The sequence below is a fragment of the Diadema antillarum genome, unplaced genomic scaffold (assembly GCF_040938485.1).
Source record: "Diadema antillarum isolate AM-2024a unplaced genomic scaffold, OU_Dant_1.0 seq00000599_RagTag, whole genome shotgun sequence".
Taxonomy (NCBI): domain Eukaryota; kingdom Metazoa; phylum Echinodermata; class Echinoidea; order Diadematoida; family Diadematidae; genus Diadema; species Diadema antillarum.
The window spans coordinates 530,048-658,640 of record NW_027271529.1 but is presented as its reverse complement, the minus strand read 5'-3'; the positions used below and the strand labels follow the sequence as shown (position 1 = coordinate 658,640).

The following is a 128,593-nucleotide window of genomic DNA, read 5'->3' as shown; positions in this document are numbered from 1 at the left end:
TAACCCTTTTGTAATAGAGGAACTCAACTGGGGGGGGGGGGGGGGGGTGAAGATAGTAAACAGGAGCAAGAGTTTACAATTCAACATTTCAATCATTCCATTCCATTGTATACTATTAACACAGAAATTTTCACAGATTTCGCGCTACTTTTGGCTTGTGCAAATTCTAAGACCTGTGAAAATATCTTCACAATTTTCTCTGCACACTTTGAATGGGTTGACAATTGCATACCACAAGTTCAAGAACCTCTGAATATGTTTTAGAGCCATTTAGCACACACACACACACACACACAAAATAATCGCGTGAATGTATCAACGTTTACAGTACAAGGTATTTCCTTCAGACATACATGTCATTTCACTCCGGAAAAATTAGGACATGACACTAGAATGCAACAGAAGTATGCATCTTTATTGTCCAATCAAGTGGGATACACTGTGCTGTACTTGTAAACTCGTTTGGCTGTGGACATCTGTACAAATGAAACATTGGACATATTCAAAAGCACGGATTGTCAGAACTAGACTATGAGAGGAGGCCAGCCTGTGGCACTTGGGTGGACAGTCCAGATAACCTCTTAAAGGCGCATAGTCCTGGTAGTGTAGAGGGTGCTCTTAATGATACTGCTGATCACCGTTAGCATAGATACGAAGATTACCGAAGTTGAGCTGTCATCAAGAGTAAAGCGCGTAGGTGTTGCTAAGTAACAGTCTGTTGTAATGCCAGGGTGCGTGCATATGTGCTTGTTATTATGACATCACAAAAGAAGTTTGCTAAAGCTGTCATCCCCCTCAGCCGAATCATGAGCCGAACTGTGATCGGACCACTGACTACAGTGAATCGGACTTCTTCGGACGCGGGGAAGTGGGCCAAAGCGTAAGCGCTAAAGAGGAGTCGATAGCGTAGGTCTCTATAGGAAACTTGCGCCGTGCGCCGGCGTACGCATTTGACTAAAACACTGGGACCATGCACCTTTAAAGTCTGGAGATGTATCCCAAGAGAAAATAGAGACTCTGTGAATGTGTCCATAGTAAAAGATACAAAGAGTTGAAAGCCAATCACACAGTGGACATACATGTACATGTAGAAAGGTACAATCTATATTGTGGGCACAGATCTATATTGAGAAAGGCACAAGTATTTGCATGTCTAATCAAATTCATACCCCAATGTTCAGTGGACACTAGTGAAGAGATGTCTGGTCAAAGCTCTGTTACACTGCTCATATGGATGTAATTGCATGGGGTTCTTTTTCAGGAAATGCAAACATGTACTGTATAGAGAGACACATTGATTTTGTATGGGGGAATTTTTTTACTTCTTTTGATACATAACACGGATGTATTTTAGTCCAGCCAACTAAACTATGCTTTTTTCTTCTCTCTTTTTTTTTTAGATTCTGATCCCACCACCCCCCCCCCCCCCAAAAGTACATGCATCATTATCATACACTGAAACATCATCGAGTGCATATTCCAGGTACAGCGTACCACTCTGCACCCTGAACCCCAATGCAGTTTCTTTGATTTTCCCCCTTGTATGAAACAAGATACCTGATATAAAACAAGGAAATTTCAGAGGCCCCAAGCAGCTCGTTATAACGAGGTTCTCCTGTATAGGTATTTAAACTATGACTGAGTGGTCATGTGACGTTCTCGTATGGAAGAATTCCTGTTATACAGAGCACTCCTGATATAACACACACGATAATTCTGGTTACAACGAAGTAAAAATTCAGGCCGCAACACTATCTGCTCTATGTTTTTTATTGTTTATTTGTTCGGTTAGAACAAAATTTAGACCAGCTATAATACTGTAATGGAAAATTGGAGATCGCCAAATTCACCTTGTTAAATGCAATACTTCATTGTTAGCGCACTTGTTATACAACACTGTTTCACAGTCGCATGTTGTTGTTGTTTTTTTTTGGGGGGGGGGATGATGACCTTGTAACAAGTTGCTTCGAACCACTGAAATTCTTGCTATATTAAGTACCTTGTTATATAAGGATAAAAACAATAGCATATACATATAAAAGGGATAAAACCTGCCAAATTTCTTTTGTAAGTCACATTTCTGCCTACATTCAACCTCCTGACAATGAGGTTCCACTGTAGACCCTGCTCCACCTGTCAAAGATGAGGTGCATTGTATTTTGAGCAGGATAATCAATGGACTAGATGCAAAAGAGCTGAATTGTTTGTAATTCCACAAGCATAATTGTTGCTCTCAATTCCACTTTACAGGTTTGTCGAAATGTACTGTAAAACCAGAGAATTTTTGTGTTCATAAAATTTTTGTGAATTTCGCTAGGAGCAATGCATTCGCAAATTCAAAATGCACGTACAAAAATATTTGTCTACACTATGCATTGAATGCCTGTGGCAATTCATGAAAATTTCATGCCACGAAAACTTCCAGTTTTACACTCATGTGCATTACACTCAACAGACCTGAAGAGAGAGAATGGTGTACTAACAGCAATCAAAGGGAATATCTGACACCTCATCTATAGTGACTAGATGTAAAACAGGGGGCTTCCCAAAAATAGGATGTCCAATTTGATGACAGTTGTAAACCTGCCCATCGCAAATTAAAAAAAAAAAGAAAAACAAAAATATAATTAAAGAAAATAACAAGGAAAATAATAAAAGCATATCTATTCCATTTGTTTGGTTACAGTGTAGTTGAGCACTGTGCCTTGCACATCCAAGTACAGTTACCCAGCTTAGTATATAGTGCTCTGATTTTATCAGGTACTGGTATAAAATACCTACACAGCTTATCCTGGTAGCCCCAGGCAAGTGTATACATGTGTTTATTGCACCTTTGCGCAACTTCATGAATGTACAATTTTCACTGTGTAGCAGTATACAAATCTATATAAAAAACAATAAAAAAAATCCTCTTTTTTAACACACAGTAATGCTTTGAATATACACCTAACTGGACGGAATATCTTGATTTTGCCTATTTGCATTTGGCAGTAACAACAACTACAAAAACACAACTACTTGAGAATTTCGATAACAACCTTTCTTTTTCTGTTTGTGTCAGCAATGGATTTTCTTTAACACTCACTGCATGTACACAAATGACCATCCTGGCCGGGTTTTTTTTCTGAAGTGCCAAGTAACCATGTGTTCTGAAATCCTGTGATTGAAAGAGATTATTGTAGATCATAAACCATATGCACAAATCCCTGTGAGTCCATAAGTGTGTAATGACATTTTACACTCAAATTTAAAGGTAGTTGATACAGCTCAGATTAACATGAGGATGATGACATGGGTTACATCACTTAGTGATTGAAAGAAACGCTGATTTAAGCACGGATGCCAACATCACAGCACAAATCCACAGAACTGACTCTGGGATACTGTAACTGCTGCGAATGCACTGGACTGAGCAAGAGTGTCAGCTGGCGGGAAGTACAAAGTTGAGAATTCACAAAGCCTGAAGTTCGTGACAATAAATTGTTCTTTCACAACTGGCAGCCATCAAGCAGGACAGCCATGACAGTGACATTATCCCGCGACCCCGCCAACAGGGCACTTTGGACCAGTCTCTCACTGACCGTTTGGGCCATCATACGGTACTCTTCCTTCTTGTCCAAAGCCCCGAGCCCTTCTGACAAGCGAGACTTGGTGTACAGCGTGTGCATCTCAGTCAGGGTATCGACGTCTGCCTCGTTGCCGTCCTCGCACAGAGCGGAGATCATGCTCTCAAAGTCCGTCTTGACGCTGGCCACGTCGTCGTTGAATTCCTCCTTGAAGTTTCTCAGCGACTCTCCGTCCGTTCTGCTGCCAGCTTGGGAACCCTCTGTTCCTGCCTTCACACGGATGCCATCGTTCGGACCGTTCTCCATGTCTACCACCCTCTTCTGTTGGTCAGACTCCGGCTGATCCCCGTTGACTAGGGGCTGGTTCCATGTTATCTGGGACTTGCTATCTGCATCCTCCTCATTGTCCTCCGGAAAGGCAGAGGGGTTCTTGTACCGATGCTTTGGACCAGCGCCATCTGCCTCCTCTGCCCCATCAATGTCAATGTGCGAGGCCTCGGTGTTGTCAAAGGCAGTCTGACCCAAGCTTGTTTCAAGGCCACCAACAGCCGATCCACCAAAGTCCTCCCCAAAGGTTGTGGCCTCGGACATTTCATACCCGTATCCATCAGGAACCGTAGCGATCCCCGACTTGGTGTGCTGAACTACAAGTGTCTGTTTCACCAAGGATACCACCTCGTCATCTGTGAGAACCTCCCAAAGGCCAGCTGTTGCCAGGATGATGAACTGGGCGTGCTGGTCAATCTTGACACTGGTGGTGTAGGGATCTGGGATGACTGCTTTTTTCAGATGCGGATCGCCATAGTTACCAAGTCCTCTGGTGGTGTCAAGGATGCCATTGACACGCCCGCATGTGCCCCCTGCTTGGACTGATGAGCCAGCCTTCTTGACACGGGATCGCTCTTGGGCACTGCCAGGGGTGTGGTCCCGGGACAAACGGTAGGCCTTGCCAGCTCTGCATAAGACGGCATGGGTGTTACCTGAAAAGGAAAATGGTAAGAAGGTATCCTCATTCAGAATATTGTGGGAAATCAAATATTCATGAACGAATGATTCAAACAGTTTGTTTGTCAAACATTTTAACAAGTATAGTCAAAAGTAGTCCTTTACTGATCTGCTGTGGCCGATTATGAAAACATGGATACCATTGTTGTGCCCTTCTGCATCGTCTCAAAAATGTTTATCCAACTTTTGATTGACGAGGATGAAGTGAGAAAATGAAATGAGTCACATCTTGGATCGAAATATCAATGACCATTGCACTCTGTTGTGAGGTGAGGAAACATTCAACAAGTTTTGCCTGAATGCTTATAAAATGGCATAGCCCAGTCCCTCACAGTAAGTGGTACAGATGTACAGTATGGGGTAAATATTGCAGTAAAATCAAGCTGATTAGAAATGTTCACATTATGAGCTATCATTTATCCTGCACAAGCTCTGAATAAACTTAAGGTCTTAATACATGCTGCTACCCTTTAAAAACAACTTCATACCCCACCCTGGTTTTATTGTCATAGATAAAGCAATAAAATATTAAAACCAAGTTGTCAAATGAGTTCTTCACCATCTTCATCTGGACAGCAACAAAGTCTTACCAGCATTAGCAAGGTGTAAGACACCAAGTTCCTGTAAGGGAGGTAACTCTTTGTCCTTGGTCTCCTCGTTATCATTCCCACCTTGTGTTTCTTCCTCTTCCTCCTCTTTACCACTTTTCCTGCTAGCCGTCTCTTCTTTCTCTTCAACTGTCCTCACTTCCTCCTCCTCCTCCTTCTTTTCCTTTGTCTCTTCTTCTGTATCCTCTTGGGCCAGAGAGTTTTGAATGACTAGAGTGAGGGCTGAACACCCACTCCAGCGCACCAAAGATGTTTCATTTATCCCATAGGACAGATAGCGATCAAGGGAGGTGTACGCTCTGTGAAACGCAAGACCCATTTTCTCCGACTCGGGATCGCGGTACTTCTTTCTGCGAGCGGGCGTCTCCCCCTCTTCCTCCTCGGGAGACGTCTCGTTCAGTTTCATCAGGTTGCTCTCACACGTGTGCATGATCTGCTGGATGATGTTGACGCTCTCCTCGTGCAGAATGTGGCGGAGACTGTCCCGCCTCACCACCACGGACTTCCGCTCCAGCTGGTAATCGCTCAGGTCGTTTTTGTCCGCGAGATTCACGGTGCATGTGCATGAGATATCCTGATCGACTTTCTGCAGCTCACTCAGCAAGAGGTGGTGCAAATCATTGGCCGCTATGTCTGCAGCAAACCTCCCATTGTAACCATCGTAGATGGCAAAAAAACACCTGTTCACATCGTTGCCATAGTAATCCTGAAACACGCGTGTGTCCTCCATCTTGGACTTCCATCTCTTGTTGTCGTCTGAGCAGAAGCCCACGGCTCTAACACAAGGAGCACTGCAGTTCAGCGCTATGCCATTGCACTCGTAGACTAGATTTTCCTTTGTATGGATCAACTCCTCATATGTGTCCTCAAGATGTGCCTTGACCATCTCGTACCCTTCGTTGATCTTCTGGAGGCGGTCGAAAGGAACGGGGTTGTTGCAGTCGCTTCTTGCATTCAGCTCCCTCATGAGCGCTTGCCGCCTCTTCAGGAGGGATTTGACATTGTCAGGCTGCTGACTCCCCTTGTATCCCAGCGTCGCCAGAGCGCTGTGGAATGCCCGGTGTTCTTGCATGGCTCTGACACTGATGAACTCCCGGCAGCTGTCACAATAGATACTGATGTCCGGGTCCATGGGTCTCTCAGTGATGACCGTCTCAGGGGTTGGGGGTCGTATGATGTTGCGTGTCTTGATTTGAAGAACCGATGGAGCTGGCCCGCCGGCCCCACCCCCTCCACCAGACACAGAGGAGATATCACTGCTCATCCTGACAGGCCGCACCTTTCAATCTGCAATGACATAAAATGCACAGAAAATCACACTTTGATACCGAGTTTGAGAGTCTACATGTCTTGCTGCAACACATGCATGTATACCAGTATATAATTTGAAGCTTAGCTGAACCAAATTTCTTGATTTTTTTCCGGTCAGAAATAATTATAGAATGGGTAGCGAGAATCCTGCGATCTGATTGGTCGAGAGCTATGTGTTCATATTTTACTGGCCGCACGCCGAGTCACAGTGGTAAACATGTTATCGCGCACTTAGCAAGAGTACGGGTGCTTGTAACAAAGGTTCGCGCACTCAGGTTGGCCATGCGTCCAGTAAAAACTGATGCACGGCTGGCCGTCTGGCCGTGCATCCAGTAAAAACTGATGCATGCTCGTTTACAGCAAGCCAAAAGGAAATGCATCCAGTAATTTTGTCATCGGGTAACACGATAGAAAAATGGGTTTTTGACAAGAAAATTACCCATTCTATAAATCTGGGGGGCATTTCATGAAGCATTTTGTCCGACAACTTGTCGGACAAATTTGCTCTCAGCCAATCAGATGCAAGGATTTCAGTAGCTTTTAACATTTTGTCAGACGAAATATCTGACAAAATGCTTCATGAAATGCCCCCCAGATGACGCACATGTCTTTTTCGTGCGTCAGTCGGAATATAGTGTGCATGCGGTGACTATGGAATTTAGCCTAAACCCACTCGGCTTCGCCTCGTGGGTTAAGCATTCCATAGTTACCTTATGCACACAATTCCGACTGACGCACTCCGACCTGTGCTTCATTTGTATACTGTTTCCTGCGGGCTGTTTGTTAGCAGTGGATGTTGTACAACTACGCAATCAAGAAGGTGCAAAATTAGTTTAGTGAGTACGCCTCAAGGGCATTCTGATGACAAGTGCAGGTACATGATAAGTACGTAATTTTAAATGAGTTCTGGGGCCCGTTGCATAAAAGTTACAATTATGGTAACTTTGCCATCCAATGGCAACTTCCATGGAATTCTTGATTTTGATCGGCTGTTGAGTATTGTTGCCATGGTAGTTACCACTGGATGGCAAAGTTACCATAATTGTAACTTTTAAATGCAATGAGCCCCTGAATGGTTTTATGGCCAGAAAGATGATAAGAATGATATATTGTACTTGGTTGGTATTGTGCTTTGCTGTATTATGATATCCCAATGTCAATTTTTCTCTGGATTGTACATGCCTGTGTGAGGGAAAAGGGGCAAACCAGACGATAATTCCCTGGACCTTGGACCAAAAATGACAGAGTGCTTATCTAATGCCACCTTGTAATCATTGCATATAACTGCAATTACCATTACCTGCAGGTAGGCCTGTAAATGGGCAATTCCGCGAAAAATGTTACTTTTCTTAAAAATCCTAAATCTGCAATAATTTGAAAAAATATATGAGCTACAGGGACAAATTTAGTATTAATGCTAGAACTTGTCAAGTTCTTTAATTTGAGTGGTATATTGACAATTTCAATTGAATTGCATTTAGGCATTCTTTTCTTCAAAAAACTCATTTTGGGGCAAAATTTTTGATAATTTTTGTAAAAACAGTCTTTGACTCTCATTATTCCATATTCAGCAACACTTCATTATTTGTTTCAAGTAGTTTATGGTTAAGAATGAACCAAAAAACACTAATATTAGCCTTGTCTGAGATACAAATTGTGTTAAAGTATGAATATTGGGACTTTAAAAAGTGGACAAAGTTGTAATGTCCGTAACGCTAAAAATGTAATGTCCGAACGCTACACTTGTGAACCTGTAGAGTAAATGCTGAATGTGTTGTACACAAATATCAATCTACAACTAAAACAGGACCTGAGCTTTCATTTCAGAAGAAAATTCCTTTTACTTAATGCTCTGATTCATAAATTTCTCAACATATCCACATGGAGGTAAATAAGCATGTCAAAAAAATGTAATGTCCGTAACGGTAAGCATTTTGTGCAATATCTACCAAATGATTTATAGTAACTCATGAAAACTCGGACTGTTAACATTTCAGGATTACTGGGTTAGAATAAATCATGAAGGGTTTCAGAATGATTATGCTGATTTGTTGAAATAAGCCCACAAAGTCACAAAACATTCTCTAGATGTAATGCCCATAACGCTGGAATTGCCCAAATACAATGTGTATATTTTTTCTACACTATAAATGTAAATTTTTTATGCACTACTTCCAGTGATGAAGGTTACACATAGGCCACATACAATGTACATGTAGGTCTAGAGTTTCAAGAGAAGAGAGGGAGAGGATAAGCACACACACACACACACACACACACACACATCGTTCTTTCTTACAGGAAACCAAAGCCCAAATATCATTGAAGAATGAGTGAAAGCAGCAATATTAGTAGAACACATCAGTGAAAGTCTGAGGAAAATCAGACAGTTAGGTCCTACTTCAAAAGTTAAAATGAATTTTTAAGCTTTCAGTGCCGTCACATCATCGCTGGACTACTCTAGTAGAAAAATTCACAATCTGCTCTCAATCGAAATCAGTTTGGTTTGCTATCAAACTTCTGCTACACAGTTTACAATCGTCAGCTGAATAAGTACAGTGCTTCTACTAAATCATCTGGTGATTACACCAAGCACGGCCTTCTCCAGACATAAAGGCGTATGCAAAAAAGGACCACCACCTATTAGATCTAACATAAGTAGTACTAGTCAGAGACTCCAACTCTCCCATTTTCGACGGGAGATCTCCCGCCGAAAGCCCATTTTTGCAGAATCTCCCGTTCCCCCGCTGAAGATTTGATTTCTCCCGCCCTGGCTCTGTGTCTCCCGGTAGAAAGGATTTCTTACTTATTGCTATCGTATATTGAAAAAATCAGCCTTAGATAGCACCAGAGAGCATCAAGTACCCTAGGAACTTCGCGGTTCGCACACATCAACTTGGAATCTCCCGTTTGCTTGGGGTTTCAGGCGGGAGAATCTCCAGATCAGAAGGTGCTTGGGGTTGGAGTCTCTGACTAGTACGGTAGTACCATAAATGGAGTTTTAATCAAAAACAAATAGACAGAATTTTTTTCTTCTTCTCATCGTGGAGAGTGGACACGTTGTGAGTGTAACAAAAAATCAGTGTGATCGTGACCTTGCAACCATTTTAGTGAGATGGATGAGAAGTGAAGAGGAGACCTCGTGAGCACTGCAGGGAGAGAGCCTCTTGAGTACCCCAGAGGTGCTCATGTGAGGGGGAGAGTGCCTTGTGAGACAGAGATCCCCTCATGAGCGATTTCCCGGACTGACTTGATGGTCAGCCGACCATTTGGTTGACCATACATGTCCCAACATCAGATGAGAAAGCCCGGCTAAATCGTGGTATCGGTCCCCTCTTGACTCTTGTTCTGCGAGTGCGTCTTAAAGTCACTATGCATGTGCAAAGTCTATGGAGGTGGATAGCAGTCACTGGCAATGACAAAATGAATGGCAGTGAATGGAGTGGTGACCGATATCGATTAGATCTATCAGGATAATGCCGAAAGCCCACCGTGAAGCGACAGATACCCATCGGTCTACCGTGTTACCAGTCCTGTGCTGTTGTGGAATCTAGGGATACAAGAGCTCAGAGACCTCCATGTGCAATCACAGTACAGCAGCTAAATAACAGAAAATTGACCCATGGATTGTTACACTTAAAAGTCTTAACGAGTTACAGGTTATGACTTAACTTTATACAGCTGGACGGAAACTAGGTTACTGGTGGTAGAACGTACTGCGCCGATTCTCTTTTCTGCCTTTGTCATGTTTCAGTTTGTAAAGTTATGTTTAGGTCTACATATTCTATACTTACCTTCCTCAGTATGTCGATAGAACTTCACGTAGCCGACAGAGAAGTAAGTTTATCCTGAAAACTGACATCTGAACGGGAAGATGAATATCAACTTGCATTTGTGTTGATGTGTAACGCCTAGTAGTGGTGTACAGTAGTGCATGCACATCATCAGTACAGTGTAGTGCATGTGTTGTGAGCTGCTCAAAACTGGCTTGCCGTAGTGTTTGTGTGCGCGTCTGTGAATCCAAAATGCTAGACTAGAGATGGCGCCCTCTCAAACAATTTCCTCGTTTCCATGGAAAGTCTGACCGGGGGAATGCCCCTCCTCCACCTGACGGATCCGTTGGCTCGCTCTCGCACAACGAGGTTTCTTCATTGCGCTGACGGTCAGACCGTTTTCACATGCATTTGATATTCGCGATAAATTTATACTTTGCAAACAGTTGGAAGGCTAATGAAGAATGCTCTTCTCTTGCATCATCCCTCCATTAAATTTGCCGTTTAAAAGCAGCAGCGTTATGAATAGACCTGCATGGTCCAGCCTCTCGGTAATTTATCTTATCAATTCACCTTGATTTCTGCACAGTACGCAGTAATTGACCTAAAAATGAGATGGGAAAATAATGAGTATTATTAGCTTTAAAACAACGGGCAACATCAGAAGAAAATGATGGGAGAGGTAGGTACGTAGTTGTATTAAAAGATAAACGAATACATTTAATTATTGACTGAATTAATTGTTTAATTGATTAGTATCATGAAAGATAAAACAAGTTTAAATATCAACTGAATTAATTATTCATGTGATAAATAGTTGAATATATAAGTTAACAGATAAAAAGTGAACAAACTAGCCACACATCATGTTCTATTCTCCTTTATGAAATCAATTGTTGCTGTCAAAATAATTTCCTTTTGACACAAAACCTCGGGGAAAAAAAAAAGACTAGGCCAGCTCCTGTTCTGCCAGCCACCATTGTCCTGTGGGGTGACCTGGGAGAGTGTTGCTTTTTCCTTGACTTATTGTGCCAACCTGTCATATTTGCAATACGCTAAAAATACTTGTAAACTATGCCTAGTTCTGTAATGGTATTATCGTGTCATGTATAGGTACATGTATTTTCAATTTTTTTTAAAGATAAAGGAAAAGTTTTGTGTCATGAAATTCATTAATGTAGGCCTATATGATATTCATGTTTTGATATACTTATTCATTTAAACATCATAATTTACATACGAGTTTATTCAGTATAATTTTTGTTATCAAATGAAATTAAGTTTGCATCGTATGAAATTATTTTGTTGTATGTTAGATTCATTTTATCTAAATCTTTATGTATACTTACAAAAAAGACAACTACATATTTTTTCATGAATTTGAAATCATATCTTTACATATATGCTCTACTTTGTTTCATTATCATATTGTCTTTTTATCTATTCTGCACATACCCTTTAGTTTACCTTTTATAGCTTTGCCAAGAAGGTTAGATTTTTTTAATCATCATAGCTTTGAATTACTATTATTTTAGAGTACTTATATATATTTAATTGTATGAATGATTACTATTGTAAACATGTGCAATTCAGCCTTTGGCTGCCAGACATGATTTTGATAAGACATGTCTTGTATTGACTTGAATTGACCTTTACATTCATCAAACATTTCTGGGCCTGAAAGAATCCTAAAGAAAAGTATAATTATATATTATTGGCCCTAGGTCTTTCATCTGACATAAGCACTCACCTGCAATGAGCAAAAGTCTACTGACCTAACCTGTGCTCATGAATAAGTGAAAAGTTTTATTGCAAAACAAGTTAACTCCTTCTTAATGTGAGATATTTGTGATTAAAGCTGCTAAAAATACATAGCAAATAAAAAGATAGGATATTCTTAATCATACCTTCAGAAATATTTCTTACTATGTACATGTAATAAGTGAGTTATCACTGGAAAGTTGTATTTTTTTGTGATGATGGACTTACTTAAAAATGTTTAGAAATTCTGTTTTTTTTATGATCAAATTCTTCAAGTATTCACAGCTTATGTTTTGTTTGTTTGTTTGTTTGTTTGTTTGTTCTGTTAGTCTCCAAAAGATCAGCAGAGGATACTAATAATAATTTTGTCCTTTGTCTATAGCAATCTGGTATACAGGTTCCCTACAAGGTCTATTCTATGGCAACAAGCCATTTCGTAGTTCCACTTTGCCCATGTGCAGAAACAATTTGTGCTATCAGGCTGGTTGATTTTAAATTCACTGAGATAAGCATCTGTGACATAATTATTTTTCATGTAATCTTCATAAATGGTGCTTTCCAGTACATCAACCTGAGAGCAACTTTAATGTTCATTAGAGCCAAGTATTTGGCAATAATGATAGAAAAAACTCATTAATGCTTTCAATGCAAAACAATGAAACTGTGATTCCAAAAGTGAGATCACCTTGTCTACACAAGACCATTCTTCAAGTGGACATGAATAAAATTCCACAAGTTGTTACATCGGGCAAGCTTATGCATCATGTTGCTTTGAAAATGAGTGAAGTGCCTTATCAACTGAGAAAAAACAGAAAGGTCATTTTGGGGAATGGACACGAGCTAATTAGAAACTACAGTAGCTTATTTCAGCATCCCCCGGGGAACCATGGAAGACAAGCATGCATACTTGGCAAACAGATGATGAAACATTTGTTCCTGTGACAATTGCTCCAGTCTGATTCTCATCAAGGACTTAGGGTTAGGGTTGTGATAGGATTTTAGGTTTAATTTGATCCGAGGATCAGGATTAGGATTAGGGTAATGTTTGTGGGTAGAATTTATGTTTGGCTTAGCGTGCAGATATTTCATAGGAGCAATTGTTGTAATAGCAAATGTCATGGAACCTGTCAAGCTTCCATGAAATTCCACTTACCACTGTAGATTCCCATTTGCAATCTATCTATCTATCTATCTATACCGGGTGTCCCAAAAAAAGCGGAACGGTGGATTTTCAGTACCTTGCGTTCTAAAAGTGATATATTTTTTGACATCATTAGAAAGAATATCTTCCGCAGAAGACCATGATACCACAATCATCAAATTTGGTTCAGTACTTTTTGTTCTACGCCAATTTCTATAAATGCAGTCATTTTCAATTTTTTGCGACTTATGAGATAACAATTTGGGTGCGACACGCGTTCAATACGGTGAATTGTGTAAGCTCGTTGATCCATGTCAACAAAAGATAACGCTTTCATATTGGGAGCGCGTACACACACACACACACACACACACACACACACACACACACTGTTTTTTCCTGGCCTGTGCCCAGTGTGATCTTTTGTTGACATGGATCACCGAGCTTACACAATATTCACCGTATGGATCGCGTGTCGCACTCAAATTATTATCTCATAAGTCGCAAAAATCCGGCGAAATTTGACAATGACTGCATTTTCAGAAATTGGCGTAGAATAAAAAGTACTGAACCAAATTTAATGATTTTGGTATCATAGTCTTCTGCGGAAGATGCTCTTTCTAATGATGTCAAAGGATATATAACTTTCAGGCCGCAAGGTACTGAAAATCCACCGTTCCGCTTTTTTTGGGACACCCGGTATATATGAAGAGTTTGTTCGCAAAAACCGATAAGTCCATTTTTGAAGATTTTAAAGTACGGTCTCTGTCATAAAGTACAAGATAATACCTTTTAAAAGTCATATATTGGTCACTACATATAAAGGTACATTTTTGAAGTTATCGTCAAAAGAAGCAAACATTTTCTTATTATTCTCTTAATTTTTCTTGACCTTTAATCACAAATATCTGCATTTGGCAAATATGGACTTATCGGTTTTTGCGAACAAACTCTTCATATATTTCTTTTTTTCCATGGTGCCAGGTATGTCATGAAAGAAAAATGGTCCACTTGATTTCAAGTAATACTGTATACACCATGTATTTAGCAAGTCTTCTTTTTTTTTCAAATCGGGACTTCCCAACAATTCTGTGAGTAGTTAAATTCACAGTCAGGGAACACAGTAATGAACAGAGAAATGCATGCAAGTTGTTTTATGTCAGAATCAGAGTTAATATTTTTGTGTGTGGTTAAAGGGGATGGTCTCAGAACGGTCTCATATTCAAGTAATGTGCAGATTAATGCCCCGTCACTGACCAGGCACGCTAACCTGGAAACATTAAACTGCACATTACTTGAATATGAGATGATTCTGAAGCAAATAATTTTCACAAAACAGTAGATATATAATGTACTCTTAAATGAATCCCACAAGGATTGGAACAATCGTTCCTCAGCATTCCCACTGATTCCCACTGATCGGTTACTAGCCATCCCCTTTAAATTTGCAAAAGGACCCGACTCGCGAAATTCATGAAAATAAAAACCTCATGAAATATATGGTGAATAAAGTACATGTAGTTACTGTACTCGCAACATGAGCATGACCTACCATACAGGTACTTGGAGCAACTACATGTATAGTATTATTTTGTTTTCGGATTCAACATCTGGACTTTGCAGTTTTCCCTGATAATCTTTTGTTTGTCTACCTTTGTCTATATTGTTGATCTTAGATTCACGAGTAGTCATGTCATCACTTAGTTTGTGATGTCTGTATGTTTGAAAATGAAAGAATGTAATAACTAGCTTTAGATAAAAATGTCATTTTCAAAATTCATAATGGGTGAAGGAAAGATCACTTATCTATGTACACTTTGCTGTTGTGTCTGAAACAATTGCTACTTAATAATAACAGCGAACTCTTTGAAAGAGTTACTACATGTACTACATTATAGTGAAGAAGATGCTCATAGCACTACGGAAACAGAAATGAATAGGATATATGTTACAACATAATATCGTGGCAATGGAACATAAGAACAAACAGGCAAACAAACAAACATGTATACACAATTGTCACTGTAACTCAAAAAGGTACAATATGTTTTAAGCTTTAAATTGAAAGCATCAATAGAAGGTGCTTATCAGAGGTGTATTGGAAGATTATTTCAAAGTTTTTAGGCCCATGTATGAAAAAGCATGACTCCCCCCCCCCCCCCCCCCCCACATTATGTTTGATCTGTGGTGTCTGCAAAAGTTTTGAGTTAGATGATGGTGAAAATGAAAGAATGAAAGAGTAGTTTAAAGATAGGCAGGGGCATAATGTGTACAACATATGGTAGACAATGAAAAGAATCATGAAGGTAATGCTTTTTTTCTACAGGGAGCTCGTCAACAGAAGGCCAGAAGTACCAGGGTAATATGTTGTTTCCTTCGTGCAGCGGAGTAATCCAGCTTTGTACTGACTAACAAAGTAAACATCACAATGGTGTCATTTCTTGAGAAACCATATTTTGGTATTTACTTTATTCTTTTTTCAATGATTACACCTTACTAACAAACTCATGAATGAAAGGCAAATATAAATAAACAACAGAAAAAACAACAACATATTGACAAACATAGAAAATGCAAACAAAAGTAATTGCATATTTCCCCACTATATTTTTGAATGACACTTGCAATCTTTAATTCTAGATGATTTCCATATGTACATATACCTCTTTAGTATGTACACCATGTATACCTTGTTTAAAAGAAAGGAATCATAGCCACATTAAGAAAAGGAAAAAAAATCAAACAAAATTCCACAATGATATAACTTTTCACTCTGAAAATATAAAGGTCTTTTTTTTTCACAGTAAGACACATGTCATTAAGGATTCAATAGGAGTGAATACATACTTGTATTTACAAAATCTAGATCCAATCTAATCTGTGATTGGCTACTGATCCAAAAAGAAATCTGCTTTACATTTCAGATGCACTTGAAGAGCACAGGGAACATTTCTGCTCCACGGGTGATACCCAGTTGCATATCACTACTAGGCAAGTAGACTGTGTGCATCCTTGCCAGGCTGCCGAGACGTGCATTGCAGACTCGCCTCATCATGCCCCACTTAACCCGTTGAGGACAGTTTGATTTTGCTGCAACACGCATTTCCCATAGACGCTTGCCTGAGTATTCTCGGGACTCGTCCTCGATGGGTTAAAGAAATTCCAAACGCCTCGACCGATTGATATCTTGATGAAGCAATTGCAAGTACATGTATCAACAGATCACTCTCAACAATCATACGGCGATGCCCACCATCAAAGCATTCAGCAGGCGTGACACTCAATGCTAGATATCCTATAAAAGAAGGTGACTTTCTAACTGCCCAGGTCAACTTTCTCTTCTTTTGTTGCTTTTTTTCTCACATTGCAAATACACTACCAATTGTAGTATTTACTAAAACAATACAACAGACAATGTTTTCTGCTTCAATTGACTTGTTTTACATAAATAACAGGTTTTTTACACTTTTTAAGAAGAAATCTTTTTTTTTTTAATCATTCTTTAAATTGTTTAGTTGCTTTTCAGATTGAAATATTTACCTCATAATACCAACACTCAAACCGATTGAAATCAGCTAAACAGGTCAATAACCTGAATCACATTATCCAAAGCAAATTCTGCTTTGCCATTGTACTTCAATTGCTGTTTTCATCGCACATCTCACAGCTATCCCAATCCCATCACTGTAATGATTGTTATCAATCAAGATGCAATGTAAAATCTCAAGGAGTGTCAAATCAATTAAACGCTATGATTTGCATGTGTGTGTTAATCATTCCATTGCCGTCCTGCTATCCATGAAAAAAAAAAAAAAATCACAAATTTATTTGGATATTGGTTGTAGACTGGAAATTAAAAACCGGTAGATAAGATCCACTTTCGTACAAGCAATAGAAATCAGCACCCATTTTATTTAAATCATTTATCTTTACTATTTTTTTTGTTTTATAGAGGTACCTTTTCTATGGTTGAAGCAATTTACTGTCAGTATCATGTAACAATTTCTGTCCCATCCTCAGAATGTCTTTGTCTAAAGGAGTTTGAAGTATTGGTGAAAAGAAATTCAATACCTGTCCCTCTGAATGGGAAACTTCCTGCATAATAATGAACAGCTAATATCGTATCTTAGACCTTATTTTGAAGTGACACTTCCAACATGACTTGCGAAATTACAGACAAGGATTTTTTTTTTTTGCTTTGCAGAACCCTCAAGTCACAAGAGGATGAAATAAGAGAATGGAAATAGCGTGGGGGATGACAGTGAAGGTGCGTTAGTTTTTTATACCATATTTTTCTCACTGATTTCAAGTTTCACAATAGATAACTCCAGGTTTTAAGTTTCCACAATATCAGATATCTGCTCACTTGCATCACTTTTCAAGAAAAAGCACAGCTTTTATCGCATACACCATAGCTTATCACAAAACACTCATGGATTAAGCTTGGTGTGGAATAGTAAAATATTTTCCAGTATTATCGTAAACGCACACAGGAGCACAAACAAAATGTAGTTTCATCATCGTAAAGCACCATGATTGCCGCTGCAAACTGAGATTGAGGCACTCCAGTTAAGAAAGAGGACAAAAAAAAAATAGAGTTGGAGTCTTGAAAGAAGGCAGCAGACCCACCCTCCCTCCCCACCCCTCCCCCCAAAAAGAACGACAGAAAAACAACAAAAGCACAACCTCATAACTTTCCAACAAATTTCACCTGTGACCGAAGCAGCTTTTGAAAACTAGTGAGGCACATTCCCATGCATTTTGAAGGGGAGGCAGAAAATAAAACATATCTACACTTCGTGTGTATGTATGGATATATCTATATATTCACATAAACCACAAACACTACTCTAGTCTTTTCTAAACAGTCAGTCAAACTTGCCCCACTACCTTTAAAACATTGGAATGCCAGGCAATTTTGACTCTTCCATACTTAACCATTAGTGAAAAACAACAAAAAAGTAGTTAGATGCATCAAATACTACCACACCAGGAGTAACTATAGCATGCAGAGAGAAATCCAAAAACATTTTGATAACTTTTTATCACTCTATTGATATCACCCCACTAATAAAAAACACCAATCCCATATGACAGAGGTTGAAATCTCGGACAAACAAAGGACAGGTAAGCATGTCATTGCTAAGAAAATTGCAAGTACAGAAATAATCAATGAAAAAAAAGGAAAGAGGTAATCCCGATATATGAGAATTTCATTTGGTCACAATGCCCTCTGACATTCAGTTTTTAAATAATGGCAGGATATGTAAATGATGATTAAGGTGTTAATATCATATATCATTACACAACTATTTGTCTAGATCTTGCTCAATTCAGTATAACATGAAAAAAAAAATATAGCTACACTGTACAGCACAAAGTCTTGTTAAAGGACATTAAACCCCTTGACCATTACCCTTCAGGCCACTGACCCACTGGCACGATTGTCATGGGGTAATTGTCCAGAGATAAGTGTCCCACAAGGCAGGGCTCCACACTAACTTTTATTTTTGGTGGCCCAAAGGCAAACATGCGACCTTTTTTGGTGGCCCAACGTGCGTTTTTGGTGGCCCCGGGCCACCATTAGTGTCAAGCCCTGCATAAGGGCATTGTTCAGATAGGGTTAACTTCCCCCAAGGGTTACTGGTGTTGCGTGGTGATAGTCTATAAACTATCGGTAATCCTGGGCATCACCACTGCTTTATCTACAGCAAAACCATCATTTTATCTACCCCGAAGCTTTGTGAGGCTATTGAATGGCCACATATAAAGAATCTTTCACACTTGTACGCATGATAAAGTACAAATCAACCCAAAATTGAATATTTGCTCTCCACTGACACCCACTATATCACCATGGTGAGTCCAGCAAAATGACAGTATCAGATTTACCCTGGGACGGACTTAAACTTACACAGTATCTAGGATATATGGTTGTACAAAAAAGACGAAAAAGGGGAAATAATAATATACATATCACACATCCTGCATCAAATTGATTAATTCAAACGAAAAACAAAAAGAAGGTAATACTATGCTATCATCATTTTGCACAATACACGGTTTCCATGGATTCCTGCATTCCTGCATATGCCATACATTCGCAAATTTCAAAAAAAAAAATGTAAATTGGGACTTTTAGGACAAATCTGAGAGTGGTTCAAAATCCCTATCGAGAACTACACATATGGAATGAGAGATAAGAATCATCTATCCATCGGCACAAGAAAAGATTGTGATAACAGCGCAACTGTGCTGGGGGTGGAAATAAATTTTGGGCTGTTAATTTTCACAAATGAGAAAATCCAGAAATTTGTGATGGCATAAACACAGCAAAATATATTGTGCATACTTCAATTTTGCTCTACTTCTATTCACCTCTTCTTTTTCATTCTTTTTCTCGTTTTATTCACCTGTTCTGTAATCTATTGTTTTACTCAATTCATAGCAAGTGCGTTTTTGGATTTATTCCCCCAAGTGAGCGGTACAAGAGTTTCTCATTGAGTGATTCATGCGTAACTATTATATCTAATACATACAAGAGCACAGAAGCACTTCAATTTACATCATTAATAGACAATATTTTACAAGATTACAAGCTTAGTCAAAATTAGTTTACACACTCTCTTTGTTATATATCTCATAGAATAACAATAATCAACTATGTACACACCAGCTGGCTTATGAACAGAATTACAAAGATTAGAATAGTTATTTCAGATATGCTAAATATATCTTCAAATTATGTTATTCACAAACATATTTACATTGGACAGTAGAGCCTTCTCTTCTACTCGACACGAGACGCATAAGTCTGTGATGGCTTGCAAGCACATGATATAGTACAAGGTGGTTGCTCTGAGATGAGTTGTGACCTTCTGCTTCTAACCCCCCCCCCCCACACACACACACACATACACACACCACCACCACACACACACATCAGCAAAAGACAAAAAGACTGCTAGTTCACGCAAGATCTAACCCTTTCTTCTTCTTCTTCTTTCAAACCAAGCACATACATGTCTTGGTAGATGCCCTCTAGTGTAGAGTACAAATACTGAGGAACCTTGGTAAGATGAGCTGCTCGGGATTTCTGAAATATCCTTGTTACATTGGGTATCTCATTATATCAGTGACAAAAACTGAACTATAAAAAAGGAATTCTTCATTATATCAATTTTATCTTGCCACATCCAACCTCGTTTGAAGGAGGTTCAACTGTACTGACACCAATGGACGAAGTTCATCTCTCAACACTCCTCTAAAAAACTTTCACCTCCCAGTTATGCCATTACAATGGAAATGAACTACTGTAGTCCCTCGATGTGCCCTACGTAGCACTGGCATTTGCAACTGACGATCACATCACTTGGGAGACATCCCTGGAAGGACTTCTCGCTTGCTGAGTTTTCACCAGGGGGGGGGGGGGGGGGGGGGTCATTCACCACCATTCTGCCCACTTCTTAATCCTATTCTAACTGGGCTATTTGAGACCAAGTTTTTACTGAGGGGGGGGTCAATTTGACCCCCCCTTCAGATCTCGGCCGCCGATCATGCGATCGCCGCGAAATTTTGCCTGAAGATAGAGCTGGATGTCAACTACAAGATTACATCGTCATACAATAGAAAAATATTGCCTTTCTATCTTTAATAAATTAATTATGCAAATTTGTGCATGAAATTATATTTTCACCTATAACTCCATCAAAAAGACTAGAGGATTGCTAAATTTTTGTGTCAGAATTCCTCAAGACATATCAAACAATTTTTGTGTAAGAAAATAGCTCAATTGAAATTAATTTCTTTTGTTTTTTATTGTTTTGTTAATATCTTATGTATTTTATTGTTTTTTCAGCCTTTTGTTTTCTATTGTTTTTTTTGCCAAAACTTGCTGCAGGCACTTTTTCAGGCTTATCTACACTAGAATTGATTAATTTCATTGGTTAAAAGTTGAAATAATCTAATTTTTATCAATTTAACCAAAGAACACAATTTGCATTGGATTTGCACACGATATCATGAATTTGAGCTGTTTTTTGGTTGACATGCATATGCAAAACATTACGTAACTTAAAAACGAACATCGCAAATTTGGTCGCAAATTTGGTCTCAAAATATGCGGGAGACTTCAATGAAAAAAGTCGTGAAACGACGCGGCAAAAGCTTTGCGCGTTGCGAAATCGTGGCGCGAAACGTCGAGGGGGGGGGGTCAATTTGACCCCCCCCCCAGTTAGAATAGGGTTAAACACGTTGAAGACTAGTCCCGAGTAATGAGAGTATCACAACCAGATGGAGTTTTTATGCTGAATGATGCGACCTCTAAAAATGTTTGGAGGTGTGGAGCTCAGCATGACCCTTTCTTCCCTTCCACTGACAAATCGTTTGCTCTTTGGATAAAAAAGACTGGTTGCACACATCTTGAATTGCAGTATTTTTGCACTGACGATTAACCAGAGTTGCATGTTTTGACCGATGGGCCATGGAGTGTGCAACCTTGCTGCTGTGTGGAAGGTCACTCCCAGCAGAATTTGGTCTGCATGAGGACTCTTCCAGGCATCTGAACAGTGAGAACTCGGACTCTTTGAAGTGACAATACTTCTTGAATCTGGTAACAATCAGATTTGCTGGTCATCTGCAAACCTTCCCAGTCATTAGGACGGTCAAGCCATTATTGTGAGACTCCTTACAAAAAAAGAAAAGAAAAATAAAGAAGATCCCACTGCCGATAAACTATTCCTCTCCCAGCCAAACATTTTCAAACCTTGGGTGAAAGCCCTTACATTTCCCTGCAGCTGCTTTTGTCATCTGAGAGTTACTGCTGTCAACCAAAAAATCTCTCACATCAAGCCCTACACCTACATTAAAAATAAGAAAACTCATTGAGGAAAACAGGTATATTGGTGCTTCAGAAGTTGTTGAATACCATGCAGTTGACACCATTGATTAAATCGTAAATGCAGAGCATCCCAAGCCAAACCAAGTTTGAGCAAATACCCCTCAAAATGTCATGGTGATGAAAATAAAAACAACTCAACTCTTCCTAGGATGTGATTGGGCAGGCATTGCCAATTTGTATCATTGAACATTTCATTTCTGATCATTCACCAAATAGATACTTATGGGTCTGAAGCTCCACAACTTACAGGCAAACTACTGGTACATAGTAGCCCTTTTGTTTTTTTCACAATTGTTACCAAAACCATATACCATCACACCCAACTAGCAGAAAAGGCTCTGGCTCACAACACGGTTCGTACTAGTTACAAAAAGAATGTACTGTACACTGAAAGTCTGTTTGTCACGACAGCATTTCCACACAGCGTGGGGACTACTCAGAAACATTAGAGCACCGCGAGCAAGACAGGGACGCCAGGTCCCCGACTGAGTCGTCAAGAGAGTTGGCTGAAAGGCGAGAGTGTCCAGAGTTCTACTCGACTGGCCGAGAGCAGTCTCCACGAGTTGATATATTATAAGAAGGCAGGAGGCTGTGGATCGCTGTCGTCTCAAGAGGGAGCCCCAATCTGCATGTGCTCACAACGCTTGCTAGCAGCAGTCCAGTCCGTTGCCGCTACCGTCCACACTGTGGAGGTTTATCAAGCTCTCCGACTGATCTTTATCATCAGCCGACGGTAACCTGGAATCGGAACAAAATCAGGAAATACAGTGAAACTGAACTGATGTGGGTAAATCTCACATGCTATCACGGTATCTCATACTGTTAAACCAGGAAGTTTTGCACGCATGAAACTTTCGTGAATTTCGTGAGGAACCAAGATTCGCAAAAGCAAAAGGCATGCAAAAGTTCTTGTCTACCCAATGCATTGAATGCCAGTGGCAATTTGAGAAAATTTCATGCACCTAAAAAGGCCATCAGCTCCAATTTGTGAAAGTTTCCTAAGGGGAATTTTTCAGGTTTTACGGTATACTCAATGTCATACTATGGTTGGAATGCAGTTTATAAATATGACTAAACAGTGCTGGTGCGTGTTTGCTTTCATTGAATAAAAATGCAGGTACAATTAGCCCATAACAGATCACTATAGACAAATCAAGCATGAACTCACTATGCTGCAACTTTTGAATGTATTGCCTCTTTACACAGAACCTATGCCACAATATCCTATCACTTCCCCTCTATTGTATTTCTATCTCTTTTCATCAAAACAAAACAAAAAAAAAAAATTACATGATGAGCTTCATTGTATCCAGATGGGTACTATTGTAAGAGAGAATACATGCCACAGACTTGCAGAAGATCTAGCCCGGGCAATATACTGTAGGCGCAAATATTCATATCTGAATGACACGCCTAAAAACACAACAACAACAAACTGTACATCGAATATAGCCCTCATGATAGAGTTAATATTCAGAAGGGGATGCCTTATTCGCTGTTGCCTACCTGACATGCGGCGTTTTCCGCCGACAGATGGTACAGATGGTGCAGAGTAAGCAGCTTAGTCTGTGGAAACAGAGGTAGAGACGCTTGATGAGTGCCCACGCTGGGTCCCAGTCATTGTAGTGGGTCAGCACTGCTATGACGATAAACGACAAAAAGACTGGCACGCAGCCTAAGATGAACGTCAGCGTGAAATCCGCCTGGAAGGGTGGGGGAGGGAGAAGAAAAAATTATTGAAATGGCTAAATCTTTACAACATCTGTGTATAGCTATTCCTGCTGGATTTGTTAAAGGGATCGTACAGTTTTGGTTGAGACCTAATTTCAGGTTTCTAACATTTTTTGGTGAGATAATGAGAAACCTCTTATGAAATATGAAAGAGCATGTAATTCTATGAGGAATTCAACGTTTATTTGATGAAAATTGGTTTTGAAATGGCTGAGATATCCAAAAAAGAGCGATTCTAATAAAGTGTGGGACACACACTTTATTACGATCGCTTTGTTTTACTTTGTTTTCGGACGTTTCATTCATTCCAAACCCCATTTTCATCAAATAAACTTTGAATTCCTCTTAAAATGGTATGCTCTGTACTATATCATAAGTGTTTTCTTGGTATCTCACAAAAAGTTAAAGATAAAATGGAGTTCCTGTTAAGGTGCATTTCACCGAGTGAAACCATGATTCAAAGTATCAGGATATAACTGCTAGTCAGTATGATGCTTAGGGAGCATTATAACTCATGTTTGATTACTAGAACGTCAATTTAGATGAGAACTGCAGTAGTGACTCTCGCAAAATAACGGCTCGTTTAAACGGAAGGATTTGGTCTCGAGCGCATGATTCACAACGCCCCCTTGCGGTCCCGAGAAGAAAGTCGGTTTTCGGATACTACTGATACTATACTACTTACAGAAGTCTTGAGAGAGCTCTGTGATATACTACTGAAGTGTACTGTACACAAGCGCGACCGCATCCCAGAGGCTACGATCCGCGATCCGTTTATAGCAGAGCAAGCTGTCGACAACTGCGTACATTGTGTGTATAGCCACTGTGTGCGTTTTATGTCCGACGTCCAGTAGTGTACGATCGAACGATACCCCTGTGCGGTGTATGTTGTGTGTACGTATCATGGGGGCATGGATGGGCCAACCGTATACTGTGCATGTGGGTGGCCATGAGCATGCTATCTAGTACCCATATTGTACACATGCCCCACGCGCTTTCCCCACTCTTTGCCTTCCACCAGGGAGGTGAGACCTCCCTGCTTCCACCAAAAAGTCGATACTCTTTGCTAGTCATGCTTCCACCAAAGAGTGGATTCAGTCCACTGAACAATGTAGTCCGTGGCGATATCGTACTGGCTTCCGTTCGCTATGACAATGCCAATCACTGTACTAGTGGATGGTACATGCGTGGCCATGGCAAGCGAGCTGGCTTCGTTCGTTCGCCCCGTTGCAAGCTACTAACGTATTACACGTATTATGTACTTGGGTACTGTTAGTATTCATACGACCAGCTGCGAGCTGCGTGTTAGTGGACTGTTCTGCAGATCTATATAGAGGCGGTCCGAAATGCATGTTCATTTGCCATGTTTTCATGCTATAATAAACAATAAGATTCTCTCGCCATATTATGTGTTGACAAGAACAGATAAAATAACTGAAACAAACAATCAAAGGTAGCCCTCCCATTTTTCTTGTTTTTGTTATTCTGTCGATAAATGAGCTTCCAAGTAAAAAAAAAAAAAAGAGTAAACAATAGTGGGCCTGTACGTTTTGTGAAGGACATGTTTGTTGTTCGTCGGGTGATTTGTTGACAGGCCATGGACCTAATATAGGCCTACTAGTACAAGGACATTCATCGTACACATTTTTGCACACGCATAATACCTTCCCTACAGGATATACCTGTCCTCTACGATTACCGATCCTTTTTTTTTTTCCTTCTTTTTTTTTTGTGCTCTGGAATATGCTACGGAAAAGTGAAATATTGAGATCACAAGTGACAATCATTCTTCCATCATTTCTTTTAAAAACTGCCTGCTTTTCCCTAGCGAAAGTGTTTGCTTTGAGGTATGATTTCCTAACATACACCTCAAGACTGCACATTCACTTCATTTGATTTTTCTGCGTTATTTTCTTCTGCGCATATAGTTTTAGATTTATCGAATCTCCATCTTGTTCTTCTCCCGGCTTGCTTGCGGTGACAATCATGGGATCAAAGCAGTACCCTAAAGCATGCTAAAACTGTCTTTGAGACGCTTTTGAGATGTATAATAGGCCTACAGGTGGCCGTGCATGATTGACACAAAATTTCTCATGATCTCAGGTATTGCTGCTCCTCATCATCTGTATCTATTCAAAGACATTTCTGTCTGAAAAAGGCACATCTGCAAAACAAGACTGAAATGAGGGAAACGATCCTTTTGTTAGTGACGATACATGATCACACAATCAAGTAAAGAAAAAATGCCAAGTAAACCTAAGAAAGAACAACAGCTCTCATGTATTTATTACTGATGATCATCTACACAGCCAAAGTTGCCATGCAGTCGGTAGATGTTGACGCTTCCGCACGTACCACATGCTGTTCATTTCTAATCTTAATTTTTTTATTTATTTTTTTAGTTGCATAGGCCTGATTGTCAGAGAAAGACATAATCCGAAATCGAAAGGATTTTTGTTTTGCTTTTTTTCTGTTTTTTTTTTTTTTTTTTACTGATTGTTTGTAATTTTCAAATTAGTGGGGCCTATTGAGATACGTTTTGCGATTGTAGGACATGTTTGTTGTTGGTCAGGTGATTTGTCGAGAGAACTGACAACCAAATTTGCTAATCCTGTTTGTGTTGTTGTCGTTTTAGGGTTTTGTTTTTTTGTTTTTTGATTTGTTTGTCCAGCATGGTAGGGCCTACCTGTGTTCTGTGCGTAGTTACTGCGGCCGGCGTGTAATGGCGACAGGGTCTTGTTCAATTTGCCATGGTTTTTACACTATATCATTTATGATGAAAGAAAAGCAATTCTCTCGCCGTAAGTGCTGACAAGCCAAATCAAAAAATCAATAACAATCTTTGCATCGTTTTTGCCAACTCTGTCCATAGCCTAAATGAGCTGTCCAATAAAAAAAAATGCACTAAATATCGTCAACTAAACCTACAGAAGTAAAAACAGCTTGATGATCTACACACGGTCAACGTTGCCATAGTTGACGCTTCAGCCTGTATATGCTGAGCATTTCTTTCTTAATTTCATTCCTTTTCTTCTTCTTTTTTTCTCAGCGTACTTTTACTGATTGTTTTTCAAATTAGTTGGGCCTATATGCGTTTTATGGAAGACGTGTTTAATTGTGTTTTCGTTTTGTTTTGTTTTGTTTTGTCAGGCGATCTGTTGACAGAATAATATTGATGACCACTAATCCTGTTTTGATTACTATTAATATTATTTTGGGTTTTGTTGTTTGAAATCAAAAATTGTCTGCACTTTTTTTCCTTTTTTTGGCCGATTATGTCGATAAATCAGCTGTCAAGTAAAAAAAGAAAACAATCGCCGACTAAACCTAACTAAAACATCAACAACAAACCAACAACAACAAAAACAAACCCAGCTCGGTTGTTACTGATGATCGTCTATACACTATACGTTGCCAGAGTTGGTGCAGTACACGACGCTTGGCACGAAGCATTAATTTTATTCAAATTCATGAAATTCTTCCGTCGAGATGTTTTCATTGCAGCTGATTGACAAATTGCCCTACATCGACGTATATCAGTTGCAACGTAGCATTTATGCTTGACATTTTTCCATTTGTCCATTTTTTCTTAGCGTAAATAGCATAGGTCTGAGTGTCAAAGAATTATATGGATTCCGAAAGGTTCGGGTTATTTATTTTGTTGTTGTTGTTTTACAGATTTAGTAGGGCCTATATGCGTTTTGTGCAGAACGCGACAATGTTTTTTGTTTGAGCAGATGATTTGTCGACAGATTGTACAGAAATGCTAATCCTGTTTAGATTATTATTGTTTTAGGGTTTTTGTTTTCGTTTTTGTTTGTTTTTGCTTCATTGCTCCATTCACGTGGTACCTGTGTACTGTGTGCAGTCAAAGAGTGTGTAATGGAACTGTGCTGCAAGATGGTATACATGTAGCGTTCTTCTAGAATAATGTTCAATTGCCATGTTTATATGCTTATCGAAGAAAAACACTTCTCTCGACATATGTGCTGTCAGGTCAAGATTTAAACAAAAAAATGAAAGAAATTATTTTTAAAAAAAGTCTTCACAGCCTTTTTTTTTTCTTTTGCTCATTCTGACAATGAATGGGCTGTCTAGTCAAAAAGAAAAAAAAAATCGCTAACTAACATAATATAGAAAATCCGATTGTTAATGACGATTATCTACATGGTCAACGTTGCCATCAGAGTAGGCATAGGCCTATCATGGATATTGACGCTTGGCATGTAGCATTTTATGCCGGACATTTTTTTCTTATTTTTTTTTTTTTCGTAGCGTAGTATGCGCAGGCCTGATTGACCAAGAAAGACGTATTCCGAAATGTTATGTTTTCTAGTTGTTTTACTGACTGTTTGTTTTTACAATTAGTAGGGCCTAATATGCGTTTTATGTATAACATGTTTGCTTGTTGTTTGGGCAGGTGATTTGATGGAATTGATTACCACAGTCATGTGCTGGTTCTGTTTGTATTATTATCATTTTTTGTTGTTGTTGTTTTTGCTTAGCGGCCAATTTTGTGGAGAGAATTGGCAGAAAAAAATTAATGTGAAGAGGACTGGTTTGTTTGCTTATCAGGTGATTCTGTGAGACAATTTTGTCAACAACAACAACAACAAAGCAAATCAAAGACCTCTTCCATCTGTGATTGTGCGACCGTCTTTTCCCTTTTTTCATGATGACAAATGTCATGACAAGAGCATAATCTTATGCAATCTCTTTCACATAACACAATCCCAATGGAGATCGAGGGGGCTTCGTGTTATAGTAAGCTATAATCAGTAGTGATCGAGGTGGCTTCGTGTTCGACCGGTATAACAAGCAACGGTGGACAGCTCTACATGTATGCCATCAGGTATGTATATCACACGTATATATATATATATATATATATATATATATATATATATATATATATATAAGATATATATATTGCATCCTTTCTTTTTTATTTCTTTCTGGTGCCCCACTCGGGATTAATCGGCTGAATAGGAAAAAAAGGCTCCCCCATGCATTTTTTCCCCTTCAGTTTCTCGTGCCACCAATGCCCCCTCGTTACGGGGTTGTTTCCTTCCTAAAAACAAATATCAAAAAATAATATACCCGTGGTCACTGCAGAACCTTGATGATATACATTTTAAAAGAAAAGAGAACTAACTATACCCTATAGGGGGCATGGGGGCAGTTTTCTTTCGTTATAACGAAGTTTCGTTATAACCGAACAAATACAATATTAAACGAAAACAAGGAAACCACGCATATAAATTATGATGTTCTGTTTGCTGAATACACTGGAAAGCTATGTAAAATGGAATGGGACCTTTTAAATTTCGTTTGAATATTACAATTAAAAGAGAGCATAAAGTTGTTTGTAATGTCCGAAGGTTCGTCGATCGGAAATTAAAATGATCAGGTTCGTCATTCCAAAGGTTTGTAATTTACTAACTGAGAAAGGATCACTATTCCGAAGGTTCGTTGTTGCGAAGGTTTTTTAATCCGAAAATGTAATAAAGTTTGTCATTCCGTAGAAGGTTTGTTAATTAAAAAAAAAAATGACACAGGTTACGTATTTCGAAGGTTCAGTTTTCTTATAAGACGATTATAAGGTTTGCAATTCCTAAGATTTGTTAGTGGACTTACCTTTTCTTTTCTGGATTAACGAAACGTTTTTTGTTTGTTTGTTTGTTTTTGGGTTTTTTTTTGTTTTGTTGTTGTTTTAGGTTGTTGTTTTTTTAATGTTCCAATTAATGAATGTTTGGAATTCCTATCATTTTCGGACAAACGCACCGTCGTAATAAGAACCATATTTTTTTTTTTCGGAATAACGAATCTTTGGAATAACGCCAAAATGTTCGTGAACAAACACTGTTTCATTTCCGAACTAACGGACATTTAGGTGTATCAGAATCTTTGTGTTTTGTAATAAGGAACCTTACTCAATTTCAGATTATTGTCAGATTGTTTAACAATAATGCAAGTTCTCCTCGAAAACTTGTGCGTGACACACGGATCGAAAACGCAGTATTGTGAAGCATTCGCCCACGCAGAGACGCTATAAATGCTTGTTCAGCTACGTATTTTCGGAAGCGATCCGCATTTCGTTATAACAGAGCACATTTCTTTTGTTTTTCTTTGTCAGTGGCGCTCGGAAAAGACTTCGTTATAACGAAAATTTCGCTATAAACGTGTTCGTTATAAGCGAATTTTTTTTTAACACAGACTTTAATGGCGAACATTTTGGGAACAGAAGTTTTGCTTCGTTATTACCGTGTTCGTTGTAACGGGAGTGCAATGTATTGCAAATAAGCCATAAACATCACATCTCATTATTATTGTCATAAATTATGAGAGGATTGTAATTTCCTGTGCACATATCGTTATGTATGTTTTTTATATTGTTTTTAACAGATTGAACAACGCTCCGTAAAAACATGACATGCTGTCCCTATATAGCACCAGTAAATGAACGTCACTGGAAACACGTCCTGATGAACTTCAAGATGATGTCAAGTCAAGTCGCATCAATGATCATTGATGTACCGCAAAAAATATGAATAACACATTATCCCTTCCCACACATTGTCATAATAGGAAATTAATCATGGTGACGTTATTTTGTTTTTCTTTAATCCGGAACAACAGAGAAAACGTAAACTTTTCACCTTTGTCACGCTGAGTGAAATAGGTCAGCTTCTAATTATTTTCAGCATCCAGAAATGTACGGTATGACATTAATTTTGGTGAATGTATGTTACTAAAATTTGTAGATTCTTTGCAAAATGGTAACATCAAGGCGATGGAAATGTCCGACCACTATACCCTTTATACCATTGGCTAATGTTTCTTTTGTGTCCATGAGTATACGTATGTATCAAAGAGAGGTCAGTCTTTATGCTCCACTGACATTAATTCGCTCCGCGAGAATGTGCTCCACAACATCACCCCAACGACATCTGCTCCGTCGACAATGATTGCTCCGCCGACGACTGAACCACCAACACTTGCTCCGGTGATGTTTCCTTCGAAGACACCACACTGAATTGTCCCGCGCCCCGGCGACATTTTACTCCAAGGATACGGCAATAACATTGATCTACCATTAGTTCCAGTGGAAATGGCTGCATTTCATTTACCCAAATTCTGCTGGCATGTCCTCATGAACGAGATCCGAAGATATTTTATGACATCTGCTGAACTCAGCTCAATATTGAAATTGTTCTTATAACTCACAATCTCATGTTCGCATTATATCTTGCCACATTCAAAAAATATGCAGGAATTGTTTTGCACAAGACATATAGTTGTTTCTTGAAATACTTGAGGGGTGCTGCCGATTATTTATAGGCAATTATTAATTCGTTCAAATGTTTTATTGGTTATTTAGAAGGCCTAGCTAGTATACATATGCTACGATTGTTTTGGTTTATAGGTAATGTTTAGGCACTAATCTTCAACATATATCCGAAGAGTGTTCTTCGTAAAATAGCATTGCGTAAGCTTGTGATTCTAATTCATCGGAGTATCAAGCCTTTGTACTTCATTGTCGGATATCACCTTCGGAATAAACATTCTACATCCGGCACTGGTGGATGTTTCAGAAAATAATTGTCAGACGGGAGGGGAAATCTTAAAAGCAAAAATGAATGTCATTCTTAGTTTGATATGTTTCCCCTTGGGCAGTGGGAGATATTTGATTGTCTGTTAATAAATGATTCACCGTAAAGTCCCAAGGTAACAATGATACATTTCAACTATAATAACATGGTATTATAACCAAAGGTAAACGTATGGATTGCCCTGCTCGCAACTCGGCATTCATGGTCGTGATGGTCTTCCGAGGAATCCAATTTGACATGAATAATTAAATTGATTGAAACTCCATTTAAAATGAAACTCTTATTATACGCACATAATCTACACATAACGAAATCATAATTATACAAAACAGTATTCGAATACCACCCACTCACAGCCCTCTTCATGTAACATAATCATTTACATTACGTCGGGATACCAGATCACATACATTTTCATAACATCCAGTGCAAAACATAATTATTAATTGCTTTCTTATATAGGAATTACACGATGGTGAGGGTGAGGATATCATCCAAGGTAACAGTAACAGTATTGCATAGATGCCCCACGATAGGCGAACATGCGTTTATTCTGTTCTTGTTTATTTTGACGTTGTTCATTTCTTTTTCTTTTTCTTTATCGAGCAACGAGAGACAGACCTATACTTCCGAAGTAGGAGCCTTAGTATTGACGGAAGGGGGAATTGGCGGGAAACTAATCTCCCTTTTTGACATCGTTGATTTCTTTGCACGGTATCCATTACTTTGGGGGATAAGTACACGTCATGTATAAGGTTCGTCAATCCGGGTCCCCAAATTCCTGTTCCAGATCCATTTGTTGCTCCGAATATGAAGGCGTTAGTTATAATCCGAACATTTTTATTCTGAAAACGAATTAGGTCCTATACGTGGTACGAAATTTATTTCCTTTCAGGATGAACGAACACCCGTGTTCGAATCAAGGAACCATAAAAATAACGAAAGTGTTTCTCTCTCAGAACAACGAACTTGCAGAGTGACGAACAGTAACATGATTTTCCCTTTTTATAATCAAGCACCTCTGAGTCACCGTCAGAAAAGAAAGAATAATGATAGAGAATCTTCCCCCTTTGGAGGGCAGTGGGATATATTTCAGGAAAGATATAAAGAAAATAGAAAAAATGACATTATTTTACGTCAATTGATTGAAAGAAATGTAGAATCAGGTAACGATTGCAATCCTGCCAGTGGTCTTCCCCGGAGTCTTCGACTTGAGCTCGCTTCGAAACATCCTTTTCATTCCCGCAGGCCCCAGACTGTTTATGACCTCAGCAGGAATGCGCCACCGCGCGGATTTGTGGTTTACCCCCCCGCCCTCCCCCTCCCCCTCCCCCTCCCCCCTCTTTGCCAAGTCTGTGGCACCTTGCTATGGTGGGATTTTGCTCTTTTCTCTTTTCTCCGCCAACGAAGTGGCCGGAGGCATTGTTTTCGGGGCGTCCGTCCGTCCGTATGTCCGTCCGTACGTCCGTCCCGTTTTGTTTTTGTCAATATCTCAAGAACCGTGAGGTGGTTTTGCATCAAACTTGGTATGAGGGTATATCCTGGGGGATGATACTTTGTTTGGATTTTAGGGTCACGGGGTCAAAGGTCAAAGGTCACAGGTTATTTTGTGAAAAAAGGTTGAAATTTCATGTTTTTCTCCATATCTCGCAAATGGTTCAAGGTATCTTCATGGAACTTAGTATATATATGAACCGATGGGCAGTGATTATCTAGGGAAGTTGGGGGTCATGGGTCAAAGGTCAGGGGTCAAAGTTCAAGGTCAACTCCTCAAAATATCACTACTTTTCTTATATTTATGCAATGCCTGAAGGATTTTTTTAACTTGATGTATGCATGTATAACCCAATATATATTCTGCGGGAAGTTTCGTGCCAAAAGGTCAAAGGTCAAAAGGTCAAAGGTCAAGTGAAAGTGCTAAATTGCACTTCTTCCTCCATATCTCAAAAGTAACTCAAGGTATTATCATGAAACTTACATATTTATGCATGCTCTACCTAACAGTGATTCTCTTTGGAACTGTGAGGTCAAAGGTCAAAGGCCAGGTTTAGATAATACTATTTTACCATTTGATACAGAATTTATATTTTTTCTCAATACCTTGAAAATTACTCAATGCATAAACTTATAAAAGGGTCAAAAGTCCAGTAAAAATCATCAGTTCCCCCAAATACCTGCACTCTGACGTTTTAATCATTCATCCAATTGATAGTTCTAGGAAAGTGAACATTCAGCACATTTGTGGCAAACCTGTCATTTTAATATCTTGCCAATTGTGTGAAACTGTCATCACACATTGTCAAGACATTGTACTATAGACCTGCATTATTGCGGAGGCATACACCTGTCGCCGTAGCGACATTTCTAGTTTTTTTTTTTTTTTTTTTTTTTTTTTTTAAAGAAGATGTTCGCACGCAGTGTCTTTTCCCCGTACCACTGCGCGTTCTGTTTCAATTCGTTTGGGTTGTAGGTTTTTTTTTTTCCTTGAATTTTCACTATGCCCTATAAACACGTGGAACACGCACCAGCCATACACCACAGGTAGCTCACCGCAATTTTTGCAGCCAAATACTCGACTTTGTCAACACGAAATCCCCTAAAACAATAAAGAGATGATGGAGTACCTTGTATCCATGCATAAACGAAATACCATTGATGGAGAATAAAATATTCTTTAAAAAAAAAAAAAAATAAAATAGAGTTCAGCCAACATATGAGTTTGTCGTCCCACAAGTTTTACACGTGTTTTTCACAAATTTGATAACACTTATATAGTTAGAACATGCATGTCGCCAATTCTCGAGGATGTCGCACACAATGTTGCAGGCTTCTGTTGTGTCGCACAATATTATTACAGCGACATGCTCATACCCGTGGCTACACTGGCGTCGTAAATAGGTAGTTCATAACTACAATCAAACTGAAGCTTACTAAAGTACTAGTATACCACCCACAAGATCTTGCGATATTCCTCTGAAACTCACAGAACTTGGATTTACTTATGTTACCTCAACCTCGGTATGCGCAGCTTGATTTTCCTCCCTTTGGAGTTGAATGTGGAGGTTTTGTGTTTCTCTGAAGGAAGAAGAGCGTGTTCGAAAGAAAAAAATAATCCGGTAAGTCCATTTTCCTTGAAAATCAATCGATTAATGATTTACACTGTCAATCTGAATATAATCTGTATGTAAAAATAAAAAATTAAAAAACAAACACGTAACTCGGATTATTTTCAGTCTAAAATCATGTTTTGGGGCCAATAGGCCACTTATCATAGGCCTACTATAATGCACCATCTGCATAATGAAAACACCAACGTAACTTTGAAATACAAAAAAATAAATAAATAAATAAATGAATAAATTAGTGCAGGCCGAACTAAAGGCCAAAGAGTGACCTACATATCCTAAGCCCGCCGCACACTATTGGAATACGACTCACGACTATGACTGACCGACTTTGGATTTGAAAAAACAAAACAAAACAAAAAACAACTCGTTTATGCTGAAGCCGCTGTGACTTGATCAGGATCCAAACTCTGTCAGTCCTATAGTCGTGAGTATGGGATGGGCTTTATTCCATCAAGGAGCTTCAAGCTCTGATTCCATCCTCGACTGTATCATGGAGCTACTGGCACTGTTCTCCACGATTGCGTCATAACGAGGCAGGTTTGTGAAAATGTGTCTTTCCCTCTTCCTCTCTCTCTCTCTCTCTCTCTCTCCCTGCAATCTGATCACTCCATCTCTGGCGTGGTTTCTTCTTCCTCTTTTTTTGTGAGTCTGACCCGACTCAAGGTCAATAAACGTTCGATCTATTTCTGTACCCGTGTCAAGACAGGTGGGCTGGAACACTCCCTGGTGTCAGTGTGCTTGTGAGTATGTGTGTGTGTGTGTGTGTACTGTGTGTGTATGTGAGTGTGTGCGTTTGTGTGTGTTGCTGTTCCAAACGTAAACCAGCGCGAGCGGGTATTGCATTCATGCATGCATCTGGTCGGGCTGGGAGCTGGTTGAGGTGATGTCTTCCTTCATGTACAGTACTGAATGAATAGAGAGTTCCCGTCTCCCCGGTAAACGACCTCCCTGGTAAAACGATCGACTGCTGAACAGGGCATGCTAAGGCTGCTTACAAGATAGATGTCATCTATCTCATAGCAAGTCCGCGTGATAGTCTAGCACTGTGGTGGAGCCTCTAAAATCACGAGAGTTTACCAACATATGAATTCAGACAATATTAAAAATATCTAACTACATTAAAATATCATGTAGGAACTACTGTCATATTTGGCAGCACAGCAAGTCACTTCTCACCACCGCAGTGTTGTCAAGTTGTGTGCGCGTACAATCTGTATGTATAATCCGTGCTTCGCTGCATAACGAGCCTCGATCTAACCAGGGTGGCCGGTGGTGAGTAAAACGCAGCGCCTAGTAGTATACAAAGTATCCTGATGCATATCTGATCGCCTCAAAGTTGCCGCAGCTATACTCGTCTTTTTTTTCCCCTCCGGCAGGATTGACCACTGTTTATGGTCTTCGTATTTGTTTTTGTTTCCCTCCTGCAATGGCTGCTCTATGTCAAACCCGTCTTCGTGTACCATACTACTAGTCCTAGTACACACAAGTCGTACATCCTCGCCTCATGTACCATAACCTGTGATCACGCATTGTCGGCACTGTACATACCGCTCGCATGCATGCACGCATTACCGCATCGCACAAACAGCTTCAGAGGAGTGTTAGCGCTGCGGCACTGCCCGGATAACTGGCGGTCACAGAACTCTACACAAGTTCTGTGCTGGCGATCCGGTTCTCACGAGTTACACGCAGAATGATCGTTGAGGGAGCTATATAAAGATTCGAACGATTCGAACGAGCCGTTAGTATTTATTGACGTTGTACAGCGTCGATAATATCCGAAACCATTATTGCATGATTACTAAGACATGAGAGCACTTTGGGGCGAGTAAGTCTCACTGTGTTGGTTATATGAAAGGTACTTTAACCTGAAACACAAACTAAGACAAGGCAATCTCAGGGAAACTTTGTAAAGGTACCAAAACTTCATATTATCTTTAAAAGCCCAATTCTCATCTCCATCAATACTGTACTATCCCTTTAACCCTTTCTGAGCCAGGGACTTTGGATGGTGTGTACAACCCTATGGGGTTTTCTGCACCAATCTGCACTCAATACATACCAAGGATTACAATCACAGACAGTGATAACCACCTGTGGACTACAGCAACTCACATTACAACAAAGTCCTTGGGTCTGGCAGTTTTCTTTCGAGACATCAAAATTTCCCTTCTTATATCTGAACAGATTAAGTGTATAAAGCTATCTAGCTGATAATTTTGGGCCCTGAATTTTACTTCATTGTATATGAAATTTCGTTCTGATCGTGTTTATTATAATGGATTGCACTGTACCAGTCCAAAAGAACTGACAGCAACATTCTATAAAAGGGAACCGTTGGGAGTGAGGTTAGGTGGGCAGTACTTAAGCTGACATTATATTGTTTCAACTCTCACCCATTCAATTTGTACTATAAATAATTCTATGCCTCTCTCTTTCTCACTAATACAAACAGACAGACACACACACAGACACATACACACACAGACACACACACACACACACACACACACACACACACACATGCACAAGCACACACACTACCAACATTCAAAACATTCAACATTCTGTCACTCAAACCACATTGTAACCAAGACTATATGCATTTCATACATATGCAAGGGGGTGAGGCTATGGGGTGGGGCTTAGGGGTGGGGCTCAGGGGTGGGGCTTGGGGATGTGGCTAGATGGAGAGGGATGGCTCACCTTATTGTAATAGATGTCCACTACCACCGACATGGGAATGGTCAGACTCAGGGACAGAGTGGCGATCAACGATGACGTTAGAAAGCAGCCCCTGAAGAAAAACAAAAATTTGTCAACAAAGTTATGTTAGCTGGCTGAGATGAGGACAACTAATCATAATTCATTAAAGCTCTCTGCACAACCAGGCACTGAGTACCAAGGTAAACTCCTTCTTCTTCTTTCTTTTTTAATACAACACTGTATGTGGCATATATTTTGTGAGGTTTTTATTTTTGTGAATTTTGCAAGTCAGGTGCTATTCACGAATTAAACAACATGCCAAATATTCACTCTGATCCTGACATACATGCAATAAGCATGCATGCATGTAATGGTACGGTACTTTGTACACAATAATACAATTTAGCAGGCCTATAGTCCTCGCATGCCTACTGTGAGAATGGATGAATGAAAATAAGTGAATGATACTGATTTCTCCCTCCATTGCTGAATTCTGTGATTGCAAATCTAACCACTCACAAAATTTAGCACAAAAAAAGCTGCTTAAAACAGATCACAGATCGACTGTCAACACAGCCAAGCTTGACATTCCAATTGGCCACCATTTCAATCTCCCTAATCCCTCTATCACCAACACGATTCTACAGGACATCAAATCTTTTTGGCACTCGTCCAGACACAGTCCGAACCAGCAGAGAGAAGCTCTGGATGAGACAACTTCACACATTCCAACCCCATGGCCTCAACATCCAGGGGGGAAATGACTAATAATATTTTGTGTCATTCCTTGCTCTATGCATTTTATGTACACCTCTTATTCTCGGTCTGCTCCTTCCCCCTTGTTAATTTCCACATACACAGGCATACTTGTATTTGTTTGCGTTTACACTACATGTTTATATTTCTCCCTTTTTGGAATTTTGCTTTGTGTTGATATTGAGCCACTCCTATAGTTTGTATTGCCTTTTTAAAATATATATACTTTGATATGTTTTGAGCCTTGGCAGGTTTAGGGTTGCTGTTTGTTCAGCCATTCCCCCCCCCCCCCCCTCACTCAAGCTGTTGCCTTTTCACTCTTTTCCTTTTCTTTATCCTTCTGTTGTTCCTTATCTTGTTTGATGTTGCCTCCCTATTCATCTTCGTCCTTCACAGGCTGCCTTTATGATCCTTTAATCATCACTGGCTCACTTCTGCCTTTTGTTTGTTCACTCACTGGCTTTAATCCCCCCCCCCCCCCCCATCAAACTTAATACCTGTTTGGCTTGCTGCCTTTGACTTCTAACCTACCTCTTTGTTATCATTGTTTGACACTAGGGTGTCCTGTGAGACAGTCACAATATCATGTATTTACCATCATGCATACATGCATGGGACACCACAGTAATGGCAGATTATGCTGCCAATTCGGATTGGTGTACACAATTAACCTATACATAACAAAGGTCCTCCCTGTGGGAACCCTTCCATCTATATCACTAGGCATGGACGATGGTGGAGTTTGTTTTCTCAGGTGACAAGTGTGCCGGAGGTACCACTCACCACAGCCAGAGAAACTCCGACAGGACGGTCCCTATTAGCCCGTTGACCGCCAGGTAGATCCAGACCCGCGAGGATGGGAGCTGGAAAGGCTCAATACTGGTGTAGTGCAGGATCACCACTCCTGGCCAGATCATTAGGAAGTTGAAAAGGCCGACAAAACCTGCAGGCACAGGACAAAAACGGGAGTTTGAAACATTCACAATACAGAAGCCCACAATCATTTACGATGATGCAGGCCATCACAGACAAACAATGTTATGTCAACAAAAATGACAACAGCATTATGGTGCCTCTAAAGATTAAACCATTTCAAGGAATATGCTACACACTGACACAGTATACTCTCTTCATCAGAAGTCACATTTCTTGGCGTGGAAAAAAAGAAAGAACTGATACAGTTAAAGTCAAATCCAAAAGGTCCCAAGAAAACCTTTCGACTCGTGTGAATTTTGAGGTTCCCAGGCGGGCTTGAGGAGCTTGCCTAGGCAGGTGGTGCTGCCCTGGACTGGATCCACAGCTTGGATATCAACCTATAAGGCTAAAATCCCTCACCCACTCCGTCGTTAAGAATTTTGACTTACGCAGTAGATTGAAGACCAGGGCCCTGTTTCATAAAGCTGTTTGTAAAGTTACGAACGACTTACGAGCGACTGGTGATCAGTTCTGATTTGCTATACTTATCAGAATTTCCATAATTCAGCACAGGAACTGATCACCAGTCACTCGCATGTATCCTTCTTAACTTTACTAACAGCTTTATGAAACACCCCCCAAGTAGGGTGAGGATTCATGTGTAGTCTGAGTGGTTCAATCTTCATTTGCTGCCCACCAGGGTGTATTCCAAAACCACAAATACAAACTTTGTTTCATCCGTCAGCGAATACATGTACTGAAGGGTACGCTCGTCAGTACTGTATACGCCAAATATTTCTTGAGGTTTTTATTTTCGCAAATTTTGCGAGTCAGGTGCTATTCGCAAATTGTTCAAAGACACGCGAAAATATTGATTTTGATCCCGATATGAATGTGACGTGCACGTTTACATTTCTATGTTGGGTGCTATACTCCACAATCTTGTGAAATCGTCAGGAAGTCATGATTTCGTGAAAATTTAGACTCGCTAAACATATGGCATAAGTAACCGCCGACTCCTGTTGAGATTCTTTGGCAGTGTTTACTTTCATAGAGATGAGTGATAAAGCTGTATACAGTTCGTTACAGCCTTCCTACTCAATGGTATCCCCCCATGCTAACGGGTCTTCAAGACACATTTATATCTATTCGAGTAGGATTTTTCTTCGACTTATCGTATTTTTTGACCTGCGTGAGGTCAAATTAGGCAAGGCTGAGTGTACTTCATGGGTTCCAACTGACATAGCTCATGGCACAGCTTTTTTAGTATGGATACATCTGGTTCCTTATACATGTAAGTTTACTGAACATCAGCTGCTGCCTTAGTAATAACAAACACATTCTTCATCACTGCGCTCTTCCAATTTTCGGCACTTTTGGTCCACCTGCCCCTAAAGAGAAGAAAGAAATACTCACCAAAAAACATAGGAATGTCAATCTTGTCCTCGTGATCCACTTTCCGCTTGAATGCCACAAGGTACACTGCGTAGAAGAAGGCGCCCCCTAGTGCCCACAGAGAGCCAAGTTTGATTTTGTCTTTCTGGTTGTTATCTGAGTAACTTACCATAAATATTCCCCCAACACTGGAAAAAAAAATGAAATGCATGAAGTATGTAAGTAAGGGCAATTGTGGCTCTCCTGCTGAAGGAAATCCTACACAATTTCATCTTTAGCTTTCAGTTTCAATGCGATGTGTTGCCACACCTACACTTCACTCTCAAGTGTTCAATTCAGTCTCTTAAAGTGATACTATGCGCCAAACAAGGATTAGTAGACATACATCTGAGAGCCTGTACCAGCCTTAACTAATAAACTGCATATGGGTACTTGAAATGCATTTAAGTTCACAGTTCCTTTCTGCTGTATTTGACATAAGCATCCAAAGATAAACACACTCATAAAATAAAGGAATGAAGGGAATAAAAATCGAAACAAAAACAAAAACAAAAAAATACTTCTTTCTATTTTTTTCCCTCTGTCTCTACATCTTTTTCTCTATTAACCCTAACCATGCCGGGCTTTTTGGCCTGTTCTGTGGCCGGGAGAGGGTTGATTCAACCGCCCCCAGCCCAGCCCCCCCCCCCCCCCCCCCCCCCCGATCTCAGCCGTCAATCGCGCAATCGCCCTGAAAATTGACACATACATTACCTGTTGCATAATCTACCAAACTATAAAAGGAAAAATTGTATTTTTCATTTTTTATGTTTTATATTAATTAATATGCATGAAATCATAAATTGTGCTCTAATTCAGAAAATGAAGCTAATGGCATCCTAATTTTTGGTGACATTATTCTTTGTAGCATTCCTAACAATGTACTTGAAAAAAAATCTGGTATAAAAATTAATTTCTTATGTATTCTATTGTTTTATGAATTTCTTATGTATTTCGTTGTTTTTTGACCTTTTGTTTTTTTCCGTTTTTTCCTCAAAATTTAATACAGAACCTATTTTATGCATAATTATGCTAAAATTAATTGATTTCAGCCATTGAAAGTGAAAATATTCTTTTAGAATAAGGTGAGAAAACCATTTGCATAGACTTTGTACACAAAATCATGTTTTTTAGCCATTTTCGGTCTGACAAGCATGTATAAAAGGTCGTGCAGTGTCATAACAGTATGTCCAATTTTCGCGAAAATGGTTTCGTAAGATGTGCAAGACTTGAAAGTAAAAAGTCAGCGAGTGGCGCGGTCTAAAAATTCGCGCGGCAAAATGGTCGTGGAAAATGTAGAGGGGGGGGTTGGTTCAAAGCCCCCCGGCCCTTTTACGGTTAAGCAGTTCATCCTTTAGCATATTCATCTATCTATCTATTCAATTACTTTAACCCGTTCAGGACGAGTCCCGAGTATACTCGTCTATGGGTGTCTATGGGAAATGCGTGTTGTAGCAAAATCAAACCATCCTCAACGGGTTAATACCATCTGAATATCTACCTTTTTTTTAAAGTATGAAGAAAAAATATCCCATGCAACTCTTCAGAGAATTCCTGTCCTATTATAAGTCAGTCTTTTCAGAAAGACTGAAATCTGATTAATATAACAGTGAATATTTGGTCAAAATGAGATATTAAGGAAGTTATGAAATTATGAAGTTTCGCTAATCTCTGCAGAACAGTGAGTTCTCGTAAGTTGATACGAAAATGCAAATGAGAAAACTGATGAATTGTCATCACCTCACAATTCTCCACTGATTGTGTACAAAGGAAAAATCATGAAAATTCAATGTTTCTGCTATCAAACTGTAAAACATGTTATTCCTGGTTGAATAATTTCAGAATTATGATCAGCTAAGATGTATCAGGATTTGCGACGGGGTACATGTATATTAGTGTTTCAATAAAAAACAAGAAGTTCAAAAATTCTATATACTAACTAAAAGGCAACTTAAGAGGGGATGACATCATCACTCCACTATTTGCATATTCATATTGACTGTTCAAGATCTCTTTTCTGATAAACTTCAAATTGTCATAACTTCATTATCTTCCATCCAACTTTGACCAAATTTTCATTGTTTTGCTAAGAAAATTTCACTCCTTTTTTCAGACTAACTTCCAACTGCACTGGAATTCCCCTTTAAGGCCTATCAATACTGAAGAATGTGTTAGGGAATTGTAACCGCTTTTTTTCTCACCTTAATAAGACTGCAACTAATTTAGTAAGAGTGAATTTATCTCCAACAGAGCTTGGAAACAGGGCTGCAAGAATGACGGTAAATAAACCTGGAGGAGGAACAAGAAGAAAAAGTCAGAGAAAGAAAAGTCATGTACATTGTCTACTTCACAAACCTTCAATTCTGTAACTTCTACAACTAGAAAAACACTCTGAAAGCGCAGACCTCCGCCAAGCGTGCAGCCCATTTCCACCCGCACTAATCTTGTTCTTCCACAGAGATCAGTGATTTCCACCCATACGTACTGCACTGTGTGCTGAAAGCCGCCCTATTTCCCAATATAGAAGCCTTTGTTACATCATAAACCTTCAGCTGCACAGCGCGCCTCGCCCTAGCAGAAACTAGAGCACGCGCTTTAGTGCGCGCATGCAAACCTCAAATACGCGCAGCCTGAACTCCCAAGTTCATTGACCCTACCTGCCAATATATCAAAAATCCTTCATAAATTCCCAAAAAATTCTCGGATCACTACCAAAAGTTAATCGTTTATTACTTGTGTCATTCTCAACCTTTCCTGCAAGTTTCATCCCAATCCGTTAACTACTTTTTGAGTTATTTTGCACACGGACAAACGAACTAACTAACAAACAAACAAACCAACGGTAACGAAAACATAACCTCCCCCCTTGGCGGAGGTAATAATAACTCTCCATACCAAGCCCAATTAATTATTGCTTGTTCAGTATTCAGAATTTTCACTTTGATTTTTTTTCTCAAGTTACATCTTCTAATCGCTATACATGTGACATGACATCTTGAGCTTACATTTTTACAATCTGAGCTTGATAGTAGAGGAGTATTTTTGCAATATGTTTCCAGAGGAGAAAGCACACAGAGAAGAAAGCATACAGAGAAGAAAGCTACATCATGCATCAAAGAGCAGTAATACCAAAGTAATATCAAGGTAATACCAAAGTAATACCAAAGTAATATCAAAGTAATATCAAAGTAATACCAAAGTAATACCAAAGTAATATCACAGTAATGCCAAAGTAATATCAAAGTAATACCAAAGTAATATCAAAGTAATACCAAAGCAATATCAAAGAGCAAGTAATACCAGATTATCAAAGCTCAGTGCTTGATTTCAGTTGTGTGTAAATGAAGACTATGATCATGTTGACCATTCCTACAATGACTCTCTATATAAGTGCTAAATTTGTGTGCACAGAACAGATTTCCTTTAATTTGACAGAAAACCTACTATTACTAATCTCCTTTATTGCAACCAATAAAGAATTACATGTGCCAAATTTTGCACAATTATGCAAATTTTCTTCAATTTTATGCTTGTCTTCATCACCTAATTTTCCAGCCATTTTTTTTTTTTTTTGGTCTTTATATAAGTTTTGGTCTTTATATCTACTGCTCTTGATCAAATAATTCAGAAACACTCATTATTTGCACATGATTGCAAAATTTGAAGGCAACACAAATTTGGACATTATCACAGATACCCCTTGTGATGAAATCCTAGCCATGATTTCTCAAGTCATCAGTAAAGTTGTTGGCTACCATTAGGATTTCCAAATGGTTCTGCATGACACGGCAGCCTGTAGCTTACCTGATGTTGATGATAGCGTGTTCACGATTGCCATCTGTGTGTCGTCTAATGCTTCTTGGTATGCAAAGTTGGCCAGAAACCACTGAGATATATTTATATCAAACAGGGAGAAAGAGAGAAAAAAAACTAATGGTTAAAAACAACATCACTCATTGTTGCACGATCACCCTTCCTGCTTTTCTTCAAAACCATGTGCGCACGATTGCCGAGCATGCTTCAGATTGGGCTGTTGTTGTTGCTGTTGTAATTGCTGTTCTTTCCATCGTTACTGTTGTTGTTGTTGGGGATTACAAAAAGGCTAATGGCCCTGGCACAATAAGACCTTCAGGACTGTGTGACAGAGTTTTATAAGCTTTCATGGACCTCTGCACGTACATGAGTTTACCCATATCGACCCGTATTAAATATGTATCATATCATGCATGAACCATGCATTATCTTTTGTGAAAATTGTTTGACCCATGGTGGGGGGGGGGGGGATAAAATCAGTATCAGGCAAATGAGTTACAATCCATACCAGCCTGTTTGCCAATGTTCATTAGATGCAGTAGGAAATGGACAGTGACATTCAATATATTCAAACATCAAGAATTTGAAATGCACGCTCAGCGGTTATTTTCTGGCTATCTTTAGTAGGAGGGTATTGAGCCAAATTCCATAAACCCTACTACGGCAGTAGATTGTACGAGATCACTACTTTCGCATTGGTCAACAATAAATGATTCTCTTTTCACACTGATTGGTAGAACATATGAAATGAGAGAAGGGAGGGGGAGAATATCAGCTGGACAATTACTAATGTTAAGGAAGTGTAAAAGCCCCATGGGAAGAAATACATAGTAATTGTCTTGAGTGACATTAGGGATGAAAAAAAAATGCAACCCAAAGTCTGGAAGAAAGGCTAGTCCATCAGGCAAATCTCAAACTCACCACTATGCAGAACATGAAGCTGATTTTGGCGACTTGAGGAATGGTGAATTTGCTCGCCTGTTGCAGGTTTTCCTTGGCCCTGAGCGTGGCGTTGTACGACAATCTGGCCATCATGGCTTCATCAGCTATTGACTCTATAGAGTGCAGTGCACAAAGATTGGAAGACAACAGTGGGAACGCATCATAAACAGTGGTGCCACATAAGAAAGTACATGTAGGAGTCATCCGTGATCACGCTAGAGCAGAAATTATTTAAAAAAAGAAAAGATGTATCCTTTAAAGCATTTTGAAAGATTTCATCTAGAAATGTGCCTATTTCAGCTATAAACTGGAAAAATCTGTTAAAGTACCATTATGACTAAGTATAGTCTCTCAGTTTTAAGGACAGCAGGATCAGTTTGTTTCAAATGTCATGTTTTACACATCAATCAGAGCAAAGACAAAGCATGATTTTCAGATTTTTTTTCTCTCTCTCTGTTCGACAAATGGTTTGCACCAAAATCCAAACAGAAAAATTGCCAAAGAATGAGGAAAAAAAAAAAACCCTGTTGTGACGTTTCAAGGAGAAATGGTTTCAGTCACTAGAATATTGACCATGCGCAGGATATCTCTGTTTCATCCACAAACTGATAAAATATTTGTGAAGGAAGGACATCTCAACTAAGTTAAATTTTGAAAAGTAGCCACACTCGATATTTTTCATCTTGAACTTTCACATTCTATTAACCTTTTCTTTCAAGTCCTATCTCAATTAGACGTTGCGCGATTTCACATTATTACAATCAATTAGATTGCGAAGTGGAATGTCACTCGCGGCTAAAGTTTGGTAAAGTCTTAAGGAGCTTTTCCAAAAGCTGAGGGATATAGAATCTTTAACCCTTTGCATGCTTTGAGTGCTGATTGGAATCCCACAGCCTTGTAAACACTAGTTATGTTCAGAAGACAGGCCCTAACCTCGAGGTTAGGAAACCTCGAGGTTAAGCTCTTGCCCCCTAACTATGACTGCGTCCATATGTCCACACGGTGCTTAACTACCAGTGGGGACCCCCCCCCCCCCCCCCCCCCCCCCCGGCTCGTGGTTAGAGCGCTAACCATAAGATTTCTCGTGGCTCTTAACATTGAGCAAACCTTGAGGTTAGCTAACAACGATTGCGTCTTCACGGTCCCTAACTACAAGCTCTAATCTCAAGGTTTCCTAACCTCGAGGTTACGGCTTGTAGTCTGAACGTAACTATTGTCCAAAGTCCCTGACACAGAAAGGGCTAATTGTAGTTTCAATGGCATTTACAGCAGATGAGATATTAACTAATTAGTTTAATGACATTTCCACTCGATGCAAAGCTAGAAAACCAAATGGAAAGGAAGACATGATACCATCATTTCCACAGGATAACGGTGCACAGAATTGCATGTCAACTAACAAGTCAAATGCCAAGTTCTGAGCACCAAAATTTTAACTGGCAAGTGGCCAAGGTGGTGTATATGTGTGTATTTCTATCCATCCCACGCCCCCCCCCCCCCACCACCACTGTCTATTTTGTTGCAGTTGGAATCAAACACGAATATAATATACCCAGCGCTGTATATACCACAAGACCCAGGTCAGCACATCACAAGATCAAAATCACATGTATGACCTTGTCCCTCCAAAAAGGGGTGGGTTTGGTCGGTACAGCATAAAAAACACAGGAAGGTACAATATTCCTCCATGGTATACCAATGAGGTACAACCTGCAATGGCCATTGCTGTGATTTTATTTGTGAAAAAAATGAGGGAGGGTAAACTGGGATACTGTAGTTAAAAAAAAAAAGTAGTGATTGCATGCCAAACTTCTTAAAGCCTGGGCTCCATAGTGATTTTGTTTCTTTTATGCCTCAGAATAGCTCTGGCGATGAAAACATACATACAGGACTACAACATGTATCCAAGAAATGCTATTCAAACTCTCCCTTGTCTCCCTATTAAACATGAAGTCTCATGCATACTGTTGGTCTTTGGTCTGTGATCTTTTTCTGGACTATAACAAAACTTATTTTCATAGAAATAAACAGTAGTAATAAAAATGTAGTTTGCATCAAGAGCAGTTTATTTGTCTAAGCTTCATTCATCTGTACATGCTGGTGAAAGTTGTTTTATTTGACATGATTGTGAAAGGGAAGTCAGGCTATATTATGCTCTTTAGAGGGGGATTCCCCCAAACCTTTCTTGCCTTTTACTAGTAGTTAGTAGTACATCATAACATGTGGCATAAACATTATCACTGCAATAGACACCTACTATTGGCAAGGTACTGTGTCTGCCAAATAGAATTTGGAAAGTATCCGTGAAAGTGACATTGAGACTAAAGAAAAAAGAGATAGTCAAGTATGATAAAGGTTCTCAGTACTTCCCAGTGCATAAAGATGACGATGACAATGATTATATCTGGAGTAATTATTTTAATACATGCAGACTATTGCAGTGCTTGTGCTTACGGTGTGTATAAGTACTTAATAGCCATGATTCATAAACTAAAAAGCATGAAACTCTTTTCATCTGGCACTCAGCATATATGTAGACCTATACTGTAAAAGTGGAAATTTTCGCAGTGTTGAAATTTTCGTGCATTTCGCGCAACCAGAAGCTAGCGCGAAAATAAAAGCATGTGAATATTTTTGCGTGCCATATGTTCCAGTAGTTGATGTCTTGATTCCCCGGAATTAAAAACATGTGAAACTCTTCTTACCCGGCCATGCCCAAAAAATTAGTCGCACGAAAATATCCGCTCTTACAGTAGTCTATAATTCCCAGGCAAATCCCCACAGAATCCTTTGTGACCCCAACTACAGAAAATTATGTATAAACCACATGCGCAAAACTAATTTGTACACACTATCATTCTACAGCCAATGGGCAATACTGGCAATAATAATAAGAAAAAAAATGAGAGTATTTTACCCTCATATGTAATCTATATGGTGTGATATGATATGATAATCAATACCCAAGCCTTTAAATTCGCAAGGTCAAGCATCCATGAATAGACTCATAGTACAAATGCACTTTATGTGGAAGTAGTTTATGACTTTTGTTGTTGTTTGTCTTTTTTTAATTTCACCTGTTCCTTTGTCGTACTCAAGGACAGGAAACATGGACATTATGTCTGCAAATCACATCTGCCCTTTTGTCATGCACAGGTGCAGCATCATACCACGAGAACGTTACACGAGGGTATTATGTCCTGGACATTGACGGCTTTATGCCATTAAAATAAAGAAAAGGTTATATCAGTCAAAGAGAAGTTATCCTTGAACGAAGGCAGTGAAATCGTACCCACAGCTTAAAGGTCCAATTTACCTTTGGGAGCAGTGATTTAAAAATGCTCAAGATGTCATACTAGTATTTGATGCATACCACTGTGTAGGTCTGTTGTATTACAAAACATCCTGCCATGTGAATGTTTTACAATAAAGCCTAAAATAAAGGAGATATCAATATTTCTCTCAATAAACAATAACTGTAGATATTTTAGTATGGAAACATTGTTATCATAAGTATTGTTCACATTTTCTGTATTTGACAATATTTAACATCGATTATTCAAATTTTTACAGTGGCTGTTTCTATCCCTCACTCACATTTTAGAACTATTTTAAAGCACTCATGCTGGGTTTTTGTTTCATCTGCAAATGGTAAATTATGTCTTTAATATTAAACAAGATAAAAGAAAAAAGAAAAAAAATCTGAGCAGGGTGAGTCAAACACAGCATCAATATTATCTTACCACTTCCACATCATAATGGCTAACTACGAAAGTGGCGTCCTACCAGCATATTAATACAGCTGCAACAGTCATATGATTATGACATCAGGCAGTATCAAATATCCAATGCAGCTATGTATATTTAAAAAATAACCAAAAAAACAAAAACTTTTTTTCGCAGTGACTCATCCTAAGGAGCAAAAACGTTTGATGTTTGTACGTGCATGCAATTTTCAACCCTCATTTGAATTTCTATTAAGAAAAAAAAATCATACTTCTGGTCACTGTATACGCCAAATATTTTGCCAGTCTAAATTTTCGCGAATGGGGAATTCCCGACAATTTCACGAGTGGTTAGATTCACGATCGTGGAGCCCTGTACTGAACGGAGATAATGTACATGCGTAAGTCACATCCACATCGGGATCAGAGTCAATATTTTCATGTGTCTTTAATTTCGTGAATGGCACCTGACTCGCGAAATTCGCGAAAATAAAAACCTCACGAAATATTCGGTGCATGTTTCCAACAAAGTAATGAATGAATAGTCGATATGTAAACACTGGGCACTGATGTACATTGTATGATAATTCATGTACGAATCAGTAACTTTGAACAGACAAAAGGACATAATTTTGGATACATACAGATGCTTATAAAAGGGTGTATATGAGTTCTCCATCACTGGCAATTTAAAAAACATACATAGCTAGTCAATCAACAAACCATCTCAAAAGATTTTCCTTCAGTACAAAAACATGTGACAAACCAATATAAAGTGTGCACTTACATAGTGGCTATTGTACCTTGCTTTCAGTTTTGATTTCATCATATGCTCTCAAGACACCATATTTGGTTTTTGATTTATGTTATACTTTAAATGAATTCAACTTTCACATCCAAAATATCACAAAAATAAATAAATGACTCAATCATTCTTGGTTTGATTGTTTTGTTGTCATTGTGGGGGGATAATTAATATAAATTTCCTCACTCTAACATCGGTAAATCTTTCATGATCTTCCATCATATTGCAGGTAAACAAAACAAGAGACCCGCGGGTCTAGCGCTCACCTGAGTATCGCAAGTTCACCTTTCACGCAGTCACTAACCTAAATTATTCACAGCTCTACCAAAATTTGACCAGGCATTCTCAAGTAGAAGATGAAAATGTACAATAAAGGCCCAATTTTTTTTAAGATTCCTTAATTTGGGGGGATTGGGGCCCCCTGGGGCCCCCTGGGTGGGGCATGGTGCCCATTTTGATAAATTGAGATCCTGACCCCCTAGGGATGCTACCTGCCAAGTTTGACAAAAATCCATCATGAGGTTTTCAGGAAGAAGATGAAAATGTACAATTCAGGCCCCCATTTGGACCCTTCCAACCACCCCCCCCCCCCCTACCCAAGAGGGGCACTCCTGGATCTCCTATGAACAAACTTGAAACTACAGTCATTAATGTAATCACTCATAGTATTATCTCAGCTCTATAACTTCTGATTCTAGAGAAGATTTATAAAGATTCCTTCATTTGGGGGGTTTGGGACCCCTGGGGGCCCCCTGGGTGGGGCATGGTGCCCATTTTAACAAATTGAGATCCTAACCCCCTAGGGATGCTACCTGCCAAGTTTGGTGAAAATGGGTCATGGGGTTCTCAAGAAGACGATAAAAATGTACAATTTAGGCCCCATTAGGACCCCTCCTCACCCCCTCCCCTGGGTCCCAAGGGGGGCACCCCTGATTCTGCCATGAACAAACTTGAAACTACAGTCATCAATGTACTAACTCATAGTATTAACTAAGCACTATCACTTCTGGTTCTAGAGAAGAAGATTTTTGCAGAATCCTTAATTTTGGGGGGCTTGGGCCCCCTGAGGGCCCCCTGGGTGGGGCATGGTGCCCATTTTAACAAATTGAGTTCCTAACCCCCTAGGGATGCTACCTGCCAAGTTTGGTGAAAATGGGTCATGGGGTTCTCAAGAAGAAGATGAAAATGTACAATTTAGGCCCCATTAGAACCCTTCCCCACCCCCCTCCCCTGGGTCCCAAGGGGGGCACCCCTGATTCTGCCATGAACAAACTTGAAACTACAGTCATCAATGTACTAACTCATAGTATTAACTTAGCTCTATCACTTCTGGTTCTAGAGAAGAAGATTTTTACAGATTCCTTAATTTTGGGGGGTTTGGGCCCCCCTGGGGGCCCCCTGGGTGGGGCATGGTGCCCATTTTAACAAATTGAGATCCTAACCCCCTAGGGATGCTACCTGCCAAGTTTGGTGAAAATGGGTCATGGGCTTCTCAAGAAGACGATAAAAATGTACAATTTAGGCCCCATTAGGACCCCTCCTCACCCCCTCCCCTGGGTCCCAAGGGGGGCACCCCTGATTCTGCCATGAACAAACTTGAAACTACAGTCATCAATGTACTAACTCATAGTATTAACTAAGCACTATCACTTCTGGTTCTAGAGAAGAAGATTTTTGCAGAATCCTTAATTTTGGGGGGCTTGGGCCCACTGAGGGCCCCCTGGGTGGGGCATGGTGCCCATTTTAACAAATTGAGTTCCTAACCCCCTAGGGATGCTACCTGCCAAGTTTGGTGAAAATGGGTCATGGGGTTCTCAAGAAGAAGATGAAAATGTACAATTTAGGCCCCATTAGAACCCTTCCCCACCCCCCTCCCCTGGGTCCCAAGGGGGGCACCCCTGATTCTGCCATGAACAAACTTGAAACTACAGTCATCAATGTACTAACTCATAGTATTAACTTAGCTCTATCACTTCTGGTTCTAGAGAAGAAGATTTTTACAGATTCCTTAATTTTGGGGGGTTTGGGCCCCCCTGGGGGCCCCCTGGGTGGGGCATGGTGCCCATTTTAACAAATTGAGTTCCTAACCCCCTAGGGATGCTACCTGCCAAGTTTGATGAAAATCGGTCTTGGGGTTTTCAAGAAGAAGATGAAAATGTAAAAAGTTTACGCACGACGCACGACGGACGACGCACGACGGACGACGGACGACGGACGACGGACGACGCACGACGCACGACGCACGACGCACGACGGACGCCGGACGAAGGGCGATCGCAATAGCTCACTTGAGCCTTTGGCTCAGGTGAGCTAAAAAGGGGGGGGGGGACCTATTACCCATGATAAAAATACTGCAGAGATCAAAACATTGAGCCGTCAATGATACACTTAAAAATCAATATCTTTCGTCATCTTTCTTATCTCATCTCTTCTCAAGTACCACAAATACAATAAGCCAGTTCGTAGTTCTACTTTGCGCATGAGCAGAAAAAGGTCATTGGTACCAAAACGCGTGATGGTTTTTACATTCACGGAGATAAGCATCTGTCATATAATAATTATTCATGCAATCCTTGTGCCTGATACTTGTCATTACATCCACTTGACTGCAAACCTGGTATTTGGCAAAACAAATATAAACATGTTTTAATGCATTTAATACAAAACAAAGAAATGGATGCTTCCCCCCCCCCCCCCAGGGTTGTTTGGCAGACCATTCTGGTCACCTGGTCTCGCTATGCAAGATCATCCCTGGTTTGTCACGAATTTCATAAATTGTTACGCTGGGCAAACTTACCGGTACGCATTATGTTGCTTAAATTGAATATATAAGTGAATTGCCTATTAAAACCAACTAAGAAAATAGAAAGGTAATTTGTACCAACGTTCACATGAGCTACTTACGAACTGGCTTATTGTATCTCCCACAGTTCACTCACCTGATAAGTGTCTGACTTCCATCAAATTGCTGAATCGTACTCTCCCGTTTAATGAGGCTGCGGGGGAAAGAGAGAAAAAAAACAAGAGAATTCGCAGTTAGGAGAAACCTTCGCGCTCCTCTCACATGACGCAAATTACCCTGCAGCTCATCGACGTCTCCACAGTCGCACATGAATGGGAGATAATTGAGTGTATGCACACTACAGGCTAAAAGTGACACTCATAGACTGCACAATTCTCATGATTAATTTCAGCAATGTTTTGAGGGGATTACCGCTGCATTCTCCACAAGAATTCTTCGCTCTTTCTTCCCACGTCCATAGCAGATGTCTGTAAAACCGTCCACTGTTCTTTCACATATCAACTTTAGAGGGAGTGCTTTAGATCTGAATTTGATGGCTCTGTTGAGGGCCGGCACTTCATATGAACTGAATTTCATTTCTGACACAATTTTGCTGCACGTACAGAGAGAGCATTTAAACATTTACTGTACTACACTGTACCAATACCTTTTCACGTATATACAGTACTGGTCATTGCAAACAGATAATGTACATTTTTGTACAATGGTCAACGATACTTTGAGATGTACTGGTACATTTAGATATTCCTTTTTCTGCATCATATTCTATCCATGTTTGGTTAAAATTTGTAGGCTATAAAAATTCCTTTTTTCTGCTTAACACAATATCAAAGTAAGCTTTATTATTGCACTTGTACTACAAGAACTAATTCAAGATAAATTGAAACTTCATTTTGTTTCTGACAACTACAGAACGATTATGAATCACCCACAACAATAACAAAACATCTTCTATATAATTTCCATCATCCTATGCCATCAATGAGGGGAAATCTACACTGCATTTACAGAACAAAAACAAAAGCATTTCATCAGAAATGCAATCCTCATCAAGCACATATCTAATGACGTTTAAACACATAAATTGCTTTCTATGGCATAGTTTCCATATTACCACACACAATCTCCACTCTTCACTGAGTATTGCTTGAGAGAAACTGGCCATCTATTAAAGTTTGATCATCCCCAGGCTAACAAATAAATAGAGAAAACACTCTCCATCAGAGGATAAGGCCTCTGCTCAACGCTGGAGTGCGCAACAAAGTATCGACATCCACAGCAACGCCGGAAGCACAGTACTACAGACATACAGTGTAGGAGAGCATGTTTTCATCGTATGCCATACATACGGTGAATGACCTACATTTTGTACAAGGGGCCAAGATCAGTTCCATGACATTTGCTCCTGTGACAATTGCTCCAATGAACTATCTGCGTGCTATGCCAAACATGAAACCTACCCACAAACATAACCCTAATCCTAATCCTCACATCAAAGTTAACCTAAAACTCTATCACAACCCTACCCCTATCAAAGTCCTTGGAGAAAATAATACCGGAGCAATTGTCGCAGGAGAAAATGTCATGTCACCACCACGATCGAATGGTTGGCACTTGGTTAAAATCTCAAAGGAAGTCATACAATTGTACACTGCTTGATGACATTTCTGCAGCGCTTGACTGTAATGTTGCTTGTGTTAATCCTTCCTTTGCACACCCCCCCCCCCCCCCAAGTTCACAATGTCCCATGGCAGTTACTGTATACGGCATACCAATAGTAAGACTAAGTGTTTTGAGAATCAGGACTTCTCAACAATTTCGCGAGTGGTGCAATTCATGATTGTGGAGTACGAACAGTACTGAACGGAGAAATGTATGCAGAGTGAGAGTTAACATTTTTGCATGTTTTTAAATTTCCAAATAGCACACGATTCACAAAATTTGTGAAAATGAAAGCCTCGTAAAATATTCGGCGTATACAGAAATCAATAGTGTAAATAATGCTTTTTTTGTGGGTCTTTTTGTTTGACTGTGTTTTGAGAGGGTGTTCATATGCATACTGTTCATGCACAAGAACAGTACACAAAAGAGCACAGTAAGTCGCTGTTTCACGCAACAGCACTCTTCTTTGAGTAGGATTTCAGCATTTACTGCCACTCAATGATCAGCAATAACAATGGGATCTCATGCAAATGCAACCAAAGTGAACTTTCACCCTATTAAAGCAGACACGCTCATCACAACACGTACACAGCTTGTTCAGTTAAAGCAAAGCATCCACCACATTTAAAACACAGATTGGGCCGGTGCACCTGGTTTTCTGATTTTCATAGTGGGCGTGTGATACAAATCAAATATACTTCAATTCTATACAGAAGACCAGGGTGTACTAGTACAATGTGTACAACTAATAAGACCTGTTTTGGAAAGAGCAAGATGGGCTTTCACCGGAGTATTGGCAGAAAAGGGGGGGGGGAACCTCCCTGAAACCAAATCTGCATGATTAACATTTCATGTAGCAGCATGATTTGTTACTTGATCGCACAGTCGCTTTTCAAGTCTCATGGGCCCGAATTCACGAAGGTGGTACAAATAAAACCATGGTTTAAACCATGGACAAAAAACCAAGGAGCGCCAAGTGTTGCACGGAATATTTCATTACGAAATCAGTAATTTCGTTGATGAAATGATTATTTTGTAACGAAATGATAACATTTTGTAACTAAATGAACATTTCGTCCACGAAATGATAATTACGTTAGCGACACGGTCATTTTGTCGACGAAATGATTAATTTTGTAACAAAATATTCCGTGTAACACTTGGTAATGGCGCTCCATGGTTTTTGCCCATGGTTTAAACCAAGGTTTCATTTGTACCACCTTCATGAATTCGGGCCCTAGAGGCTATATTTTGCTGTAATCAGAGAAAGAAGAGGAAAATAATACATTACATCTGGGAGGTATTTTGAATAGTCAAATTTTACAACTGTATAATATCATATTTCTTCCCTAAAAATTCAGCGAAAAAAGACAAAGGCAGGCATAGAAGCTGCAGACATCAAAACCATTCATGTGATCAAATCCTGAAAACTGCTATTTAAAGAGTTTGATACATATGTTAATGTACCCATATGACCACAAACTGTGCAGTCACTGGCATTCAAATTATGCTGTACTCCCAGCATTTTCAGTACTGTTATGTAATTATATTTGTTTGATGTCCCTGAAACTCCTACCAACACAAGCATTTTGCCTTCATACTTTTGATGCACTGTTTAAATACTTTCTAAACATCACTGTATATGCAGGAGACTTCCTCCCATCAAATATGATACCAGGAATGATTTCCCGGGTCAGTCAAATTAATGCTCTTGGCCCAAATTTATGAACGTAGTCTGAAGGTCAAACACAGTTCCCATACGACTGCAGAAATTGTCTGTTTTTGCTGTGAGATGGAGATCTAGGTATAAAAAATTTGTGAAATGGCACTGTGATAACACAATTTCAGTTGGGTAACAATGGAAATGCTAAAATATCATTCAAAATGGTACAGCAAAAGTATCATAGCAATTTAAGAGTATTCGCAATCATGATTGCCATGCGATGTTTTATAATTGATTTCAAGCCAGAGCAGTATTTCTCGAACAAGAGTGCGAGCATGATGTGCAGCTTGCTAAGCATGCTAACAAGCTGCATGTGGTATAACTGCTAGGGCATGGATTTAATCGTTTTCGTTTCATTTCATTTCATTTCATTTTCGTTAATTCACTTCCATTTCAAATGAAAAATATAAAATGAAAACAATGCATACAATACACTTTATTAATCATCTCTTTTGAACAATCTGAAATTAAGCATTTATCTATTTTATTTACGTCGATGTAGGGCAATTTGTCAATCAGTTGCAATTAAGCCTTTGTTTAAAAGTCGATGTGAAATGGGAAATAAACAGAGAACTTTACAAAAAGGCTCAGAGGCCTTGATGGGGAAAAAAAAAGAAAAAAAAAGATCTCTTTGTGTAAGCCGAGTTACCTTTGAACAAATGAAAATCATTACATTTTATGCAATCATCACATACTAGTATTGTTCTTCCTACCCACTGCTGAAATTTTATATAAATCCATGGACTGTCATCTGTATGTGAGTTCCCAACATAGTCGATGGAGAGCATATCATATGCACTATGCATTGTGATGTCTCAACAGAATAAGACACACACACACACACACACACACACACACACATAAAATGCAAAAATATTGTGCTTCTTCGGCAGGAAATTGATCTCTCTATGTTCCGCATACTTCTAGTGTTTACTGTGGCGGAGTTAATGACTCAGTAAATTACAGAGCTCTGCACCATGCCCTCAGCATATCAGAATTTGGGGGGGGGGGGGGGGATTTAAGAGAGGTGAAAAACAAAGCTTGTTTGTACACTCAAAAGCCACATAATACACACTGGCTCTACTGGAGAGTGGATGCTGTTAATATACCATGGCCTCTTGAAGGATGTACGGCTGTTCCATGGTTGTCCATTAACCCGTATTCAGTGCATCGGTTACGATTATATTGTGTTTTGGGAAATACTGTAAGCAGCGGGTCAGGTTCTCCCTGAGAATTAGCACTTTTCTCCTCTTGTCTACATGTACATGTAGCTGTGACTCAGAAACCAATATACATTGTACAGTACTGGCCTTAGCTCACATGCCAAAACCCATCCCACTGTATATACAATGTATACGTCAACATCTGTGCATTTCAGGGTTTAACCTGTTGAGGACAAGTCCCGAGTATTCTCGGGCAAGTGTCTATGGGAAATGCATGTTGCAGCAAAATCAGTCCATCCTCAATGGGTTAAGGCAGTTTGGGTCCAGTTTACAATCGTTAACTCTTCTAGTTTCAGCAATTAAAATTTCCATTTCAATTCAAATCAAATTTCATTTCCAATATCACATTTTTGTTTTCGAAAACAATTTCAAGGAAAACCAACAAACAATATATTATGATAATATGTAAATAAATTTGTATAAATCGAGTTCAAAATATTAATTGTACTAGTGGAAAGGAGAGGGCCCGTCTAAAAAAAAAACAAACAGCAGCAGCATGACATAACACTATGACTCAGATAGGCCTACATGTGTATATCTGAAGCCACATAAAGAAATTTGTGGATGGATTCGAGTGTGTGAGTGTGTGTGTATATGTGTGTGTGTGTGTGTGTGTGTGTGTGTGTGTGTGTGTGTTTTGTGTGTGTGAGGATGTTGTGGTCTGTGGGTAAGAGCCTACAGTATGCATCCATGCATATCCACCTACCTATATCTATATCTGTGTGAACATGTCCCACTGTAATGTAGGAACTTATCAATTTCTCTAATGGAATAATTTCCTCCAGATGGCACTCATCTGAATGAGAATGACATCAATTCCACACACCAGGCGATCTACATGATACTCTCGAGGCCCTCAGATACCATCAAGGCCTATATAGATACTATATCCCTGGCATTATTCCCCTGAGAGAGCATACGTACTTTATCTCAGATGGGATTCTGATCAAACCTATCAACCCATCGCAGGCTTTCATACCCACAGACAGCCTCAACTCAAAACCCATTTTGGTGGATTCACACCCCAGTGCCTATAATGTATATGCTGGCAAAGTTCTATTTTCTGATCGGATGCAGGAACGGATAACCAACCATGTTTTCACTTTTCTACAAAAATGAAAGAGCTCTTGACTTTCCTCTTTCAGAAAGCAGGGGGAATACTATACATAACATTAACAAGTTGAAGGTATGTGCACTTTTCAAGAAATATTCAATTTTTGCAGATTTCACTTTTAATATATTTTTATATCATTTCCCATAAGTGACATCAAAAACTGTAGCAGTCTTCTGATACAGCGATGGCTGCTCCGAAAGTCTAAAAATTCATAACTTTTCACAAACAGATTGTCGTCCAACTCTGCTGATGTGCTCTACTTAAATATTGCTGCATTCACTAAATGCACATTTCAATATATGTATTCTGGGGTTTCATTCCCCCTGTAAAATCAATGTCAACCCTTCTATTGCCATCAGCAATTTCATTGTATGCAACCCCAATGGCACATTCAGGCTGCTGGTTATGGCAGAGTTACGGCATCTGGCAGCTCGTAGAGTTGTAAATCCTGTCCCATTTATTGGGCCTAGATCATGGCTTAAAGTCACTGACCTAACTAATTTGCTGATTTCCCTTGCTGCGCCATGATGCCAGCTCCAATATTTGTAAGGGACCAGTAAACAGACCGGTCTGTGATATGGAGACAAGGTATGTTTGTCCATGAGCTTTGGTTTTTGTAGTTTGCTTATGAGTCGATAAAGGGTAGAAGGTCATTCCTGCCCAATGTTTAATGTTACTTCTAACATCCAAAGAGGTCAATATGATCTGGGTCATTTCATATACTGTAAAAGCGGAAATCTTCATGGTGTGGAAATTTTCGCACATTTCGCACAACCAGAAATTAGTGCAAAAATAACAGCACACAAATATTTTTGCATGTCGTATGTTCCAATATTTGAAAAATCGATGTCTTGATTCTGCAGAATTAAGAGACACACAAAATTCATCTTACCTGACCAAGCCCCCCCCCCCCCTCAAAAAAAAAAAAATACAGTAACCCTGTGGGAGGATTTGTAAACTTCTGTACGTTTTGTTTTTATTCTAACTGCAGACACAGAAGCTGTTCACCTAAATATCGCTTCCAGCTTAAATCTAAATAACTAAATACATTTTTTGTTTTAACTGGGATTGTAGGAAGTGGGTCTGAATGATTAGGGTCAAAGGTTGAGTGTTGTCTGTAGACCAGGGCCCTGTTTCATAAAGCTGTTCGTAAAGTTACGATCAACTTACGAGCGACTGGTGCATCAGTTCTTGTGCTGAATTATTGAAATTCTGATAAGTATAGCATATCAGAGCTGATCACCAGTCCCTCGTAAGTTGTTCGTAACTTTACAAACAGCTTTATGAAACAGGGCCCAGAAACCAGTAAATATTGTACTCCAGTACCAGAGTCTATCTTGAAATGTTTGAGTGCATTGCCAAGAAACTTCTTTTAAGGACAAGTTCACCTTCATAGACATGTGGGTTGAGTGAATGCTGCAATATTAGTAGAACACATCAGTGAGAGTTTGAGCAAAATCAGACAATCCGTTCAAAAGTTATGAATTTTTGAAGTTTCTGCTCAGTCACAGCTGGATGAAAAGACTACTATAGCTTGTGATGTCACATGAGTTCAACGATATAAAGAAAGAATAAAGAAAATTCAACATATTTTCATTTTTCTCGCATGACAAAAGAACACTCGACTTCTCTCTTTCAGAAGGCAGGGGGAATAATATTGCCTTTAACATACACGAAAGTCAGTAGCAAGTCGAAGAAATTTGCACTTTATTCAAAAAGTAAAGTTTTGTGAAATTCTCTTTTTATTTCCCTTTTGATATATAGTTGTACGCATGTGACATCATACATTGTAGTAGTCTTCTCTTCCAGCAGTGACTACGCAGATACTTAAAATATTCGTAACTTTTGAACGGATTGTCCAATTTTCCTCAAACTTTCACTGATGTGTTCTACTAATATTGCTGCATTCTCTCAATCCTTATGTATATGAAGGTGGACTTGTCCTTTAAAGTTGGGTTCTTTTTTCTTTCAGTCTCATTAGCGAAGCAACAGCGGGTTGATACATCTGCCTGAACCACACAGTACAGTGCTTAGCACATATCATTGACTATCCCATATAAAATCAATAAAACATCCCATGAAATCAATGGGACATTTCGTAGTACACAAACAGTTGGTTCCAGATCTACTCGCAGTGCGGAACTGATGCATTCTCTTCAATGAAGCTCACTAAAAGTTTAGTTGATATGGCTGCAGAACATCAGTGATGCGGACATTTCCGGTAGGGGCTGCCCCCCTCACATTCCTGCCTTCCACCCACTTGTTCTGGACATACATAAAAAGTCCTCCGGACTGAAATGGCTCAGTGGACCAGGAACTGGTACTATTAAAAGAAAGACCAAAAACCTCAACCCTATCTCTTTTTCAGCCAAACATCCATTGGATAATTTGAAAACAAAACCTCTTGAGCAAGAAGTGGTATTCAGTGAGAGTTCCACTGAAGAGCCTCTACAATACATCAATTAACCATCAAAGGATATTCCTACAGTACAAAATGTATGTTGAAAAAACAAGAGTAAATAAAGGTGGTACATAAGATTTGGAAAGGAAGCACAATACTTTTAAAGTTTTATTGCTTCACACTGCTTTACACTTTGAAAAAAAAAATTATCCCTTTCTCAAATTTCTTTTAACTTTGTTTTACACCTTCAAGGACTATCATGAATGGTCAAATACTGTAGTTCATGCAACTGGTGCATTTGTAATATTACTGTAGTGTACATGAGACACATGATTACAGGTGTAGATCATGCACTGAATCATTTGAAACATTGAGAGGAGGTTTTTTTTTTTTTTTTCACTCATGCCCCTTGATCTGTGGGCCAATGTACAGTATGAATAGCAGGGAGGCTGCAACCTTTAAATTTTACAGTGTAGGTAACGTTCTGCGAGCAGGGCTACACTACACCACACACACCACACACAATTCCCAATCTTATCAGCACAATGTACACAGGGAGTATTGTAAACAGCATGCATAACAGTCCTCACTATACTACACATGCACAGTGTATACACTTTACATGAGCAAAAGCTACAGAGATTAACACTTGAAAAAAAAAGTTTGTTGACCTCTAAGATGAATAACAGAAAACATTGAAGTCAGGCCCTGGGATGAAAACCTATAGTGGTTTCCATTGATGCATTCTTCACAACGTGTAAAGAACGTGACGATTAAATCAGGGTGGGTGGGGGGGGGGGGGGGGACTGTAAATTTTAATTTAACTATATAAAGTAGCTCACTAATACTGTATGCCATATCCTACACAGAAAATGTAACTAACAAGAACTAGTCGGCAGTAACTGTTAATAAACATATCATCATAGTAGCATTAACATTGACACACTAGAGAAAAAGGCACAAAGAACTGATAACTTCTCTCAAACATCCTGGTGTGCTTCCTGTCTTTTTTCAATTAATTTGCATGTACTGTACTATGAAGCCCCGAAAAATACTCAAAAAAGTTATTGAGATTACATCTCAAAAACACCCCCCCCCCCCCAAAAAAAAAAAAAAAAAGACACAACATCAAAGGGAAATAGATTTGTACACAAAATTTTGCTAATTCTAATTTTTCCCAAACATTCTTTGGCAAAGCATAAATTACCTGCCAAGGAGGACATGCAAAAATGTTTAATTCTCAAGAACAGATACTGAAATCAAAATTTGTGACATTCTGTGTACAAACAGCTTACTCTCTAAAACTTATCAGTTATAAATCTTTTTACACGTCTGATTTTTTCCCCTAAATTTTTACTGATCTACTCCTCTAATTCTTTTTACTTTCACGCAAAGCAACATGCTATCAGGGAGGAATGCCCCTTCAAATCCCAAGCACTTTTTCTAATCTGTTTGAGTATTAAACCTGGGGGGGGGGGGGCATTCCATGAAGGAACTTGTCGGATAAAATGTCCGACAAGTCAATTATATCCGACAAGTTCAGAGAAATCAGCCAATCAGACTAAAGAATTTCTCAAAACTTGTCAGATACAATTGACTTGTCAGATATTTTATCCGACAAGTTCCTTCATGAAATGCCCCCCTGGTGCATTGCTTCTATTACTGGTACATTGTACTTACTGGAATCACTGGGCTCACTGAAGCTACTGCTTCTACTACCCTCTTTGTCGCTGTCGTTAAACTTGACGGGAACATACAGCGGCTCACTCTGCAAGGCAAAACACAGGAAATATTTGCAAAGTTTTATCATTGTAACATCACATTTTAGAGCAAATCGATCACATCACAGCAGTTATGTGTCAGAACAGTACTTCTCAAATTTCAGATCCTGCCAACACAAGTTTGATGAAAACAAACATACAAACAAACGTGTTATCAATATTGAATTTGTTGGGTTATTATGGTATCAAAAATACTCATGAGGCAACTACAATGTATACTATATACAGCAAAAAATTATTCAGCCATAGGGTTATCACTTTGATCTTTTTAAAGCTCAAATATATGCGTTCACTTCAACAGTACCTTTCCTGGCACTGTTTCGCCAAATGAGCATATCGTCTGTTGAGAATGAGAAGGGCGTTAAGTTGTCTTGAACACTATGGGTTTAGTGGCAACTTAACGCCCTTACCATTCTCAACCGATGATATGATGCAAATTGAAAAGTGAGCATCAAAACCAGAAACTACTTTTACCTTTAAACTGAGAGACATGTGACACAATGACATTCATTATAAATGCAATGTAATCTACCTAATGTACTCTGTAGCTCTCTCTGTCCAACATGAATTCACACACCCATCCACAAACACACACACTCACATACGATATGTACACTAGACACACATAAGAAATGCAATGTACATTATACACTGGCTATACCAAGTACAAATTGTACTTGGATAATTGTATGGGGGGGGGGGGAGGGGGACACAATTCCTCACATCCATTCACTGTTACATATTGAGATACACTGTCAGTATGTGTGTTTGTTTGCTTTTTAACATTCCTTCCTCAGGGTATCATTTGCTATGCTGTTCTGACACAAAACCACAATTTCCACAATGTCCTTCACTGTATTCAAATTGCCTAGAAAGATGACCTACCAGTACCACCAGGCCTACCATGTACTTCTCTATACAATTGACATTAGAAAAAAAAAAAGATTACAATACAAAGCATTATACAATTTGTATACACGATGATGTACATGAACTTACACATTTTTTCATACATGTCATACAAAATACATTGTAGGTAAGTACATGTAAAATGAATTAATAAATAGGGCCTACTGTATATGAACAAATAGATTTCATAAATAATATAATCATTCCCCCTGCTAAATGACTCAGCCCTGACCACTGCCACATACGACACAGCACAAACACAAACAATACAAAAACAAAAGATCATATACGTGGAAGTAATGGGTGAGTCATCAAAGGCAAAAGCAGGTTGCACAATCAGGGAGTGCGGACATTTCTCCGCTCTTTTGATTTAATAGAACACCTCCGTGGAGTCCTTGCAGCTGTAGATATTCACCTCTCTGTTCTCAGAATTCTAGGCACTACCCAAGGAAAATGTTTGGCACAACGGTCATGGGCAGGAACACACATGTGCTGACACTATAATGTATTCATGGAATCCTGAAACTTTTGCAGCCATGAAGACTGAATAACAGTACCCTGCTAACCCATATTTTTGTTGGCCATATTTGTTGACACTTATATGGGGATGTGGTATCTTTACATCTGTACCTTTTGTATGGATTTGTATGCAACTGTACTACAGTCAATGATACTGAGTATGAAATGTCAATCAATACAGAGATCTATATTCACACAAACACATAAACTTATGTATGTACTCTATTTCTATTTCTTTTGTGTTTTTTTTTAAACTTGGCATTTAAAATCAAATTAACCATCCATAGAGAATTATGAACATCATCCATCCCCCCCCCCCCCCCCCCCCCCCGGTCTATTCATCTTTCTGCATTCACTGAATCTAATTTGTTCCAGATAATCTTAACCCAAAATATTTTTAAATACACCATATTTGGAAGCATGTTATACATGTAGCATACTGCCAATCAGGACTTTTATGGAAAGCAAACAAATGAGAAATAAGCATCATTCATCCTCATTTATAATGCAGGCCTACAGAGCAATTCTGTTAGGGGATTTTTTTCACAATTTAATTTGTCTAATTTGCTATTAAATTTTAACAATATCAATCAACTCACAAAATCTCTGGCATATGTACACCATACAATTTTTGTAGGCCATATGATGACTGTTCATGGAACAATCACACAAAAAGCACAGTGCTGAAAGATGATACCATTCCATCTGAATCATCTGACACTTTATTATCACAGAGTAGCTGAATGTTTGGGTTGTTGCTATTAAAGCAGCATGACATTACATCTCTACCAGGATCCTTCTTGTGCATTGCCACATGACAAACATGCGGCATTTGATGCCCATCACGAGATCGCAGTTGGAAAAATATGACTTCTGTCTTGTTTTATTAGTTGGTAAGAAACGAAAAGGGTTTTTTTAGGGGCCATCGAGAAATTCGAACATTCTCTCTCACAAATCTGACAAAAATTTTGCTCATCTAATACAAATTTACAGTCTCAAAACATCATGTAAGGGTAAAATTCTGACAAAACTGTTTTCATAGCCCTATTTTGTGGTAAAGAATGAACCATATATCTAAATTTAGATTTATGACTTTCAGGCTGAAAAGCTCAACCCCAGCTCATCTCGATAAACTGCCAAAGTACGACCAAGCGTTTTCTGGAATAACCTTAAAGGGTCGTTCATCAAAAATGTTGTCACTCTTACAAATTTTGAATAACAGCTGGTTTCCTGATGGTATTCAATTGATCCTCAAATTCTTGCTTTTTGTTGAAGATACTGTAACCAAGTCTAACAGTACACATTATATCGTACATTACATCTTGATGAACACAGACAGTGTGCATGTTGTACGTGTACGTGAACGTGGATTCTAAATACGAATCATACTGTAGGTACGATACATTTTGATTGTGGATGTGATTTTTTTTCTAATGGCAGCTCTCTATGAGAGCATTCAGATGACAACAGATGGTACTAAAAATTAGGACAGTACAAAAGATGAGAGAATAATCTCAAGTTGAGAATCTACACTGTACATGTATGAACACTGATTCCATCACTGCCACTGCCCTCTCTCTCTGTGGTGCCACTGTGCACGCATGCCCCTTCAATTTTCTGACATATTTCTGTGTCGTTTTTACATGCAACAACATGAGACAAGCAATCAAACGCACATGGCGACTCCCCCCATCTGCTGTGGACTCCCCGGCTACGCACCCTTGGTATGAAATGAGACATATGGATCAAAAATGGGGCCTGGAGTAGGTTACGGAGTCAAAGTACAATCATCATCACCAATACACAAGCTGCAAAGAAGTCTGCACTCAGCAGTCTCTCACTTACCAGTAGGTTATCTGGTCCCACTATGGTGTCATCATTGTCCATATCATCTTCATCAATAACCTGCCGATAACAATAAAAGGGAGGCAAATAAAAAATTAATAGCAATTAATACAACTGTATGTGCAACTTACACTATATTGTGCCAAATCCAGTTTGTAGAGCGCTCAGGGTGCATACGTACATTGTACTATCATTGAACATGAACGAGTCATCAACAGAACAGAATGTTGCCAAAGTTTACAGAGTGTTGATGAACATGTTTCTTCTATATTTATAACACCCCGATGATGCATACTAGAAAAGCACTCTGAGAGCGCAGACCTCTGCCAAACAGTTATTTTCCAACGATGATCTTGCTCTTCCCAAAGAGATTTTTCTCCTCTCCACCACTGGAGAAAGCTCTTTGGGCTCTTCCATAGAGATCAGTGATTTCCACCCATAGGTATACATGCTGAAAAATCGCCCAATTTCCCAATATAGAAGCCTTTGTTACGTCATAAACCTTCAGCTGCACAGCGCGCGCCTCGCTCTAGCAGAAACTAGAGCACGCACTTTAGTGCGCATTAGAAAACCTCAAAAATGCGCAGCTTGAACTCCCAAGTTCATTGACCCTACCTGTCAAAATATTCAAAATCCTTCATAAATTCCCAAAAAAAATTCTCAGATCACTACCAAAATTTAATCATTTGTTACTTGTGTCATTCTCAACCTTTCCTCTTAGTTTCATCAAAATCCGTTAACTACTTCTCGAGTTATTTTGCACACGGACAAACAAACAAACCAACGGTAACGAAAACATAACCTCCTCCCTTGGCGGAGGTAATAAAGGATGGTAGGGAAGGGTATGTTTGATGCTCTGCTTATATAGACATACAGTTTAATATCACTTGAGCATCCAATGTAAAACATTGTATTTGTCAGCATATGAACAATATATGAAAGTCTGTACTGAAAAGCAAAACTAATCAGTCTCTCTTCTGACGGTTAAAACTCTCTATTCAGATTATGTGTAATTGACTGAGTACATGTATCATACCTGTTTGACTTTTGTTTCACAAGCAAACTACAAACCTTGCATATCTTTATAATATTTCATTAAATGTATCAGCAATTTTTTGCTCTTTCTAATGAAATATGAGGGTCTTTTTACTGCATACATTTCTTTAATATGACACTACAATTTACATGACTTGATTTTCATTTTCTTGCTTCATTTTGTATACTGACCATTTTGCTCTTTTTGAAATTTTAGCATGTTGCAAGCCCAGAATCTGAGAATATTGCAGAAATTGAATATGCGCGGAGCGCACACGATGAGTACGTAGTACGCAATATTTTGCTGCTTATCTCTCTTTGTGCTGCTTACATTCAATGTTCTCTCTCATGCTTTGCACACAAATATTTAAAGTACCTGGTAGTTTGATGTTTCTTATGTCATGCACATGTTTTGCACATTTTTGAATACTTTTACTTTGAGCTTGTTGCAAATTCTTGAGGATGTTGCATAGCATGTTGCTGGCTTTTTAGGATGTTGCACAAGAATTTTAGCATGTTGCAGCGACATGCTAAAACCCCTCATGGACCACCCTGCATGTACATGTTATATTTTCATACTTCTATTGTTCTAAGACGAAAATGTGAACACAGTTCACAGTACTCTCCACTGCTTACATGTGTACATATCTGTCAAGTGCATAATTTCTATAAAAAGCGTTCTGATAATCTCCACCCCCCCCCCCCATCCCTATAAGCATGCATAATTCACAACAATCATAGGCCTATACTGCACAGTTGTACATGCACATTTGCCATATTTCACAGGGTGGGTTGTTATTGCATTTTTGTGAGCTGACTGATACTTGAAATATTAACAACTCATTAAAATACTGTGTTGGAAGGTAGGCCTCGGGGCGTGTTAATGTGGCAAGATATTATTTTTGTTGTGTAACAAACTACACACCAAACACACTCTCGTCATACAGCCATATTCCAACGCCTTGAGTTATGACTCCACTCGACAATTACTAATTGTAATAATGGGCGTTGACAACAGAATATTTAAGGTTTCAATACTATACACGCTTTATTGTCGTGTACCTCATTATATCACACGCAGGTGATGATTATAGGGTATTTCCCCCAGAATATGAATCAATCAGGGTATTGGTTATTTACGACTCTCCATGAGCAATCACACCAAATTATATTTGGTCAAAACGTTTAAAAGGAGGTCTTGAAATTGAGGGGACATACATGTGGTTATAATTATTAGGAGCGGTAATACATATAAAAGGGTGCATAAGTTACGAACCACCGCGACAGTCCTAACAGAGTCCCTAGTCAGCTAGTCGCTTCCAGGGTGAAACAGCGGCCACGTCACTCTCCAAGGGGACCTCGATCGCGATCGCGAACTGCAGTGCGCACTGCCACGATGAGCTCCGGGTCGAGATGCTGACGTGTACACGCACTGTCTGGAACGGGACCGGTGTTCGCCGCCTCGTCGTCGCCCGGCACTCACATCAATAGCGTTGACATCGATTGTTACGGATGCGATCCCACTTGGAGATTCACAATAAATTTACGCTAATTCGTCGTGAGCTGAACATGGATGAAGTTCATCCTTAGTCATTGACGACGGGGTTGACGATGGGAGGAGATGCGAGATGATGAGCTTTGATGCAAGCCTCATGCAGCGTCCGCAAATATGACAGGAAGGCAACTCCTCTTCATAACAATTGTTCCACAACTATTTAGAATTAATGTTGCTTGAAAAATGCACCTCACCGATGTGGTGTATTGTATGAACTCCAAGAATTATAGTACAATGTAAAACTGACTCAATACGGGATGGACTTGACTCTGGAAAGTATAATATTACATCTCCCCTTTGTATCGGACGCAGGAGAGCGATGGTCTATGTCCATCTCCTTTGGAGGTCGAGGAGCCAGAGTGAGAGAAAAAGCTATGTCCACGGTTAATGTTAGGGAAAAGGGGGCTACGTGGCAAGTATTATGGGACAAGCCTACGTGTACCTTTTACATAACTGTGGTCAAAGGACTGGTCAGCAAAAATTAGCTCTTTTGTTTCTTTTTGCCATCGGGGAGCGTCCGGAGAGAGTGACATGATTATACCGATAAAAATAGCTCCCTCTCTCGGCCGGTGACTTATTGTCAATCTAACGGGGTACGTGCTGCTACAAGGAATCCCCCCCTAGTACGTAAGTCCTGACCAGCACTGACGTACGACAAAAGAAAAAAGAACTGTATGTACACCGTCTTACTACCTGCCAAAAACACAATATCAATACAATGATCATGTATACCATTGAGGACGGTATGCAGGTTGTTTTAAAGCTAACAAAACTTATTGTAAAATACTGTACATAATAATATGCTATGAGGTCGATCTGACTGAACTGTGTGTTGGTTCAACGGCCTCAAGCACGGACCATGCATTATAGCACGGACTCGATAATAATACAACAGGTAAACATTTGTAACGGAAAGTACAAACAAAGCATATTGGCCAAGTATGACACAAAAAAAGTGTATGTCATGTTGCTCGTGTCGTTCTGCGATGGCAGCCCCTAAGCGTTATACAATGTACTACATTTAGAGTATCGCAGAAAGCACACAAAGTAATATACATGTACGATAAAAAATACGAAAACTTAGTGTATCTGGTTGCAGTGAATCCGCCCGTGGTAAGTTTTCCTTCTACGGGGGTAACTCTGAGATCACGCAAAAGAAACTTAGGATGATAACAAATTATCACACACACACACACAAAAAAAAATCTGTACAAACTGTATACGGCCAAGGCGGACACATATAACATACATACTAATTACCTATGACAGTCACATAGTATTCACATTAATTAATTAAATCTGCCTTAAAACCTCGACATCATCAAGAGTGATGGCAGACGCCTCGTAACTAAATGAAATAACGTTATCCTAACGATACCACATAACGCGCCGGCCACCTGACGTGGCGCCCCGATCTCGTTTGTCGGACCGGTGGATCCGACTTCGCAGCGGGCGTATCCGACGCCGTCGACGTCGCTGGGGAAGATTCGAGTGGGGAACGCGTTGTGTCGCGAGGCACTACTACATCGTCCGGCGCGCTGCTGCTCTCGACATGCGCGACTTTTAAGCGATCGACGCTCACCTGCTCTTTCTTGCCATTGATTTCGAGTGTGTAATGCCTAACGTTGCGTCGCAACACTTTGTAAGGCCCATCGTAGGGCTGTTGCAAGGGCTTGCGAACTCGATCAACACGGACAAAAACATAAGAACAAGTGTGCAGGTCTGTCGGCACGTGAGTAGTCGTGTGTTGGGAGCGAGGCGGAGTAGGTGTGAATTGAGACATGTGGTTACGTAATCGAGAAACATAGTCGCTCGGGTCGACAGTGGTCTGCTGAGGAGCAACAAACTGAGCGGGCAAGCGCAGTGTCGTGCCGTAGACGAGTTCGGCTGGGGAGCACTTGAGGTCATCTTTGACAGTAGAGCGAATGCCCAATAAGATGATCGGGATATGCTCAGTCCAGTGAGAGGGGTCGTTCTTTGCTTTTAGTGCAGCTTTCATCTGGCGGTGAAATCTCTCTATCATCCCGTTTGCTGCCGGATGATAGGCGGTAGTGCGAATCCTAGTCGTGCCTAACAACCGCGTTAATTGCTCAAATAGGCGTGATTCGAATTGAACTCCACGGTCTGTGGTGACCATTTCCGGCGCGCCGTGCACTGCTACCCATCGTTCGACAAACACTTTAGCTACCGTCTCTGCTGTTATGTTGGGTATGGGCACTGCCTCGGGCCACCTCGTATATCGATCTATACAAGTGAAAACGTATGCATTGCCCTGTGAAGTAGGCAGTGGTCCTACTAAATCAATATGAACATGCGCAAATCGAGCGTCAGGTGTACTGAATGTGCCGAGAGGAGCTTTGACGTGTCTATGAACTTTAGACTTCTGGCAAGGAATGCACTCGCGTGCCCACTTTCGAACATCTTTGTTGATGTTTGGCCACACGAACCGAGAAGTGATAGCTAGTTGGCTGGCTTTAACACCAGGATGAGATAAGCCATGGACTGAGTCAAATATCGCGCGCCTGTGGGATTGAGGAACGTACGGACGTGGCTTTTGGGTTGACATATCACAAATAATCTCACCACCAGTAGAAATGAGAGGCAAACGTTCGAGTTTAAGGCTAGTACGTGGGTTTCGCAGCTCTGCTTGCAACTCGTCATCGCACTGCTGTGCTTGTGCCATCGATGCGTAGTCTACTGTTTCAGTCGTGTGGAGCGCGTTTACCGCAGGGCGGGAGAGCATGTCGGCTACTACATTTTCTGCCCCTTTTACGTGCCGAATGTCGGTAGTAAACTGGGATATGTAGTCAAGTTGCCGTACTTCGCGCGGGCTGTGACGGTCTGGCTTTGCATTGAACGCGTAAGTCAGGGGTTTGTGGTCTGTATATACACAGAAGTCACGGGCATCAAGCATGTAACGAAAATGCTTGATAGTCAAGTAGATAGCAAGTAACTCTCGTCCGAAAGTACTGTACCTCGTCTCCGCTGCGTTCAACTTGCGAGAGAAAAAGGCGATTGGCTGCCAGGCCCCGTCAGTCAGTTGCTGTACCACGCCCCCGACTGCTCTGTCGGACGCGTCGACCATGATACTCAACGCTGATTGGGTAGAAGGGTAAGCCAATAGTGTGGCCTGTGCAACTTTCTCTCTGATTTCGGCGAATGCCACGTCGCATGCTGGTGTCCAGTGCAGTGGTTTTCGTGAGCGTGTTGCACGATTCCGGAGGAGGTCCGTGAGCGGTGTCAATGTTTCTGCGCAGTTTGGGATAAACCTACGGTAGAAATTGACCAGGCCTAAGAATGCACGCAGCTGCTTGACCGAAGTGGGCGTGGCGCATTGACGTATGGCTTCAACCTTTTCGGGCAGTGGGCTCACACCTTCGCTATTGATGCGGTGGCCCAAGAAATCGAGCGAGTCTCTCCCGAATTCACATTTGCTTGCGTTTACTACTACGCCGTACTCTTGCAGTCTTGCGAAAAGCAAACGCAGATGGCGCTCGTGTTCTTCGTGATTCGCGCTTGCCACGAGGAGGTCGTCTATATATGCATAAACGAATGTGAGGCCACGAAGAACTTGGTCAATAAACCGCTGAAATGTCTGAGCTGCGTTGCGTAACCCAAATGGCATACGCAAAAACTCGAATAGGCCAAATGGTGTGCTAATCGCAGTTTTGCAAATGTCATCAGTCTCTACTGGGATCTGATGATACGCCCGTACCAAGTCTATTTTCGAGAAAACGCGCTTGCCGTGCAAATTCGAGGCGAAGTCCTGAATGTGAGGGACGGGGTAACGGTCGGGGATAGTTGCCTTATTCAAGGCGCGATAGTCTCCGCACGGCCGCCAATCCCCTTCAGTGCGTTTGGGCACCATGTGTAAAGGTGACGACCACGGCTTGTTGGACGGCCGCACAATGCCGAGCTCGAGCATGTGTTCGAACTCGCGTTTGGCCACGGCTAGTCGGTCAGCTGTCAGTCGTCGTGGTTGTGCACTAACGGGTGGTCCCTTTGTCTCGATATGGTGTGTGATGTTATGTCGAACGTCGCTCTCTTTGTATACCGGTTTGGTTATGTCACTGAAGTCGGTCGTAAGCATGCATCGGTATGGGTCGTTGTCATCGTCGGCTGTCATATGTAAGCCGACGGGGTTGAGTCCGACGTTAACCGCAGTCTGTCCTGTGACATGCAAGTTTGTTACTGTGTCCATCAGTCGTCGTTGTTGGACATCGACCAAAAAGTGGAAGTGATGCAAGAAATCGGCACCGAGTATCGGTGTAGCCACATCGGCAATTATGAAAATCCATCTAAAATTACGGCGCAAACCTAAATCTAATGTTAATGAACGTTGGCCATAAGTGGCTATTTGGGAGCTGTTTGCCGCTCGCAAGTGATAAGAGGATGGATACTTTCGCTCATGTTTGCCGGGTGGAAACACCGACACTGCGGCACCAGTGTCAATCAAAAATTGCTGTTGCGTATTGTTGTCAGTGACGTAGAAGAGGCGACTGTTGCTGAGGGAACCAGTCGGGGTCGTCGCGCCTACCCGCTGGTCGCGTCGTTTCCCTTGTAAAAACAAGGTTGAGTGCATCGATGGGCGTTTGCACCAAATCGGTAGTGGTAAAAGCATAGCTGCTGTGTATCAGCTCTGGGCTGATCACTTGACGCTGCCGCCGCAGCGTTCGCTCCTTGGCTTTGCTGGTCGTGCTGGCCGTTGTGTTGCGAGGGGGTCTTAGCGCCCCTGCCTGCCGTGCTACGGCTGCGACTACGTCCCCGCTGCTGCATCTTTTTGACGCTAAACGTCAGATCAATCAACGCACGCTTTACTTCGGCAAGCTCGCTCGTTAGCTTTGCCAACGTCGCTGGAGGCGTAACCCCTCTCGAATTTCCCCCACTACTGCTAACTGGTGCTATTATCGGAGGGCTAGCTGTCATTGTATTGACACCCGGTACGTGGGCATCAACGATCCGATCCGCGAGCTCGGCCAACTCCTGCAAAGTTAGGGCGTCAGAAGTAGATGCTAAGATTAGTCTAACATTTTGGGGGAGTCTTTGCAGAAACAGCTGCTTCAGAATACCCTTTTCTAGCGTTTGATCGCCTACCAGCTGTTCCATTCTCCGCAGCAGCTGAGAAGGTTTACGATCGCCGAGTTCCTCCTCAGTTAGGAGTCGCTTAACGCGGCGCTGTTCAGATTCGGACATTCGCGCTATGAGAGTTTGTTTCAGTTTGGTATATTGGTTGGCAGACGGTGGGTTAACAATTAAGTCACGCACATCCTGCGCCACTTCGGGTGACAATGCGGCGATAACATAGGCGTATTTTGTCTCCTCTTTAGAAATGCCGCGCGTGCTAAACTGTGCCTCCGCTTGTGCGAACCAAATTTGAGGGTCGTTTGCCCAAAATGGGGGCAATTTGATAGAAACTGTGCCTATGAGTGAGCGTTCCTCGGGCTCTTTTGCAGGCGAGGCCGCTGGGGATAGAGTTTGCTCCGCACTTTCGGTAGCCATGGTTACAATCTCTTCACGCAAGAATAAAATCGCCTAACGAGGGCGCAAGGTCCTGACCGGAGTGTTATGTGGTATCGGTCACTGCCGCAGCAATTTGCTACTGAATACGAACTATTAGGCCCACAAACAATCGTGAATAATTTGCAAACTTAACAGACAGCAACATACATATTACGTAAGCATAACACAAAATTGCCAACCTATGTAGTATGAGCCTATATAGTAGCAAGAATATGCTCAGATAGTATGGTTCACACTAAGTGCGTGTGTGGTTGTCAACTACAACATGGGTATTATAAAGTCATATTATCAAATGGAGTGGAATCACACCTCTTTTAGATCACGTCGGGGTCACCACTTTGTTGGAAGGTAGGCCTCGGGGCGTGTTAATGTGGCAAGATATTATTTTTGTTGTGTAACAAACTACACACCAAACACACTCTCGTCATACAGCCATATTCCAACGCCTTGAGTTATGACTCCACTCGACAATTACTAATTGTAATAATGGGCGTTGACAACAGAATATTTAAGGTTTCAATACTATACACGCTTTATTGTCGTGTACCTCATTATATCACACGCAGGTGATGATTATAGGGTATTTCCCCCAGAATATGAATCAATCAGGGTATTGGTTATTTACGACTCTCCATGAGCAATCACACCAAATTATATTTGGTCAAAACGTTTAAAAGGAGGTCTTGAAATTGAGGGGACATACATGTGGTTATAATTATTAGGAGCGGTAATACATATAAAAGGGTGCATAAGTTACGAACCACCGCGACAGTCCTAACAGAGTCCCTAGTCAGCTAGTCGCTTCCAGGGTGAAACAGCGGCCACGTCACTCTCCAAGGGGACCTCGATCGCGATCGCGAACTGCAGTGCGCACTGCCACGATGAGCTCCGGGTCGAGATGCTGACGTGTACACGCACTGTCTGGAACGGGACCGGTGTTCGCCGCCTCGTCGTCGCCCGGCACTCACATCAATAGCGTTGACATCGATTGTTACGGATGCGATCCCACTTGGAGATTCACAATAAATTTACGCTAATTCGTCGTGAGCTGAACATGGATGAAGTTCATCCTTAGTCATTGACGACGGGGTTGACGATGGGAGGAGATGCGAGATGATGAGCTTTGATGCAAGCCTCATGCAGCGTCCGCAAATATGACAGGAAGGCAACTCCTCTTCATAACAATTGTTCCACAACTATTTAGAATTAATGTTGCTTGAAAAATGCACCTCACCGATGTGGTGTATTGTATGAACTCCAAGAATTATAGTACAATGTAAAACTGACTCAATACGGGATGGACTTGACTCTGGAAAGTATAATATTACATCTCCCCTTTGTATCGGACGCAGGAGAGCGATGGTCTATGTCCATCTCCTTTGGAGGTCGAGGAGCCAGAGTGAGAGAAAAAGCTATGTCCACGGTTAATGTTAGGGAAAAGGGGGCTACGTGGCAAGTATTATGGGACAAGCCTACGTGTACCTTTTACATAAACCGTGGTCAAAGGACTGGTCAGCAAAAATTAGCTCTTTTGTTTCTTTTTGCCATCGGGGAGCGTCCGGAGAGAGTGACATGATTATACCGATAAAAATAGCTCCCTCTCTCGGCCGGTGACTTATTGTCAATCTAACGGGGTACGTGCTGCTACAACTGCATCCTGTAACACAATATGTTGTATGTTGAACAGAAATATCACCTCCTAGTCACAAACTATTCTCCTGAAGATGGAACATATACATTTGTACTGTTCGTTTATTTTTCATTCTGCCACTGTGGTACTCGATCACAAGTTAAGCCACTTGTGAAATTTGTCACACAAGTCCTAAATTTACAAAGTATTAATTAATACAAACAAAATACAATAACGCATGTAATAACGCGTGTAATTACATGTACAATGGTACAGTACACATCCCCATATACATGTATATCAACTCAATCTCATCTGGAGGGCATGGATATATCCAAGTGTAAGCTTATCATTCCCAGTCGACAAAGTTGTAAACATTTTTAGTACTCTACCCTCTAGACTAGCTAAAGAATAATAACATGACCTCAAGGACGGTTGGAAAAGTTTGAGCAAAGTTTGTTTCCATCAGTCAAGATTTGTGTAGGCTGAAGAGAGGCCTTCTACAAATACAGTCGTACCATTGTACAAGATGCGTACACTACACAATGGCAAGATACAAAATGAATTGTTTAAGATGGGGGGGGGGGGAATTGCTCTCACACACTGGCTCCTAGCCAAAGGTTGTTTGCTTCCGATTCTAATAATCAAATTTAAAAAAAATGGAAAATGAGAAAAGCAATCCTTCATCTTGTCCATTGCCTTCTACAGTATACTACACACTGAGCAGGAAAACATGCTTCTGTTCATGTGTGTGCAGTTTGACATGATTGCCTGGCGCATGTACTCTACAATGTACATTAAAATGCTCTGTGGTATTCAGCAAGTGAAGTACAATGTACATATGTTTTCGATGAATAATAACTATGAATCATTTAGTTTCCTTTGTAATTCTCAGCTGGAGTGTGAAATTGTAAATGCATAAATCACATTGGTGTGTTTCATCAAGCATACTTTCATCTTCAGGTCTTTCGCTCTTTGTTTCTCTAATTTCCCGACAAATTGTCCACTCATGTTATCAAGGATGGCAATTGACTGTGATGGTTAGCTTTTAACCAAAATATAGCAAATTAAACTGAATAATAATCTCTTTGATATCTATTAAAAATCATGTATGAAGACTACAAGCTTTTCCTTTTTTTTTTTTTTGGGGGGGGGGTTGTTTTTTCGTCGTTGCTGTTTTTTCACGATGACTTTGTGAGTCAGTTCATTGGAAAATAGTGTGCGGATAGCGTCACAGCACCTGGATTAGAAACGAAAGTCACAAGCTGTCAGCCTCTTCCGTTATTTTAATGATGGACTTTGATCCTTAATGAAACGTTACCATCTGCAAGTATGTCGGATATCCATCCCACAATGGCGGCTCTTGCTGTCAACTACAGGTTTGAAACTCTCTCAATACTCGTACCTCCTTGGTATAATTACAAATGTACCAACATAAAAATCCTCTTGTCATGAGCCTCATTCACACTGGACTTTATACCATGTATTTAGTTCTTGCATCACCATGACAACACTGCTTCCGTTTTTTCCTCTCTAATTTTGGCCATCGTTCACACTCGCCAAAAAAACCAACAATACAAATTAACTTTTTAACAGTATACAACTGTATTCAAACTTCCAAAGGTAGTGATATGTCAGATACATGAAACATGAGGGGCCATGCTACAAATTTTCTATGTTGCCACTAATAGCCATTAAAGGACAAGTTCACCTTCATAAACATAAGGATTGAGAGAATGCAACAATATTAGTAGAACACATCAGTGAAAGTTTGAGGAAAATTGGACAATCGATGCAAAAGTTATGAATTTTTTAAATTTTTGTGTTGGAACCGCTGGATGAGGAGACTACTACAGCTTGTGAGTCATATGCGTACAACAGTATAAAGAAAATGTAAAAGAAAATTCAACATATTTTCACTTTTTTTGCATAATAAAAGAGCACTTGACTTGCCTCTTTCTAAAGGCAGGGGGAATAATATTACCCATAACATTTGTCGGTAACAAGTCAGGGGAATGTGTACTTTTTTCAAAAGACGGAATTTTGTGAAATTCTCTTTATATTTTCCTTATATTGTTGTACGCATGTGACATCTACGTTATTCATACACTGCAGTAGTCTTCTCATCCAGCGGTTACTGCACAAAAACTTCAAAAATTCATAACTTTTGAACGGATTGTCTGATTTTCCTCAAACTTTTAATGATGTGTTCTATTAATATTGCTACATTCTCTCAATCCTTATGTTTATGAAGGTGAACTTGTCCTTTAAAGTCACAATTTGCATTACTAGAATACACTATGTGTTACACAAGCTCAAACTGGATACCCATAGTAGAACCTGCAGTTTATGTTACAAAGATTTTTTTTCTTTCTTTTTTCTTTTTTCCTCCCATTTCACAAGATTTAAAAGAACTTTCACTGTTTCCCCCTAGGGGTATTCAGGCTTTGGTGTGCACAAAAGATGTTGTTGGCTTGAGATCTGGAGGTTTTGCACTGTTGTGGCTCAATTCAAAGGGTCTGGGCAATATGTTTACAGTACTTTCTGTTACCGGTCTTAGCTCGACTTCAAAGGGAGCACCGGTGAAGTCAGACATTGTATTGTGTACAGCAAAAAATGGGTGGGAAGGCAACTATGTGTATTCAAACAGCCCAGGTTGTGTTTGCTCGTCAAGAAGACAATCTCAACAGCTTTACAACTTTACAACATGTAGTTGAGAGCAGATATTGAGGAAGATGAGAATATTAAACCCTCATGCAGTGTGACTTTGGCCGTTTCATTTCGAATATGTATGCTGCATACTTTTGTACATTGCACCTTAAGTGTACAACTACACACGCCCTTTATCTCTCTTTTTCTCTAGCTGGTTAGCTCTAATGTATTTCAGTGGCTCCAGTTTGAGTTTTCACATTTCAAGTTAATTTTCAGATATGTAAATGAAAGGCAGAATATTTGTGACTGCCATAATCACATCTCATCCGGATATTTACTATGAATATCATGCCACCTTCTATCAGATAAACACTGAATATAAAAAATATTAATTCCATACAAATATCAGCTACATCCTCATTTGATAGCAATCACTTACTACCATCATCCTTTTAATTTAATACAATTAGAATGTTTTAATGATACTTTTCCTTTATTGCATATTTTTGTAAAAATGGTATAATATGCATGTTTGCATGTACAATATAATTTCACTTCATCAAAATCACATCATCTCACTAAGACAATTTTGGTCCAATTCCTCACGTAATAGAGAAATGCATCAATTTCATTAATTTCGTACATTTAAGCACAGCAAACTCAATGATATGCAAAGCATGTACACCACATGTACTACATCTGTACTTCCAGAGTGCTCTGAATGCTGCTGTACATTGGTGATCATAACTGAGTTTATCCGAGCGCTTCAGGGTCCGATTGTCTGCTCATACAGAGTTTACAGAGCTTCAGGAGCTCTCCTGGAGCATATACTGTAAAACACAATATATTCGTGGCATGAAAATTTCATGACTTGGAGCCAACGGTCTTTCTCGCACCATGAAATTCTAGCAACTCGCCACTGGCATTCACTGCATATTGTGTAGGCAAGAACTTTTGCTTGCATTTTAATTTTGCGAATATTACCACTCGGGAAAATTGCATAATTAAAATGCGCGCAAACATTCTTCGTTTTACAGTACTTTATAATGCCATGTACTAATATGGTGCTGGACCGCGTTCGAGCCCTCAAAGGTAAACTGAACCGAACCATACCGAACCGAACCATACCATACCATTCCAGATTGGAAGCATTCGAGAGCTCTATATGGAAATATCATACAGTACCTCATGAGCTATTTTTGGACTCCAGTCAGAGGGAGTCACAATTTGTGTAGCAATCAACACGTTCACTTTGCATGCCTACACTACAGATATGTACAAGTGTCCCTAAAAAACAGAATCAATTCTCTGTATGACGTAGTGTGTGTTACTCGCATTCTTCTCATGCTAACCTCTGGTATGCTTTGCTTTTAGACCACTCTACGTTCGTGCGCTCTCTGGCACAGTATGGCAAAATACGGTACATTTTGGGAATGTTCAAGCACTCCTATGGCATGGGTCCAATATGAGAGCACTCGAATGCACCCTATGAGTATAATGTCCTATTGAAGCATGGCTGTACTGAAACAATCTTTACAACCCTGAATTAGAACCTGTGCTGTCCACTTGACTTTCAAATTAAAATTCAAAAAGCCAGCTGGTTATATGGACAAAGCTTTTACTCTTGAATATTGCAATTCAACAAAGGGCACTCACCAGGGTTTTGGGCTTGTCCATACAGTCCAGACATTGTCGACGCCACGGTCTCCAAAACAGAAATCCCAGCAGGTACAGCATGAACATTGACGTCTTCAGGTACGTTGAGAAGAAGGGCTTGTTATACCCAATGTCCATGAAAATGAACTGCATGGTGAGGACAATGATTTTAATAATAAGGTTATATGTCGCTTATCATCATCAGCAGTTTGTACAAAAACTTTTGAGATGGTAGTAATGAGGTAGAGGGGGTTAACTGATGTTCATTACATATATGAGCAGGGAATGATACTAAAACATTTAAAATGGATTGACTGAATGTAGCAAAATTAGAACACATCAGTATTAAAAGTTTGAGGAAAATCAGACGACCTGTTCAAAAGTATGACAAAGTTCTGGCGCTGCCATCGCTGGATGCAAAGACTACATACATTGTACAACAGTTTCTAACATCACTGTAGGACGATATAAAGAAAAACGAAAGACTTCCACAAACCTCACGTTTCATGAAAAGTGTTCACTCCATTATTCTTGCAACTGATAAATGTTTAGCATTATATAAAAACCTTCCTGCTGAAAGAGGTATAGTCAAGTGCTCTTTCATTACGCTAGAGAATGAAAATGAAATTCTCTACGCATCACATTTTCTTTTTCTTTCTATTGCTGTCCTCATGTCTGAATTGCAGCATCACAAATAGTCTTCTTATCCACTGATGACAGCACACAGATTCAACCAAAACTGTAACAAGATGTCTTAACTATGTAACGGATGGTCCACTTTTCCTCTAACTTTCTCAGTGCGTTTTCTGGGATCACTGGAATGGTCACGCACCTTAGGGTCCATCAATAAAGACATACAGTTTGTACGTATGTACATGTACAATAGTGTATAAATGCCTACATTTGTATAACTGGCCCAGTACACACGGGATACCTCCAAAATAATCTGAAGCTCGGATTTCTAACAATAGACTCGATTGGTTCCATAAAGGGAATGAATTCACATTCTTGGCATTCTTCTTATAAAAGAAGAAATATATGCCACTAGCCAGACCTAAAAGTTAATATAAAACAGAATACGCCATGTCTTGGATCTTGCCAAATCAAGCAATGTCGCAACAATTTCAAGGGAGTGAAACTGAAGCAAGATTTTCAAGAAGGTGGAATGAATAAAGTTTGATAATCATCACAGGTACTATTTCCACCACAATCCTGTACAATGTAAAACTGTACACACTGCATGTTCATGGTACATTAATTTTTGCATATTTTGCACTACTTTTGGCTAGCGTGATTTCTGCAAACCGCGAAATTATCTGCACGATTTTGAATAGGTTGAATTGTGCACTTTGTGTGTGATTCGTCCCTCCCTGGCAGGAGTGTGTGTGTGTGCACTTGTGCCCTATTAGGCCAAGTAAAAAAAGAAACCAGTTTCTCGTCCTCGCGCGCATCGATTTTGGCCGCCGCATCGATTTTTTTACTATTTACTATTTTCAAAATGGCGCTGAAAATACCAAGAAATTCATAATTCTCGTCCCAGCCCGCTCTCCGCCCGCATCGATTTTAAGTTGCCGCATCGACTTTTTTGATATTTACTATTTTTTCGGCCGCCGAAAAAACAAATCGACAATTCACCTACCAATCGTGATGTCTCATTACTAATTACGCCTTGCGTCCTCTACTTAGCTGGAGTACAGCTGTAGCTTCTGTAGTGCGTATGTAATAACGCATGCATTTCACACTGCGAGCTCGGCAGGAATGACCCACAAAGCAGTCGAACTGTAGTTTGATGGGCGCACGGGCCTGGACTGCATGCACGATGTACAGCGCACTCGGTACGTCGTGAACGCGATAGCGGCAAAATTTTTTTTTTTGCAAACAATCGCTGATATTCCACGCATATTTCGCGCATTGTTCGTATTTTTCCCCGTTTCTCATATTTTAAGCGGATGAATTGTACTGTACAAATGCTTGTGAGGATTGTATCGAGTTTGTATGTATACATTTTCATGTCATTTTGACTATGTGCATGTGTGTGCAGTGTCGGAAGGTACGGTGCCAGTGCAGTGGCCGTGCCGGCCGCGTATGCGTCGGTGTTTGTAGCTGTCAGGGTCCCCATCCCCCTGGTCTGTCACTCGGCTGTCTGCACGCACGCATGAACACATTCGAATGTGTAGAGGCCCAAACACTCTGCTCTGTAACGTTGCATCTGACGGCGATGTATTGTTCTATTTTGAAGAGAAAATGAATGCGCTTTTCCAGCAAATGTAGAATTAATGGGTGTATCTACAAAATAAATAACTTTTCCACGGATTCTGGTTTGTCTCGTATTTCTGCGGGATACTTTTCTTTACGATGTAAATTCACGGACACGGCCGTGAGTCGTATCACCTGTAAACTGTAGTGTGATACAATCATTCATCATCCAAATGAGTGATTATCAAATGTCTTTTTAGAACATGAAGAAACATCTTTAAATGTTTAATGCTATAATGCCATATCAGTATCATTTTGACATCCATCTGCAATTGTACCAGCCAGTTTCCAGTTGAATGTGCTACAATTGTGCTGTGAAGAGATGCAGATACATACCAGCTGTGTGGACAAAAAAAGTCACGAACACCAATGATAAATAAAGCAGTGTTTTGAATATCATGGAATTTATTTCAGTCGTACTCGTATATTTGTTGATAGAATGTTTTATACCTGTTTCAATTAATAGCACTATTCATCAGAATTGCAAGTACACTGGTATCACAAATGCCATTACAACACTAAATACCAGAAGCGGATCTAGAGGGGGGGGGGGGGTTGGGTTGCAACCCCCCCCCCCAAAAAAAAAAAAAAAAAAAAAAAATCCGGGGACCATTTTTTTTAAATCTTATCTTTTTTTTTAAACTTGTAATTTAATTTTTTTCTATTTATGTATTGCACATGGCAATGACCTCTATACCAAAAATAGTGGTGTTTTAGATGCAAGAAAACGCCATTTTCACACACAGATTTTCAAAAATTCTCCCTACTGTGGGAGGGGGGACACCCCCCTCCCACACCTTCCCCCCTCGCTCGCTCCGCTCGCTCGGGCTCGGTCGCTACGCTCCCTCGCATACCGCCCCAACCCCCCCTTTATAAAAAGCTAGATCCGCCCCTGAATGCCAGTATTAAGATGGTCATTTTCCCTTGACATCTGTAGTGGAAAGAAAAAACAAATTATGTATTTTTCACTGCATGCATGAAGTTTCATTTCAAGTATGGTACATATTATATCTATTTGTTTGAAAATGCACAGAGTGCAGGCAAGACCTACACTTCGGACCTGGGCCCCGTCTTATAGCCTTCAAATCGATCACAAGTCCCCAAATCAATCGCAACTTGCATTGCAGCACACACAAAACTTGTGAATGATTTCTATCACAAGTCTTTATAAGACACAGCTACCGGAGTGATATTTGAAGAGTTTGTTCGCAAAAACCGATAAGTCCATATTTGCTAAATGGAGATATTTGCGATTAAAGGTCAAGAAAAATAAAGAGAATAATAAGACATTTTTTGCTTCTTTTGACCATAACTTCAAAAATGTACCTTTATATGTAGTGACCAATATATCATTTAAAAGGTATTATTTTGTACTTTATGACAGAGACCGTACTTCAAAATCTGCAGAAATGGACTTATCGGTTTTTGCGAACAAACTCTTCATTTCATTTCGTAAATTGGATATAGAAAATAGTAAAGCCCTCTCTCGTTACCTTTCTCAGAATTACCGGACGAGAAACACATATTACTTTCATTTTGACAATCCTCGAAAAAATAGTAAGATATCAAATAGTAAGGACCTCCCTCGTCGCCTTGCTCAAAAAACCCGGACGAGAAACTACTTTCTTTTTTTACTTGGCCTTAGATATACTGTTTAATAGTGGTATTATAATAAACATATGAGTGCATGTCATAATATGCTGGTACATGCAGTTTCTGGCAGCCAATACATGATTAGAATGGATCAGGCAGCACATCAATTTTTATGAAGGGAAATGTCGATTCAAATTCTCCATCTTGTTTTTTGTGACTTGGATGAAAACGTGTACAGTACATTTCATAGGCAATTACACAGCATGAATTCAAGAACCTGCAAATACAGTGTATGTTTTGAGACTCTCAGCAAGAAAAATTAATCAAATTAGGTAAATTGTGCGCTCAAAAGGGTGGTCTTTTGAAATCTTTCCCATAGCTTTTTCTGATGCTCCACAGATTCTTTAAACTCTACATTACTAAAGCTGACTTCTGTTTTAGATAAATATACAGTGTACGGCAAAGGTACCAGATGAAATGTCAATTACATGCAGTGTTCACAGCTGCAATGGTAACAGCAAATTATTTCAAATTAGGACAATTTTCAATTTTTGAATTTCTGATCCTGCTGGGTTTATTTCATACATCAGTGATACTTGGGAGTACAAATGTATTGCAAGGAACTGCTAACTACAGAACAACAATTCAACAATATGCATCATCATCATCATCGCAATTAAAAGATTTTGTCGCATTTCTAGCAAAAATGTGCCAGGGTAAAGCAGTGCATTACAAATTCAATATATACCCAATATTGAATTACACCCTTGCACAGAACCTTGTAAATACAGTATACTTTTATAGCAAACCTCAACCATCAAATTGAGCAGATGCCATATAATGTATGAAAGAACATCCTTTATATTTGTACATGCGTATCTTCTGGAGGTTTTCTAGGAGAAATAAGCAGCAGCCACAAACTCACCCGCGTAATTTCTGAGGACACGACCCATATCACATCCACCAACAGCAGCATGAGGATTCCAATAGCCATGCGTTTGGGGCGGGTTAGTCCACTTGTAAGACTCATGGCTAAAACGGCAGCGCAATCCGGACATGTACAGCCACAGTCAGAGGGTACCTCAGCTCAGAAAGCGCTCGGGTCTTGATGCACTTCACACCGTTGCAATTGTGTCGTACCTAGAATAACAAGATGTGCACTGTATTTCATTTCAACAATTTTGGCTAAAATCACACTTAGCAGGGACAAAGCAAGTGTTATTTTCTACCTAAACAACATCCCGGAGCGCTCCTTGTACACAATACACTACTACAGTTCATTAAATAGAACCCTTCTGACACTAGACCTAGTCTATGCAGCTGTGGAAGCGTTCGGGCTGGTCGCAGTTACATGTAGTTTCTACCCAAACTTTTCAATTAAAAAAAGGTCAAAACAGTGTGTGGCCTACAGTTGTATGTGTGGCCTGTGGATTGCCTTACTTTATTATGTAATCCCAAGTTTTGCAACTTAGCAAGCATTAAGAGAGGTTGTTTTATCATGACTGAGGCAGCTAGTAAAATTGGAAGAAGAGTAGGAGTGGCACTTCTCGGCCGCCGCGCTCTGTGGAAGAAGCAGCTCGTATACCATACCGGACACAGTGTACGGTATGCAACACGAACAGCATCATTCATTTCATCGTGCGCTGCCCCCTTCTCTTTGCACACATCACGAACAAGAATTCCATTGAAATTCTGTAGTGTCACAGAGCACTCATAATCCCAAAATGTCATTTTCTTACCCAAACCCTCCACACTGTTGCCGCATGGTCTCGTCGCATCTAAAACTGTGACAGTAAATAGGACATTGCATCTGCTCATATCTTGGAAACACAGCTGTTTGTCTAGCGATATCCGGTCCACAGAGCTACTAGCGCTGTGTGTGATAAGCTAGCTTACCGTACCCTCGCGCGCAGATCGCCAGCGCAAGCAAGCATGATTATGGCTACATAGTATGTTCGATTTCCATACACTTGCTGGGCGCACTGAACTCCCGCGCGGTGTACCAGTACTCGTACGTACCACGTACTCGTCCTCTTGATCGATCGCACGTACGCAGTGTGCCGTGAGCACGCGCGATGGTTACAACATACAATGTACTAGTAATACTTAGCACATTCGCGATTTTGACTAGCGATTGCAATGTCGCGCGCCGTTGACTCTCCGTGCTATGACCCATTGAAAATTGACAGATGAAAGTTGTTGAAAGTTATCTCTAAAACCCATATTTTTTTTTATTGGAGTCCAATGTAAAACATATTTCACATTACAAATACAATAATTCAAACCGAGTTTCAAATGGCTTTAAAAATATGCAAATATAATAAAATATACAAAATATACAAAATAACTATTAATACAGTAAACAAGAATGGAATACGATTGATGAAAAGTAAAAAAGAAATATAAAAAAGTACAGAAATGTATGATAGGCTATACATGATATAGTAAAAAAAAAGCAAAGGAAGGAGAATATGACGAGAGAGAGAGAGAGGAGAGAGAGAGGACAAAAATGTCTAGAGAAGCTTTTTTGGTCAGATATTTTTCTGACAAACTGTTACAAGCTACTGAAATCCTTGTATCAGAGAACAACTTTGTCGGACAAAATGTTTCATGAAATGCCCCCTGGGGGTGTTTCATCAATATAGTCAGCGCTGACCAGCAAAATCCTTGGTTTTGATTGGCTGAGATGTTCTGGTCACTGACTGTTACCATGGTGATTGTCAGAAAATGACAACTTGTCAGCGCTGACTTAGTTGATGAAACACCCCCAGTAGTTTAAAAAAAAATAGGCAGGGTAATCAAGCAACGCGGTAGGGTGATCGTTTTTTCAGGGTTGGGGACAGGGGGGGGGGGTTGCCAATGGGGTGTGGGTCGATAATGTTATTGTTGTTGTTGATGATGATGATGATGATGATAATGATGTTGTTGTTGTTGTTGTTTTAAACAGATTTTTCCGATATTTCTCCGAGTTTTTCTTGATGAGCGAAACCCCGCCCCGCGGCCCCGATAAATACCTTAAAAAAGGAGAAAATGCAATGATACCACAACCAAGTCCTAGCAATTTGGTTCAATTTGTAAACATTGCAAAAATCAAGCTATACTGCAACTTCGTAAAAGAATTAATGATTTTCATCAGCATAAGAAGAAGCAGTTGAAGAAAAAGAAGATGATGATAATGATAACGATGATGATGTAGAATTCATGGTGAGATGCTCGATTAGATGACGCTTTTGTATCATTATAAATCGTCAACTTACATTGAATCGATCACACTAAATTGCATCATTAGAACATCAAACTAGCAATGATAACTACTCTCTAAAAAAAATCGAGTGAAAATTTTCACTCTAAAAAGAGTGAATACAAAAAAGAGTGAATTTCGAGTGAAATTGGAGTGAATTTTGAGTGAAAATGCTCATTTTCACTCATTTTGGAGTGACGTCAGGGATGACTCGAAGATTTTGGAGTGATCCCTGACGTCACTCTAAAATGAGTGAAAATGAAGATTTTCACTCAAAATTCGCTCCAATTTCACTCAAAATTCACTCTTTTTTGTATTCACTCTTTTTAGAGTGAAAATTTTCACTCGATTTTTTTTAGAGAGTAAGGTTATTCATCATGAAATAACAGGGAAAATAGAAGACCAAGGAGGTTCAAGAGAATGAAGTCACATCTGTCTTATTTCCTTTGCTAGATGTTCGATGCCGCCGCTCTAAAATGAGAAGCATGTGCCAAACAGGATCTGATACGCAGATAGGAAGACAATTGACTCGTGCGTCTCATTGCATAATCACCAGCCATCACAGTTTCTGAGGAAGATATGTCTTTGTGATGGTAATTACTTTTCGCTATCCCTTCTTATACAAGGTGTGAGGTACAGACAAAAGGATGTGCGAATAGAAATTGCGCGAAAAATGCTGAAATGAAGATGAAAATAATTACTCGACTGGGCATACCCGGGCACTATTCTGATATATCTATCAATAAAGAATTATATTTGAAGATTATTCCAGGTCGGTTTTATTTGTCGGAATTAAGCGGAAAAGTGATAAAACCGGCTTTCCAGGATGGTACAGTTTTAAACAGTTTCACATGATACAGCTCTGATTTACACTTTTGCACAAATTTCTGCACGGGATTGATTTTTGTTTTACATGCTTTATCATTAAGTGAAATTTCATTTCATTTGATAAATAAATAAGCAAAATATGGCCAATATTATGTTAACGTTCAAAATGAATCTTCGGATTGCTCAGCAAGACGGCGGCTTCAAACATCGATCATCAAAGGCACAAATGCACCTGTGAAATTCTTTTGTACATCAATAGAAATCTAACAACTGTTTGAATAATTACAGCCAGTTGGAACTCCAACTCTTAAACCTCCTTGATAAGACTAAATAAATAAGGTTAACGGAAGACAGTCACGAGTGAGAAAGAGGGAGCGCCCTCGTGCGATGAAGGACAGAAGATGGCGCTATGAAGTGCGACAACATTCTGTAAGTGATTCGAAGTATTCCGAAGAAAACTTTTCGTGGGAGTATCATAAAGGTTTGTGAGCTCACCTGCGCCCAAGGCCCAAGTGAGTGTGGTTAATTAGTAAGCTTTTTGCATCTTCATCCTCTTTTTGAAAGCCCCTTGACGGATGTTCATGAAACGTGGCAGCTCATCCCCAGGGAAGTAACATCTCATTTGTAAAAATGGGCACCATGTTCCTCCTCCACTGCGGGGCGGTGGGGGGGGGGGGGAATTAAGGAATCTTTAGAAATCAGTGATATAGCAGGGTAATGCTGTAGGTATGAGTATAGTTTTGAAGTTTGTTCACAGCGGCTCCATGAGGGGTGCTTCTTGGGGCCCTGCTGGGGTCCATATTTTGGCCTGATAATAATTGTTCATTCCCTAATCTGACTTCATTTTGAAGATCAATATAATATGTGGTCAAATTTTCACCAAACTTCGCAGATGTTGATAGGGTCATATTATAAATAGGTATTGTACAGAAATAGGCACAATTCCCATGGGGGGGGGGTCCCTGGAGCACAATGCCCAGGGGTAGACTCGCGGCGGGGGGGAGGGGAGACAGACAAAGCATCAAAATTAAGGAATCTATAAAATCTTTTTCTCCCAAATCAGTGACAAGCTGAGTTAATGCTATAAACTAATTATGAATAAGTAAGATGGGAGTTCAAAGTTTGTTCGTGGTAGATTTGCAAAGGCGGGGTTGGGACCAAATAAAACTGGGCCCATTTTTTCACATTTTCATCTTCTTTTGTTCATTTTTTCCCCATTTATTCGTGCAGATCCGGGATTGGGGGAGGGGGAGGGGTGGGGAGGGGTGTCAAGGTTGGGGGGCAAATTTTCTCAATTTCAAGTGCAGTACACTTCTCGAACGTGCATGATCAGCAGGGGCCCGTTGCATAAAAGTTAAAATTGTGGTAACTTTGCCATCCAATGGTAACTTCCATGGAATTCTTGATATGATTGGCTGGTGAGTATTGTTGCCATGGTAGTTACCACTGGATGGCAAAGTTACCATAGTGTAACTTTTATGCAACGGGCCCCTGTATTTTCGCCAAACTTGACAGGTGTTATCTCTAAGAGCGCAGTAAATATGATATTTGATTTTGTACAAAGGAGAACAATTATTTCCCAGAGGCACAAGGCCTGTTGGACATGGGTTTCGGGTCTCTTTTTGTATTCATCAAGATCGCTGACCAGACTGCCAGGGAATGCACTGCTTACTGAGTACTACAGTATTAGAGTATATATATATTCGGGTCATGTGACAATATGGGAATCCCGCCCTGTTCGCATCGATTCTTAATTGCGCTCGCGTGCCCAACGTCATCATGTATGTATTGTATGTATTGTACCAAAGAGTATGCATGATAAGCGTGCGCTTCTATCCAAAAGAGGTGTGGGAAGCACAAGCACTCTTTAGATCCAGTCATATTATCCCATTTTTAACGTGATTCCAATAGCGAGGTCACTACATTCAATGATCGGCACATTCACCACCGTTGCAGCTGGGATCTCGCCAATCAAAACCTTGTGTCACATAAGTTTAGGCCTAGACATCGCACAGCAACAGTTTCAACAGATTAAAGGGTGTGTACAGTTCTGGTCGAGGTAAGGATTTAGCTTTTAACGTTTTGCGAGATATTCAGAAATCACTCTATATGAGATGTCAAAGACCATGCAATTCTAAGCAGGGCTATCAAAAGTTTATTTGATGAAAATCGGTTTTCAAATGGCTGAGATATCCAAAAACAAGGTGAAACAAAGAGATCCTAATAAAAGGCGTGGCATGTCGACTTTTATTATCATCATCACTTTTTTTGGATATCTCAGCTATTTGAAAACCAATTTTCATCAAATAAACGTTGAATCCTTCTTAAAATTACATGCTCTTTCATATTTCATAAGGGGTTTCTCATTATCTCACTTAGGAATGTTCAAAACATGAATCCCCACCTCAACCAATACTGTACAGTCCCTTTAAGACACATCATGCCGTGCGATATGTTCGGAAGTAATGCCGGATATATGGACAGCATATTACATGAATGCGTAGTCCATATCCATAATATGAGCTGTTGCAGTATTAACACTATATACATTACACTGGGCTATCATGCACTTTTACGGCCCTATTATCGGTACATGTACCTCCTGTATATAGTGTCACTAGAAACGCGAAAGATTACATTACCAATCATAATTGCCGGGCGTGGGGGGGGGGGGGTGTTGGTGCGAACGCACCCCCTCCCCTTCAGACCCTTAAAAAAAGGGGAAAAATACCTATCAGGTATGCCACACAAATTTGTTTGTTAGCTGATGAAACCCGGAAGTGGAACCAGAAATATAAACGCACCCCCTTAAAAAAAAAGTTGGTGACGGCCTAACCCCGTGGCGCTCCTTCACATCACGCTTCGCGTTCGGGCTGGTCGCAGTCAGTGACGGCCCTGCCGATTGACACGATCAGAACTCGACCCAGCAAGTCTACATCACATTCGAGATGGCAGAAGAACGGGTGAGCATAAATCCTATTATTGCCGCCTCCATGATGTGTATTTAATTAGGACGCCCTATATAGTGTAATATCACATCACCGCATTTTGGTATCATGAGTTGGACTTCGGTTACCGACAGTATCGGCATGAATGATAGTCTGGTATACTCGGGGCCACATGAGATAATGTTCCCATGAGCATTTCGATACGCCCCGATCATTTTTATGTATATGACAGCAAGAGATACATGTCAGTCCATGGTCATGATAATCCTATGCCGGTACGCTTTTCCGTCGTAGGCCTAAAACACTATGTCATAATACCGATGTAGATTTTACATGAAGATTGTCAAATCAACTGGAAGCTATAACATCATAATGATGTACTTTTATAATTGCCAAATCGATCAAAATATAATAGACAACACACGTCTATGAAGCTATATGTAGTGTTTCATATCCTATGTTGGCCTACGTCATGACTAGTAGTCGCAGGCACATTCCGTCAGGCTCATGGATCTACAGCCCTGCTGCTGCGCATAGCGGGACGCCCTGCGAAGCACGGTAATATGTACTATCTGGTCGTGCTATCTCATATTAAGAGTATTTTACATTAATATGCGTTTATATGATCAACTATGGAGGACATCTACTAAAATCTCACAGGGCATCTACTCAAATCTCACAGGGCAATGATGATAACGTCACCACAATCATCCTAATAATAATATACCAATGTCCGAGCACATCATATTAATATGTTTGGCTGTATTAAATAACCTGACTTTGAAGATCGTTATTATTAATAAGACAAATTTTATTCATTTTACAACAAAAAGCATACCGGATTCTACAAATTTAACCATTAAAATTGATTTTATACCACTTGAGCAAAAGGATTCCCACTAAATTTCTCGGCGTTTATTTGGATAGGAATCTTAATTGGAAAATACATATTCAAAAAATTGTTTCTTCAATATCTATAGAGTCATCGGTATTCTCTATAAATTTAAATATTATCTTCCACCTCACACACATTATCTTCTTTATAATTCACTCGTACTTCCACATATTATTTCCTATTACAATATAATCTAGGGGAATAGCTCTAAATTAAACACTAATATGATTTTACATTTACAAAAGAAAGCCCTTCGTATCTGTACGGGTTCCCACTATCTTGCCAACACGGATCTTCTATTCCATCAACTCAACACTTTTAAAGTATGTGATATAAACATTCTACAAACGGCATCTTTTATGTTCAAATTTGTCTCTAATTTGTTACCCCCTTTTTAAATGATATATTTGTTTATGATAGAAATGTACATGAATATCCAACCTGAACTTCTGACAATTTTTCATGTTACTAATCCAAGAATTCTCATAAAATTAATCACCGATCAAAAAGTCACGACGGGCCAGATATGGAATCCCCTACCGGATCACATCTCTCTGGAATATTTCGTTGTATAATAATTGAATAATTTTTAAATCTCCAAAACACACTGAAGGCCTCACCACTTTCATGCACTCACCACTTTGTACATGCAATCCACCTCGCACCCCTCCTCCCCCCCCCCCCCCCCCGTCCTCACGCTCCCATCCCTATACCCTGGATAAACATTATTTATATTTGTCAACTGGGCTGTTTCCGTTCTCAAGCATAAGCTTATAGGATACAGCCTTTATCTGCAATCATTGCTCCCCTTAGATTGTACCTTTGAATTATCTTTCTTTATCATTAATGTACCGTGTAATTTGTATCAAACAATTATTGTCAGTATTTTGTATTCATCAAGTTTATCAATTCTTTTTCAAAAATCCTATGGTTTGTACAAAAGAAAAATGTATTTGTTTGTATATTACGCTTGTCATAGAATTGCAGAAATAAACAAAATCAAATATATCAAAAATAAATATCAAACATATTACTTTTTTTAAAGTCATTTCCATTTCAGTCTGTTCTAGCTATCCGGTACAAACATACCCACCCATTCACCCATAAACGCGTATGATGATGATGATAATACATGTAATAATAATGACAATAATAGTAATAATAATAATAATAATAATAATAATAATAATAATAATAATAATAATAATATTAATCATTATTACTATTATTATCATTATTATTATTATTATCATTACAATTATTACATACATATCTATGAGCTTGCAACCGTTTTTACGGCCTTCGATCTTCAGGGCTTTTGAAAAATAAGATAACAATAACAAGCCATCGTTTTGTAACGAAATCGGAACAAAATCATGGTGAAATGAAAACAGCAACAACAAGCACACACCAACGGTATTCGTAATACAGTGTTCAAACTTAAGGCACCAAATATATTCGAATTAAATTTTAGTGTAGCAAAACTAGGTGGTATGATATACCGTCATTTTATGGCGTTGGGAAGAAGTTGTGTTGATTGATACAGCATCATTATTTATCCAATGGACAGCGAGATGGCTAAATAAAATCGCGTGTTATTTTTTTTGTGTGTGTGTAAATAAAGGGTTCAAGTAATACCATCAGTGAGTCTTAATGTACCGACATAATGCATTTTTACTCATATTCGAGGAAAAATATGCTGCATATACCTGTGGTCATGAAAACTTTTATCTAAAAGGCAAATTAATCAAAGGTTCCGCTATATAAAACTTTAAACTCTACAAAATTTTGTTTGCTTGTTCTGGAGATTGACGTTATAAGTATGCTTTTTTTTTGTTGCTTACTTGTCTGTTGCTAATCTGTATCCAAACTATATTTTTATCTTTTAAATGTATCATTTGCCTTAACATCTTACTGTCTCTTAAGCGAAGTTTCAGACTCTTTTTAAAATGAAAATATACTTTTGAAGATTGAAGTTCTTGTTTTGCTCTAACATCATATGACAATTTTTGTATATTTCCTACTGATTTTGGGAAGATGTAAAGAAATCAGCCATTTCCATCGATAAGTGAGATTCCTCCAGTATATACATGGAATACGCACCGAAATTATAAGAGGTGCCAATGCATTATAGTGCTGACAAGACGATAATGTTTGCATCAAAATCACACTATCCAACCGGGAATGGCTAATCTATACTATAGCATAACCTTCTTCTACAGTAAGTCCAACGTTAGATGGGTCTTTAATGTTGTTTTTTTTACCCCTTAATATACAGAGACATCGGATCGGAAGGGAGCGCATCAAATACAGGACAGCTGCTAATGAGGTGAGACTTAAAGGACAAGTCCACCTCATAGACATGTGGATTGAGTGAATGCAGCAATTAGAACACATCAGTGATAGTTTGAAGAAAATTGGACAACCCGTTCAAAAGTTATGAATTTTTGAAGTTTCTGCTCAGTCACTGTTGAATGAGAAGAGTACTATACTTATAACGATATAAAGAAAATATAGAAACATATTTTCGCTTTTCTCGCACAATAAAAGAACGCTTGACTTGCCTCTTTCAGAAGGCAGGCGGAATAACATTACCCTTAACATAATACGTCAGTGACAAGTCAAGGAAATGGTACTTTCTTCAAAAAATGAAATTTTGTGAAATGGTCTTTATGTTTTCCTTATATCGTTGTACGCATGTGACATCATACACTGTAGTAGTCTTCTCATCCAGCAGTGACTGCATGCGCAGATACTTTAAAATTCATAACTTGTGAACGGATTGTCCGATTTTCCCCAAACTTTTACTGATGTGTTCTACTAATATTGTTGCAGTCACCCAATCCACGTGTGTATGAAGGTGGATTTGTCCTCTAAACTTGCAAAGCACATGCAGTATATCGTCATAACGAGAAGTGGAAATCAAGGAGGCTACGTGATGTTCAAACTCACTTGGGCTTGTTAAGGACGGTTTATAAAAAGGCACCGAAGGAAAGAGGGCGATTTGCTGAGACGAGAAGACAACTCCTCAAACTCGCGTGATAAGTCTATGCCTTATATAGTTTGTTGCCTCCTCCTGCTACACGAGTTAGGTTGAATATGGAGCGAGCTTAAGGGATGATAATCTTGGTATTGGTTGAGATAAGGAGTCAGCTGTTAACTTTTTGCGAGATACTTAGAAATCACTTTATGAAATGCTAAAGAGTGTATACAATTCTAAGAGAGGATTCAAAGTTTATTTGATGAAAAAAAATGTTTTGAAATGGCTGGACATAGTCATAGGCCTATCCAAAAACAAGGTGAAGCAAAGTGCTTCTCATAAAAGATGGGTCCCACTTTTTACTAGGACCTCTTTGTGGATATTGCTAGCCCTTTTCATACCAATTTTCATGAAATACACTTTGAACTTTTGTTAGAATTCTTATGCTTTTTCGTATTTTCATGAGAGGTTTCTAATTTCCTCACTAAAAAGTTGGAAACCGGAAGCCCCGTCTCAACCGAAACTATGCCACCCAAGATATACCACCCCTTTAACTTTAACAAGCTATTCTGTCACTGTTGGTATCTAGTTTAACCCTAGTTTAAAAGAACAATTGCAGTAACTGTTGCCATTTTCTTTTCTTCTTTTTTTTTTCTTCTTCCAGCCAGATCAAGACAAAATCAGAGCCGTATGTCGGGCTATCGAACGAGAGTCTGGTAGCCTCGGCGTGCGTTTCGTTGTCAGACAGAACGGGACGACGGAGTTTACCGTCCGGGGCTCAGAGAATCAAAATGAACTTGCTCTGCGCTTGATCCACATACGACTGAAAGGAGAGGTGAGGCAATTATTCTCAAGAAGTTGTATGCCTGAAATTCACCCATTTTCTTCTTCCTTCAACAATTCACTTTTATCTACAGCGAAAGAATTCCCATCAGACTAGGTACACTTTCTATTTGCAGTCGGACTTGAAGTCGATTTTGTGTGTGTGTGTGTGTGTGTGTGTGTGTGTGTGTGTATGTGTGTGTTACGTGCATTTCATTTCATTTCATTTGCATGCCTGTTATGTGTGTTTGTTTTGTTTCATTCAGATTTCTTATAACATGTAGGCCTATAATGATTATGTGCAATGTGTTTGTGTGTAACTCATCACTTATACAAGAACAGTTTTCCAACATCAAGTTGATGATTAAGTGGATATTCATAATAATCTAGAATCGCAGATTCACTCCAAAAACCTATCCATGCAGATTCACTCCAAAAACCTATCCATGCAGATTCACTCCAAAAACCTATCCATGGAGTTTGGAGAAAAACCTTCTAATTTCTTTTTAAATTTGGAAAAGCAAAATAATATCAATAAAGAAATACGTCACTTATCGACTGAAAATGGTGATATTTTAGATAAACAAAATGACATACTTACGGAAGTGTTTGATTTTTACTCTAATCTTTATGCAGAAAAAGAAACTGATGAAATTAATTTGGAAATGTTATTAAATCATCCTGACATTCCTAAGTTGTCTTCACAATTGTCCTCTTTATTGGAAGGTCCACTTAGTGTTGATGAGGTCTATTCCACTTTAAAACTCATGAAAAATAATAAATCTCCCGGACAGTATGGTTTTACTGTAGAATTTTATCGTTACTTTTGGGAAGATATTAAATTCTTTCTGGTAAGATCACTGAATTATGCGTATTTTTCAGGACAATTGTCAAACTCACAAAAAAATGGGAATAATAACTTTGATTCCTAAAGGAAATAAACCTAGACATTTGTTAAAAAATTGGCGCCCGATCACTTTACTGAATGTAGTTTACAAATTGGCATCCGGTTGTATTGCAAATAGACTCAAGGGCGTTTTGTCTTTTTTAATACATGAAAATCAAACAGGATTTTTGAGTGGTCGCTTCATTGGCGAAAATATACGTCTATTATATGACGCGCTACTTTATAGTGAATTAAATGATATAGCAGGCATGCTTCTTGTTGTCGATTTCGAAAAAAGCTTTCGATTCCGTATCGCATACTTTTCTATTCAAGGTCCTGGATTTTTTTCACTTCGGTCCATCTGTAAAGAAATGGATCAAATTATTTAATGCAAATGCATCCTCTTGTGTATTAGTTAACGGATACTGTACAGATAGATTTGAAATAGGACGAGGGTGTCGCCAGGGAGATCCTTTGTCCCCCTACCTCTTTGTGTTAGTCAGTGAAATACTTGGTATCCTAATACGACACTCGGATTCTTTAGTTGGATTGCATATGAATGGGAAATCGCTTAAACTTTTGCAATATGCAGATGATACCCTTTTGACACTCAACGGTTCAACCCAGGATTTACAAAGTGCTCTTACAATACTTTATAATGAATTTGCAAATATGTCCAACCTCAAAATTAACGTAACTAAAACTCAAGTAATATGGATTGGGAAGAACAGAACTTTCAAAAAAGAGATTTTACACGAGTACAAATTAAACTGGATATCTGAAGGATATTTCAGGTACCTGGGCATTGATTTTTCAGTTAAATTATCTGAAATGGTTAATCACAATTATCAAGAAAAGGTTAAAGAGATAAAACGTCAGATAGCGATATGGCTGAAAAGAACATCGACTCCCTTAGGGAGAGTAACGATAGTAAAATCTTTATTGATACCCAAACTGAATTATTTGCTTTTATCTCTTCCAGAACCAAAATTAGAAATTATGAATGATGTTAACCGATCTTTTTATAAATTTATATGGCACGATAAACCTGATAAAATAAGTAGGAAACAAATGTGCCAATTATACAGTGATGGTGGGGTTAAAATGACAGATATTTTTATACATTCTAAATCACTCAGAATATCATGGATAAGAAGATTCTTTTGTTATCCAAGTAACGAAAATTTCATTTTACATTATGTTCCAATCATTCTTGCCTCCATCATACACATCTCTCCACTTATTCATGGGGGCTGAACATTACAAAGAATTAGCCATTTCAATGCGCAACCCATTTTGGAAAGAGATATTATTAGCCTTTTCAGATTTAACTCAGTCCATTGTAGATAATATCGCATGTCAACCCCTTTGGAACAATCCTAGAATACAAGTTAATAATAATGTAATATATTATAAGTCATGGTGTGCTAAGGGGGTACGTTTTGTTAATGATGTTCTAGAAACAGATGGAAAATTTCTTTCATATTTTGATTTTCAACGTAAATACAATGTACAAGTAAACTTTCTTCAATATTATGGTTTGTGTAATGCTATATTCGATTTGGTTATAATAAAAATGTCATACCTAAGATTATGGAACCTACATGTATTATCCCTGAAACATTGTTTTTAATACTGAAAGTGAAAAAAGGTTGTGCACATATCTACCAGGCTTTCTTGAAACATAAGACAAAGGAATGTAAAAGTCTTATAAAATGGAAACAGGAGTTTGATTTTGACAATATCATTTGGAGTAGTTTTTTATTACCAAATTCCCTTTTATTCAACTGTCGATGTAAACATGAGATGGTTTCAGTTCAAGATGCTAAATAGAATTCTTTATATGAAAGACGCTTTATTGAGATTTAAATTAGTAACAGATAACTTATGTACTTTTTGTAATAACAGCGAAGAAACAATTATGCATATATTTTGTTCTTGTATATATTCAAACGAGATATGGTCAAAACTTGAGCTTTGGCTGTCCCGTAATGCTATTCATATAAAGCTTACAAATCAAAATAAATTATTTGGTTTTCATGGACGTAATAACAGTGCCCTCAATTGCATTATGATTATAGTAAGGAAAGAAATTTTTACAGCCAAATGCAAAAATTGTTTGCCAGTTTTTGAACAAATCATGTCAGCGATAAAAAGTTATTATGATATGGAAAAGTATATATGAAGAGCTTGCTTCCAAAAGGCGCTAAATCCATCATTTATCAATGGATTTAGCGCCTTTTGGAAGCAAGCTCTTCATTTGTAAAACAAATCTGAAAGAAAAGAAATTTATGAAAAAGTGGTTACATATTATGAAATGATTTGTCAGGTAATTTTCTGACACTTTGAAAAGAATTTGCAATTTATAATTGATTTTTGTAACTGTTTGCTGTTCTTATTGTATTTAGAATGGCCAAGAATATCATGTGTTAAATCTGCATGTACATACATATCTCTTTTTGTATATATATATTTGTGTGTATGATATTATTCAATAAAGGAACCCTGTGGAAGGGGGAAAAAAACCTATCCAAATGAGTGTAAATGGTACAACTTGGCGAACACAGAATTCCGGCTTGAACTGTGTACTGAGTAATCTATTTCCACGATGCCTTCTGCTGATGCGTGTTAATATATGTCTTCAGATCACAAATTTAGGAATCCTTCGATCAAAGTACAATGTGGTTTGTTTTTTTCTGCATCCATGCACTAATTTCCACCTTTCCTGCCTTTCGTGACGTCAGCAACAGCGAAGCCAGCTGAAATGAGCATAACAGAAAAATTATTAGACTTAATCCTATAACAAATTTCTCTCCCCCATTTTCCAGAAGCTACAGAATTCGTGAATTATAGACCCATTCACATCATCAGAAATAAACAAGTAATGGGATGTCAGGGGACCTCTGAGTTGTATTGAAGTATAAGTACATAATATGAATAAGTGAAACTTTTTCTCAAGCTGGCATATTAAGATTGAAATGATTCCTATATACTAGTATACCAGGAAACCCAGTTACATTTCCTATCTTTTTATAGAGTCTCATTTACACAAGTCTCTTTACACCCACGCAAAAATTTTGCGCATAAAATCATTCTTGCATTATGCATTTATTTACATTATATGCATCATAAATGATAATATTGTACATTGTACATTGTACATTGTACATGACTTCGATCGATACATGTTACAGTCTGCATGTACTTTACTTCGATTTCAGCCAATGCCCGAACCGCCCGCTGTAGTAGTTCCTCTGTCTGTCGAAAATGTCGAGCAACACAATATGCAACTTAGCGACCGGAGGGAGTTCGCATGCCGTCAGTGCGCTAAAGTTTGGTGGAGAAAAGTTTTCGAGTACAAGCCGGTCTCAAGGTAAATGCAGAAAGCAAGATGAAAATGTCTTAACTGTATTTCTATCACTATCAATACATTAGTAGAAAAACATTAGTAGAACACATCAGTGAAAGTTTGAGGAAAATCGGACAATCGATGCAAAAGTGAGTAATTTTTAAAGTTTTGGTGTTGTAATGACTGGATAAGGAGACTACTGTACTAGAGTTCATGACGTCATGTGTGGACAATATTATACAGAAAATATAAAGTGAATTCCACAAAAATTCATTTTCATGAAAATTACACATTCCATCAACTTCATACTGACATATTATGTTAAGGGTAGTATTATTCTCCCTGCTTTCTAAAAGCGGTTAGTTAAGTGCTCTTTTATTACGCTAGAAAAGTGATTGCATGTTGAATTTTCTTTATATTTTCTTTACTAGTATGATACACGTATGTTGTCCTCAAATGATGTCATAAACTCAAGTATAGTCTCCTTACCCAGTGGTTCCAACACCAACATTTTTAAAGTTCATAACTTTTGCATCGATTGATCGATTCTCCTCAAACTTTAACTGATGTGCTCTAATGTTGCTTTCACTCAATCCATATTTCTCTTTGGGCCTTTATTTTATAGAGCGAAAGTTCAAAATATCAGAGCTCGTTCATGCAGTCTATTAGGTCGCATTCAGTGGCGTATCTAGGGAAAACGGCGCCCGGGGCGAGCGCGAAAATTGCGCCCCTAATTTCTGAAAAAGTGTTCAACCCCAACCCCATCCCGGTAGGGACTTTAAACAAAGTCTACATGATATGCTTTTTCAAGCACTTAAAAGGGGGTCTTTTGAGGGTGATATAAATGTAATGAATTTTGAGAAATTATGACGAGCGAGCCGAAAATTTTTATGTATCAGCTTACAAAACATGGAATTCTCGTCATTTTTTGCTCATCAAATCTTACAATTCTAATCAAGATATAGTGACGGCCTTATAGATAAATTTATACCAACAAACTGAGAACTTAAAAAAATACGCTAAATTAGTACGCGCGAGTGAGCCGAAATTTGTGTTTGGCGAGCGAGCGCAGAGAGCGAGCCGAAAATTCTTGTACTTCAGCTTACAAAACATGGAATTCTTGTCATTTTTTGCTTATTAAATCTCACAATTCTAATCAAGATATAGTGACGGCCTTATAAATAACGATTTATACCAACAAACTGTAGACTTAAAAAAAATACTCTAAATTTTACGAGTGAGTGAGCCGAAATTTGTATATTTCCGCGTCATCATTACGTTTTGTTCTTATCTTGCTTGATTTTTTCTGCCCCCCCCTATGTTCGAAACCGTTGGCGCCTTCTTTTGATCCAATTGGCGATAGCTTCAAAACGAAAGAAATTGCAGCCGCTGCTCCGTGAAACATTTTGCCTGCTAGATATAAAATGACATGTGTGAACACAATAGACATTGTCATTTTACAGCGTCATCATCACGTTTTGTTCTTACCTTCTTTTTTCATATAAAGTTTGGCGAGCGAGCGCAGCGCCGGAGCGAGCCGAAAATTTTTGTATTTCAGCTGACAGAACATGGAATTCTTGTGTGAACACAATAAACATTGTCATTATGTCCGTGTCATCATCATGTTTTGTTTTTATCTTGTTTGATTTGGTTTTCTGCCCCCCCCCCCCCCCACCATTCTCCCCCCCCCCCCCCCCCCGGCGAGTTTTTTCTTCTTTTTCTTCTTCTTCTTCTTTTCTTTTTTCTTTCTTTTTTCTTTTTTTCTTCTTCTTCTTCGTTTTTTCTTTTTTTTCTTCTTCTTCTTCTTCGTTTTTTTTCGTTTTTTGCGCCCCCAAGGAGTGGCGCCCGGGGCACGTGCCCCCCTTGCCCCCCCCCCCCCCCCCCCCCCCCCCCCCCCCCAGATACGCCACTGGTCGCATTGCTGACCCACCTCTAGTTCTGCCATCATGCGTTCCCGTATTATATGAACACATAAGCTCGATCAATTTCCTTAGCACATGACCATGTGACAATTTGATACGTTTTACTTTTCTGTTATACTGTAAAAGTTAAAAGAAAATAGATTTTTCAATCCGTTCTCCGTATAATTTCATGCCTATGAATTCGGGAACCTACAGTTTTACAAGCGTCATAGCTTTTATGTAAGCCCCATCATATTTCTGACATTTACTTGTGACATCCTCAGATGATATGACCATATATATTTGTGTTAAGTATGTTTTTGGTGTTCTTTTTCTTTCTTCTCCAATAAAGAGACATGGTTGTATATATTTTGTATTCTTGTTTTACTGTCACTCATTTTGTAATATCATCACTGAGAAAGTGGAAAATATGAAAATAAATTTGAAACTGAACTTGAGAACATTGCAGCTGAGAAAAAAAGACAAGTTTTCAAAATTCTTTATAATGTGTATACTGACCTCGCAGATTTAATGGGAAGTTCGTTTCATTGCTTAGTTGCCATGGTTGCTGTAACAGTGAAAGTAATACGATTGGCTTTTACTACGACTTCGGAGACAGGGAAGAAGAAAGGGGTCGGTACTAAAACTGTAGAAAGTACAGTCAAACCTGTCTGTAGCGGCCACAAGGGAGACGGAAAAAAAGTAACCGTTATAGACAAGTGGCCATTATGGACAGGTTCTTGAACATGCTCATGCTTTTTGTCTCGGAGGGAATTGTTTTAGTGGTCGTATATGGTAGGTGGCCGCTATAGACAGGCTTAACTGTAGATTCCTTTTAAGTGGAATATACAACTCAAGACAATCCTTACTGAGGTATCTAGGTGCTTGTTTTTTTTTAAAGGTTTTATGAACCAGCAACTGTAGATGTATAATTTTATGCTTGCAGTGGCGGATCCAGAGGGGGGCGCAACCGGTGCACGCCCCCTTTATTTTTCGTATTAAACAAAAGAAATAAAAAGAAAAAAATGAAATGAAACCCGGAAGTGGCACCAGAAATATTAGTTGCGCCCCCCTTTTTTTTACAGAATTCCTGGATCCTCCCCTGTACTACATATCAAATGCAACCGTGAAGAGACTGTCAAGCTGGAGTGAGGGATTATGACAACGTTCAAATGAGATTATAGTACAACTGTATAAGTGTTTTGTATAAGATGCGATTTTGATGCACAAATTTTGCATAAGTCCCCTTAAACGGGTGCATCTTAGGAGAGACTAGTAAAGTACACTCACACACTCTCCCTCCAAAAACTTGTTTGTTATCTCCATCGGTAAGAACTTTATTGAATTATAATTTAATTAGAACACTATGAGTGTGTATTTTTTATTTTTTTGGTCATGTAATACATATAATGTACACGCATTCATAGAATGATGAATAGTGTTCACCACTGGCCATTAGAACATTTTTTTTTTCTTATTTGCCCAACCCTTGTACTGAACACAACAATCTTGAAATTACATGAACGGAGTATAGATATAATACATTTTTGCGAGATGGAAAGATATTTAAACACTCCTTGGCTGACAAAATAATTCTGATTCTCGGGAGAATAATTCAAGTGTATGTTGAGCAATTCTCGTATAATATGATGTTGGTGTATAGAATACATTGAACTCTGATGATAGTTAATTAAACTTGATATTAAACGAATCGCGAATATGATTCATTGTAAAATCGTTTGTCTCGCTGTGATGTACATGATGTCATATATTGTGCTTCAACAAGTGTGATTTTGCTGTTTTGTTGTAGTTGTTGTTACTGCTGCTGTTGCTTATTGGGGTTCTTTTTAATACTATGATAACATAGATGTCCAAGGTGCCATGTTCGTTACGACCCGATTCCCAAAGAGCGGGAGTTCGGGTGGGGCAAGTACCGCTGCCCGAACTGCGGGAATGTGTTCACAGGACGAGCGCAGGCCGGAGTACCTGCACCCTGCTTCAAGTGCAACCAAATGGTAAGTTTTACGAAAGAATACTCAATGAAAAGTATACATAACCCCCTGTAAAATTTGCCCTTCACGAACATTGCACTTGACATCATGAAACAATAATGATAGAGAACGCAATCGAGATCAAATCAAATTACTATATAGGACAGAGACACTAATCTCTCTGAGTGTAGCATCATAAACGGCGGTATTAGCGTATTATATACGGATACGGAAGTATTATAAGTGACCTCCCGTCTCAAAAAAACCCAAAGTATAGGCCAAAATGAATATTCACTTTTCTACATAGTTTGAAAGAGTATAGTCTCTATGTCTTAAAATGATACACCTGTTCAAACTGGACCATCCTTACCCATTCAAAAAAAGATTAAAATATGAGAGAGTTAGGACTTAGGAGGTGCAGTTTCTTTAAAAAAAAAAGAAAAATGAGAAAAGAGGATTTAAAGATAATGGTCACTCAAACTTTAAAAATTTGAGTCGGTCAACCCAAATGACTTTTTGCTCCATTATGATACAGAGAATCCTAATATGCGACTTATTGTGGGTTTTGAGCAGTTTTTAAGCAGCTAGGTGTCACCATAAAAAGCTGCTACCTAGCTCAATGGTGTCACCAGAAAAAACAAAACAAAACACGTGATCACCCTAATTGGACAATGAGCGCTCTAACCATTCCAAGCGCCTTCTCTTTTAGCTATTCAGTAAAAAATTTGAGATCTTTTGGCTTTTTACACTGTTTTGTAAGGAATCCCCCTCCCGATTATTTGTATCTTCTTGTAATCATGTAAAGGTAGATCGATGTTGTATAAATAACGCAGAAGAGAGAGAAATGAAATAAATCAATGTGCGCGATATGGAACGCCATTAGGGAAACAATACAAAATTCATTTCACTCCAACCAATATTCATTTCACTTTTAACAAATACATTTCACTCACCAATATTTATTTCACTTTTTACAAAAATACATTTCACTTTTAGATAGAAATTCATTTCACTTTTCACAAAAATACATTTCACTTTTAAATAAAAATACATTTCACTTTTAAATAACAATTCATTTCACTTTTCACAAAAATGCATTTCACTTTTCACAAAAATACATTTCACTTTCCACAAAAATACATTTCACTTTCAAATAAAAAATCATTTCACTCTTCACAAAATGTATTTCACTTTTTAACCAAAAACATTTGACTTTTCACAAAATTCATTTCACTTTTCAAGAAAAAAAAAATAGATCATTTCATTTTTCCGTTAAAAAAAATAATCATTTCACTTTGGCGTACCATATCACTCTTACGAAACCATTTCACTGCACCAAAAACATTTCACTGCACTAAAACCATTTCACTCTGATAAAACCATTTCACTCTGATCAAAAAAATACGTTCCTCTCTTTTCCCGGCCAAAAGGTGGCGCCAGTCCGAGAGGAGTCACAGTGCTATGGCACTTTGTTAACACCAAAGAGCGTACAATGGCGGTCGCTCTTTCTACCCCGACAAATTACTGAATTTCTCCTGTTGATGACATCCGTGCGATCTTGGGAGTGTTCACATACCGGTAAAAAAAAGGTGTCATTTTTCGTTTGTTCAGTTGCTCGTTTGGTTTTCTCGAGGTTTTGCCATTTGTTTCGATCCTTGACAGCGGTCACTCTCTTGCAGAGGCTACATTGCAGATTGTAAACTTTCCACGTATTTTGCCATAGACGCAGACTCGCCAGCGAAAGAAAGCAGTCTATCACTATCACAGTCCCATATACGCCTATCTATGTCTGAATACTCTGATATAGCTAGTATTCTGCCAACGTGGTGCTGAAGCCTTGAAGTCTAACACTAACAGAGTACCCCGCTAGATCTAGAACTAGTACTAACGCTAGGTCCAGTAGGAGCACTCCTACTGTCCGACTAAAAATAGTCCCACACGTACTAATGACCAGTAATGTAGACAGGTCCATAATTTATAAATGGGGAGGACTTCTCATATCAGTTCGGGAAACCCACTCACAAGGGGGGCCCCTCCTTATAAGTAACCCGTCCCCCCTATAAGTAACCCCGTCCCCCTTATAAGTAACCCCCGGGGCACCCCTTATAAGGAGTCTCCACGCTTTTTTGCAATGCAACGCGAAAATGAAAGGACTGCGGCAATTCGCTTGATTATGTCCATAAAGCTTCACAAGTTTCCTAGTTACTCACGAAATTTGAGCAAAATCGGTTTGAGGCATCATATCTAAAATCATGGATTTAAATGCGATGTCAAACGACCCATGCGAATGCTGAAATGCGAGCGATTACTGGCGTGAGTGTCGCCAGGCGCGGCGGCGCGGCAATGCTTGAGTGCAGACGTGGCGACTGAGTACGAACTGATATGATAAATGGACCACAATATGGTCGATTGTATAGCGGTGGCAGGCGGTAACGCTAACGCTAGCACTCTAGGGCCTAACAACATCCTCATTAGAAAAAAAAAAAAAAAAGGTTACGTAGACGTATACAACCTATTTATAATATGCTTCTTAGTAGACTAGGTCTAGACACTCTAACCTTAGATATATTTGATATCATAGAGTACTACCTGGTAGTTTTGATTTATTTCTAATAAAATTAAAATAATGCAGGCCCTGCCTAGGGAAAATTTTGGAATTTGAAGTTTCTAAAGTAATTCATAAGTAACATTTTGGCGTAAATTAATACAGGGAAAAAATGATCAATGGTAATCAATGGTACTTGAATTTACTCGCGTTCAGTCTCGCATCATCAGACAGGCAGTGAAGTAGGACTGATTTGTCTTGTTAGAAAGTGAATCAAATCCTCTCAGGCTGAGTCGATCTGACCAAGTTAAGGGTAATGTTTTAAAATCACTTTAACTGTAACTGTACTGTAGCTGGTAAGCATGTGCATTATCTTGTCTTGCCTTTCCAAAGATGCCCACATTTCCCACAATTAATAGACTTGGACGGTTTCTTCAATGCGTGGTAAGGTTACCAGCTATCGGCAGGGTACATCGACACCCTGCGTATCATGGCTGTTTGCGTATAAAACAAAAAGGTACGCGTGGGATTAAGTGCCATTTTATAGTAGAGGTGAGCTATAGAGGGTCAATTTTAGGTCATATTTTCAGAACATGCTCATCACACCTTAGTTTGATGACTTTTTGCCTACTGACACCATTTTTGAAAAAAAGAACGAAAAAAATGCAAAATCTGGGGTGCCCTGGCCGAAATCGTAAAAAATCCAAGCTTAAAAAAGACATTTTAGGCTATAACTCGGCTATTTTTTTGTCTATTGAGATGGTTTTGGTGTCTAACCCCATGTTTTAGGGGTCAAGGAAATGGATTATAATGATAATTTTAGTGTAAAACCTAATCTTCCACATGATACTAACCTTTTTCCCATATTTTTGGTTGAATTTTCCTTCTCCTTTACCCCTACCCCAACCGCCATTTTTTGCACTTTTTTTCTGCAGTTTTTTCAAGTCATGTTAACTACCATACTCCTAATAACAAGGTCCAGTTATCAGTTTGGTTTTTTCTACCGATAACACGGCAAGAAATACAAATCATTTATATTATACATCATGTGTCATGCCAATACTGGTACAGTATGTGGCTGGTGCATTCAGGATGCATGGTAACTGTGGAACCAATGCTAATACTGTATCTGCTTTATAGCATTTACTATTTCACATACCAAGGTACCAGTTTCGTGCACCTTTGTAACCCCATATCACAATGCAGAATTCATTGATGCCTAGTTCACTCTCAACAGTTTCTTCAAGGTTGGAATATGGGCAGTAGGTCGTGTGTTGCCATTGGTTGACTTTAGATTGAATGCATTCACCATCTTTTTTTCCCCGATTAATGTGCTTAGAAACATCAGTATTAAGCGCTATACAGGTGTTATTCATTATCATTATCATTATTGAACAGTAGGCAGATCAGGGGCAGGGAGATTGACTCTCCTCCAGTCTATAGAGGATCGAGTCAAGTTCACCTTCATTTCCATCTCAGAGATTTGGTTTCAAGAACTTATACAAGTGTGGGTGCACAATAATCTTGATGGGATATGAGTGTGCAGTATGATAGTTCTCTACATACACATAGAATAGCTTTGAGTTTGGTGATATCTTTGGTATCCAGGCATTCCTTGAGTTCGTCAACATTGTTAATGGGCCTCCCCATGTTTTACATTCCTGTAACAGACAGCCTATGCACATACTCTAACTGCTTGTGCTTGGAACACATTTGGGAATTTGAAAAGAGTAAGTAGGAATAACTAATAAAGTCAAAAGACACTAATTACTTCAGCTTAAGGAACTTTCAGTCACAGAGAGTGAGATGATGACTTTACCATAATTTTGATGCTACATGTATGTGAGGAACATACATTGTACATAACATCTGCTTGTTATAGAATTGGTTGAATAACCCAGATGGTGTCAAATTTTTCACCAAACCTGAGGACTCTCTTGCTTTAAACAGTACTGCAATTAATGTACACGGTGGTAGGGAAAGGCAGGCATGACAAATAAAGGACCAAGTGGTGATAGTGAAACACCAAAACCAGGCTATGAGATGAAAAAGTGACTGAGTTATGGTAAAAATGTGTTTTCTAGGCAAAAGGGCGGGTACAATGTACACATCTATATTCAAAACATTACCTTTGTGCTGGACAATTGGCATATCACAGAAGGCTTATTCAAGTCATTTTACAAATTTGTACACCTACAGTAGAACTGTTCACTGACTATTGTTAAAGGTCTTATGACTAAAATGTTTACAGGCACTATACAGCAGATACAGTATTAGCACTGGTTCCACAGTTACCATGTATTCTGAATGCAACAGCCACACACCAGTGTTGGCATGACACATGTATAATGTAAGTGATTTGTATTTCTTGCCGTATTATCGGTAGAAAAAAACAAATTGATAGCTGGACCTTGTTATTAGGAGTATGGTAGTTAACATGACTTGAAAAAAATGCAGAAAAAAGTGCAAAAAATGGCGGTTGGGGTAGGGGTAAAGGAGAAGGAAAATTTAACCGAAAATATGGGGAAAAGGTTAGTATCATGTGGAAGATTAGGTTTTACACTAAAATTATCATTATAATCCATTTCCTTGACCCCTAAAACATGGGGTTAGACCCCAAAACTATCTCAATAGACCAAAAAATAGCCAAGTTATAGCCAAAAATGTCTTTTTTAAGCCAAAACGGCGGCCATCTTGGATTTTTTACGATTTCGGCCAGGGCACCCTGGATTTTGCATTTTTTTCGTTCTTTTTTTCAAAATTGGTGTCAGTAGGCAAAAACTCATCAAACTAAGGTGTGATGAGCATGTTCTGAAAATGTCACCCTCTATAGCCCACCTCTATTTATAGCTATGAAAACAGTAACAAAGAAACGAAAATCAAGCCAACAAAACAAACTAAACACGTTTCAATTATATATCCACTCAGTAACAACGCATGACTATGAAATTCACTTGTATTACCTATGGAGGGAAGGGGTGCAGATCGTGAGGTACCCTTTTTCAGCCACACGAAGAAAAATTGCATAATTTTACAATGGAGATTCAGAATCAACAGAACAGTCATGAGATTTGAAACTGCAGTATTTGCAGCTTTAATTTGAGGAAAAACTTAGGCAAATTTGTTTTATACTTTTGGAATAAACGAGCTGCAAATTCATAGGGTGCCGATAGGTGGTACCCTCAATCACAAAAATGCCCAGTGATGCAGTGGTTGGTTAATTGCTGACCCTTGACATATTGTATCAAGGGTTTAAGCAGCCACTACTTCTTCTAAGAGGCTGTGCCAGTCCTTTGTGTTCCTTGGTAGGAAAGATGAACCTCTGTATTGTGTTCTGCAGGTAATTCAGTGTGTTAATTCATGTTGGTAGCAATACCAAATGTATATTTTCATGAATAGTTTCATTGATATAAGCACTTGGCATTTTAGTAGCACTTACACTGTACTGCAAAATGAGCAATTTAAAAACAAAAATCAGATACCAAAAGTTCAGGCAATCAATTCCTGCATGTGGTGTTGGTTATTGGAGTGAAGGACCAAGGTGCTTTTTAAAAGAGACTCGTTTGTATTGCATTTTCTTTGTGCTGAGTAAAAGTTCCCCCTATTCATATAAGGAAATAATGTAATAATGCATTGTATAACACATCATTTTTATAACACCTCACTTGTATTAATATTATTTACCCTCAGGTAAACAGTTATTGAATCTGCTTCCCTCCTATTCAGCGAATGCGGAAAGACCATGCAAAGGAGGCTGCATCCCTGACCACGCTTTGATGCAAGCTCACTCATTGACTGGAAAGCTGTGAGTTTCAGCTTTCAGGATTTACTGAAAGTGCATTATTCAAAAGATTGACATTCTAGGTACATTTATACCATAACCATTGTTCAGAACTTGACCTTACTCCTGTGGGAGGAAAAGAAAAAAACAACTTTTTTTTGGAAGTGATGGTACATGTATTGTACTGTACCAGATAATTCTAATGACAACACAGGTACATATTTTGTATGTCACCTAGAACTAAAGAGTGAACTTAAGAGTGAAATTTCTGTGAAGGCACATCTTATAATCTTTACCCTGCCCCTTCATTCCAAGGAAATGTACATGTATGTAGATTCTTCTCTTTCTTTATAATGTATAATATGGCAACAGCCCATACATTTGACAAGTATCACAATATGCAGCGTGGACCAATCAATCATTTTAATAGTGTGTATTATAGTGTACCATAGGTGCCTAGGTCTAGTAATTGGCCCGTACTGATACCAATTTAATCAGTTTCGGAGGACATGAAAATGCAAGTCAAATGTAACTTTGAATGTAGAATTGTCTGTCACTTTTATATATATTTTTTTTTTGGGGGGGGGGGTGGTCAAAAAAATTGACTTTAGACAAAGTTACACTTCTTTGCAAAGATAGTTCTGGTTTGTAATTAAGCTAGACATGGGGAAAAAACAAACAAACAAACATGAAGGCCAGAATTGTGTGAATTGTTCTGTTGTGATCTGTAGCTTTCTTACAGGCCTGTACTACCTCCCCATTCCCTTCTGAAACAATTTTGCTCTCTGTTTCCAGATATCATGTTTGACTCACTCCTGTATGTGCATAGTAGATCTTCAGCTTTGAAGAATGGCCTTCTGATCTTGGTCACTCTTGCTTCTAGTTTGCTGGAGTTGCTAGTAAATATATGATACAACATTACTGGAAATATCATGTGTATGAAGGCATAAGAAAATAGTGCACATCAATATGTCTTCAAAATGTTTACACGCTGTTTCCATATATGGGCAATTCCACGGTAACTGACGTTACGCGTAAGGATTTTCATGAAATTGTTTATGTTGTAGTTTTGTGAATGAAAGCACCTGGGGCTTGTAATTAGCATTGATGAATGAGTTCATGAGAATGAAGAAATGGGTAGAAAGTTTTTCTCTCAAACTGCATTTCTTATCACATAGCAAGTGAAAATGTGTCGGTAACTGACGTTACGGAAAAAGGACATGGGAAATTATGGAGTAGATTTAAATGGAAATATCTCATGTCCCTGACTTCTAAACTTTATGTGCTTTATATGGCAATATACCTAGGTTCTTGGGAACAGGTGTGCAAAATAATGTGCACTTTAGATTAAGATATTTCCTTTTAGCACCATGCCAATTTCAATGAAGGCATGACGGTAACTGACGTTACGTAACTGACGTTACGCTTACATTTGCCATAGGGTTTACACATGGAAAATCATGATTAGGAATAGTTTTGTGATATTTTATAATTCTGACCTTTCAGAGTGATTTGTTTGATATGGAATCATAGCTTGGTTCACCAATTACAAATACCCAAATGAAATGAAACATTAGTCCATTTTCTTTGTGTTTAATGAAAACTTAAAGGGAAACATGTCAGTAACTGACGTTACGTAACTGACGTTACACATACTTTTGCTATGGGGTTTACAAAGAACTAACTTATTTAACAGGTTATTATACTGCTGCAGTATACCAGTAACAATCCGAGGCATTTACTTAGCAACAAATTAAAACAAAATCTAAAGGCACAAATGGGGTGGGGCCCTTAGGGGGCAAGCTCCCCCCCCCCCCCCCATGCCATAGCACAGTTGAGCAAAAATAATGTAAATGCACCAGAGGATATTTCTTGACATTTGTCTTAAGATTGAAATTTTATTCAACAGTTATGATTACACAGAGCCATTTAGATTCAGCAGTTCCAAGTATCTAATATTGACATAGTTTTAAAGGGTTTTTTTTTTGGTTTTTTTTTAATGAACAGGAAAGTTTCTATCTAGAGTACCCCATCCATAATGCCCTGCAGTACTACACAAAACACAGATATTTTTGTGTGTGAAAAAAAAAACACATATCTTTCAGGTCATGGGGAAAAACACATACAAATAAAAGTATTTAAGTGAAATCCACTGTGATATATTCTTTCTTCTTTTCTTTATTTTACTCCTTCTCCCTCAAGGCATTGTTAGGGCCACAAATAACAAAATGATCTCCATTATCAATAATGATTTATATGATTAGTGTTACACTTTTAATATTTTTTCTGTAAAGAAGAAGCATGCTTTTTTGGTCAAAGGGGCATTTGTTTATTCCTTGCTTGAAGGAATGTAATTGTTTTTCTTTTCCTTTTCACTGGTATATCAAGGCTTGCAAATACATCCCAGATACCAAGAAATAGGACTTTGCAATGAAAGAATTTTAAGATCAATATAAACGAATCTTCCTGTTCATAATTATCATGTATTACACAAATGTCCCTGCATGAATGAAATAAAGTAATCAACAAATATGAACAGTTTTTTTATTTTACTCTAGAATCACCTCTCACTTTGAGCAACATTATTGTTAAACGTCAGTGTTAGTTTCAAACAGTAATGACAGTACATGCCTTATGTCAGGCCTGCTTATGTACCATTTCAAGATGTGCCATATTAACTAAACCAAACATATAAGTGCAAGTGAAGAAATATATCTCTTCCTGCATTTGCATTGAGGTAGAAACTTCACTAAGCTTCCAGAAAAAAAAAAGAAAAATGCTAGCAAAAGTAGTCATTAGTAAAGATTATGAAACTGTTGGTATACAGCTGTACACAAGCTTTTTAATAGAAAAAGGTGGTTACCATGCAACCACATAATTGATTAGGCCTACAAATTTGGTAGCTGTATCGTCCCGTAGGACTGTGAATGTACTGTATAGTAATTTGAGTGCATTATATATTGCATGTGGTAAACCTAAACTTCCAGATGATTTAACCTTAAACTTGTGCTGAACCGAAAATCAAAAGCTCAAGCCCCCTCCACCAAAAAAAATATAAATAAATAAATAAGATAAAATGAACCACAAAAAATGTATCCATGGACATACAGTGTACCATGGTGATGATGACATCATTCCCTATCCAAGGGATTGCTGCTCTTTGTTGATAACCTTTGACTTCCCAGGTGTATTGAATGGCCTAAAGTCTAAAAATTTGCCTAAGTTATAATTACTGTCATGGTAACTGACGTTACATACTGGTATATGACGTTTCGGTAACTGACGTTACACATTTTGATGTGTTCATTTGACTCTCCAGTATGCCAAGTATCCTTATTTTCTGGTATTGAAAGGAAGGCATACGGGCATACATTAGAAATCCTAAGTTACATCATACAGCTCACTTTCTTTGATGAATAAAGTTAAAAATTCCTTGTTTTTGGTAACTGACGTTACATCCATCATTGTCAAACTAATTAAAAGTTTTTATGAAATTCTTTAACGCAACCAGCTTTTTCTTTCTATCATGTGGTAAAAGACATGTCTGGTAACTGCATACATATAAAAGATTGTTGTTTAGAGTACTAGTAAAGTGGATATACATAGGGTAAATTATGTGACAATACACTCTTTCTCACCATTGAGTTATAGGCATATTTTGGCAGCCATTTTGAAAATCAAAATGGCCGCTTTTATTGAAAAAAATACTGATTCTTAAAACTTCAACTCAAGTATTGTCTGAAAATGTATGGTGTTTGAAACAAATATCATTTTGAATTTTCGGCATCTGTGTCCTACATACCGTGGAATTGCCCATATGCTTGCCTCTTTCATTCTTCCAGGAAGGACTGTTTTAACTGCTCATACGTGGTCGACACAGAACATCCGCAGTCACAGCCCTTCATCCTCCTTATTGGAAAAAGCAAATTATACCCTCTTCAGGTACATGTATCTGCAGTTGTGGAGCACAGGGCACAGTCCTCAAGGCGTTGTGGGTGCAGCTGAACAAGTTGATCTTCGTTCTAAATCGCAACTGCTGGCCACATTGTATGGCAGTGAGACCATTTTAAAAGGGACTCCTGTACAAACAAGGAGGATTTGAAACTTTGGCATCCATCCCTTATTTTCTAAATTTGCTGAGTCAACCATAATGCAACCATTTATTTATCATCTCCACCCTTCCTGTATCAAGTCTGCATAATAAAACAGCATTTGCTTGAGAAGTACTTACAATGTTGTAGGGAAATAGGCACTGACCTTTAAAGGGGACCTCCGCATGATTTTCAGACTTTTACAATTGAACAACTATAAATTAGTTAAACTGAGTACAGAGTTTCAGAATATTTAGTGATTGGGATGAGGAATGAGAATGTTTTCAAAATCTATAACAAATTGCAATTAACAAGGATGATGACATAGCAGCCTCACCAAAAGAATGCATGAGTTGGGGCTCAAGGAAGCAGAACAAAAGAAGAAGGCATGCATAGATTTTTCACAGGTGAGCTTGTTGAACAAGCAGTATTGTAATGGAATTATACTGCTACATTTCTGAAATAGATGAGGCTCTGATGTCATCAACACTGTTCAGTGTAATTTGTGTAAGATTTTCAATTTATTGGTTTCTCTGCTTAAGGACCACAATAAATTCCACAAATCTATACTTGGAGCTGTCGATTTATGTACTACATGATGTGAAATTATGAAAATCGTCTGGAATGCCCCTTTAATTGTGGTCTCCTCATAACAGTGGCCATGTTATTTTACAAGCCATTTGCCATATGATGGATATTGTTGTATTTTGACTTTACACCTGTACCATGTATGAATGATAAGGTACATTTATATTGATACTATTAGTGGTCAATGCTTCTTTGAAACATGTATTCACTTTTCAAGGAGTTAGTTTTACTTACGATAATGTAGACAAGTATCGAATATGTGAAAAGCTGCTAATACCACTATTACACACCACGCCCACACATAGTGTGTACAAGTTGACAAGGGATGTATAGAGCACCAAACTGTGACATCACCATGGAAACTAGTTCTAAATGACCTCACATGGCCCAAATATCTGTCAACACTATTGTTGCTTGCACCTGGTTCCAACCCATGTTACAACAACTCTCTTGCTTTTTTAGGAGTTGACCTAGAACTTGGCATATGTGGCCACTATTACAGGTAAATGTGGTATGTAATTAATGTGTTTCCATGGTAATGAAAAAAAAATCTATAGAAAATTTAACCAAAATATTGCGGATCAAACTACTTTCAATCTTTATAATGTGAATGGTAATTTGAAAACACAATATATAATTGTCTTCAACTGGCATCCTTCATGTATCACTTGAGTAGTGTACCCCAAGCAATTTCATCTATGCTCGTAAGAAGTGATCAAGTTCTTCATGATTGTCATACAAGGCAGGCTATTGTGTATCACTTCGCAGTTCGAACTCGACTCAGGAGAATGTGATAGCATATACATGTACAGGCCCACAACACAAGAATTCTGTGCATTGCTCCCGGGTAGGCCAGTAGCCAACATACTACATATTCAAAAATGTGATGAAATTCCACCTTTTCATTATGCACCTACATAGTACCTGTCACATGTGTGTATTTGACTTTGGAGTATGGTTCAATATTGTATTATGCTGCATTGCAATGAGTAAAATAATTAGCAGTAGAACAAGCACTTTATAGTGTACCTGAAGCATGTTACTACAGATTTTTGAAAGCTTCAAGTTTATCTTGGAAACCCAAATCTATAAAGTTGACATGGCATCGAATATTATTTTCATTACATGTATAATTTTGAACACTCAGTTTGTACTTTCCTTGCATTAAATTAGTATTTGATGTCAGATAACTCACAACGGGTCATTGCATTATATGCAGAATATGTTGCTATTCTGTTTGCTACTTGATTTTATCTGACTAGCTAAATTGAACCATGTAAGCACCTAGGTGCCCATTTTTGTTGCATTCCTTTGCTTATCCTGATTTTCTTGTGTTTGTGTTTGTAACTTCAATACATGTCCATATCATTGTAAATCTCAAGCCTCATCCACCCCTATGTATCCGCTCTTTCTTGCTCACTTCATTTGATGAACTCTGTACTGCTCTTTTTTCTCAATCCTATTCTCTCCTATATTTTTCCTGTCCTACATGTATGTACATGTGTATCCGAGCAATTGCCCCAGAGGGCAATTACCCCCCTGGCTAAATACTGGTTAGTGGTAAGGTAAGAATAAAGATTAGGGTTAGGATTAGGTTCAGGATTAGGATTAGAACCAGGGGAAGGGTCCGGGGTAATTGTCCAGGGGGTAATTGCCCTAGACCCATGTACATGTACTTAAATACAAGTACTTTTTGTTTCTTATAACTTAGAAAGATTGGTCCTTATGAGGTTTGAAAGTGAAATGTAAACAACTGATTTGTTTTGTGTTGTAAAGTATGCATTTCTGCTAGGAATTTGCACTGAATTAATTCTTCTTTTTTTCAGATGTAGGAGATGAGAATAATATGCTTATAGAAAATTGGTCCAAGATACAAATTACATTGGTGTTAATTATCATACATGTACTTCAATCATTCACAAAATCCAGTACCATACTACCATTACTGTATTGTTTTGACAACTCATGTGTATCCATTCAGATTTACAAAGTTGCTCATACAGTGTCAGATCTTGTGAATTTTCATTTTACATGTGAATGTGCTATATTACTTCCCTTCGCAAATGTTAACAGTATACCACTGTACTTTATTTCTGCAACAGACTGCCATATTAGATCACATCAAATGAGATTGTATGTTGGAACAATTGTCCTAAATTAATAGTGTCTCAAGTGCTAAATTTGACATGTGTGGTTTGTATTAGTGTATGTACATTGTTTGATGTGTATTTCGAGTGATGTTTGTCATTTACCGACATAAGTTGGTTAAAATTCCTGTTAACTAATGTTTTCATTCGGTGGTTAAATTTCGAAGAAAAAATTTAGTGCAATTCCACAAGACTTGCTTATAAAAGATAAAACCGACCTCAGTTGGCTTTTGGTAATCACTTTACCCAACAGTTATGTGGTTCACTTGGAAATCGACTGTCTGTTAAAATGCTATCCAGATTTCTGAAAGCGTAGATTTGATGGTGTAATGCAGATCTATGTGTGAATTTGAAATCCAAACTGACATTTTGTGTGTGTGCGTGTGTGTGTGTGTGTGTGTGTGTGTAGTTTTTGTTTTTGTTTGTTTGTTTTTTCTAAGAGGATGCAAAATTGCCATTAATTTCTTCCCCATGCATAATATAAAACACATGTTGTGGAGAGTGAAAATGCTACTCTTGTTTTTCCATAGCTGGGAGTACAGTATGTGGGTGAGTTTATTATGGGCCGTTTGTGGATTAGATTATACTCTACATACATAGATCTAGTAGGTTTGAGTAGGAGAGTGAATGGTAGGCATATTCTCTAAAACGTCCCCTCACCTTTGTAACTACACTTCCAAAAAGAGCATGAACTGTGACAGAAATCAAATCAAACATTAACATTTCATCCATATAGAGTTAATCGGTAATAATGATAATAATAATACAGTATACATTTAATGTGCCAATTCCACATGACTAACGTGCTCAAGGCGCAGTAGGAAAAGTGAGTTATGAAGTACAAAAATCATTACACAAACATGCACATGAAAATGACACAATCATGATGATCTAAAATATATATATATATCATAATACCGGTATACTATTCTATGGTAAAAGATTGGAATAACAAGTAAAGAAGTATGTTGCTGGTTTTTCTTTTTTTTTAAGAGCTCATCTTTCATACAGTTGACTACTTTACCGACACCAGAAAAAAAAAAATACTAGTCATTTTCTCATTAACATGAAACAAGATAAGATATCATTGCTTTGGATGCTGACTAATTTTGTAAAAAAAAATAAATAAAATAAAACAAGAACAAGGATAATGTGACATTCGCAGATCATAATTTGAGATATTGAGGTGTTGGATGTACACATTTTATGTACCGCCTTCTCAGTATATATGGCAGTGGTCCGATGCAATAATTTCTGCGTGCATACCAATATCAGTAACACAAGGAATATTTTGCAGTTTCATTGAACAGTCTGTGTTGAAAGTATTCTTCTTTTAAAGCAAAAAGTTGAAAAGCTGAGATTCCAGTACTGATTGTCCAATAGTCTTCTTGCATGTTACGCATCCTTGATTTCCTTTATTGTTTGTTTCGTTTTGGAAAAGTGATTTTGTAAATTCTCAGATCCATGGGGAATGTATTCACGGTATACATGTGCATGATAATTATGTAAGTGATTACTAGTAAACTGCAGGTGCCCAAGGGCAACAATCTAATTTGCATATTACGCGCGGCAAACCGCTCCAGTGTGCACAGCGTGCCGCTGCGGCAGAGTTTAGCAGCAAACCGCCACCGCTGCCGCTGCCGCAAAACCGCTCCAATGTAGGGTTGTAGTAGTAGTAGTAGTAGTAGTTTATTCTTTAAAAATCACACCCGTCACACGGACGGCCGGCCTAAAAAGGCCTATGAGTGATACATGTATACATCAAACATTATAAGTAATACAAAATATATAAATGAATCATGTAAGACATACAGACAATAAAAAATAATTTAACATAACAAAAGAGAGAATATGGTGGGCTAAATAATACATAAAAGAGATATTCAGCTGTGGGAATATAATAAATTGTTACGGCACATTAAAATAAGGTTGGCAAAACTGGCTACTTGACAGCACAGTGACTTTGATGACATTAATAAAAGGAATTGTTGGTAAATAGGTAACTGAGGGAAGGTGGGATCTCTTTGTGATACAATACTGAATAATTGTGATCTGAAATCATCGTATGCCGAACAAATCATAAAACAATGAAACTCATCTTCTACATCACCAGAATTACAGATTATACAAAATCTTTCATTGTGTGGGACATTTTTATAACGTCCGGTTTCAAGGGCAATAGGGGCACAACCACTTCTAAACAGAGCTAATGCTTGCCTGTTAGATCTATTCTGACACTGCATAACATAATTAGAAGTATTCATAGAATGTTTAAAATTACGATATGTTCTGAGTTTGTTTCTGGATTGGGGAACTCTCCTTTTATCATCAAACAGTGAACATTTCCACTTATTTTCAACAAATAATTTACAAGCTTTGGATACGGTGCTCACAAAATTATGTGTACTAGCAATCTCAGCCAATGGTTCAACATGCATACACTGCAGTTTTGCAAATAATTGTTTAACCTTACATGTATAACACCAATTCTTAATACCATGATTTGCCAGGGACTTTGACCACAAGAAAATTTTTCCAGGGTAACGGTCACTAGTATACTTACTCAGGTTACACCAAAGCCTAGCAATTGATTGACACTGATAAAAAAAGGGGGATCCCAACCCATATCACCCATAACTGCATCATTAGGGGTATATTCCCCCACTCCAAGGTAGAAACGACATGCTCTATAAAAAAACACTATTAATGGCTGAATATTCTTCTAAGCCCCAAATACCGCTTGCATATTGCAATATGGGCAAAATCATAGCATCATACAACTTTTTATAGGTCATAAACAGAGAACCACCGATCAATTTAAATTTACTAATAACCACTCCAAGGGCTCTAGTTGCAGATTGAGCCAATATCTTGGTTCCTTTTTGTAAACTTAAAAATTCATCAAACCACAATCCAAGATATTTATATGAGTCAATAATATCAAGCTTTTGACCATTACAATAAAATAAAGATGTGGTTTTTGCTTGGGCTTTTCTCCTGAAATGTACAATTTGAGTTTTTAAAGTATTAAATACGATCCTCCACTTCTGAGCCCACAAACATATACTATCAAGCTTCAACTGAAGATCATTTTCATTGTCGGCAATTACCACAATGTCATCTGCATACATAAGCATATCAATGTTTGTATCTAACACCTGGATACCTGTACCTCTGTTACATAGCCTCACACTATCAACTATATCATTAATGAAAATATTAAACAGGACTGGGGACAAAAGACAACCTTGTTTTACCCCTAGATCCACATTAAAAAAATCAGTAAGGTTTAATACCATTCACAATTACAGTACATTTGGTATCTTGATAAAGAGCCTTTATGGAGTTATACAACTTGCCATGAACACCAATAGACCTCAGCTTGTACCATAACAAAATCCTATTAACACGATCAAATGCTTTTTTTGCATCAATAAAGCATACAAAAGTATCTTTTTTACACAGCTTTCTGTTTTCAATTATAGAATAGAGGCTATATAAGTGCTCAAGACAACTCCTTTTCTTTCGAAACCCGTTCTGTTCCTCATTAATAACACCTTCTTTTTCAAGGAAATTAATCAATCTTTCTTTTATGATATCACAACAAATCTTACAAATCACAGATATCAATTTAATACCTCTGTAACTTAAAGGTTCACGTTCATCCATACCAGGTTTAAGAATTGGATGAATAATACCTTTTTGCCATATCTGAGGGGAAATACCATGTTCAAAACAAAAAGAGTATAAAGCATGCAGGAACTGAATAGAAACTTTATTTTTTACTACCTCAGCAATAAAACCATCTACATCGTATTCCTGCTGCTTTATCTAATTTTGCTCTGTTTACTGCTAAAGTTACCTCTGATAAACCAATAGGATGATTCAGATCATCTCCCCGTGAATCAATTTCCTGAACATTTAATTCCAACTCCAATAATTTCTTTTTTATACCAAACAAAAAATTATTGTCAAAACCAGCATCATTATCAGTAAAAAGAGAGGAGAAATCATTTTGCCATTTACTCAATACAATATCAAAATTCTCCGTTATTTCTCCATCACTATTGACTACCTCCATAGGAATTTTATAACACCTGTTACTTTCATCTGAGCCAATCTTCCCTATCTCCTTCCAAAAACTACTACAGTCTTTATTAACCATTGCATCCAATGCATTACTTTTTCTATGCTGATATGCTCTTTTTGCTTGATGTACAGCTTTATCAAAATTTCTATGTACAGCTTTATAATCTTCAAACTTCATCTTTCTACCATAAGCATTTTTACATTTCAACCATTCTTTTTGTTTACATTTCACTCTATTCCACAAGGATTGGAGATTTTCATCCCACCATGCTTTAGGAGTGTGAGGGAGACCTTTTACGGGTCTATTGGTTTTCTTTTTCCTACAATGCCTGTGTACTGCATTTTGCAGAACTTTTTCAAATTCACCATATACTTCATCAAAATGCTCTTGTGATGGTACACCATCTGCTAATCTTCTCAAAAGAGAATCTACTGCATTTTTACTTTCCTCATCACACATAAATCTATCATTTATATCATTTAAATAATACAGTTTAGACAGATTTTGAGGACTAGAATTAACAGGCTCTGTGCATTTGGCTCCATCACCTGAAGGATTTCTGTCGAGTGACCAGCATAGAATAGAATGGTCAGGAATTGAACCTAACACTGGAATAGAATGCTTGTCAATTAACTCTGCAACGAGCAGAACATAAAAATTGGAGTATAGGTTTAAATCATGGTAGGGTACTATACAGTAATCCACAACTGAACTTCCTTTATAAGACACACAAGTAAAATTATCATTTGTATATCTACCATTTAGGCAGCACAAATTTGACGAAACACAAAAATCCATAAATAATCTTCCTTGAGAGTTTGTTTCAAAGTCAATAGTCTTTCTTTGTCTAATGCAATCTATGCCTTCGATAATATCTGATAAATCTCCAGTTCTCGCATTAAAATCTCCACAGATTTGAATTTTACCACAATCTTTGTATTTGTATACTTCGGAAAGTAGCTTATCAAAAAATTCTTCACCATGTCCCCCTCTGCTTGAGTTTTCTGGGGGTAAGTAACAGACGCATATAAAACATATCCTTTCCTTGCTTGTCTTTCAACTGCAGCCATAATATCCCCTCATATGATTTCTCCAAACATTTAACCGAGTAATACTGAAGCACGCGACGATGTATCAAGCAGCCGACTCCTCCAGATCCTTTCCTTGCATTTTTGTGCAATTGTAACCGGTTATGCCCAAACCAAATGTAGTTGCTAACTTGAATTGATTGACTTTCAACAAGATGAGTTTCCACCAAACAAATAATATCAAAATCACACTTCGCTAAAATGGTTTTCCTCAATGAACATGAATCAGACCAACCACCAACATTCCAGCAGCCAATGTTTAACTGACAAGAGCCGTCGCTATCCTACGCTATCTCCTTGGTGGCTCCTTCCACTTCCGCTTGGGGGCCAGCGTTTGGCTTCTTGTATTCTACTCCGTCAATGAAAAGTTTGTCGTGCCGGAAGAACGTTTTCTTTCCTGCTTTGAAGGCCTCAGAAGCTATAGACTTAAGTTGCTGCTTCGCTTTACGATCAGACAAGGTCTCACCCTGCTTGATGTACAACTGTGACTTTGCCTCACGAAGTTTGCCTTTGGCCCGTAGGATCCTATCTCTCACCTCGATTGAGCTGACTTTGAAAATGATAGGTCTGGCAGCCCCATCACTCCTTCTTTTTCCACCTCTGTGGGCTACTTCCACCTTTGCATCAATGCCTAGCTCGCCTTTCAAGACACTGTTGACTATTGCGGCAGGGATCTCATCCTTTTTCTCTGGGCCATGGTTGCAGAGAAGCAGGTTACATCTGCGAGAGTGACGCTCTAGGTTGTTATTGACGACCTGCAGATTGTCAATTTTTTTTCATGCATGCAGACATGTTCTTTGTGAGAGCCTTTACTTTTTTCTCAACTTCATCGGTTCTTGCTGCTTCGAAGTCAATCGAGTCTTTCAGCTCAGCTTGTGTAGTTTTAAGTTCCTGGATACACTGCTTCATTGATTCCTGGCCATCTAAATTGGATCTAAGTGCCTGTCTGACATATGATTTGAAGTCAGAATCGTCCGCTACATTGCCCGCGATCACGCAGCTCCATACTGGACCCGAATACTGGCTCCCACAGTAACACAAGACGCAATACGTCGGACTGGGCGAGCTGTTTTCACCGAAGACACGTTCGTGGCGCAACAACTCTAGTGAATTCGTCAGTTAATAGGGATTCATAAAAGTTACAGACTGAACAAACGAAAAATGACACCTTTTTTTTACCGGTATGTGAACACTCCCAAGATCGCACGGATGTCATCAACAGGAGAAATTCAGCAATTTGTCGGGGTAGAAAGAGCGAAGAGGACACTATGCAAAGTACGCTCTTTGGTGCTAACAAAGTGCAGCCATAGTACTGTGACTCCTCTCAGACTGGCGCCACCTTTTGGCCGGGAAAAGAGAGGAACGTATTTTTTTGATCAGAGTGAAATGGTTTTATCAGAGTGAAATGGTTTTAGTGCAGTGAAATGTTTTTAGTGCAGTGAAATGGTTTCGTCAGAGTGATATGGTACGCCAAAGTGAAATGATTTTTTTTTAACGGAAAAATGAAATTATCTATTTTTTTTCTTGAAAAGTGAAATGAATTTTGTGAAAAGTCAAATGTTTTTGGTTAAAAAGTGAAATACATTTTGTGAAGAGTGAAATGAATTTTTATTTGAAAGTGAAATGTATTTTTGTGGAAAGTGAAATGTATTTTTGTGAAAAGTGAAATGCATTTTTGTGAAAAGTGAAATGAATTGTTATTTAAAAGTGAAATGTATTTCTATTTAAAAGTGAAATGTATTTTTGTGAAAAGTGAAATGAATTTCTATCTAAAAGTGAAATGTATTTTTGTAAAAAGTGAAATAAATAATTGGTGAGTGAAATGTATTTGTTAAAAGTGAAATGAATATTGGTTGGAGTGAAATGAATTTTGTATTGTTTCCCTAATGGCGTTCCATAGCGCGATGAGTATTATTTTTGCAGTGTGTATGTGTGTGTGTGTGTATGTGTGTGTGTGTGTGTGTGTGTGTGCGTGCGTGCGCGCGCGCACGTGTGTGGTTGCGAAGCAGCAACTACTTGCTTTGGCAGCACATCATTTCAAATTGGGAGATGCAAAGAAGATTAACTAATGACTATCTTGAAAAACAATAAGTCAAGCCTGTCCTAGCCACCACCTGTCTATAGCGGCCACCTGCCATTATACGACCACTAAAACAATTCCCTCCTGAATAGAGAAAAAGCATATTAAAGAATATGTCTATAACGGCCGCCTATCTATAACGGCCACTTTTCGTCTCCCTTGGGTGGCCGACAGGTTTGACTGTATTATGACACTATTCCGATGGATCCAGAATGCAATATAAGAAGATACTCACACAGCATCAGATACTGCGGTGGCACCCGCTTAAAGGCAGCCGATCGCCATCCCTAATGGTACGTAAACTCCGAACGACCGAAGTTTGTGCATGCAATTGCGCAATGCTACCACTGAGACAAGTGTGTGTGTGTGCGTGTGTGTGTACGCATCATACACAAACATTGAGCTGCGGTGATTGAAGGAGAGAGGCCAGAAGACGCTGCGGCGTGTGTGTGTGTGTGTGTGTGTGTGTGCGTGTGTGTGTACGCATCATACACAAATATTGTCACCGCGAGCTGCGGTGATTGGAGGAGAGAGGCCAGAAGACGCGTGGCTCTTTTGGCCTCTCTTCATGCGCATGCGCACTGAGAGTGGGCGTCCATTCGGAAGCTCTCGTGGCTCGCTGGGACAGCCATTTTGGGTTAGGAGATAAGCACAGGGAGCTTTCTTGTAGCCTACCGTATTTTCGCTGACCCATTGAGCCAGCGCTATTCTCATTCGGGGGTCACTACATTTGATACAGAATGGGGGAGGCAGCGTGTTGCGTTCGTCTCCGTGCCGCACAAACCACTCGCCACGACTGAGTGTCTTTAAGCTCACAAAACTTTAATTCTCGGAACTTAAGATTTAGTGTCTATCTCTTATTTTCTCTGAACCACACTTCGCATGATACAATTCGCATGATGTCCTGTCTTCTTTAGAGCCATTGTGGGAAACATAGTCCCAAATCAAAACAATATTCGACTGAGGGTAACCTTCTTTTTACCGTGTTAAGGCTTTAAAAAGACTCTTTAACATCTTTTCATAATTAGGCGAGTGCTCGTTACGTTATCACAAGGCAATTGATGATTTAAACACGGACCTACTACACATATGGACCATGAACGGAGGTCTTTCTTTGATCCGATGTCCACCACCGCCACATGATTATGTGCATCTTAATTAGTACATTCAGACGTTTGGAAAATGACGATTGTGTAATCGTGCATCATCACTGACAAAAGAACCCGTTCCCTCATTTCGGTCCTATTTGGCTGAGGTGCCTTTTCAGACTCAGCTGCCTTTGAATAAACACAAATGATGGGGAGCACCGAACCTGAAACAAGGCCAAATTTTGCGTCACAAAATTGGTAATTACTGAAGCGGCCACTTGCGGCCATGCATGTAACATCCCTGAATGGCAAAACAAGCATGTCGTCTACTGTTACTGTCCATGTTTACTCTAAAACAATGTGCAACAAATGGGGAAAAATAGATTACAAATCACAGTCAATCTGCTTAATTAGTTGCTTTTTCTTGTAAAATACTTGCATTTCGCAAATGAAATTGCTTTAGCGCCAGTGATTTCGCAATATACACTACAACTGCCCTGCACATGCATTTTTCTTGATTTAAGAGAGTTATTAGCTTCTGCGCACGTAGTTTTTAGATTTCTCAAAGCGCCGTCTTGTTTTTATCCAGGTTGGCTGTCGGTGGACAACACTGGATCAAAGCAGGAAAGCATGTTCAAAATGTTTTGTGACGCTTTTGACAGAAACAGGTGCACGAATGAATTAACGAGCGATGAATGTTCATAGGTCCATGATTTAAACGAGAAGAAATGCCCATATCCGACATACATATACATTTTTATGTACTATATTATATAAGATATGGGCCCCGCCCTCGATCAGTCAGTGCTATAGGATAGTTGCCGATGAAAACTGATGATTTCTTATCTGTTTTCCCTTTGTTCTTAAAGGTTCAACCCGCCGAAATCGGACCCAAGCCCTCAACGGACGATAGAGATCGAAGGCCAAGGGGGCGCCACGCCTGCGAAGCCTGCAACAACGGCCACATCCGCCCTTGCCCGTCGTACTCCAACATACCGTACTTCAGCGTGCCACACGAAAGCACGGGGTCTACGGTCTCCACCTTCCTCACTCAAAAGTCAGAGATCGAACACGAGTTCGACTAGGGTCATCTCTCTGATCGTGCTTGTGATCAATGATGCAAGGACTGCATAATAATGACAGAATTCTACCGATTGAAGGGCATGTACATTTACATTATTAAATCTAACTCTTTGGGTGCCTTGAGTTCCGATTGGCACATAAAATCCCACAGCGTTGTAAACACTCAGTCCAAAGTTCTGGCACGGAGGGTTAAAAGTTAAAGGTTAAAGTGTACCGAGTAGTGGTATTTGTCGTAACACGCTTGCAAATTTGATGGGGTGGTCAGTGATCATCTCATCAAATGTTATGACCTCATCAGATCACAACTTGCTCTCCCATTGATATCTAAACAAAATATGCATGTGTCGTTCAGATTATGGTTTTGGTGGGATATTTCGGCAAAAATATCCCTTCCGCCCTGGAGGCGCAAGAAAATTAAATATAAATTTTGTTTCTCTCTGATTTCACGTGAAAACAAGGGCAGTCAACAGAATCAATGTGTGAATATTGTGATGGCATGACATCATTACTGTATACCTCTGCTTTGAACGTGTTTTGCGGTAAAACCAGCGTTTCATAAAAAGATAAAAGTGAAACTCTGATATTTCAGTAACCTCTTACTTAGATTCCATTCTAAAACGAAGCCCCCTACTCTCTGTTCGTCTAATTTCACCCGATTTATGTGAAGCCTCCATGAGCTGTGGAAAGTCACATCAGTTGTATCATTCTAAGTCATAAACATCCTCAATTAAGCGGAGACTATAATAAGGTTGACTTTACGTAATGAATGCATTTGTGTAATATTGTATAAGAGCGTTCATCAACGTTGCCAGCCAATTTTACCATGTACAATATTGTATTTATCTCTCTGCAGATAAACTGATAAAACTCTTGTAAAACTCGCCGTGCATTTATATGCATTAAGCCAGCGTAAACCCAGTTCAGAAGTCATAATGAAGGATAATCACTAAAACAGTCTATACGACTCAAAATGTCTTCCTATACTGTAAAACAGTACTGATATACAGTCATCTGTGCTGACAATCTGTATTGGAGTCGAAAAAAAATCTAAATAAGTTATTCGTGAATAATCTTTATTTTTAGTCATCTTACAGAATTTTTAACCGTTCCACAGGGATTCCGAGTATTTGTTCTTGATATGACTTTAATTGAATAATATACAGTTAATTGATACAGATATCATATACAGTTCTATTGCTACCTTGTCACTTGTCGGCTGTTTACTTGATTGGACTTAAATCCTCTTGGTCATTGTCAGTGTTGATGATGAAAAAACAAAATACAGGCATAATAATGAATCACTCTGACTGTCGTAGATCCGGTATGCAAAGACGTGATTTCATGCATTTTGATTATTGCCATGCAGACTCGATAGCAATGTTGGTTCGCAGGGTGTGTATCCCATCACGCAATGGAATTCACTGCCCAGCTGAACATTAGATTATCACACATACCAGTAACAACTTAAATACGTTGTTTATAACAACAGCAACAGTTGTAATGCTCGAAGCTGCTTGATTCATGACTGTCAAGCCCATTAATGAAACAGGACGCTAATCATAATTATGCTGCATGCAGTAGATTTAGGTATTGCTATATGAAACGGGTATATACCCTCGTCTGTTTCAGTACATTGCATAGTTGATATTATGTTGAACTTGATTTTTTTTTATTCCGTTGTGCCTATACTCAGTGTGAAGCAGAATATACTGTTCAGCAGTATTATGATATACAAAATATTCAATGTCGTGTGCGATGGTTCCGAATGTTAATGAGCGTGCAAGTTTAACCGTTCTATTCAACGACGCGAAGCGGAGTTGAATAGAACGGTTAAAATTGCACCGATTGTAATATTCGAACCGTCGCACGAATGATAAAACATATTTGTTTTATACAACACACAATATAGACCTGGTCTGGACCAAAATAGATCAAACGTTAAGCCTATCTAGGAGGAGGACTAACGGGCCTAGATTTAGATCTGGCTCTATATAGGTCTTGCTGGCAGCGCAAACGGGTGCGCGTATACATCAATGCTTTACTACGATACACAAGTTCACTGTGTCCTATAGGATCTGTATTGCACATCTGGCTCGCTTGGTTTACCGTTCAATATACTGATGTCTATATTGCACTGCGCATTAAGAGTGAGCGTGGGATAACTGATTCTTCTGAATGTCATGTGACTCACATTCATCCAATCAGATGGCAAGAATCTATACATGTGTTGTGTAAAACAAAAATATACTCCATATGGGCCCCGTTGCACAAAAGTTACTATTGTGATAACTTTGCCATCCAGTGGTAACTACCATGGAATTCTTGATTTTGATTGGCTGTTGAGTATTGCTACCATGGTAGTTACCATTGAATGGCAAAGTTACCACAATAGTAACTTTTATGCAACGGGGCACATGAATGTGTGAGTTTTCCGGAATAAAATGACTAAAGTTAGTAGGAAAAGTAAACAGAAGGAGATTTTCGGATGACTTTCCGACTTTTGCAATTAAACGCCACAAATGTTTAGTCACAATGGTTACACAGTTGGAGAGTCTATATTGATTGGGATGAGAAATAAGAATATTTTCAAAATTGGTAACAAATCACGATGTACAATTATGACAACATAGTAGCTTCACATAAGAAACCATGATTGGGTGCT

General features: G+C 39.0%; 3 protein-coding genes and 1 long non-coding RNA gene across 4 annotated transcripts; 2 read left to right on the top strand and 2 right to left on the bottom strand.

The window, feature by feature from the left end:
* Positions 1-3,434: 3,434 nt before the first annotated feature.
* Positions 3,435-6,443, bottom strand: LOC139735817 (protein phosphatase 2C-like domain-containing protein 1). Its single transcript, XM_071646566.1, has 2 exons — positions 5,162-6,443; positions 3,435-4,546 (listed from the first exon to the last, which is right to left on the bottom strand). The coding sequence occupies exons 1-2, from the start codon at positions 6,441-6,443 to the stop codon at positions 3,489-3,491; spliced, it is 2,340 nt and encodes a 779-aa protein (XP_071502667.1). The 3' UTR covers positions 3,435-3,488.
* Positions 6,444-22,372: 15,929 nt separating this feature from the next.
* Positions 22,373-84,635, bottom strand: LOC139735803 (solute carrier family 35 member F5-like). Its single transcript, XM_071646553.1, has 13 exons — positions 84,435-84,635; positions 79,661-79,807; positions 65,613-65,672; positions 62,239-62,326; positions 52,572-52,628; positions 45,082-45,215; positions 44,152-44,233; positions 42,549-42,636; positions 40,330-40,496; positions 38,782-38,941; positions 37,243-37,333; positions 23,571-23,767; positions 22,373-22,802 (listed from the first exon to the last, which is right to left on the bottom strand). The coding sequence occupies exons 1-13, from the start codon at positions 84,537-84,539 to the stop codon at positions 22,712-22,714; spliced, it is 1,467 nt and encodes a 488-aa protein (XP_071502654.1). The 5' UTR covers positions 84,540-84,635; the 3' UTR covers positions 22,373-22,711.
* Positions 84,636-90,526: 5,891 nt separating this feature from the next.
* On the top strand, positions 90,527-126,002 carry LOC139735812 (shiftless antiviral inhibitor of ribosomal frameshifting protein-like). The gene is made up of 6 exons (XM_071646560.1): positions 90,527-90,541; positions 93,700-93,750; positions 95,066-95,236; positions 99,331-99,482; positions 103,227-103,374; positions 125,718-126,002. Exons 1-6 carry the CDS (start codon positions 90,527-90,529, stop codon positions 125,931-125,933), a joined length of 753 nt encoding a protein of 250 aa, XP_071502661.1. The 3' UTR covers positions 125,934-126,002.
* Positions 104,850-113,717, top strand: LOC139735802 (uncharacterized). The gene is made up of 3 exons (XR_011711225.1): positions 104,850-104,928; positions 109,622-109,700; positions 113,519-113,717. It is a non-coding gene; the product is annotated as an uncharacterized lncRNA (long non-coding RNA).
* Positions 126,003-128,593: the final 2,591 nt, after the last annotated feature.

What these genes read in the sequence shown, in the direction of transcription:
- LOC139735817 (XM_071646566.1), bottom strand. Translation starts at nt 6,443, where the DNA reads ATGAGCAGTGATATCTCCTCTGTGTCTGGTGGAGGGGGTGGGGCCGGC. An exon ending in CTTACACCTTGCTAATGCTG is followed by an intron (nt 4,547 to 5,161) that starts GTAAGACTTTGT and finishes TTTCCTTTTCAG; the next exon opens with GTAACACCCATGCCGTCTTA.
- LOC139735803 (XM_071646553.1), bottom strand. Translation starts at nt 84,539, where the DNA reads ATGAGTCTTACAAGTGGACTAACCCGCCCCAAACGCATGGCTATTGGA. An exon ending in TGGACAAGCCCAAAACCCTG is followed by an intron (nt 65,673 to 79,660) that starts GTGAGTGCCCTT and finishes TGTTATCGGCAG; the next exon opens with GTTATTGATGAAGATGATAT. An exon ending in GGAAGTCAGACACTTATCAG is followed by an intron (nt 45,216 to 52,571) that starts GTGAGTGAACTG and finishes TGCACTCTATAG; the next exon opens with AGTCAATAGCTGATGAAGCC.
- LOC139735812 (XM_071646560.1), top strand. An exon ending in ACAGGACAGCTGCTAATGAG is followed by an intron (nt 93,751 to 95,065) that starts GTGAGACTTAAA and finishes TTCTTCTTCCAG; the next exon opens with CCAGATCAAGACAAAATCAG. An exon ending in GCTTCAAGTGCAACCAAATG is followed by an intron (nt 103,375 to 125,717) that starts GTAAGTTTTACG and finishes TTGTTCTTAAAG; the next exon opens with GTTCAACCCGCCGAAATCGG.